Here is a 140,316-nt window from a genome sequence, read left to right on the forward strand (position 1 = left end):
CTAAAGGTGATATCTCATATTTTTTGCCTCAGCCTAGAGGCTGGAGCAGCTCCGATCCTAGTGATGACTCTTTCTCAGGTACATGCATGTCATTGGATTCTGCAGAAAAAGAGCCTCTGTTGACAGCAGCTGAACCCGATCACTCCAAGCCTGTGTATCTTTGTATAAATGCATACTGTGTTTTTTCAAGGGGCCACAGCTGATGCTGCAATGCCCTTAGCAGCCTGGAGACACCCTGAAGGCACCTAGACCACTGGTTGGGCAGTTCCAGTTATGAGCCCATGGGGATGTTTTCCAGAGGTCTGTATCACAATGTGGATTTCCACAGGCACCTCTCCTTGTTAGGGATGTCCCTTCAAAGGGCTCAGGTTTCTGCTAGGGTGTTTCTTATAAAGCATGACATTGTTTAAACCAGGAGAGACGCTTGTTCCCAAGCCAGTGGCAGCTGCTGAAGACTTGAGGTGAAGTGCTGGAGGCCATGAAGGGATGGATCTCTTTGGACCCAGCCTCCCTGAGGTGTCCTCTTTAGGGCTGCCATTAAGGTTTCCTTTTTGGAATGGTTAAAACTGCGGAATCCGTGGCTGTGATTAATTTCCCAAAGATTTCTTGGAGCTGGTGCTTGGAATGAGAGGTGTAAAAGGGAAAGAAAAAGCAGGCTGTGTTGTGGAAGAGAAAGAGCACGGAGAGATCTGCCTGGGACCCCTAATGAATGTTCCTCTGCATCAGCTCCTTCCTGCTGAAAGGGCCCAAGGCACAGCAGAATCGCAGTGACTCCCCTGGGATGCAGCAGGTAGGATGAAACCTGACTGTAAAACCTTGGCTTCACAAGAGCCCCAGATCAGAGACTGGTACTCAGTTTTGCTCTACAAATGTACTGGGTATTTCTACATCTCCTGAACTTTTTGTTCTCTGTGCCAGCTCACGGCACAAATGTTTGCATACCCCCAGGTTCCCCTGGCCGCGGTCAGCCCAACTGCAGCACCTGGCAGCTCCTGTCTCTGCACAGGGGAAGAGCCCTGCTGCTGCAACCCCTCAGCAGCTCTTGCTGCTGCTGAACCCTGCTGTCCCAGCAGGAGCTCTGCTGCATCTGTGACACAGGACATCCTGCTCCATCTCCAGTCTCAGCTGCTCTCCAGCCAACAAGTCAGGTCAAGGATCGAGCATAGACTGGAGGAAGAGCACTGCCCACTCGGCTGAGGTTGTGCTCCGGGCAGATAAAGGTCTAACGCTGCCACAGGGGTCTCTGGCAGAGCTGTCTGCACAGCAGGCAGAGCTCTGAAGCACTCCCACATTCCCACACAGTCACAGGAGCAGGGACTGAACTGGGCTCCTTGGCTGCCCCACAGTACTGCACCCTCCCTTCTCCCCATTCAGGAGGGAGATGTGCAGACATGATCACTCAGCGTGGATACACGCTGGTCCTTCGTCTGTCCTTTGTATCAGGGAGGGGGATGGCACAGCTCAGCTCAGCTCAGCTCCAGCAAGATGTGCATGCATCCTCCGTGCTGCTCTTCAGCTTCTCTGGCCATCCCATATGGTCCAGAAAGGATGTCCCATAGCAACATGCATGTCCCAGGCACCAGCAGATCTGCTGACCCAGAGCCAGCTCCCAAGGGATGTACCCTCCAGAGATGTTTGGCTTTTGTTGTGACTGAGCTCAAGTGAGAGGAGTGGGGAGAAGCAGGTGATTGCTTGGGCAGCTTTGAGAATGAACTTGAAAATGCTTGCCTGTGGGGACAGTGACTGCAGACCACCCACTGCCCCCAAAGACTCCATCTGGGCTGGTCTTGAGTCAGGAACAGGAGCATCTTTGATGAGGATGTTGATTGAGCCTGTGTGCACGGTGCAGAACAGATTAGCAGTGCATCACTGTAACTTCTTGGCCACCTAATTGCCATGCTGCTGTTGGCAGTTGGTATTTTTCAACTTTGAATAAAACAAATCCAGCCATTGTAGGTGCTTCTGGACTTGTGAGTTATTTTATTTTATTTTATTTTATTTTTGAACATTGGGACTGAGCAGCAGGGAGAAGTCTGAACTACATGTCCTGTGCTCTTGTAGGCAGTGCTTACATGTCCTGTGCTCTTGTAGGCAGTGCTGAATCGAACAACTCCTGTCTGATATGGGGAGGGGAATTTTCCCTTTTCCCTCTGGGTTTCCCGGGTCAGTTCCTGGTAGCAGAAAAGAGCATTTCCCGTGAGCAGGGGAGGCACAAGAAGGTTCCCAGCACATCAAGAGGCCAGTGAAGACACAGCCAGGAGATGTTTTGGGAAACTCTTGGGTTTCATTTGTGGCTGCTCAGGATGCTCTTTCTTCTCTTTCTTGGAAGATGACACAGGGCAGAAGAGAGAGCCTTCAGTAAACCCTGACTGATTATATTTTAGCGCTAGTAAAGTGTATGCCTTGTGCTGGGTGCTGGTCCTAACACTGTTGATCCCCCAGCCTCCTGGAGGTGTCCTCATTGGGGCTCCCATTAAGGTTTCCCTTTTGGAAAGGAAAATGGTTATCCTTCCAAGTCCTTTGGACTGCTCAGCTGGATCAGGACACAACTAGGGTGGAGAGGGGCAAGAGACGTTGTGAAGGATCCCTGTACAGCTGTGCGCAAGTACAGAAATTCAGCCCCGAATTCACCCCAGGGTGTTGTAATCAGAATAGAAATGGTGATGTGCTCAGCAATCTGCTGCCTGCTCTAGGAGAAGGCCATAACTTTTAACAGTGTGTGCGTGCCAGGAACAAGGCTCAACTACATAACACCTACTGTTAGACTTTGTAAAGGACGTGCCAGTAAAGAAGTAGAATAAGGCGCACCTTAAGTGCTTTTTGTAACCCAGCCTCCAGGAGGCAGGCAATATTGCTGAGTAAAAAAGAATTTCAATAACCTTTCCTCACATTTCCCCCAAGCCTGTTTTTTTCCTACATCACTTTCAGCCTTCCTACTCAGCAGTTAGACCCTCCCGAGCAGAGTTCCTTGTCAAACCAGACAGCCCCTATTCACAAGTGCAGGGAGCCTTTTCACCCACAAGTGCATTGCTCGAGTCTGGTGAGCTGGGAGGTTTGTGCAGGGCCTGCTCCTGCACTGAAGTGAACGTGTCAGCAGAAGGCAGGAGAGGCGTCCAGAGGTCAGGAAAACGGTCTTCCACTCACAGATCCCACCAGTGGGAGAGCCAAGAAAAGTCTGAGGGGCCTGGGTGGGAAAGAGAGAAAATGAATGTGATAGGAATACGTGAGCCAGAGGTCCTGCTGGGACACGAGGCCGCAAAACTGCTGGGCAGGGGATGAAAACTGTTGAAGGGCAGAGGTACTGTGTGAGCAGGAAGCGGGTTATGGTGTCAAAATTACCTGTTCTCGTTTGTGCATTCACAGGCACCAGTAATGAGCAGCAGGAGTCAGATTTTTAAGTTTTTTTAATTTTTATTGCTAGCAATAAGCTGCCTCTTGTCTGGCAGCACAAGAAGGGGCCGCAAGCAGCTTTTTGTTACAACTTTTAAGCAATAGTTAATTGTTGCATGTTCAATGCTTTAATTTACATAACCAGCCAGATCTAGCCACAATTTTTACTTCTACCCATCCTCTTGCTGTGTTACAGTACAAGAGAGTTCCGTGACAGCCTCACATGGTCCATCTTCTTCATGAGCTGATTTTGCACCTCTTCTGCTGGTACCTTGGAACAACTTTTGTACTGCTGGCTGGGTTAACCTGGCTTCTTTGCAGATCTTCAACTTTGTACAAGAACAGGCCTAAGGCGAAGTCAGATAAGATGTTCTGCTTGCAGGGTACATGAGCTTCCATGTTCTTTTTCTGCAAAACTAGAGGACAGTCGAAATTTCCTTAACATTCCCTCCTTTTATTTCATGCATACCACCCTGCAATATTACGCTGGTCTACACTGGTATCTCCTTACACATGGAGAGGCAGATTTGACCCATGCATGAGACAAGAGAAAAGCACCGTTCCTACTGCCAGGATTAATGTTAAAATTATTAAAATACATCTGGTCCACACTTCCAGACCTGGTAGCCATGACCACAACCATGACCAGTTCTGTTGCTAGGAAATTAAGCAGTTACTGCTCCTTGGCTACTTGATGGAAGGTACGCACATGTCGTTGAATGTCATTTGCATAATATTTGTTTTTATTTGTTTCCATAAAAAACACAGACAGTGCATGCCAACACACACACACGCCCCACTGTGTGGCCACTAGGTAATCTAAAGCCCAGTGATTCTAGAGGGCTAATGGGGAGAAAGGCTTCGCTTCTACTTTTAGGTTTCTTGAGGCACATGGACCGGTGTTTTGAATGATTTCAAGGGTGGCAGAGATGACACCCACACTTGGGAACAGTGCACGCATTAACTGATTTAATCTTTTAGGTCTTTTCACTGTGTTAAAATAGTACGGTTCCCAACTAGGATGGTCTTGCTTCTGTGCCCAGGAGGCAGGAGGTAACATCAGTCTCAGTGGTACTTTTACATTTTGATAGTCCCCATTTGCCTGAGTATATCATTTGGAATGGATTTTCACCTATGCACCAGTTGCTATACTTCTAAATGCACACTGTCCAGCTGTTACTACCAGGAGTGACCGCAAGGCGGGCAAGCGCAGGTCAGAATCCAGCAGAGAGAGATGCTCAAAGTCTGCCCTGTGAGGAACGGCTGTGAGAGCTGGGGCTCTTTAGCCTGGGGAAGAGAAGCCTGAGGGGGGATCTTATCAATGTCTTAAGTATCTGAAGGGAGGGTGTCAAGGGGACAGGGACAAACTCTTTTTCAGTTGTCCCATGTGATAAGGGCAGAATCTTTTTCCTTCTCTGGAGATATTCAAAACCTGCCTGGATGCAACCCTCTCTAACGTGCTCTAGGTGACCCTGCTGGAGAAGGGGGGTTGGACTAGATGATCTCCTGAGGTCCCTTCCAACCCTTCCTATTCTGTGGTTCTATGATTTTTATGATTTCTGTGTCCCCCAGGTCAACTTTGAGCAAGACACAAGTTTGTGCCGAGCTCTCTTCAGTCACAACTGGCCAGCATCTGCCTGCCAGCAGAGAGAAAGAACACTACAGCCTGCTCAAGGTGACATTCAGGGATGACGACAGTTTAAATACCTGGCTGTAGTAGCAATACCTACTGTTGAACAGAAGCACATCTTTCTCCAGTTTTAGGAGAGCACTCACCATGTGGGAGACCTTGTTCTGCCCTTATCAAATACTCTGGGGGTCAGAAGTAGTTTGACCATACAGGAAGAGCCATTTTCTCTTCATATTCAGGAATGAATGGAGAGAGCTTGGATTTGCCAAAGCAGCCGCAGCCAGGGAACATGGATGGCCACAACGCAGACGCAAGAAAAAATAATCTATCTCTGCTTAGATATCTTCCTCTACAACAGCAATGCACACCTTATGCTCTGGCTTTAAAATGTAGGTTTAACCAAGGGCCTGGGAAAAAGGAGTAAGGACACCGGGGTCAATAGAAATAAACAGAAACAACGGGCCCTGACCTGTAAGCTCTTTGAAATAGCTCTCCATGCAAGGGTTTGTTCACATCCTTCTCCTTGCTCTAGCAAGGACAGAGCCCATTTGTGGGCATCTTTTTCCCTTCCTCCTTAGCAAAAGGAGGACAAGAGGAAGATAACAAAACAGCACTAGAGCTCTACATGTACATACCTCAGGGCTCAGGCCCTGCTCTTTTCACAGCCATCTTCTTTCCTCTTTTTTTTTTACTGCAGAGGACAGACTGCTAATGTTTGTACCTTAAAGCTGAAAATAAATCAAATTTTCACAGGTTGATCGAGAAAACTGAATACTGCACTGTCCCAGCACACTACAACAGCAACTCCTGCCTATCTGCTTTTCCTAAAAGTTTCTCCACACACACCCAGGGTGTTTCAGCTTTCCACGAGGGGAGAACATCCCGGGGCAGAAGCAGCATAGGAAGCAGCTGCTCTGTTCCTCTCCCTCCTGCCCTGCTGCCTGCGAGGTCACTAGTGCTGCAGCTCTCTCAGCTCTCGGCACCTGCCAGGCTGCAGCGCAGGCTGAAACCCCCACTGTGTCCCCGGGATGCTCACGGGCAGCAGCTGCCCCCAGCGCAGCGCAGTGCTGAGGTTTCTCTCCCATCCCTCCCCTCCCCTCCCCTCCCGCAGACTCTCCCAGGCCCCGGGGCAGAGCAGGGCCCTGCGGCAGCAGTGTCCGGCAGCAGCGTTTCCCCACGCACCAGCACCAGCAGCCAGGGACACACAGGCCCCGCCCCCACAGCCGGAAGTGACGCCCCCTGCACCACAGACCCTCCCACCCGTCACTCCTCCAATAGCTCCCGTGGGGCATGGCCTCGTGGGGTGGGACACACCAGGGAGGGGCGGAGGGAGGCAGCAGGGCGCGTGCGCTGTTCAGGGGCCGGGTGGGGAGGGGTGGGCAGGGCAGCTGAAAGGAGGGGCCCTGAGGGGAGTGTAGGGGCGTGGCCGGTCAGGGAGGAGCATGCGCAGTGTCCCAGAGGAGGGCGGTGAGGGCCGGGGCAGGGGCAGGGCTGCCCAGGCCCTGCAGGCAGGCGGGGAGGGGGCGAGAGGCGGCTGCTGCCACGGGGCAGCATCTCCCGGCCCGGGCCACCCGGAGCCTTTGGCCGCAGCGCCGGGATCTGCCGCGCCGGGGCCGAGGGCCGCAGGCTGGGCAGTGCGAGTGGCCGTGCGCGCGGGGGCAGCCGGAGCCGCCGCGGCCCAGCTGTGTGGCAGCAGTGGTGGGAAGGCCCGGCCTGGCCTGGGCCACCTCCGGCCCCCGGGAGTCCCCGGCTCTTGCACCCTTTCTCCTAACAGCCCCGCGGCTCGGTGCTGGCTGTGGTGACCATTTCTCAGCGCCATCCCGGCTGTGAGGAGAAGCTGTGGCTGCAGTGGCGCTTGTGGGGGCTCCGGGCAGGAGGCAGGAGGCAGCCAGCGCTCCGGTGCCCCTGCTCACAGCCCCGCTTTCCCCGGGGCAGGTCCCCAGCTCCTCTCTGAGCCCAGCCCGGCTGTGGGCTCCACGAGGAGCAGGATGTGCGGAGGCTCCTGACGGCCGTGGCCAGAGCCAGGCTCTCGGGTATCATGGCAAAGCGACTGTGGAAGAGCTGTGCCCTTCTGGAGGGCGCTCACAGCACCTCGGGACACCTCCCCAGAGACAGTCGAGGGTCTGAAGGTGACATTTCCTCAGGAGAGCAACGACCCACAGAACCATCACAGCCCTGTGTGCTCAGCTCTGCCCCACAGATTCCTCCCGGCAGCAAGGCAGTGTTGAGGGGCATCTGTGTGTTGGCAGGTGCTCGGGGTAGCGGGGACAGATCCTGCTGGGGTTGGCAAAGGTGCTGCTGGTGCTGTGCATGCCGGGGAAGGAACTTTGTGAGCTTCCTTCAGACCTACTGGTCTCTCCATCAGCTTTGGAGTCTCAGGCTCTTGTCCAGGCTTGGCAGCTCCTCTCCCTTCCCCCCCACACGAGCAACAGGGACCTGAAAGCAGAGACTTGTGGAAGCTCCTTGCCTTTGGTGTCATCCCTGCCTGCAGCTACCTTTTGAGAAGCCCCTGGGAAGTGTCCTGGGGGTGAGCAGGAGCTGTGAGGAGCCCTACCCCGTGCAGCCCCCTCTCCGTGGGGGAATGACGCTGCCCTGCGTGGGCCACTCCTTCACCCTAGAGCTTCCCCAGCCCGTGTTCAGACTGTTTGTAGTTATCCCTGTGTTGTCCCCAAATTGTGTTCTGTTACCCGGTGTGCAAGCACCCAATAGACACACAGGGTCCAGAAAATTGTTTCTTTCATTTCTGCACAGAGATGGGTGCCAGGTGCTGGATCCACAAAGCTAGCACACCTTCTCTGCTTCTGACTCTTCCTCCCTTCTTTTCCTTGAGTCTTGTTTACCATTGGCAGTTTTTTTTTTCACAGCATGGCTCAAACAAGGGTGGCAGCGTTTCTTTGGCAGGAGACTTGCCAAGTGCTGAGCTGATGGTGAAGCAGCTGGGCAAGCTGGTGGGGGAGCAACCTAGAGGAGACACTGACTGCAAGAAGAGTGAGGAAGCAATGTCCTGGGATGGCAAGCAAAGGTGCCAGGTGGTGTGGGGAAAAACAAGCCCATCACGACAGCAGCAGGAATGCAGGGAGCTGTGGCATGGGCTGCACAAGGAGCCACTGGAGAGGGCTGAGGATTAGCAGGAAGAGCAAGGGTTGCCCTTGGATGGCTGTGTGCTCTGGAGTGTCTGAAGAAGGGCAGCCTGTGCAAGGGGCATGGAGTGCAGGGGTGGAGAGAGGCAACTTGGTGGTGCTGCCCAGCTGTCAGCTGCCAGGCAGGCTCCAAAGCTGAAAGCAGAGGCTTGGAGGCAAGGCCATGGGGATGGGTGTGCCCATGGGGACTGCCAAGGCGTTGTGCTGGGGGTGCCCCCAGCGATCCCCGGGGCTTGGTGAGGGGTGTTTCCACGGTGAGCAGCAGGGCTTTGTGATGGTGGTGGCATGGTGCCTCCAAGGCCCTGGTGATGGGGCTGTCTCCATGGGGACTGTGTCCGTGCTAGGAGCAGAGCCCCTGAGGTCCTCCCTCTGAGGAGAGCCGCTCCCTGAGGAGGCAGCAGCTGCCCTTGGGGCCAGAGCAGCAGGACCCCAGCAGAGGATCATACAGAGGGACGAGGAGTGGTAGCAAATGGCTGCTGCCAGGCTGCACACACACTGCCAGGCACGCCAGAGCGCAGGGGTGAGGTGAGCCATGGGGCTGGAGGCAGGGGCAGGCAGCAGGCATGGGAGCTGCCCGGAGAGCAGGCAGCTGGGGTGAAAGAGGCAGGCAGGAGCTACTGCGGCCAGTGGGGAATTTCTTGCCGGTCCTCGGGACTTTCCCTGGGACAAAGCACAGCAACCTGCATGCTCCAAGGCCCCCACAAAGCCTGCGAGCTCTGCGTTGAGGGGCAGGGAGCAGCTCTGGGCCCAGCTCAGCCAGGCCGCGTGCAGCCAGAGCTTCCCTTGCACACGGCCCTCAGGTTTCCTGCTCTTCACCAGCCACTCGGACCAAGGCAACCGCATCCACCCTGTGAGTCCTTCTGCCCACAGGTGGCCAGCAGCAGCTGCACGCAGCAGTGCAGCACAGCCAGACCACGATTTGGTCCCACCAAAGGCACAGGCTGCCTCGCTGCCCAACGCTCAGGGCTTACGGGCTTCTGCACGTGTCCTCGCAAAGGTGCAGAGATGACCATGATAGTGGCCTTGAAAGCCTCTGCCTGACTCCCCGGAGCTGCCGAGGAGCAGGTGGGAAGTGCTGGCAAGGAGCAGGAGGTGTCTGCCTGCCGGATGCTGACTGCATGCTCTACCTGGCAGCCTGCAAGGACATACCTGGGGGTGCCCAAGGCAGCTGCCATTTCCCGTCTCTTGCCCCACACTGACAAATCCTCTGCCCAGACAGCCTGGCTAGCAGGAGAAGAGCACCCTCAAGACCCCTGCCTTGCTCTCTCCTGCTCCTACCAGGGCTCAGCTCCAGCCGAGGCTGCCTCCTGCAAGGCTTGGCCCTCTCCCAAGTGCTTCTTACAGCCCTGTGGCCCTGGCATCATGTGCAACCAGAGGCACCAAACTCCACAAGCCTTCAGAATTGTTTGGCTTTGTACATCATTTCCACTTGGCAGATTTTGGAAGGACGTGACTTCTTTGGGGTGTCTGACATGGCATTTTCATACACCACCTGCTTTGCCATCCCACTGCTGTTCATGCTGGCATCTCGTTATTTATTTTATTTCCCTCACATACACACCCCACTTTGACTTTCTCAATCTTAGCATGCTGCTGGAGCAAAGGACAGGAACTGGGGTGTGTGGCGGGGGTGTAGGCGGGGAATACAGAGGGTGTTGAAAAAGTGCAGAAAGCAGATGTGTAATAGTAGGGGACTCTGCTGAAAGAGTGAGATTTTTCTGCTGTCTTGCTATGGGCAAAAGCAGGAAATGGAGAGCAAGAAGAGAAAAGAAACATCTGTCTTCCATAGCAGCTCTATGTAAAGAGGTGTGGACAGGATGCAATGGGTCCACATTGGGGCCCCTCACCAGCAGGCAGTGGGGCAGGGGCTCATTGTAAAGGAGTTTTGGGTGACAAACCAGGAAGAGCATCCCCCCTCCTCAGCTACAGAGGTGAGGCAAGGACAAGCAGCAAGTGAGAGGGAGGACTGCTGGACCAATACCATCAACCCAGAAAACAGTTCCTTGTTCCCAACGCTCCTGCAGCTCCCTGGGAGCCTTCTGGGGCTCCTGTTTGAGGAGGCACACAGAAACCCTTAACTGAAAAAACTGCTGTGGATCCTGGGCAAAATCCTGCCTGAGAAGCTTGTGTGGCTTGGGAGACCATGTGGCAGCCAGGACTCCTTGGTCCTGATTTTGGGGCCGCCCTGATGCCCAAGGCCCCTCTGGGGATGGGGGAAATCCAGGGCCAGGTATCCCTGGGAGTGGGATGCCTGTGGTGTGCAAAAATTACCTCTCTCGGGCCTCTTTCTAGCTATTTCCCTGACTTAGGCATCATCTGGAGACATTCCTGAAAGGATTTATCTGAAATGTTTGGGAAATAACTGGGGGAAGGGAAGGGATTGCTTTCCAGGATGTGAGAGGAAATCTCTCTGCTCCCTGGCTGGGCCATCTCCACGGCAATGGCATAGTTAGCCCCCAGATGACACGAGCTGAGGTCACAGCAGGATGTGCTGCATCACAGGGAGGTCTCCCTGGTGCTATGGGTGGGGGCCCTCACTGCCCTGCGAGGCTCAGGCACTGCTGGGCACTGGTCATGCAGTCCCCACCACTGTCTTTTGTAGTGGCTCCGTGGCAAGGAGTGGGGACAGGAGGCAACGGGGCTGCACTAGGAGGAGCAGCAGCATGTTTGAAAGGAGTATTGGGTGATGAGATGCGAAGAGCATCCCTCGTCCTGGACTTGAGAGGTGAGCTGGAGGCAAAGGGGCAAGCGAGATGGAGGACTGCTGCAGGGACACCATCAGCCAGGAATGCACTTCCTTGTTTCCAGTGCTTCTGTAGCTCTCCAGTGAGGATTGTCTCCGTTTGTATCCTTTTATGATTCTAACTTGGCAGAGCATATTTGGGGCTCTGAGATGCCATCTTGAGATGGCCACAGCCACTGTCCTCCTGCAAAACGGGCTCCAACCTCTGCACCCAAAAGACAGCCTGTTTGGGAGAGCACTTTGTGAACAGGTGGAGGCGCCACTGTCACCCCGTAAGTCTTGGCTACCCCAAGGACTTTTCTCTGTGGGGTGCACTGATGGGGTAAGCCCAACACGGCCATCTCCCCCAACATCCCTCCTGACCCCACACCTCCACTCCCTGGCACCAACAGGCCCAGAGCAGGTCTCCCCCTCACTGCCCTGTGCCCCCATGGGGCTCCTCAGCCCTCCGGAGTGACCCCTCCAGGATCCCCTCCCAGCCCTGCCAGGCACAGTGGGAGGGCTACTGAGTCCTGGGGCTACCCTGGGGAAGGGACCAAGGCAGAAGGGCCGAGAGGACACTGCCCTGCCCTGGCAGCAGCAGCACGTCGCCCACAGGCTCCAGCGCCCCCACCATTCCCACGGCCCCAGCGCCGGCACCAGGGCTGGCACCAGCACAGGCCCCAGGGCCGCCCTCCAAGCCCAGCATGGCCTCCAGGTCGCAGGGCAGCAAGAAGCCCCACGGGGCCCCTGAGGCAGAGCGGCTGTCCCCGGGGCCCCGCACTGCCCTGGCACCCAGCGCCGGGCTGCCCCAAGGCCCCGCCGCGCCCCGCGCTGCCACCCACAAGATGGCGCCGTCCCGCAGGGAAGGGGCAGAGCTGGCTGCCAGGGCAGGAGGGTGCAGCGTTGCCATGGCATCGCCTGAGTGCGGCCCTCCTATTGGCTGTCCTGAGGAGGAGGGCGGGGATGGATTGGAATGATGGCTGTGTCAGCCAATCGTAGTCCAGAGTGGGAAAAGGCCAAGAGAAGAGAGAGGTGTGAGAAGGGAGGGAGCGAAGCAGGCGAGAAGGGAGCGGGAGTGAGAGCGGGTGCGAGTGGGGCTGGTGGGGGCTGCGGGTGCGTTCAAATGCCGGCGGGTGCCCTCTCGCTGCAGCAGGGGCAGCGGTGCTGGCGAGGGGGCTGCTTCCCTGCAGGGGCTCCCGAAGGAGCTGTTGGGGCTGTGAGCAGGGTACCCAGCGCCCTGTCACCGAGGGGAACTGACCTGCGAGCCAGGCGTGCCGGCCTGCCCCGAGCAGCTGGGCCTGGGCGGCTTGGTGGGGTTTGGGTGCAGGAAACTTTGTCCGTGTTGTGGGTATGAGATGCATTTTCAAGTGTTTCCCTGATTTGCTGCTGCCCCCGCAGCCCCCAGGTGCTGCTCAGAGCTGTATTGGGATCTGCTGGGTAAAGTGTGAGCGGGTTGCTGGTGTCCTCATGAGATGCCCTTCCCAATGATCTCTTTTGTTGTGGAAACTGCATTTCAGAGTGTCTCTGAGAGAGGATGTCCTACATGTCATGTCGTGTCCTAGCTGTTGTTTTGGGGACCTGGTATAAAGACATGGTCTCATCTCTGCCAAAAAGAGGATTAGAATGTCTCAGTTGCCTTGCTGGCTGTTCTCTCACAGATACAGCTCAGCATGGTGGGGAGATATTTGCCCCTAACTGTTGCAACTATGTAAGGCCAGCAGAACTGACAGTAACACTCTGATTCTGTCTGTCTTTCTAGGTTGCTCCAGTTGCATACGTTCCCAGTGCTTTTCTCAGGCCGCTGAGAATGGAGGAAGAATGCCAGGGTGTGTCCCTGTAGCTGTCAACATCTTTGCCAGCATCTTGAGCCCTCTGTGAAAGCAGCTGCAAGTGAATGAGATGAGGCTATGTACGCATGCAACGGCTTCTGTAAATGTGCCTGGCTGTTTCAGTATTGGAGAGGCCAGTGGTAGGCACACAGCTGCTGTTTCTGCTTGTGAGGTGCCTATTGCCTTGCTCTCTGATAAGCCAGCAGATGCCCAGTGGCTTTGATGAAGCCTGCAAAGTCACTACTTCCTCCAAACCAAAGAGCAAGTAGCAATTAAGTTGTTTGATACCTATTTGAAAGACTTCCACATGGTAAATACCAGAGGACAAGGAGACACATTATTAGTCTTGGTGGCTGTGAGGTCAGTTCAGCCTGACTGCCTGCTAGGGTGGTGGCAGGCCCATGGCTGCGGGCTGCGCTTGTGAGGTCCCCTGTACCTCGGTGCCTGATGGAGCAATGCCAGGCTTACAGGTGTTGTTTATGCTTGTGAGGTCACTTCTGCCTGAGGCCCTGGTGGGCCAGAGCCAGGCCTACAGACGCTATCTGTGGGTGTGAGGTGGCTTCTGCAGCAGTGCCTGACGTGACAGTGCTGGTCACGTGGCTGCGGATAGTTGCTGTGAGGTCCCCCGTGCCTCGGTGCCTGACAGGCCAGTGCTGGTTCAAAGGCTGCTGTTAGTTGCTGTGAGGTCCCTTGTGTAGCGATATTTTATAGGACTGTAGTAAGCCCATGGCTGCTGCTTGTGGCTGTGAGGTCACTTCTGCCTGCGTGCCTGATAGGTCAGTGCCAGGTACACAGCTGGTGTTTATGGTTTGTAGGTTACTTCTGCCCCAGTGTCTGATAGGCCAGTGCTGGGCATGTGGCTGTTTTTTGTGGTTGTGAAGACACTCGTGCCTCAGTGCCCAGTCGGCCAGTGCCAGGCCCCCAGCTGCTGGCTGTGCTTGTGAGGTCTCTTGTGCCTCAGTGCCTGAAAGCCAGCACTGGTCACTAGGCTGCTGTTTGCGGTTCTGAGGTCACTTGTGCAGTGGTGCCTGATGGGCGAGTGCCAGGCCCATGGCTGTTGTTTGTGGTTATGAGATCTTCTCTTGTGGTTGTGTGGATCGTCTCTTTCTAATGATCCCTGAAAAACAGTCTATTCTGGATCTCAAGGTCCAGAAAGTGGTCTATTCTGGATCTCCAGCTCCAGAATGCATCCCTGCATCTCCTTGGCATTTCCCCGGGTCATGTCTGCTGTTGTTGTGGGTGTGAAAGACATTGGTGCTGTGTGTGACAAAGATGACTGAAAGGTTGGAGCATCTCCCATAGGAGGAGATGCTGAGAGGGCTGGGACTGTTTTCCTGTTGTAAAACAGACTGCTAGTGTCTTTAGACATCCTTTGAGGGTGTCTAAATATCTGGTGGGAAGGTGTAAGGAAGATGAGAGCGTGGCTCTGAGTGTTTCTCTGTGATAGCTGGGGAGAGGAGGAGAGGCAATGGGCACAAAATGGCAAATCATGAATTTCCACCTGAAGGTAGGAAAATACCTTCAGGTATTGTGAGGGTGGTTAAATGCCGGAAGAGGTTCCCTGAGAGGCTGTGGAGTTTCAACTTTGTGAGATACTCTAAACCTGCCTGACCTAGACCTGGGTAAGCTGTTGTAGGTGCCCCTTCTTGATCAGGGGGGTTGGAGCAGGGGATCTCCAGAGGTCCCTGCCAATATCGCCTTTTTTGTCATTCTGTGAAAACAGCAAAACTCACACTGAAAACAACCATTTCGAGAAAAAAAGAAAGAAGCCAAAGGGTTGCTAGAAACAACTAGATTGGCTCAGTTGTTTTCAGTGTTTATGGATGTGGAAGGGAAAGAAGAGAGTTTTTGATTTCAGGTCTGTTCTTTTCATACCATGTTCATTAAGAAAAACAAATCTCTGGTGGGGATATCAGGATGGAGGCAGCTGTGATGTTGCTGGCGGGGGGTCAAAGGACTACAGCAGAGGGGCCTGGAGGCAGCAGTGCCTCGTCTGCCTGGTGCAGCTGAATTTGTGCATGTGCTTGTTCCTCAGGCTGCCCTTGTGAGAGAATTTCACTCTTTCTCCCGAGGCAGAGAGGCTGAGAAGAGCAGTTGCTCAGCTGAGATGCTGAGGCCCAAGTGGTGGGGGTGCTCACTTGCTCTAGAGGTATTGTGGGGTTGTTTTCTTTCTTTCAAGAAAACAATTTCCTGATGTGAAGAAGCAAGGACTCATCCTAGCTTAGAAGTGGCTAGGATGAGTGTCCATGAGTGTGTTCTGCACCTTTCTTAGTTCTAGCATTTCTAATGCTCGGCATCCAGATGTGAGGCCCCTTGTACTTCCTTTTCATCCTTTGGAAAACTCACCTGCTAGTGGTGCACCTTCTTGTCTCTGTTGCCATGTTGGCCAACTCCTTTGCTCACAGCAATCCATGCACTGCCATCTGCCTCCAGGCTAAGCTGTCCTAGCTCTCTCAGGCTCTCCTCGGATGAGAAATGTGCAAGACCTGTAGTCATCTTGATAGCCCTGTCCTGGACTCTTTCCAGCAGGTGCATGTCTTTCTTGTACAGGAGAGCCTAGATTTCGAAAAAGCATTCCACAGGTGGGGCCTCACCAGTGCTGAGCAGAAGGGAAGGATCACCTCTCTCGAGCTGCTGGCAATGCTCTTCCTAATTCAGCTGAGGATACTGTTGGCCCCTTTTGCTGTGTGAACGCATTGCTGGCTCATGACCAACTTGTGACCAGGATCCCCAGGTCCTTCCCTGGAAACCTGCTCCTCAGCATCTTGGCAGTGGGGTGACGCTGCCACTTGCCACCAGTGCCCCCAGAACTAGGGCTGGCTTCATCCCCCTTCCTGCAAATGCCTCCTTCCCTTTTTCAGGCTCACACAGGGGCCTTGAGAAACACATTGAATCACAAGGCAGAGCAGGACGTGGTGAGCAGCGTCATCGGTGGCCAGCCAGCTATCAGGAAAGCAGTCAGCTGAGGCCAGAGACCTTGTCACGAAGGGCTTTGGAAGGGCTGTGTGACCGGGCGCAGGTCATGGGCTTGTGTGGGAGCACAGAGTCACGTTGAGCTCCTGCACCAGAACATCTGTATCAGAGGAGGCATGGCTCTGGAGCAGAGATGGAGATCATCTTGCCTTGTCTCATTGCCCCAACAACCAGACCCATCCTTTCATCCTTTTCGGATTGCCTCGCTGGGAATCCACCTTTGTGTCAGGCTCGGGGCAGGCTTGTGCATTTGCACCTTTCCCTGAAGGACAAGTTGCCTTCAGAGCTGCAGCTCAACCGTGCAGCTGCCCCATTATGCTCCTGAGAAAGGTGTCAGCGAGGCTGTGGTGGTATTCAGCATGGCATGCCATCCAAGAAAAAGGTAAGCGCCTATCATAGTCCCTGACATCCTCACTCTTGAGCTGCTCTGCCTGCACACGTAGCTTGGTCAGGCTCTGCAGATGAGTCTGTTGGTGGAGGTTTTGTAGCAGAGCTGAAAAAAAGGGGCCTATTCAAAGCAGTGAGAGAAATGGAGGCTCTGCACGTAGTCTCCCTGTGAGACAGCATGCAAGAGCCAGCACTAGTGCGTGCACTGTCTGAGTGAGGCGTGCCCATGGGGACGGGCTGTCTTTGTGGGTGGTGTGGGCAGCCCATGCCTGATGAGGGGCCTCAGTCATTTGCAGCGTGCCCGTGTTTGGGTGCAGCTGGCAGTAGGCCCCTGTTGTGCTGGGTGCCCCCGAGGCAGGCAGGAGCAATTGCGGTGCTGGGAGGGGATGCACATCCCGCCTGAGCAGGACCTGCCTGTGCAGAACATGCGTACCCTCTGTGCGGCTTGTTGTGTAGCCCCAGTGCTGCTGGGGACACAGCAGCACGTTGCCCCTGGTGATGCCCCGGGACAATGTGCCCTTGCTGTGTTTGCAGGCAGTGCGCAGGAAGTCTAGCACCATGGACATAGAGACCGCTTGGAGTCTTCCGGCAAAGAAGCAACATATACGGCCTGCTGCAGAGGAGGTGCCAGAGCTGGTGAGGCCTTTTTATAGGGAGCACAGGCCTGACATGGTACTGGGTATTCCCATAGGCACAGAGTGACCTAGGCAGATAGAATTCCTGGAATTGATTAGAGTCCAACTTTTCTCCATACCAGAGCATCTCCAACCTGGTGTGGCACTCCGCCCTGTTACTGGTCCAAGAAGTGGGACCAGGCTCTCTTTCCTTGTGTGCTTCAATGCAAAGTCCAAAAGTTAGGCACAGCAGGTCTCACCACACCACCAGCATCATCAGACTCAAACCTCCTGTCTGGACCAAAATGTAGAAGCCCGTGACTTTGAGGCAGAAAATGCTCTCCGGTGTCCACAGCACCTGGACAGTTGGCCCAGGCAGTGGGACAGGTCGGACAGAGATAGGCCAGTGTCTGTTTGAGTCTCCCTTGAAGGATCCTGTGTACTGCTAGGGGATCCTAGATGGGAACAGGGAGATCTTTCAGGATGTGCTGTTGGGCTGCTCTCCACCCCTGGAAAGCTCCAGGGAGAAAACCTTCCAAGCTGGTCTTGAGCCAAAGGAAGAGATGGGTGCTATTGCTGAGCTGCCAGCAGAGTCGTGGGATTCATCTCCTCTGTGCTCCTCTTACCCCCATAGGAAAGGGACTGAGGAGAGATGGGAGGGAGGCATCTCAGCAGTGGGGTGATGCTGCCACTTGCCAGCCATGCCCCCAGGACTAGGGCTGGCTTCATTACCCTTCCTGCAAATGCCTCCTTCCCTTTTTCAGGCTCAGAAGAGGGCTAGGAGCAGCACGTCAGAGCAGCAGACAGAGCAGGACATGGTGACCAGCGTCATCGGTGCGCAGGTATCAGGAAAGCAGTCAGCTGAGGCCAGAGACCTTGTCAGGAAGAGCTTTGGAGGGGCACTGTGAGCGGGCGCAGGTCGTGGGTCATGTGGGAGCACTGTGTCACGTCGAGCTCCTGCACCAGAACATCTGTATCAGAGGAGGCATGGCTCTGGGGCAGAGATGGAGATCATCTTACCTTGTCTCATTGCCCTGACAACCAGACCCTTCCTTTCCCCCTTTCCTCTTTGCCTCATTCTGACTGCATCTTCAGACCAGGCTCGGGGCAGGCGTGTGGTGTACTCGCACCTTTCCCTGAAGGGCAAGCTGCCATCACAGCCATGCAGCTCCCCCATAACGCTCCTGAGAAAGGTGCCCTAGAGGCTGTGCTGCCAGAATCGTATTCAGCCTGGCATGCCAGCCACCTCCCCTCTGAGACAGGGACCCCCACAGCCAAGGCATCTCTTGTCCTCCTAGGTTTTCACCATCTCCCTCCTTGGGGCTCCTGTTGAGTCAATGGACTGGTGCTCTGAAGGAGGGACAACAAGGAGAAAAGTAAGACGCCACTGCCAGACCAAGCCAAGAAGGTGAGAGCCTGTGTACAGCAGGCATCACGCATGCACAGGGCTGTTAAAGCCTCCCAGGTGCTCCTGCCATATCCCCGAGCCCAGCCAACTGCCAACATTACTCACAGGTCAGGAATTGACTGGGGCTGGCAGTGGGGCAGACATGGGGCTCCTGCTCAGTGCCCACAGCCGGGGCAGGGACTCACCTCCATGCAAGCTGTGGTTAGGGGTTGCAAGACAGGCCTTATGCTGGCTTAGGTTGCTCCCTCTCCCAAGAGCCAAGTCACATGGCAGCCTGGGCCATGCTCCACCAGCCCCTGGTGCCAAGGCCATGCTGCCACCCACGTGGTGGCAGTGGGCCTCCGAGGGATGTGGGGGGATCACTCTGGGCTCCTTCCCCAATGCTGAGCCCAGCACATGTGACTGTAGGACACAGCAATACCTGGCCAAGCTGACATCAGGAGCCCAGATCCCTGCGCTGGTGACCTTCATCACACCACAGCAAGGAGGTACGCTAAGAGCCGTGCAGTTTGGGGGACGGCACCCTGTGCCCCCGCTCCCCACCACTGCTGGGGAAAGGGTCTCCGCGGGAGGGAGCAGTGGGGGAGAGGAGTGCTCGAGAGACAGCTCCTGCCAGCAGAGAGCTCAGCTGTGGGCGCCCCCAATCCATCGGGCTGGCATGCACTAGTAACATGAGAGGAGAGCACACCAGCCACCAGCAGCTTTACCAGTCCCCTCCCCTAGCACAGAGCACTGACCACAGCCATGTTCACAGCCGGGAGAAAACAAAGTATTTGATTAAGGCAGCTACAAATGGACTTCTGCAATGCTGCTCAGAGTTTTAGCAGTCTGGGAAAAGGGGCCTCAATCTACTATCTAAAATACTGGAAAATGCTGGGATGGTGCCCAAAGACAGGGATTGCTGCAAAGAACAGCACTGTCTTGTAGGCTGTAACACCTGGCAAAGCAGACGGGGCAGACGCTGAGCCCCAGCCCTTCCTGTGCAGCACCAACTTCTGCTTCTGCTGCAGTTCAGCACAAACGCGCTCCCCTGAGGCTTGTTTTGAGGAGCGCCCTGGTATGAAATGCTGTCGTGGGAGAATAACCTCCCGGTAAAGACACTTACAGGGACCCAAGCTTTTCACTGCCACCAAAATCACAGGCCTGCAGGCCTCCTTGATCATTCTCTTGGCAAAACCAGGAATTAAAGTCAGAAACAACTGTGGTAATCTCTAATGCATCATTGTCTTTAGCCTCCAGAGATGGGCGGCGTTGGATTGCGAGCCTTCAGGAGCCACCAGGAAGACAGAGCATAGCCAGCAGTCACCCCCCGTGGCAGCCCACAATCGCCACTTCAGTCACTAGCGAGAAAAAGAAAATCAAGAGTATAGTAGAGGGGAGAGCCAAGATACAGCGTAGAAGGGTCTTAAGGGAAAAGGCTCATAAGGCAATAGGCTCGTAATCTTGTACTATACTACATGCAGACTTCTAATAGATACAGTTCTGTGTAAATTGTACCGTAGTCTGATAGAGTAAACTATACTGTAAATTTTACTATATACTGTTAAGTTGTATTACAAGTATGTAATACTGAATACATAAATAAAAGCGTATGGCATTCTCCATGGGGAGCTGAGTGATGCTGCTGGGGAGGCCCTGGGCGGGGAGCTCTGTGTAACCCAGGAACTCACCAAACGCTGCAGGGTCCCTCTTCCTTCTTGCCTGGGAGCGGGGCGGGGAGGAGGCAGCAGGATCCCATGGCAGGGCCTGATCCCTGCTGCCCCCTCCCTGCCCGGCCCCCACAGCCTCCTGAGCTGCAGTGAGGCACCACAAGGCCTTTGGGGGGATGTGAGGAGACTCCCCAGCCCCAAGCGCAGCTGGCTCTGTGCCCCGAACAGGCAGGCAAACATGTGGCTGCTGGGACCGGCAGCGGACGGGCAGCTGTCCACACGGGGCCGGGTGCCAGGGACCTTCCTTGCACTGCTGTGACCCACAGCTGGGCGCTGGCAGGTCACTGTCACCGCGGGAGCTGGAACCGGCTGGGCTGTGGGGGCCTTATATGCCCCCGGCCTCCAGTCAGGGTCTGCTCCTCTCGGGACCCCTCATCTGCCCTCCCAGGCAGCCCATGCCCCCCCCCCCCATCACCATGTGCTGCTGGAGTTTCATCAGGATTTAGCAGAATTTGGGGCACAGTGACATTGTTAAGATTGATCTCAATCTTCCTTTATGAATGTTAAGAAAATGCTATAACCATCAGTTAATAATTACATGATGTCAGTACTCATCAATTTAAATAAATACTTGGAAATACAAATGTTGTAATAGTTATTTTCAAAAACCATTTCAAGTTATTTTTTTGGAAGGGCTCCTTCTACCTTACCACCAAGCTTATACTTTCCAGAGGGTGGTTCCGGGGGTGAGTATTTTGCCCCTTTTTGTTCCAGCAGAGGTTGGGTTCAGTGCTGATGGAGAGGGAAGGTCTTGGTAGGGGGCGAGAGCTTCCTCGGTGGCTCCTTGGGTAGGGGTGTCCCCCACAGCCCTCTCCGTGTGTCTTTCGGTGCCCCCCAACACCCTCCTGCTGCCTTTTGGAGAAACCCAGCTCCCTATGAGGGCTACTAAAGGATACGGTATCTGGCGAAATAGCTCCCCTCAGATCACTTTTTCCCCTGCCTTGGGACTGGTGGTATCGGAAAAGGTTCAGCCGACGGTTAAAGTCCAGGGTAGGGGTTGGGACAAAGCCTCAAGCTCTCAAAAAGGCACCTGCAGGCCCCTGGGTGGTCAACGACTTCTACCCTGACCAGCACACTCAAACTCTGCGCCATCACAAGCGTGTCTCTTCTAGTGTTGGCATCCACAGAGGTGTCAGAGCTGTGCTCTGGCAGGAGATCAGAGGAGGGAATGACTTTGGAGGTTAGGGAGTGGGGAGAGGCTTTGGGAGGGCTGGGGCTTGGCTTACAGTTCCCGGTAATCAGCTAAGGTATGTTTTAGAGTTTGGGGTTAGAGGACTGGGTTCAGGCTGGAGTTTGGGGCTTACATATTAAGGCTAGGCATAAGAGCTAGCAGCTAGAGTGACTCTTGGGGGAAGAGCTGGGCATTACCTGTAAGGAATTACGGGTTTGGGTTTGGGCTTTGTGATCAGAGTATCAGATAGGGACTGAAATGGGGCCTTGGGGGAAGGGTTAGGGTAGGGTTTAGGATTAGAGGTAGTGCTTAAGGTCAGTTGTTAGGCTTAGCGGCAAGGGCCTCACACAAGTGATATCACAGTCACCGACCTCATCACCAGTACCTGAATCTCCTGTACCTCCCCCAAATCTGTTACCTGTTATTACCACTCGCTGTGATCTCTCTAATTTACAGGATGCCCTAATGCACCCCAGGGTGCCTTTGGCCTTCTTGGCCACAAGGGCACATTGCTGGCTCATGGTCAACTTATTGACCACCAGGACTCCCAGGTCCTTCTCTGCAGAGCTGCTTTCCAGCAGGTCAGCCCAAACCATTCCGGTGCTCTCTGTCACGCTCCCATCTGTGCCATCTCTCACTCCCTCCAGCCCCACGGCTCACCTCGCCCCTGCACTCTGGTGTGCCTGGGAGTCCATTATGGACGGGGAGCAGGTGTTTGCCTGCTGCTTCCTCTCCCTCTTCAGGATCCTCTCCTGAGGACCTGCCTCTCTGGCACCAAAGGGAGCAGCTCCCTCCTGACCCAGCTGCTCTCCTCAGAGTGAGGACCCCGGTGGCCCTGCTCACAGCAGGGACACAGTCCCCATGCAGACCGCCCCATCACAGTGGCCTTGCAGGCACCATGCCACCACCATCACAAAGCCCTGCTGCTCACCATGTCAACAGCCCTCAGCAAGGCATTCCTGCATGGGAATGCCCCTCTGCCAGGATTTCAAAAGGTAAAACTCAAGGTGATAAAAAATGACCGTGTCCTCCAGTTCAGCTTTTACCCAGAGACATGTTTCATGTGGATCCTTCATTCACACCTCGCCAGCTTCGGTCTCCCAGCAGACACAAAGCACAACCCAGTCCCCTCCAGGCGACGTCCAGGGATAACTACAGACAGGCTGAACATGGGCTGGGGAAGCTCCTGGCAGGGCAGGCTCATTCCCCCATGGAGAAGGGGGCTGCATGGGGCATGGCACAGTCCCTGTGCCCTCAGCTGTGCTTTACTTCCCCTCCAAAGCAGCCACACTGCAAAGTGCCCATTTCACATCTCCTCCAACAAAGTTCCCCATGACCTGGCCACTTGGTTTAATGCAACAGAGGAAAATCCAGAGCGCAGGAGCCCAGCTGGGGATCAGCGGTACCTCTCCCTCTCTTCAAGGAGGCGAGACGTCTGCTGAGGGCTGCGGAGTTAAACAGGAAGGGGCTGAGCGTGAGGAGAGAAGCCGAGAAATGCTGTTGGCCATGCTCGGGCCATTGCTGACGGTGAGAAGCTCGCAGCTTCTTCTTTCCTTCTCAGGGCCTAACAGCGGGGATGGCCGGGGTGTCCCACTTGGCGCCAGGCTCCCAAGCCTGCTGCGCTCCCAGGCCGGGGCTGCCCGAGGAGCAGACCCTCTTTCCGAAGGGGAAGCAGGGGAGCAGCAAACACCCCCGTGTTGGCAGGCACTTATGCAGGGAAGTGCTGCTGCCGTAGGTTTTGCTCCAGGAGTTTTCTCTTGGTCTCCAGCCACTTCTCCCGCAGAAATGCCTGGGCACTGAGCAGAGATGGAGCCTGCGTTCCCCACGGTGAAGTGCTCCTGCAACAGCGGTGACAAATCCTCTCTCACCCGCTGGCTGGCAGCCCTGCTGCCACTGTCGTCCCACAGCCCCAGCACACGCCGTCCCTTTGGTACCCAGAGCCCCTTTTGGCCCTGTAGGGATTTGAGGCTTGAAGTTAGGGCATCAGAGAGGCTCCTGGAGGGAAGGTATCCCCCAGGTCCTTTGGGACCCCCAGAAGCTGGGGAATGCTACCCCAAGCCCTGCGGATGAGGGAGAGGGAAAGGGGACGTCGTGTGCGCAGGGCTATGGCACTGGGCTGTGCCAGGCCTTTGCCGCCGCTGTGCGCGCTTACTCTTGTCAGGCTTCGGCAGCTGGAAAGTCACTCTCTTTGCTCGAGCAGCTGGCTTCCCGCCCTGCATTTTGGGTTTGCTCTGTCTCCTGGGCTCATCTGGAGGATGAGGAGTCCTTCTCACCGGAGGGCCCAAATGCTGCCAAGGAAGTGAGGCTGGGAGAAGTAAGAGTACAAGCAGTGGGGCTGTTTCCTGAGTGCCTTGGGGCAGAGATGCCCTCCGGCACCCATGCTGCGCCTCCAACATGAGATCTTCACACACCATCTTGTGTGGAGCGCACCAAGCCTGGCTGCTCTGCCTTTGCCTGTCACCTGGGATTCTGGAGAAGAGCTCTCGAGCTTTGATGCAGAAGTGCCCACGGTGGCCTGAAGGACCTCCTTCCCCAAGAAAAGCCTTTTGTAATGGTCCTGCATCTTGGCTGTGCTCTCCAGCCTTTCCCTTTTGGCCAGCAGTGGATCGTGCACATCCAGGGAAGTGTCTTCCACACTGATCCCTCCCATCCAGTGGTGATACTGTCAGGCAAGGGAGGGAAAAGAGAAAGCAGTGGAGATGGAGGTGCATCGAGAAGAAACTTCACGCCACATGAGGCAGGTGTGCAGGGCTGAATGGCTTCAAAGGCTGCCAGTGCCTTATTCCTCCAGCCTGGCCATGTAGTTTGGTTGGCATATGCATCCCAGAAGTATCCCATATTCCATATCCCACTTCTTCAGAAGCTTGTGGATTTTCTGCAGGGCCACAGCATGGCAATACCATCAAGCATGAGCTGGGTAGCTCTCCCTCTCTCTCCTGCTCTCTGGCACAAACCTTTCTGCCCATGGGGTTTTGCTCACAACTGCTGGGGCATGGACATATGGTATGCTCCCAAACCCCATCCAGCCACAAGGGTCTCTTCTGCCATGAGCAGTGACCACAGCAGTCAATGCACTCAGGAGAGCCGGGATGCTTGCCCTCACAGGAAAACCCACCATTGCTGTTGCTGGCATCAACAGTGCCCACAGAAGGGACCCTGCTGTGGTCCACAGAAACGCAGGAGGCAACAGTGTCCTGTAAAACTACCAAGCGGCTTCCCTCTCCTGCACCAAGGCCCGAAGGAAGCACTTTTCCAAAAGGGACTGCCAGGCAACTAGGCTTTTCTCTAGGGACAGCTGCCATAAGAAATGTATCCACCCTGAGCACCTGCTGCTGCTATTTCCCGGCAGGCTCTGCACTCCTGCAGCGTCTTCGGGACTTCAGCTGGATAAAGGAGTCTCCTTTTGCCATCCTCCTCTACCCGGGGCAGCTGGCCAGACAGGGCACGTGCACTCTAGGGAGAAGCACCATGGGCAGTGGGTAGGTGCACAGGAGGAATTTGCTCTCCACTCCATGCTCACAAGCTATGCGCTGCCTTTGGACACATCCTTCCCATTGCAACAGGTAATCCTGACAGGCTCAGTCCTCTCTCACTCCTCTCTGGCAAGAGCCCAGTGCTGAGCACAGCACGCAGAAACACTTACCCCCTTGGCAAGCCAGGAGAAAAGCCTCTGCCCCCCTTGCCCCTGCTGCAGTCTCCAGGCACTCTGAGCACAGGTCCCTCAGGCAAACACATCCTGCTCAGCCCCAGACAAAGGAGCCAACGAGGCACCACTTCTCCCTTCCCAATTCCCAGGGCGTTCCCCAAATGCTCTGCCTACTGGGAGCAGAGTCAGCACAGAAATGACTCTGTCCTCGATGGGAAGAAAACTACTCATTCCCCTTCAGGCTTCACAGGGACACTGTGTGCAAGGCAAGAGCTCACTCCCCTGGTAACAGCAGCACCCTCCCCAGCAAGTCTCACCTGGCTGCAGGTGTTTTGATCTGGACTCTCTCCTCTCTGGGTTTACTTTCAGTGGCCTTGGGTATTTGGGGCAGATGGTGCTTCCCTCGGAAGCGGGAGTCCTTGGCCACACATTCCTCTGTGCAAGCTGAAAGAGGAGACCCTTCAGAACAGCACTTCCCCTGTGCTGGCCACCTTGGGCCACGTGGGGCTTGCCGGGAGCTCCTGTGGACCTCACGGAGTCTGCTTTGGGAGAAAGTATGTCTCCCAGGGAAGCACTGTGTCCTGTTCCAGGGACACACGGGTGGGCTCTTGCGGCCTGCTGCCCCCTGCGGCCTGACACAGGTCCTGGAGGCAGGGACCCGAGCAGAGCTGTGCACAGCACAAGGGCGAGCTGCCGCCAGCCCAGCACAGTGGGGAGGGTCTGCAAGTACAGGGCCTGCTCTGCCCCTCCGGACACCTAAGAAGACGCAGCGGGGAGAAAGCCCGGGCAGCGGCCTGGCCCCCGCACAAGCAGCCCAGCGGGGATGAGGAGAAGCCAAAGGGTTCCTGTCCGCCATGGACACCTCAGGCTGTCTCTTGGCATCTCTGCAGCAGTCGGACTCCCTGGGGCCACGCTGTCCCCTTCGCCCCCCAGGCGTGCTCCGCCAGGGCTCTGGGCACTGCCGCCAGCCCTCCCCAGGCATGCCACCCCCCAGCTCCCGACTCCGCGCAGCACCTGTGCTGGGAAGAGTGTCTGGGACAGCCCTCCTGGCAGGGCTCCGCAACGCCATACCCTCCATGCCGTGCCGCTGAGTACAGCAAGCTGCCGACCCTCCCGAGGGTGCAGTGATCACGGCTTTAGCCACATGCTGGGAGCTGCTGCATCAGGGCTGAAGGCTGCAGGCTGGGCAGAGTGAGTGGCCGTGTGCGCAGGGGCAGTCGGAGCCGCTGCGGCCCAGCTGTGTGGCTTCAGTGGCCGGGGAAGGCCCAGCCCAGCCTGGGCCACCTCCGGCCCCACGGGAGCTCTCCACTTTTGTGCCCTTTCCCCTGGCAGCCCTGCAGCTCGGTGCCACATGCGGAGGCCATTTCTCTGCGCAGTCTCAGCTGTGAGGAGAGGGTGCAGGTACAGCGGTGCTGGTGGTGGCTCCAGGTGCCCCACAGACACCTCCTGGCAGTGGGGCAGTGTTGAGGGGCATCTGCCTGTTGGCAGGTGCTCGGGGCCATGGGGACAGATGCTGCTGGGGCCAGCAAAGGTGCTGGTGCTGTGCATGGGCAGAGAGTGGGGGAGGGCACTTTCTGAGCTTTCTCACAGACCTGCTGGTCTCTCCGTCAGCCTCAGGGTCTCAGGCCCAAGGGTCCAGGAAGATCTGCAGGGAGAGCAATGGATTTGCTACAGGTGGGATGGATTTCCCTTGGCATCTCCAAGTCTGTATCATGTGCTTTATTTTATTTTATTTTTCCTTGCAATCAAGAAAAATCCTTCTCTATCTATTTTCAGCTAGTTCTCTAAGGAAAGAAGGTGGGAATCAGGGCATACGTGTTGTAGCATTCAGTTGCCGACTTCAGTGGAATAAGGGCAGCTTGTCGTAGGAGTCATATAAGTGCCAGGCAACTGATGAGAGAAATGGCAGGGTTGGGGAGATGAGGAGGAAGATGGTCTATACAGTGTCTGACGTCTAGGATGCTGTTTTTCATGCATGTCCAGACTTCATTAGGAGACTGTCTGGATCGATGACAGTTGGGGATTGTTGACTTCCCTTCTTCTGACAGCTGAAAAATAATGATCATAGAATAAAAACCCTTTCAGAAATACTTGTGTATTGTTGCCATCTCCATCTTTCAGCTACATTACAGAGACCTCTTCAATTAGCCATACAGGACTTGAAGAAATTAAAAGGAAAGATGGCTCTGCCATCTCCACAGCAGTGACCTACTGAGCCTTGTATCTGTACTACCTGATACTTGGTGGGAATGGTCTGTGTTGTAACTTTTGTATCTGTACTACCTGATACTTGGTGGGAATAGTCTAGTGCTGTAACTTTTTAGTGCCTAGAACAATACTGCTGTGTTAAGTGTAATACAATAAGTAACTAACAAGGTCTTGGAAATCTGCCAGAAAGAACAGCAGTTAGTTACATATAGATTCTTCCAGCCACAGAATAACCGTGAGAAGCAGTCAACATGAAGGTCAGAAGTTGAAGAGTAATGAAGTAGTGACCCCCAAAGTCAAGTGTGGCCCCGAAATAAGTCTGCATGCGTGCGCTGTATCATAGCCCGGTTATGCGACTGGGGCGGAGTTGGGCTAGACTCCCTGCACTTGTTGGCCCCATGTGTCGGCACTCCCGCCTACCACAAATAAATACCAGAATTTTTCTGAAGGAGAGGGAGACTGCTACACAACAGAGGACCACGTTGCCTCCTCGGGGATGCCTGAAGGGGTTGTGCCTGCCGACTCTCTCTCTCACCATGCAGATGATCGGGACAAGTGTTGAGGTGGTCCTTCTTGAGATTACCGTCAAGTCGGTCTGTTTGTAAGTATCTGCTAATAAACTGCTTGCTTCTGAAGAGCATTTGTGTGTGTGCATGTGTTTATGCTGGCTTGCCAAACTGGATGTTTGGCCCCCGGGAATCTAACTAGAACAAGCCCCCAGATGACACGAGCTGAGGTCACAGTAGAATGTGCTGCCCCACAGGGAGGTCTCCCTGCTGCTGCGGTGATGCCCTCCCTGCCCACAGCTGCCCTGTCGAGGTGCTCCACAGCAAGCAGTGGGGACAGGAGGCAGCAGGGCCATGCTGGGGCCCCTTGCCAACATGCAGAGGAGCAGGAGCATGTCAGAGAAGAGCTTTGGATGATGAGACAGGAAGAGCATGCTTTTTCCACAGCTGGAGAGGCAAGCCAAGAGTAAAAGGGCAAGCGAGATGGAGGACTGCTGGAGCAGTACATCAGCCTGGACTGCAGTTCCTTGTTTCCAGCACTCCTGCTGCTTTCCACCAAGGGTAAGGCTTTGGGGAGCTCCTTCCAGAAGTGTTGCAGAGAGATGCAAAACCTGTTGTGGATCCCAGTCTGTGGGGGTGACTGGACAGGGCTGAGGGCTCCTGCAAGAGCCCTGCTTGAGAGCCTTCTCTGGCTTGGAAGACAATGTAGCAACCAGGACTTGTGGGTCCTGGGGCTGCCCGAAGCCCCAGGGCTCCTCAGGGGATGGGGGAAATCCAGGGTCAGGTTTCCCTGGGATTGGGACATGCTTTGGGGACTGGCTCTGGCAGGAGAGGGGTCCTGTATCACAGAGGCTGGGGTCTTGCAGCTCCTGGGGGTTTCTCAAGACTTGCTGGAAATGCCTTTGCTGGAAATGGATCCTTCACTTTGTATTAACTTTGAGTCGTCTGCTTGTTTGGGAGAACCTTTGATCCTTTCCCCTGGATCCTTTTGTGCTTCTAGTTCGGCAGAGCATGTTTTGGGCCCTGAGGTGCCATCTTAAGATGGCCACCGCCCCTGTCCTCCTGGAAACTGGGCTCAAAGGCTCAAACATCTACACCCAAAAGACAGCAAGTTTGGGAGAGCAGCCTGTAAAGAGAAAGAGTCCCATTCCCACTGCACCAGTCCTGGCTGTCCTCAAGGATTTTTCTCTGAGCTGTGGTGGGTGGTGCTGGGGTGAGTCCAGCAGAGCCATCTATCCCAGCCCCCCTCACAACCCTACATCACCTCCCCCCAGACACCGGCAGGCTGAGAGGGGTCTCCCCATCACTGCTGCATACCCTGTGGGGCTTCTCAACCCTCTGGGGCAACCGCCTAGGGCACAGCCAGTGGTCACACTTTCTGCTTTTCAATCCAATGTGACTTTGATCCTGTAAAAATGCCAAACCCCAAACCAACTCCAACATCTAGATCCTTGCACAGGTCTGCCCAGTGCAATGAGCTGTCCATGCATGATCCCAGAGGTGACTTTTCCAGTGCCCTCTTTGAGGTATTTCACTGGTTTTGGTACTATCAGGAGATGTTTCTGAAGGATTCATCAGAAAATTATGGAAAATAATTGTGGTAAAGGGAGGTGACTGCTTCCAGGATGCGAGAGGAAATCTCTCTGCCTCCTCTCTGGTGGTGCCATCTCCATGGCAATGATGTAGTGAGCCCCCAGATGACACAAGCTGAGGTCACAGGGGGATGTGCCCCATCACATGGAGGTCTCCCTGGTGCTGTGGCAGGTGGCCCTCACTGTCCTGTGAGGACCAGGCCTTAATGAACCTAAGGTCACTTTTGGGTTATAATGCTGTTTTTGTCTTACCTAACCCTCGCATTCTTCGAAGCGTTGATGTTTATCAAGGCTATTTAGCCGGCGCTCGTTACACTTTGCAGTACTGCTTTTCTCTCTACCTTGTCCTAGAGTCTTGTTACCTATTTGCAAGGTTTTTTTCACAGTATTTCTCTAACAGTATTTCTCTGTGCACCCCACTGGCTGAGTCCCACCAATGCAGCTGCCGCAGCCTCGGTACAGCTGTGCACCCCACGGACCGGGTAACACCAATGCAGGTGGCGCAGCCTCAGTACAGCTTTGCACCCCACTGACGGACTCCCACCAATGCAGGTAGTACAGCCTCAGTGCAGCTTTGCATCCGACTGACTGAGACCCACCAATGCAGGTGCGTCGGCCTCAGTATAGCTCTGTACCCCACTGACCGAGTCCCAACAATGCAGGTGGAGAGGTCTCGGTACAGCTGTGCACCCCACTGACCAACTCCCACCAATTCTGGTACCACGGCCTCAGTGCAGCTTTGCATCCCACTGACTGAGACCCACCAATGCAGGTAGCACGGCCTCAGTACAGCTTTGCATCCTACTGATCGAGCCCTACCAATGCAAGTGGCTCAGCATCGGTACAGCTGTGCACCCCACTGACCGAGTCCCACCAATGCAGGTGGCGCAGCCTCGGTACAGTGGTGCACCCCACTGACCGAGTCTCACCATTGCAGGTGGTAGAGCCTCTGTGCATCTGTGCACCCCACTGACCGAGTCCCACCGATGCAGGTGGCTCAGCCTTTGTACAGCTGTGCACTCCACTGACCGAGTCTCACCAATGCAGGTGGCTCAGCCTTGGTATAACTGTGCACCCCACTCACCAAGTCCCACCAATGCAGGTGACGAGGCCTCGGTACAGCTGTGCACCCCACTCACCGAGTACAACCAGTGCAGGTGGTGTCGCCTCTGTGCAGCTTTGCACCCCACTGACCGAGTCCTACCAATGCAGGTGGTGGTGCGCTTCACCAATCTCACTATGCTGCAAACCCCGGGAATCCCTTTCTCGTCACCAATTTATGTTCTAGTTAGATTCCCGGGGCAAACATCTGGTTTGGCAAGCCAGCACAAATACACACACACACACGCAGACGCGCACACACACACACACACACAAACACTCTTCAGTAGCAAGCAGTTTATTAGGAGATACTTACAAACAGACCGACCCGATGGTAATCTCGACAAGGACCACCTCAACACTTGTCCCAATCATCTGCATCGCGCGAGAGAGAGTCGGCAGGCACAATCTTTGCGGGAGTCCCCGAGGAGACAAAGTGGTCCTCTGTTGTGTAGCAGCATCTCTCTCCTTCGGAAAAAATCAGGTATTTATGATTATTTGCGGTAGGCAGGAGTCCTGGCACATGGGGCCATCAAATGCAGGGAGTCTAGCCCAACTCCGCCCCAGTCGCATAACCGGGCTATGATACTGCGCACGCGTGTGGACTTATTTCGGGGGCCACACTTGACTTTGGGGGTCACTACTTCATTACTCTTCAACTTCTGACCTTCATGTTGACTGCTTCTCATGGTTATTCTGTGGCTGGAAGCCACACAATCCATATGTAACCAACTGCTGTTCTTTCTCACAGATTTCCAGGACCTTGTTAGTTACGTATTTGTATGCCACTTAACACAGCGGTATTGTTCTAGGCACTAAAAAGTTACAACACAGACCATTCCCATCAAGCACCCACAAATTGGCAGCAGGATGCCACTTCCATTCTAGGGCCAACGTTGAGAGATCAGCCCAGGCAGCAGCTGCACTGGAAAGGCTGTCTGACACTGACAGAGCAACTCAGCACTGCAACAGCCCTCCACAGAACGCCAGACCTCTGCTGTGCCAGCTGTGCCACCGTCTCTGCCCCACACAGCTGCCTCGTCTACTACATGCAACCAAGTGCCAGCAAGAAGACAGGCATGCAGGGCACTCCCCACTTGCACACGCCCCAGGCACTGCTCTCCTCACTGCCTTCCCTTGACTCCAAAACCCAGGCACGCAGGGAACCTCTTGCACTAACACCAAAGGTGGCCAAGGCACTCCAGGCTCACAAGGCACATGCAAATGATCAGGCACAGAGCTGGCTCCTTGCATGATGTGGTTCTTTACACTGGGCAGGATCCTGCTCTCTTTGGGCAGAGCAGGCTGCTGCTTTCCATCCCCAATCTGCTCAAGAATCTCCACCTAAGTATGGAGGGAACTCTGCAAAGATGCAGAGGTTTTGAAATGAGGCCCTAGCAAGGAGACAGCCTCAGGCTGGAGGGCTGCTGAAATGCCAGCTCTCCTGGCTGCGTGGCCTCTGCAGCAGGAGTCCAGGCTCCACAGCTGGGTTCACACAGCACTGAGGGTTGAGTGCCACGAGCAGCCTGGCCTTGGGCACATCTTCAGCCCTCGCAGAGCCAGGAGCCCAACAGCTCTGAGACCTCCGTTCAAGCTACCAAGGATTTCGGGCAATCACACAAAGGCACTCGACAGATGCTGGCTTTCATTATAAGGGTCTTTCACTCATCCTACAGGGCACCACAACCTTCTAGGAAAAGCAAGGGGCACAATCTCATTTCCTGAGTGTGCTGGCAGTAACAGCATCTGTATGATGTGGGACGTGCAGCTCAGCAGAGGTACCAAAAGGTGAACCCACACGCCCCAGGTCACCCATGGAAGATGGGCGCATTCATGGAAGCCTTCACATCCACGCATAGCCTCATCTCATTCACTTGCAGCCGCTTTCACAGAGGGCTCACAATGGTGGCAAAGATGCTGACAGCTACAGGGACACACCCTGGCATCCTGCCTCCATCCTCAGTGGCTCGAGGATTGCACGGGGAACCTACACAACTGGAGCAACCTAGAAAGAAAGAAAGACAGAATCGATTAGGATGCAGTATGGTCTGAGATGGGAAGATGCAAGGAGGGTCCAGATGCCACAGAAAGGCTTGAAGGAATGAGCAGACCACATTCTCCAGCAGAGTCCGTAAAACCCAGAAGACTCAGGAAGCATCAAGACCTTCAGAAACTGCAAGCCTGAACCTCAGCTGACAGAAAACAACTAACTGCAAGCATCCCTCGCTCACACCAGGATGCTCCAAGCAGGGAGCACAGTCAGCACCAGTGCTCACCCAGGGCTCCCACAAGGACACTGGGATGGCAGGCTGGCCTCTGGGAGCAGAGCACTGCTCTCTCCACACACCTCCTCCCATGCTGAGCAGCACAACACTGAGCCAACATGTGCCTGTGCATCAGTGGTGCACAGGGCACAGCACCACACATGGCAGCACACAGGACACCCCCAAGGGCCCCACAACACAGAAAGCCCAACTCTCCAGCCCTTCCAGTCCCTTCTAGGCCTCCAAGGCATGGGAAACAGTGCTTCCTCTGAACATCCACTCACAGCCCTGACATGGTCACTTCCCATCTCCAGGAAGCAGAGAGCAAGCACTCTCACAGCAGCTGATCAGGCCAGCTCTTGCTGCTCACTTTTGCCTCACAGGCCCTCAAGGCACTCACCCAAAGGGGCCTCCCTACTGACAGGCCCCTAGAGCCTTCAAAGGGAGGCCCATCCTCACGCCTTCTCTTCCCAACAGCTCGGAGGCAGGACAAACACTTTCTTCTGAAATGGCAAAAGGCAGCTTCACTTGAACAAAAAGGAAGGACAGATCCACAGGCTCATTCTCCACATGCAGATGAGAGCTGCCCCTGACAGCCCACAAGGTACCCAGAGATGACTGGCTGGGGGCAGGCTTCAGCACCACGGGAAATGAAGTGGCCTCAGACACTGCTGGAACTCATGGCAGCTTTGCGAATCTCTGAAATAAATGCAAGGCTTCTTGGGCATCGCATGCTGCCAGAGGGATGCTTTGGGCAAGAAAGGGTCAAAGATGGTGTTCCATGTCTTAAGTACACCAGGAAGCATGACCCACCATGCCTGACAGGAGCAGAAGGACTTGACTGTCCCATTCACAAGCCACTCCACAACACTCGACAGCTGAGGTTGGCACTGAAACTCAGTCAGGGAGCACGCAGACTTGGGCCCTACCCTTGATGACCTGCCATTCGCCATCGATCATCCTCAGAGAATCCAGGGAGTGATGCCAGAGGAGAAAGTGTGGCGCTGAGACATCTCCAGAGCAGTACCTGACATGACACAGCTCCTGAGCTTAGGCCTTCCCACAGTGGAGCCAGCAGTAAAAGGCTTCAAGAACAGAGGGGACATAATGCACGCCAAACAGCTGGGAGGCTAGCGGTGGGATGTATGTGCTCACCACCACTGCCTTGACTCCAGCTACTCCGAGCAATGCAGCTAGAGCTAAGTGGGGCTCCTCACCACCACCACCCAAAGCACAGGCAAAATCCAGTCCCTTGCCAGGGTTAGCAGGGTCAGCACCTAACCACACCACACTTAGCACACCGATGGCTACACGTGGCTGCTTCCTTATCTCCCCGCTGCAGCACAGAAAGCTCACACTACAGCATGATGGTGGGGTAAATTGCAGAGACTGCACCAGCAAGGAAGAGAGACCTGGGCTGCACATCCCTTGCAGGGCACTTTTGCCTTGCTGCTCCCATTCAAAGGCACTCCTCCAAAGAAATGTGGTACAGGAAGGATTCCGCCCCTTGACAGTCAGCTCCCAAGAACTCACCTGCTTTTCTCCAAAGACCACCACACCACAAGGCCTTCACTCCTTCAAAGGGATTCCAGCAGGCTAAGGCCCAGACAGAAAAGCGCATCTCCCACAAAGTCTTTCCCTCTCAGCAAACACTGCTGCAGACCAAAGCTCTTATGAGCAAGAGGACATGAGAGGAAAGAGGGAAAATGCAGGCTTGGTTCGCATCCCGGAGCAAGGAGAAACACTCCCTGGCCTTCAGGAAAAATCCATGCTGTAGGTGCTGGCAAGCGCTTGGCAACCCCGAGGCCTGAACCTCAGTGCATCAAAGGCAGCAGGCTGCCAGCAACTTTGGCCCATGACACCAGGGCAGCCTAGGCCCAGCCAGCATAGTCACACCCTCACCTTGCAGTGCTCCCCAGCTCCCCACTCTGGCACCACTGCCCACACACAGCACCGCCCTCTCCAGCTATCTCCTCCCATGATGAGCACCAAAACACTGGGACCACCACCCGGACCCACCACCCGGCACACCTGCATTGTGACACCCTGCCCACACCACTGCTCGCCTCACAGACGGGGGCCAGGAAACGTGCACCTCTGCATCAGCAACGCACAGGGCACCCCAAGTGCCCCACAACACAGAAAGCCCAGCTCTCCAGCTCTTAAGTTCCCTTCTAGTCCTCCAAGGCTTTGCAACAATCACTGCCTCTAAGCATCCACTCACAGTCCTATACCTGGTCACTTCCCATCTCCAGGAAGCAGACGAGTGCTCTCACAAGCCCTGATCAGGCCACCTCTTGCCATTCCTTTGTGCCTCAACTTCCCTGAAAAGAACATCTCTTTCAAAATGTGGCCCATACTTGTTTCAGGGTGACATTCCTTCTGTCTCCTCCAACAGATTTGGCACCCATTCTCCACTGGCTGCACACTTGGACAGAAAAGCACCAACCTCTAATATATCACAGTTCCAAATATGTCATAAAAGCAGGTGGACACCTGAAAGACAGACACAGCATTTAGACCTTGCAGGAACATCTCACAAGCTCCTTGTTGTTTCCACAGGGGGAATTTCTAAAGCACACACAGACAATGGGGAGAAGAGATTACTAACACCACTGCTTACACCAGCATCAGATTGATTTAGCAGCCTCAAAACTCTGTCTGGACTCCCTAGCTGACCGGGAGCAGCCTGCAAGCTTCTACTTAGCAACAAGTGCAAAGTCAAACTCCATGTCCATATTCACCAGAGAACAACACCCACATTTTTCATGTAGTAGTACTGACACAGGATGACAGACTGGAACAGAATTCCTGTTAGACGATTTGGAACATCTGCTTGACTGAATAGTTACATTTACATATTGCTGTAGAGCTCTGCAGCGGTCAGTCCCTCCTCTGGGCACACGCAACAAACCCAGAAGTGACCTCACCACCACCATCCAGGCTGCGTGTCTTCTCCTGATCTACCACCTGCTCAGAGAGGTGACCTCACAAGTGCAAACCCCCAACACACGCCTACAGCTGCTACGGGCTGCAGAGATACACATTTCCTCAAAATAACTACCCCCGCCATGAACTACTGCTGCCTGAGCAGGTACTCAGACAAAAGAGACCTCACACTCAACGCCCATGCCTAACACACACCTTGGGAAGAAGAGATTATTAGCACCACTGCGTACACCAGCACTAGATTTATTGAGTAGTTTAAAAGATCTAGTTGGACTCCCATGATGACCAGGAGTAGGCTGCAAGCTTCTACTTAGGAACTCAACAAGTCAAGCTCCATGTCCATCTTCACCAGAGAACATCATCCACATTTTAAACGTAGCAGTACTAAGATACTAAGGATGACAGAGTAGACTAGAATTTGTGTTAGATGATGGGGGACATCTACTTCTGCTTGATTAATTTGTTGCCTTTCTCTGCTGCTATAGAGCTCTGCAGGGGTCAATCTCTCCTCTGGGCACACGCAACAAACCCAGGAGTCACCTCACCACCACCATCCAGGCCATGTCGCTTCTCCTGACCTGTCAGCTGCTCACAAGGGCAAACCCCCAACACATGCCTGCTGATGGCCTACGGGCTTTCAGAGACACTAGCTGCCTCAAAAATAACTTCCCCAGCCATAAGCCACTGCTGTCCTAGCAGGTACTCGGACAAAAGAGACCTCACTCTCAACGCCCACGACTAACTGCCTGCTGCCGGTCTATCAGGGACTCAGAAAGACGGGACCTCACAGCCACCTGCACAACCAGGTCTCAGTCACTGGCCAAAAAGCCCCCAAGGCAGGAATTACCTCACTAGAACTTCCCCAGCCAGCAGACAAATCCTGGCTGATCCGCTGCTCAGGCAGAAACCATCTCAAAAACACATCCCAGTGCGGACCTGCTGCTGCCCTATCCACTGCTCCGTGGGAAGTGACATCACAAGCAACAGCCACGCCTTCTCCCTCCAGCCGGCCTATCAGGGACTCGTGCAGAACTGACCTCACCATCAACAGCTGAGCCATGGGCCTCCTCCAGCCCCACCAGCTACCTACAAACACTTGATGGCACACAGGGCATTTTCTCATACAGCCCTTTTAAACACTAGGGACCTCACTGCCCACCCTGCTGCTGCCTGCAGCTCCCCCTGCCCTTTCCCACGGCTGAGCCACCTCCTGATTCACTTCCTGGCTTCACAATGCTCACAGTGCAGCAAAGCACCCATTACGTAGCAGCTGTAATCCCCCAAAAATACATTAGCTTTAGCCTAGACAGCCTATGTATTTAGCAAGAGAGCAGGGCCTCATGTCCCAGTCAGAGGGAGAAGCCTTCCAACAGCTCACAGTCTATTTCCTTCCCCAGTGCTGAACAAGCACAGCAAATCCTATACACATCGAGCACGACAAGCACTCTCCTATTTTACGCACTGGTAATTTGAGATACGGCAACGGACTTCGTCCAGGACATTTCAATTGCTGAAATCAGCAGAGCCAGAATTCAGCAATTCTTCATCCTCAGCTAGGATAATGGGAATAACAACGGCGACTGTGAAAATGGCCTTTCCTCAACTTCCAAGGCCTCTGAAAAGCAAAACACCTCACACTTAACAGAGCTCTTCTGCAAACACCCTTCAGGCTGCTCCCAGGGTCACAGGTCCTGGAGCACACCAAGAACTATGGAGCAAACACAACGACTTGGGCACGACACCTCGCGAGGACAGCAGCGACCTGCTCTCACTTTGCCCAGCAGATCCCAGACACAGCTCTGAGCAGCACCTGGGGGCTGCGGGGGCAGCAGCAAATCAGGGAAACCCTTGAAAACGCATCTCAGACCCACAAAAGGTTCAAAGCTTCCTGCACCCAAACCCCACCAAGCCGCCAGGGCCCAGCTGCTCGGCGCAGGCCGGCACGCCTGGCTCGCAGGTCAGTTCCCCTCAGTGACAGGCCTCTGCGTCCCCTGGTAACAGCCCCAAAAGCCCCTTCGGGAGCTCCTGCAGGGAAGCAGCCCCCTCGCCAGCACCGCTGCCCCTGCTGCAGCGAGAGGGCACCCGCCGGCATTTGAACGCACCCGCAGCCCCCACCAGCCCCACTCGCACCCGCTCTCACTCCCGCTCCCTTCTCGCCTGCTTCGCTCCCTCCCTTCTCACACCTCTCTCTTCTCTTGGCCTTTTCCCACTCTGGACTACGATTGGCTGACACAGCCATCATTCCAATCCATCCCCGCCCTCCTCCTCAGGACAGCCAATAGGAGGGCCGCACTCAGGTGATGCCATGGCAACGCTGCACCCTCCTGCCCTGGCAGCCAGCTCTGCCCCTTCCCTGCGGGACGGCGCCATCTTGTGGGTGGCAGCGCGGGGCGCGGCGGGGCCTTGGGGCAGCCCGGCGCTGGGTGCCAGGGCAGTGCGGGGCCCCGGGGACAGCCGCTCTGCCTCAGGGGCCCCGTGGGGCTTCTTGCTGCCCTGCGACCTGGAGGCCATGCTGGGCTTGGAGGGCGGCTCTGGGGCCTGTGCTGGTGCCAGCGATGAAGCCCTGGGAATGGCTGGGGTGCCGGAGCCTGCGAGCGAAGTGCTGCTGCCGCCAGGGCAGGGCAGTGTCCTCTCGGCCCTTCTGCCCCAGCCCCTTCCCCAGGGCAGCCCCAGGGCTTGGCAGCCCTCCTGCTGCACCTGGCAGGGCTGGGAGGGGGTCCTGGAGGGGTCACTCCAGAGGGCTGAGGAGCCCCATGGGGGCACAGGGCAGCGAGGGGGAGACCAGCTCTGGGCCTGTTGGTGCCAGGGAGTAGAGGTGTGGGGTCAGGAGGAGGCTGGGGGAGTTGCTCATGTTGGGCTCACCCCAGCAGTGTACCCCACAGAGAAAAGTCCTTGGGGTAGCCAGGTCTTACAGGGTGACAGTGGTGCCTCCACCTGTTCACAAAGTGCTCTCCCAAACAGGCTGTCTTGGGTGCAGAGGTTGGAGCCCGTTTTGCAGGAGGACAGAGGCTGTGGTCATCTCAAGTTGGTACCTCAGAGCCCCAAATCTGCTCTGCCAAGTTAGAATCATAAGAGGATACAAACGGTGTCAATCCTCACTGGAGAGCTACAGAAGCACTAGAAACAAGGAAGTGCATTCCTGGCTGATGGTGTCTCTGCCGCAGTCCTCCATCTCGCTTCTCCCTTGCCCTCAGCTCACCTCTCAAGCCCAGGACGAGGGATGCTCTTCCCATCTCATCACCCAATACTCCTTTCCAACATGATGCTGCTCCACTGCGTGTTGACAAGGGCTCCTAGTGCAGCCCCTTTGCCTCCTGTTCCCCGTCATTGCCACAGAGCCACTATGAAGGACAGTGGTGGGGACTGTGTAAGCAGTGCCCAGCAGTGCCTGGGCCTCGCAGGGCAGTGAGGGCCCCCACCCACGACACCATGGAGACCTCCCTGTGATGCAGCACATCCTGCTGTGACCTCAGCTCGTGTCATCTGGGGGCTAACTATGCCATTGCCGTGGAGATGGCCCAGCCAGGGAGCAGAGAGATTTCCTCTCACATCCTGGAAAGCAATCCCCTCCCTCCCCCCAGTTATTTCCCAAACATTTCTGATAAATTCCTTCATCTCCAGAGGGGCCTTGGGCATCAGGGCAGCCCCAGCCCCAGGACCCAGGCGTCCTGGCTGCCACATGGTCTCCCGAGCCACACAAGCCTCTCAGGCAGGATTTTGCCCGGGATCCACATCAAGTTTTTCAGTTCAGAGTTTCTGTGTGCCTCCTCAAACAGGAGCCCCAGAAGGCCCCCAGGGAGCTGCAGGAGTGTTGGGAACAAGGAACTGTTTTCTGGGCTGATGGTATCAGTCCAGCAGTCCTCCCTCTCACTTGCTGCTTGTCCTTGCCTCACCTCTGTAGCTGAGGAGGAGGGATGCTCTTCCTGGTTTGGCACCCAAAACTCCTTTACAATGAGCCCCTGCCCCACTGCCTGCTGGCGAGGGGCCCCAATGTGGACCCATTGCATCCTGTCCCCACTTCTTTCCATAGAGCTGCTATGCAAATCAAAAGTTTCTTTTCTCTTCATTTCCTGCTTTTGCCCATAGCAAGACAGCAGAAAAATCTCACTCTTTCAGCAGAGTCCCCTACTTCTACACATCTGCTTTCTGCACTTTTTCAACACCCTCTGTATTCCCCGCCTACTGCTACCACACACCCCAGTTCCTTTCCTTTGCTCCAGCAGCATGCTAAGATTGAGAAATTCAAAGTGGGGTGTGTATGTGAGGGAAATAAAATAAATAACGAGATGCCAGCACGAACAGCAGTGGGATGGCAAAGCAGGTGGTGTATGGAAATGCCATGTCAGACACCCCAAAGAAGTCATGTCCTTCCAAAATCTGCCAAGTGGAAAGGACGTACAAAGCCAAACAATTCTGAAGGCTTGTGGAGTTTGGTGCCTCTGGTTGTGCATGATGCCAGGGCCACCTGGCTGTAAGAAGCACTTGGGAGAGGGCCAAGCCTTGCAGGAGGCAGCCTCGGCTGGAGCCGAGCCCTGGCAGGAGCAGGAGAGAGCAAGGCAGGGGTCTTGAGGGTGCTCTGCTTCTTCTGCTAGCCAGGCTGTCTGGGCAGAGGCTTTGTCAGTACGGGGCAAGAGATGGGAAATGGCAGCTGCCTTGGGCACCCCCAGATATGTCCTTGCAGGCTGCCAGGTAGAGCATGCAGTCAGCCTGCTGGCAGGCAGAGACCTCCTGCTCCTTGCCAGCACTTCCCACTTGCTCCTCGGAAGCTCCAGGGAGTCAGGCAGAGGCTTTCAAGGCCACTATCATGGTCATCTCTGCACCTTTGCGAGGACACGTGCAGAAGCCCGTGAGCCCTGTGCGTTGGGCAGCCGAGGGAGCCTGTGCCTTTGGTGGGAGCAAGCTGGGATCCAGCTGCGCTGCACTGCTGCGTGCAGCTGCCGCTGGCCACCTGTGGGCAGAAGGACTCACAGGGTGGAGGCGGTTGACTTGGTCCGAGTGGCTGGTGAAGAGCAGGAAACCTGAGGGCCATGTGCAAGGGAAGCTCTGGCTGCACGCGGCCTGGCTGAGCTGGGCCCAGAGCTGCTCTCTGCCCCTCAGCGCAGAGCTCATGGGCTCTGTGGGGGCCTTGGAGCATGCAGGTTGCTGTGCTTTGTCCCAGGGAAAGTCCCGAGGACCGGCAAGAAATTCCCCACTGACCGCAGCAGCTCCTGCCTGCCTCTTCCACCCCAGCTCCTTTGCCAAACCAGCTGCCTGCTCTCCGGGCAGCTCCCATGCCTGCTGCCTGCCCCTGCCTCCAGCCCCATGGCTCACCTCGCCCCTGCGCTCTGGTGTGCCTGGCAGCGCGTGTGAAGCCTGGCAGCAGACGTTTGCTGCCGCTCCTTGTCACTCTGCATGATCCTCTGCTGGGGTCCTGCTGCTCTGGCCCCAAGGGCAGCTGCTGCCTCCTCAGGGAGCGGCTCTCCTCAGAGGGAGGACCCCGGGGGCTCTGTTCACAGCAGGGACACAGTCCCCATGGAGACAGCCCCATCACCAGGGCCTTGGAGGCACCATACCACCACCATCACAAAGCCCTGCTGCTCACCGTGGAAACACCCCTCACCAAGCCCCGGGGATCGCTGGGAGCACCCCCAGCACAACGCCTTGGCAGTCCCCATGGGCACACCCATCCCCATGGCCTTGCCTCCAAGCCTCTGCTTTCAGCTTTGGAGCCTGCCTGGCAGCTGACAGCTGGGCAGCACCACCAAGTTGCCTCTCTCCACCCCTGCACTCCATGCCCCTTGCACAGGCTGCCCTTCTTCAGGCACTCCAGAGCACACAGCCACTCCAAGGCCACCCCTTGCTCTTCCTGCTAATCCTCAGCCCTCTCCAGTGGCTCCTTGTTCAGCCCATGCCACAGCTCCCTGCATTCCTGCTGCTGTCGTGATGGGCTTGTTTTTCCCCACACCACCTGGCACCTTTGCTTGCCATCCCAGGACATTGCTTCCTCACTCTTCTTGCAGTCAGTGTCTCCTCTAGGTTGCTCCCGCACCAGCTTGCCCAGCTGAATCACCATCAGCTCAGCACTTGGCAAGTCTCCTGCCAAAGAAACGCTGCCACCCTTGTTTGAGCGATGCTGTGAAAAAAACCCTGCAAATAGCAAACAAGACTCAAGGAAAAGAAGGGAAGAAGAGTAAGAAGCAGAGAAGGTGTGCTAGCTTTGTGGATCTACCTCCTGGCACCCATCTCTGTGCAGAAATAAAGAAACAATTTTCTGGACCCTGTGTGTCTGTTGGGTGCTTGCACACTGGGTAATAGAATGCAGTTTGGGGACAACACAGGGATAACTACAAACAGTCTGAACACGGGCTGGGGAAGCTCTAGGGTGATGGAGTGGCCCACGCAGGGCAGGGCCATTCCTCCACGGAGAGGGGTCTGCACGGGGCAGGGCTCCTCACAGCTCCTGCTCACCCCCAGGACACTTCCCAGGGGCTTCTCAGCAGGTAGCTCCAGGCAGGGATGACACCAAAGGCAAGGAGCTTCCCCACATCTCTGCTTTCAAGTCCCAGCTGCTGGGGTGGGTGGAAGGGAGAGGAGCTGCCATCCTGGACAAGAGGAGTTGGGGACCTGCCACGGGGAAAGTGGGGCTGTCAGCAGGGGCACCAGGGCGCTGGCTGCCTCCTACCTCCAGCCTCGAGACACGACAAGCAAAACTGTACCTGCACCCTCTCCTCACAGCTGGGATGGTGCTGAGGAACCGGCACCACAGCATCCAGCACCGAGCCATGGGGCCACAAAGAGAAAGGACACAAGAGCCGGGGGCTGCAGGGGGCCGGAGGTGGCCCAGGCCAGGCCGGGCCTTCCCCATTCGCTGCTGCCACACAGCCGGGCTGCGGCGGCTCCGGCTGCCCCGCGCGCACGGCCACTCGCTCTGCCCAGCCTGCAGCCCTCGGTCCCGGCGCAGCAGATCCCGGAGCTGCGGCTAAAGGCTCCGGGAGGCCCCGGGCCGGGAGATGCTGCCCCGCGGCAGCAGCCGCCTCTCGCCCCCTCCCCGCCCGCAGGGCCTGGGCAGCCCCGCCCCCGCCCCGCCCCTCACCGCCCTCCTCTGGGCCACTGCGCATGCTCCGCCCTGACCGCCCCGCCCCCAACTCTTTGCCACGCCCCTCTTGGTCCCTCCCCTTGGCTCCCCTGTCCCCCTCCCACCCGGCCCCTGAACAGCGCATGCGCACTGCTGACTCCCTCCCGCCCCTCCCTGGGGTCCCGCCCCATGAGGTCACATCCAACGGGAGCCAGATGGAGGAGTGAGGGGTGGGAGGGTCTGTGGTGCCGGGGGCGTCACTTCCGGCTGTGGGGGCGGGGCCTGTGTTTCCCTGGCTGCTGGTGCTGGTGCGTGGGGAAACGCTGCTGCCGGGCGCTGCTGCCGCAGGGCCCCGCTCTGTCCCGGGGCCTGGGCGAGTCTGCGGGAGGGGAGGGGAGAGGAGGGGAGGGATGGGAGAGAAACCTCTGCGCTGTGCTGGGGACAGCAGCTTGCCCGTGAGCATCCCGGGGACACAGTGGGGGGTTTCAGCCTGCACTGCGGCCTGGCGGGTGCCGAGAAGCCCTGAGCTGTGAGAGTTGCAGCACTAGTGACCGTGCAGGCAGCAGGGCAGGAGGGAGAGGAACAGAGCAGCTGCTTCCTGTGCTGCTTCTGCCCCGGGATGTTCTCCCCTCCTGGAAAGCTGAAACACCCTGGGTGTGTGTGGGGGAAACTTGGTGAAAGCAGATAGGCAGGAGCTGCTGTCGTAGTGTGCGGGGGCAGTGCAGTATTCAGTTTTCTCAATCAACCTGTGAAAATGTGACTTCTTTCTTCAGCTTTCAATTAGGAACAGTCGCAAGGTGTCATGTCCAGGAGTGGGGAGAAAAGAGGGCTGTGAAAAGAGCAGGGCCTGAGCCCTGAGGTAACTATATGTAGCACTCTAGAGCTTTGTTGAAAGCTTCCTCTCTTCCTGCAGTTGCTAAGGAAGAAAGCAACAGGATGGCCGCAAACGGGCACTGTCCTTGCTAGACCAAGGAGAAGGACTTGAACACACCCTTGCGTGGAGAGCATTTTCCTTCCAGTACCTTTGAGCTGGGAAGTTTGGTCCATACCATCCCTATTGGTCCTTTTGGTTACTGGGGAAGGATTGACTTAATTCCAAAGAGTTCCAGACTTGGCAGGTATAAACAAAGAGTTACTGAAAAACCTGCAAGGATGGCAGACCTCATTCTTTTTGTCCGTGAGGGTGTGGTGTAGGTGTTTGCTCTCGCTGTAGCCTAATGGTGCTGCCCGCAGCCTACCACAGGCCTCAGCAGGAGCCAGGTGTTAGGCACAAAGCCTGAGCCAGAGTGAACAGTCCCATCTCTGGTGACAGTGAAAGTTCTCCTTTGGGGGGCAGTAGAGGTGTATACAGGGAATGTCTGTGTATGTGCTTGGTGTTCAGAGTCTATGTGGTTTAATGGTACTCCTTTCCAGGTGGAGATAGTCACTCTGCTGACTGGCCTCTAAAATGCAAGTGAGCATTATGGAGATGTCCAGTTGTAACTCGGTGTGCTGGTCTTTACTTGGAGTGAGCTAACTGTGCTTGGAGGCAAGTATGCTTGGAAATGTTCCTGTTTTCCCTGGCAGGATAACATGCGTCTTGCAGTCTTCCTCCCCAGTAGATCACCAAGGGCTTTACAGAGGAGGTGCTGGTGGCTTCCCCCTTTTCCAATGAGAGAAAGTGACACAGCAAAAGAGAAAGGCTCCTGCCATGCGTTGAGAGAAGACAGTGGGAAAGCATGTGAGCTCTTCTTTCTCTTTTCTCTTTTTTTCTCTTGCTGCTCAGAAAGAATAGTGCTGGAAGCTATGTGATGTTTTCCCTTGTCCATTTGTGCAATGGAGGTTGTAGCCAGACTGAGCACTGCAAAAAGGGCACCTCCTAACCCTGAGGTGGATTCATCAGCACTGGAGGTGATGGCATTGAAACAACTCGTTGCTGTCTTTCTCTGCTTCTCTCAGGCATTACAGACCAGCAGAAAATGCTTGTGACCAGGGCAAAGCAGTGAAGCAAAGCCAGTGCAGAGGTAAGCTAGTGTTCCTTATCATTTCATTTTTAGGGAATGATGATTGAGTGTATTCAGCCATTGCACTCTTTGTATGTTGTAAAGAATGCTCTGCTGCCTTATTTTTTCCCCAGGGGAGAGGAGAGCATCCTTCTGCAAATGACACTTTCCCAGAGGTTGCCTGCTGTCACTTTTTTTGTTTCTGTGCCATTCTGAGCACAGAAACAGTAGTACACGATGGGATAGTTTGAAAGCAGCCATCCCAAAGAAGGACCTTGGGAGTTTGGAAAGGGAGGAATGTGCTGGTTGGTTGGGTGCTTTTGTGTGCAAAAGTATCCTTCTCGCTGTTTTATGCATGAGGAAGACTCTTTGCACTGTCTGCTAGTCAGACGGTCTGTCCTTGCTTGCTAGCACTTGGCTTTCAGAGGGCTAGGAAAACAAGGGCCTGCAGAGTCATGCTACAGCCTGAGGAAAAAGGGATATTTTTTCTTTATTTATTTTTTTTGTTGTTGTTGTTTGTGAACCCAGCCCTATTGCAGATCCAGGTATTTTATCCTAACAGGCCCAGGGGTTGTTTGCCTTCCTTAAGCACATTTGGATGCCAACAGCCGTGTTGCAGCCAGTCTAATGCACACCGTGGTGTCTTTATTGCCTGACTCCAGTGTTGTTGTCTGTTCCCCTTTGGCTGTCAGCTCAGCTCCCTTTGGAGCTCACCTGCCTCCAGTTCTTCCAGACTCCTGTCTTTGGTGCCTTGGTCTGGAGAACGCCTGCTGTGGTTGTCTGAAACCTCAGTGTTGGGAGGGCTACAGCGTCGTGTGGCACAAGAGGCCTTTGCTGTTCTCATGTTCATTCCTGAGCTGCTTTCTTGTGTAGCCCTCCTGTTTTCAGTGCTAGTGCTAGTCCTCCTGTGCTAGTCCTCCTGTGCTAGTCCTCCTGTTTTCTGTCAGCTTCCTCTCTTTCCCGTTACTGCTGAAGTGAGAACAGCCTGAAACAACCGTGCCCTTCCAAGCGAGGAGTGTGAAACAAAGAACACGGCTGCTGTTGCTACCTGAGCAGCAAGCTGAGGAAGCCTGTGATCCTCTGCTCTGAAACACTGTGACAGTTTCCAAGGTCTAACTTGACCGGCTTTTTGGTGGGCCTTTTTTCAGGCGACTGCTCCATCCCGGTTCGTGCGCTCAGTGAGCCCTTTGCGCTTTCACTGTGTTTTTTCAGGCCACTGTGAGAGAGCTCACTGCGGCATCGGAGGAAGGCAAGCCAGAGGAGATCAGGAGTAGTGCTTTTGACCTACTGCCACCCCTGAGGATATCCATAGACTAAGGAACCTTTGCTAGTTCAAGGATGAGGTAATGTCTGCTGCTGTGTAGTCATGTTCTCATACCTCTTGACTGTGTATGTGAAGTTTCTTTTCAAATTCTTTGCTTTTCTTTCACTGCACTCAGCAGGAGGGAAAATGGAATCTAAGTGCAGCATGTAATTGCAAGTTCTCAAATGCTTGTTCTTAATGATCTCTCCAAAGGGACCATTTCCTTCTTTTTTTTCCTCTTTTCTATGGTTTTATGTACCTGTCTCAATTTCTCAGAGTGACACAGTCTCTCACACGCTCTCAGAGTGTCACAGTCTGAGAGAACTTTTATTATCCCTGTCTCATTATAACTTACAAATTGATAAGTATGGCCATACTAGAGGTATCCTCTAATCAGGGAGGACCTATCTTCTTCCTTAGAAAAACTGAAGGAACAGTGAGAAGTTGGCATATACACTTCATGCTCCTTTTTTTTTTCCACTCTAAAACTTATCCAAATGATGGCTGGGGTTGAAAGAGGCAAGAAGACTGCCTGATGCCTTCCATCGCATAGGCACAAGCAGCTTTTAATTTGTTGTGGTTTGCTCCTCAGTTACTAAGTTGTCTTATTCCTTATGCACAGAAGAACGCTGTGTGCTTGGGCAGTGGGGTTAGCCTAGAGGCTAAAGGGGTACTGCTTAGCTTCCTGTGCCTGTCGCTGTGACTCAGGTTTGGGTCCCTATTTGCCTGTTTTTCCTTGACATCTCATCCCCTCCCAAAGAATCTCCTGGGTCCTGGAGTTCAGTCACCTGCTCCAGGCAAATCTATCGCAGAATCGATTTTATAGATAGACTTAAGTTCCCTTGTGAGATATTTCCTTGATTGAGAGCCACATGCAGAATTTCCTTTTCAGGAATTTGAAGTCTTTTCAAATCCAAGTGGCATTTCCTGATGGCAACTTTATGGGTATTGCTCCTTGTGGCAGCATTGCTTGTGAGGGTAACTGATTCTCTCTCCATAAAGCAACTTCTCCTGTACGGAACAATCCTGTTTCCTCTGTCTTAGTTTGGCTATGTCAAACTGATTTCTCCGAGTGTGCTTCCGTGTGATTGGCACTTCACTTCTGGGGCATTTGCATAGCCTGCCTTTGTTGCTTTTTGTTGCAATCTCAGTTCCCCTTTTCAAAGGAAACCAGAGTTACTCACAGTACGTCATTTGCTATCCCTCAAGTGCCATTAGGAATACTTCTGTATCTGCTGGGAAACTATTCCTTTCTTCGTGATTCTACTTGTAGATTATTAATCTGTAACTAGCTGATACACTCAGCTTTGTGCCTGCATAAGAACTCGCAGCAACCTCCACATTTCCTGAATCCTGCTTTAGAGCAGAAATTCTTGTCGCAGCACGGCAGCCTGAGAGGTGCAGAGAAGCCCTGAGCTGTGAGAGCTCCATCACTAGTGAAACCTAAGGCAGCAGGTGAAGAGTGAAAAGAAGAGAGAAGCCGCTTTCTTTGCCTCTTCTACTGCTTGATGTTCCCTCCTAATGGAAAGCTGAAACACTCTGGGTGGGTGGTGAAACTGGTGGGGAAAGCAGAGAGGCATGAGCTGCTGCTCTGCTGAATGGTGGAGGTGCAGGGGCAAGGAGTCAGTTTGTATTTGCTGCCAGGGAAAAGATTTTTTTAAACAAATATTTTTTTTTTCCCTGCTGTAATCTGGATGGTAGCTCAAAAGATGTCTGTCACGACAGAGAAGCAAAACAAATCTCCACAAGACTGTGCCGTCCTGCGGGTGTGTGTGTGGGGAGGGGAGGGATTTGGGGGCTCTTGGAGCAAGCTATCTTTCTGTACAAAAGTCTGGAAAACATTGATGCAAGCCCCCAGAGAAGAGAAATTTTCTGGGCACTCAGAGCAACACAGGCAGGACCCAGCGATGTCGAGGGTAACCCATCCCAGCCATACCAAACCAACCACTCTCTCCAGAGGACTTTCTTAACCCTTGGGCTGGGAGTAGGAGAGGAGATGGGGGAACAGTCATCCCAGACTTGCTTCCATCAGGCCCTCAGCTCCACAACGTGTCATAGGTTCAGCTGAGTTCTCTCAGGCAACACTTCCCATGCCTCTGGTGCATGGAGAAGACTGAGTAGGCACACAGGAGACAAGGGAGAGAAAGGGCAGAGATGCCAGCAGGTAGAGTTGGGCTCCCTGCATCACAGATGACTAGAGGCTGACTAAGGAAACTAACTCCTGTAGGGACTTGGAAAGGCACATCTCGGACAGTATTTAAGGGGGGTGGAGTCTCCCTCCTGCAAAACTTGCCCCAGCACTCTGCAGAGACTAGAAAGAGCAGGAAGGTTGGCTTAGGGACGCTCGCAAGCTTTAGCAGCTGCAGAGCTGGGAGGTGCCCTTACAAACTTCTGAATGCAGGCCCTGAGGCATTGCAGTGCCTCGTAGGCTCTGCACCAGAGCCCAGAGAGCAGCACTGCAGTATGAGGGATGTCCTGAGAAGCCTTGAATCCTCAAATGTGGGAGATCCAGGGTGCCAGAGCTGTACAGATCATGGGAGAGCAAGGGTGCCAGTGTGGATCCAGGGTGCCTGGGCTGCACAGATCCCTGGAGGAGCCAGGGGGCTGGTGTGGGGAAGGGCAGGGGGCTGAGGAGTGTACCCAGGGGAGAAGCAGAGCCCCAAAGTGACACTGAAAAGCCCAAGGACCATCTGAAGCCCAGAGTTGAGACCTGGCTTTTCTCAGGCTCACACAGAAGGAAAGATGGACTAAGTTCATGGGAAATGGGAAAACTTCCTCCAATTGGCTACGTGGCCTGACCAATGGCTTTGGAGTCTGGCAGGGACGAGGGTCCTGGGTAGAGCTCTCTGGATGATGTGTGTTTGCTCTTTTCTGGCATATCATCTCTATCTTAAGCACCACAGACCGAGAAACCTTGCTGAAGGCTTCTCAAATCAAAGAGCCTGCTTTGATGCCTAAAGGAGGAAGGTTACGTCCTGTCCCTTATTCTCCTATACCCTACTTCAAATAAAAGAGAGATCCACAGCAGCCACCAGTTTTGAGGCTCATCTAAGCATCTCAGCCTGTGGCCACCCTTTGTGCTTTTTCATCCCACCGGACTTTGATCCTGTAAAAATGCCAAACCCCAATCCAACCCCCAAACCCCAGATTCCTGCACAGAATCCTGTTGCCTCGTGCAGCAGCCAGGGAGTGCAGGAGCACAGCAGTGACCTCTCCAGGTCCCCACTTCAGATGTTTCCCTGACTTTGGCACCACCTGGAGACATTCTTGAAGGAATTTATCAGAAAGTTTGGGAAAATAACTGGGGGAAGGGAGATGCCTGCTTTCCAGGAGGGGAGAGGAAATCTCTCTGCTCTCTCCCTGGCGGTGCCATCTCCATGGCACTGACCTGCTGTGCCCCCAGATGACACAAGCTGAGGTCACAGAGGGATGTGCTGCATCACAGGGAGGTCTCCATGGTGTCCTGGGTGAGGGCCCTCACTTCCCTCCGAGACCTAGGCACTGCTGGGCACTGCTCACGCCCTCCCTGCCGCTGCCCTTGTAGTGGCTCCATGGCAAGACTGGAGCTGTGCTGGGATCCGTTGCTGACATGCAGAGGAACAGGAGCACGATGAAAAGGAGTGTTGGGTGAAGGGAAGAACATCCCTCCTCCTGGGCTGCAGAGGTGAGCCGAGGGCAAAGAGGCGAGATGGAGGACTGCTGGATGGACACCATCAGCCGAGACCACAGTTCCTTGTCCTCCCTGCCGCTGCCCTTGTAGTGGCTCCATGGCAAGACTGGAGACAGGAGTTAATGGGGGCTGTGCTGGGATCAGCCGAGACCACAGTTCCTTGTTCCCAAGGCTCCTGCAGCTCTCCACTGAGGGTAAGGGCTTCGGGTACTTCTTCCCGAGATGTTGCACAAAGATTGGTAACTGCAAAAACTGCTGTGAATCCAGGGCTGTGGGGGTGGCTGGACGGGACTGGGGGCTGCCACAAGAGTCATCTCTGGGGGTCCCATCTGTCTTAGTGGACAGCCAGGACTCCTGGGTCATGGGGCAGGAGATGCGCTGAGCCTCAAGGCTTCTGTGGGGCCAGCTCCATTGCCTTTTGGGGTCTGTGGGGGGCATGGGAATCCATGGCAGGTTTTCCACGGATCGTGTCCCCCTTTGCGATCTGGCTCTGAGAAGAATTGGGGTCCTGCATCCCAGAGGCTGGGGCAGCCTGCTGCTCTCATGGGGCTCTCAAGAACCTGCTGAAATGTCCATGTACAATAAGGAAACCACCTTGTAATGACCCCAGGTCCCCTGCCTTTTTGAGAGGACCTCTGTTCCTTTCATGCTTGGTACAAGTTGGTACAGCATGTTTTGGGCTCAGAGAAGCCATCTCGAGATGGTCATAGCCTATGTCCTTGCACAGGTTGGACTCAAAACATCTGCATGCAAAAGAAAGCCTATTTGGGAGAGCACCTTGGAAACAGGTGGAGGCACGGTGCCCACTGCCAAGTCCTGACTGACCCAAGGATTTTTCTCTGAGCTATGGGGTGCAGTGCTGCAGTAAGCCCAAAGGAGCCATCTCCCCCAGTCCCTTCACGACCCCACACCTCCACTTCCTAGCACCAGCAGGCTCAGAGCTGGTCCCCCTCCTCACTGCCCTGTGCCCCCATGGGGCTCCTCAGCCCTCTGGAGCGACCCCTCGGGGCACAGCCCGACCCCTCACAGAGCAGCCCCTGCTGGGCCGTGGCCCAGCCCTGCCAGGCACAGCGGGAGGGCGGCAAAGCCCTGGGGCTACCCTGGGGAAGGGGCTGGGGCAGGAGGGCCTAGAGGACACTGCCCTGCCCTGGCGGCAGCAGCACGTTGCCCACAGGCTCCGGCACCCCGGCCATTCCCAGGGCCCCACCGCCGGCACCAGGGCTGGCACCAGCACAGCACCCAGGGCTGCCCTCCAAGCCCAGCACAGCCCCCAGGGCACAGGGCAGCAAGAAGCCCCACGGGGCCCCTGCAGCAGAGCGGCCGCCCCCGGGGCCCCACACTGCCTGGGCACCCGGCACTGGGCTGCCCCCAGGCCCCGCCGCGCTCCGCGCTGCCGCCCACAAGATGGCGCCGTCCCGCGGTGGGAGAGGAGGGGGCAGAGCTGGCTGCCAGGGCAGGAGGGCGCAGCGTTGCCATGGCATCGCCTGAGTGCAGCCCTCCTATTGGCTGTCCTGAGGAGGAGGGTGGGGATGGATTGGAATGATGGCTGTCTCAGCCAATCGTAGTCCAGAGTGGGAAAAGGCCAAGGGAAGAGAGAGGTGCGAGAAGGGAGGGAGCGAAGCAGGCGAGAAGGGAGCGGGAGTGAGAGCGGGTGCGAGTGGGGCTGGTGGGGGCTGCGGGTGTGTTCAAATGCTGGCGGGTGCCCTATCGCTGCAGCAGGTGCTGGCGAGGGGGCTGCTTTCCTGCAGGAGCTCCCGAAGAGGCTGTTGGGGCTGTGACCACGGCCATCAGCAGGTCTGCGGCAGGGCTGTGTGTTTTTGAGATCATTTCTGCCTGAGCAGCTGATCAGCCAGGATTTGTCTCGTGGCTGAGGAAGTTCTAGTGAGGTAATTTTTGCCTCAGAGTCTTCTTGGCCAAAGAAAGACAGAGACCTGGTTGTGCAGGTGACTGTGAGGTCCCGTCTTTCTGAGTCCCTGATAGACCGGCAGCAGGCAGTTAGGCCTGGGCGTTGAGTGTGAGGTCTCTTGTCCAAGTCCCTGCTAGGGCAGCAGTGGTTCGTGGCAGGGGAAGTTACTTTGAGGAAATTTCTGTCCCTGAAGGCCATAGCAGCAGCAGGCATGTGTTGGGGGTTTGCACTTGTGAGGTCCCCTCTCTGTGAGCAGCTGACAGGTCAGGAGAAGCAACATGGCCTGGATGGTGGTGGTGAGGTGACTCCTGGTTTTGTGCCCAGGGTAGGAGTTGACCCCTGCAGAGCTCTGCAGCAATATGGAACTGCAGCTACTCAGTCAAGAAGTACATGCTCCATACCATCTGTCACAAATTCTGTTCCACTCCATCATCCTGCGTTAGTCCTGCTACGTTTAAAATGCAGATGATGTTCTCTGGTGAACGTGGACATGCAGTTTGACTTTGTACTTCTTGCTGAGTAGAGTCTTGCAGCCTATTCCTGGTCAGCTAGAGTCCAAGTAGAGTTTTGAAGCTGCTAAATGAATCTAGTGCTGATGTGCACAATGATATTAGTAATCTCTGATTCCCAGGGTGTGTGTGTGCTTTAGAAATTCCCCCTGTTGAAACAGTAGGGAGGCTGTGAGATTTTCCTGCAAGGTCTGAATGCTGTGCCTGTCTTTTAGGTGTCCACCTGCTTTTATGACGCATTTGGAAGTGTAACACGTTAGAGGTCTCTGAGTTTCTGTCCGAGTATGCAGTCACTGGAGAAGGAGTGCAAAGGGTGTTGGAGGGAAATGAAGGAATGTCATCCCCCCAAAGTTATGGGCCCCATTTTCAAAGAGATTTCATTTTCATGGAAGCTGAGACACAAGCAAGAGGCAAGAGCTGGCCTGCTCCTCCCTTGTGAGAGCCCCTTGCTCTGTGCTTTCTGGAGGTGGGAAGTGAGCAGGCCCTGGGCTGTGAGTGGATGCTGAGAGGTAGTGCCTGTTGCAAGGCCTTGGAGGAGCAGAAGGGAGTTGAAGGATGTAGAGTTGGGCTTTGTGTGTTGTGGGGCACATAGGGGTGCCCTGCCAGCTGTCATATGTGGTGCAGTGCTGTGTGTGTCACTGATACAATTGTGGATGTTGGCTGACAACCCTTTTTAGAGGCGAGGGGCGATGAATGCGGTTTGCATCCCTGTGCAGGCATGGCCTGTGGTGGGGCTGGGTGGTAGCTGCAATGTCTCGGTGGTCAACATGGAGGAAGGTAGCTGGAGAGAGCAGTACAGTGCAGGGAAAGTGCTGCCAGGTTGGGGAGCTGAGGAGCCCTGTGAAGTAAGGATGTGTTTGCTCAAAGGACCGAGGCTGCTGTGGTGTCATGAGCCAGAGATGCTGGCAGACTGCTGCCTTCAGTGCGCTGAGGTCCAGGCCTTGAGCTTGCTAAGCTCTTGCCAGGATGTGCAGGTAGGATGCTGCCTAATGGATCCGGAGTGTTTCTCCTTGTTCTGAGATGCAAACAAAGCCTGCTTTTTCCTTCCTTGCCTCTTGTTTGCTTTTCCTGATGAAATCTTTTATCTGCAGCAGTGTTTGCTGAGAGAGGAGGAGCAGGTGGGGGATGCTTGTTGGGAAGTGGGCAAGGGAATGCTGTAAGCTCTTTGAAGGAGTGAAGGCCTTCTGGCAAGATGGTTGTTGGAGGCAGGCAGGTATGTTCTTGGGAGCTGACTGTCAAGGGGCTGTGTTGGAGCTGTGTGGTGGCCCCAGTGGTTTGGTGCTCAGCCATGGGAGGAGGTGTCTGGACAGAGCAGTGTTGTGCTCCTAGAGCCCAGCCTGCGATCACTGTGTCCTTCTGGGAAACGTGGGTGAGGACTCTTGGTGACCGTGCTCTGACCTTAGAGCATCCTGGTGTGAGCCAGAGATGCTTACAGTTTGGTGATTTCTGTCAGCTGAGGTTCAGGCTTGCAGTTTTTGAAGGTCTTGTGCTTTCCTGAGTCTTTGAGATTTTACCGTTTCCCCTGGAGAAAGCAATCTTCTCACTCCTTCAAGGCTTTCTGTCCTTGGTCAGTGGTGGAGGCAGCATCTGCAAAGCCACTGGTGCCTTTGGAAGGAGTCTGAGAACAGCAGATGCCTTGAGCCTGCAATGGGGAGACATCTGGAGATAGGGATCTAACGGCCTGCTGAAGGCAGGTCCCAGTGGAGCAGGTCTATTTGGGCCTTTCTCAGTAGAGTTTTGAATATCTGCCTGGATGGAGATGTGGGGACGTGCCTGGATCCCTGTGCCACAGTTTGGCCACCCTCCTGGAGAACAAGGGTTCTTAATATGTAAGAAGAATTTGCCATTGTCCAATTTGTCCCTGTGGCCTCTCATGCTCTCAGTGTGCACCTCCAAAAAAAATCCATCTCTGTCTTGTCTGTGCCCAACATAAGCCAGCTGTGCACAGCATGCGTGTCCCTCTTGGCTTTGTCTTGTCTAGGCTTAAGAATCCCAGCTCTCTCAGCCTCTACCTGTATGCCCCATGCTCCAGGCCTTGACTGTCTTGGTGTCCCTGTGCTGGACCCCCTGCTGTGTGTTTGTGCCTTTGCAGAACTGGGGTGTCCAGAGGGGACCCGATATACAGACATGGTCTCACCTGTGCCAAAAAGAGGAGTAGAAGCTTTCTGTGGCCCCACAGGCTGTGCTCTCAGAAATACAGCTCAGCACAGAGGGGAGACATTTGCCACCGACTGTTGCGACTGTGGAAGGCCAGCAGAGCTGACAGTAACACGCTGATTTTCTCTTTCTTTCTAGGTTACTCCAGTCCAGTATGTTGCTGGTGTAGTCCTAGAACTGCTGAGGATGGAGGCAGGATGCCAGGGTGTGTGCCTGTACCTGTCAACATCTTTGCCACCATTGTGATCTGTCTGTGAAAGCAGCTGCAAGAGGTGAGGTGCTGAATGAGGTGAGGCTACTTCGAGTGGATGTGAAGGCTTCTGTAAGTGCGCCTGGCTTCCATGGGTGACTTGGGGTGTAGGTTCACGTCCGCTGTGCTGCAACTTCTGCATTGCACAAATGCTGTTAGTGCCAGCTTGCTCTGCAAATGCTACTGTGTTCCCTCCTTTTCCAAGAAGGCTGTGGTGCCACATATTTGTCTGAGTGTCCCAAAGCCACTGTAGCTTGAAATTGAGGATGTCTCACAGTTGTTGGGTTCCTGTCTCTGTGACGGGTGAAGATGTGCCCAGGGTCAGGTTGTGAATGCAGCTGTGGAGCTCAGAGTGCTGCTGCAAAGCCCGTGCAGCCAGACAGGTGGCATTTCAGCAGACCGCCAGGCTGGGGCTGTCTGCTTGCTTGGGCCTCATTTCAAAGCCTCTGCACACTTTTTCCCTTCACAGGGACTTCTTGTCCAAATAACTAAAGGAAAGGAAGCGAGGTTACTTTGGTCTCAGGAGGCCTCAATCTCAGGAGGCCTTAAGGACTCTCAAATGTTTCTACATTATATCTGTAGCATTGTATTATTAAAGAAAAACCCCATCCCTGCCCTGAGTAGGTGGAGGTTCCTGAGATTGTGGGGGTGGAAAGTAGCAGCCTGCTCTGCCTGAAGAAAGCAGAATCCTCCCCTCTGAAAACAGCAGCATTGCCCAATGAGCCAGCCCTGTGCTTGATCTTGTGCTGATCATTTGCACATGCCCTGTGAGCCTAGAGTGCCTTGGCCACCTTATGATGTTAGCACAAGAGCTTCCCTGTGTGCCTGTGTTTTGGAGGGATGGGAAGGCAGTGAACAGAGCTGCCTTCTGGGGAGTGTGAGTGGCCAGTGTCCTGCAGACCCATCTTCTTGCAGGCTCTTGGTTGCATGTAGCAGATGAGGCAGCTGTGTGGGGCAGAGACAGTGTGTTTGTAGACTAGCTGGCACAGCAGAGGTCTGGTATGAGGTTGATGGCTGTTGCAGTGCTGAGTTGCTCTGTCAGTGTCAGACAGCCTTTCCAGTGCAGCTGCTCCCTGGGCTGATCCCTTTACGTAGGCCCTGGAAATGGAAGTGTCATCCTGCTGTCATTTTGTAGATGCTTGTGGTGGTTGCATTTCCCCACTTGCAGCAAAGAGTTACGCGGCAGGCACAAACATGGAGCTGGGCTCAGTGAGGCTCTTGGCTGGGCTCAGTTTGTAGGAAGGAAAAATCTCAGAGGCTGCCACTTGAAGGTTTCTCTTTGGCATCATTCCTGGTGGGAGAGCAGAAGAGAAAAAGGGCACAAATCTCCCTGGGAAAGCTAACATCACCCCCCAGCGAGTGCTGCATTCATCCTGTGCAGCCTTAGACCCTTGTGATGCAGACGTCTGCCTGTGGATGACTCTCTTTGTGCTCCATTTACCATCATTGCAGAGAAGCAGCAGCTGCCAAAGTGTCGTTCCGCTACTCCACAAGCCCACAGCTGAAGACACAAGGTGCACTAGGCCTTGTCCGCCTTGAGATCCACAGGGCTCTCTAGAGGCTCCAAAACTTGCTGGGAGACAGACCCCCTGGAGAGTTTACCCCGCTGCCTGTCAGACTGAGGTGAGGCTGCCCATCCTGCAAGCACAAGTGGTGTGCCAAGGAGCTGAGAGTTTTATGCTTCTCAGGTCCCCTTTGGAAATGGAACGTCAATTAAATTCATTCACCAAAGCTAGGGAGCTAAGTTGTTTTATTCTGCTGGCACTTCCACCAGTAAGCTGGCCACTTTCAGAGGTAAATTGGGTCGAGCCAACAGTGGTACATGCATCAAACTGGAAACGGAGGCTGTCATCTGCCCCCCTCTCTTTTCTGCATACCACTTACTCTTTTGAACTCTGATGGCCCTGAAGACCAAGAATCCAGTACCCTACTGAGACGCTAAAGGTACATACTGGCACTCCCCTATTCCCTTCTATGGTAAATGGGAACAATATTCCAGCAAGTAGTTCAGCCACAGCGTCTTGGGCCTGGTCTCCTAGTGCCGTCCGTTTCCACCACCCTAAAGGCAAAGAGATGAGCTCCTCTGAGCCAGGCTGTGGGGCACTGCATGACGATGTGGGGAGAGTGCCTGGTCCCCAAAGCTGTGCAACATCACAAATGGATGTACCCCCTCCCAACGTAGTCATGCCCAAATCCTTGTGTGGGAAGGTTAGGGCTCTGCAAAGTACCTGCCCATGAAACTTGTGGTGTGGAATGCGCAGGAATGTCGCTGGCAGTGGGAAATATGGACTCATTCTGCAGGGTCTCTCCAGCCGCATCCTATCAGCCCATGGCCTTTTGTTCACGCACCTCAAGAGCACCTTGCACTTCACCGTGCGCGAGGTGGGTGATGCAATGCAGGCTGGGAGAAGAACCGGACAGGTCAGCGTTCACTCACATGGGACACACTTCATCGTCCCCAGCACAAAGCACGTGTGAGTCATAGAAGGGAGACAGAAGCCCTGAGGAGCCACGCAGATGGCATGGAAAGATGGTGCTGGGCAGGAGACAGGAAAGCAAACAGTTGGAATTGTCCACCTGCGACCTGAAGCCAGGCACGCCATCACGAAGCCCTCATCCCCCAGCAGCTCACTCTGCTTTCCCCAGGCCGCCCCTCCTACAGCCCAGCTGCCAACGCTCCTGTCTGCACCTGATCTGGCACCAGCCTCTCTCCTGCCCACTGCTCTCAGCAACCTGCCTGCTCTCCGTCATAACAGCACAAGGGCTCATGCTGGAAGCTTCCCCCCAGCCTTGTGCTGAGGTGACACCGGGAGCATGGGGGTGGGGAAGTGCCTGTGAGAAAGATGAGCAGGGGTCAGGCAGCGTGATCTGCTCTTGCAGATCTGCAGGGTGGCCCTGGGAGGAGACATCAGAGATGCCATGCATTTCCTCACCTCATTGCAGGGGCCCTGGGGAGAGAGTGCCAGAGCCTGCATTGCTCAGCCCTGCCAACTCCCACAGCCAAAGCCATACTCACCAGGGCTGCAGCCCAGTTCGCAGGAGCCATTGGACGTGCTGAGGTGATGCACCTCCCGGAGGTGATCTTCCTGCTGCTTAAAAGAAGCTTCCAAGTGGGGTTGTGAAGTTGTCATGTCCTGGTGCTGCTAGCTCTGCCTCCAAGCAGAGGAGAGCGAGGCAACTGAAGGCAATCTTCTTGTGTCCAGAGCTCTTGTAGCTCTCCAGCAGCTCCCATGCCACATGGCTTAAGGGAGTTGAAATGAACAAGAGCAAGAGCACTGCTGAAGAGAGCCAGTGCCAGCTTCTTACCTGGAAGGTAGCTCCCGCTCCAACACCGTGGCTTGCACTGCACAGCAACAGCACAAAGGGGAAGAATTAAAACACACAAGGAGATAAAATACCATGGGCAGGTGGGGTGAGAGTGAAAGGAGCAAAACGTGGAGGCAATCTAAACCCAAACCCCAATCCAAACCATTCCTACCTGAAGCAGCTCAGTGCACATAATTCTCCCACCGCACTTACCTGCCTCTGTCCAGCTTCCAATGGCTGTGCAGAGCTCCTACAAACAAGGCACCAGCAGGAACACCAGACAAAGCAGGGAAGGACAGGAATCAGGGTGTCGTTCCTTTGCCTGCTGAGGGAGAGCAGAGGGTGACAGGAGGCAAGTGAGTCATGCTGAGGAACCTCTTAGAAGTCAGCTCCGGTATGGAGGAGGGAGATGTTGGGGACATCGCACAGCTGTGGGACTTTGCTTCCAGACAGGACCTGCTCTGTCAGTGCTCAGCTGCTCTCTGGCACAGCCTTTTACTGCTCTCTGCCATCGATCCTCACGTGTCCGTCTGGGGCTCCTGGACAGCACAGTAGTGGTCTGTGTCCATTGAAAACACAAATCCTGCAGTAGGAGAGCCCATGTTGCAGGGCCCAGATGCTGTATCTGGAGTGGTGTTGGCGTTCATCTCTTAGACTAGTGTAAAGGGCACAGACAACGAGAAAACTGTCTCACTGGGACTCCTCAGGGTCTCCCTGAATCCCCAGCATGGGGATGTTCTGACACGTTCCCTCTGCTCAGCATTTGTCATGGCACCCAGCTGCATTGCGCTGGTCTTTCTATAAACCTGGTGCTGCAGTGTCCTGCCAAAGGTACTTTTAGACAGCCAGCTCTTCGACTAACAGCTGTGGGGACAGACAGACGTGGTCATGTGTGCGGGCTCTGCACCTGCCAGTGCCTAGCCCAGCTCGTGCTCCAAGGTTTCCCCAGGAGCCCTTCACGCCCTTCTTCAGCTCATTGAGAAGGACCTTAACAAGTCTTTGCCCCTAGCATTGCAGTTCCCCCTCCACCAAGGATGATACTACTCACCAACTGACTATCAGAGCTCATCGTGCTGAAGACAGCCCTCAGAGTGCAGCACTCCAGCCCCCTTTCCACTTGCTTTGGTGTTCTTTTGTAGTCCTCATCTCCCCAGGCTTCTTGGACTGCTCTCATCTCTGCTTGCTGACTGTCTGCTGGGCAGTCCCACTCTCCCTCCTACTGCTGAGGCCATGTGTGCCTCTTGCTGGGCTGGACACAGGCCTCAGAGCTGCTTGCCTTCCTCTTGGTGGGCAGCCGGGGCCTCCCGGGTGAGCGCTGCCTGTCCCTGCCATCAGCAAAGGGGACGTGGCTGCAGCCCTGCACAGCGCAAGCAGCCGTGTCCTCCATGTGCCCCTGCTGGAGCTCTCTCTCCTCCCTGGAGGCAGCAGGGTAGCAGCTGGGGTGGCTCCAGCTAGTTTGGTTTGGCATGGCAGAGACTAGCGAGCTGCCTGCCCTGGCTTTGCTGTGGCTGCAGCTGGGTGTGTGGAGTGGCTGCTCTTTCTGCCCCGTGTCACCTTCCTCTGCTGGGGCTGAGTGCTCCGAGTCTGAGGAGAGCACAATGCATTCAGGGCTTCTCTCTGCCGAGGGCTTCCAATATCCCACAAGGACACAGCTGTCTGACGAGGAGTCACTGTCCTGGGGGTTGGCAGGAGCCGGCAACTGTCTCTGGGCTTCTCCTCCTGCTTGAGCTGCCCTGTTGTCAGAGTTTGTCTGTAGATCTTGGTGAGATTGTGTGGCTGTGGCAATGTCACGGGGGCCTGCATACGAGGTGACAGGAAGCATTGTATAGCCAGGGCTGCCAGCTGGGGATGGACTCTGGGCTGGCCCTGGAGTCGTGGCTGTACCCGCAGCAGCTGCTGGGCTTAATGATGCTGAGGGGCCTCCTTCGTGCTGGCTGTGAGAGTGGCAATCATATATGGCCTGCTGGTCGTAGGTCTCCATGCTGCATGAGCACTGGGCAAAGCTGATGAGCTCGTGGACGAAATGCCTGGTGCGACTCAGCAGCAGCAGCTCTAAGTCGTCAGCAAAGGCCTGACTGTCCAGGTCATACCTCCTGAGGTTTGTCAGGACGATGAGCTCCGTGATGGTGATCAGTGACTGGTGGACTCCAAAGAGGACTCTCAGTTCGCGCTGGAGCCAGGGCAGCAACCTCTGAATGCTGTCCGGATTGCGGGAGAAGAACTCTGCGGAGATGTCTTGGGGGTGGCCGCCATGGGGAACCCTTTGCACACGCATCCCTGTGCGGTACAGAGTGTGGCGGAAGTTCAGCATCTCCTCCTCTGTCGCTGGCACATGTCTCTGAGGTCTGCTCTCAGCATTGGCCTGCCTGTGCAGAGACAGCCTCTGGCTTGGCTCCCGCAGCCCTCCGGCTCTCTGCCTCTGCCTGCTGTGGCTTGGAGGCCCCTCCAGGCTGCTGCCATCCTGGGCAGAGGATGGCATCTGAGGAGCAGGAGACTGCTGCTGCGGGTGAGCTGCAGGGCGACGGTGCCTCCTGGTGGCAGGGTGCCGAGGAGCTCTCTGTCGCGGCCGCCTGGCACCAGAGCTATCTTTGGGAGGCCTCACGACATACTCCTGGTAGTCATCTTCTGCCAGCACTGTGTGCAGAATAGACTGGAAAACCTGCTTGCAGAGGGGGCATTCGGCCTTTGTTTTCGACCAGCGGAGCACACAACCAAAGCAGAACTTGTGGAAGCAGGGTTTCACGTAGGCAACGTCGTCTAAGGTGTCCAGACAGATGGGACATGTAGCATCTGGAGCTGCTGGTGTTGGTGTGGTGTGCTGCAGAGGGCTGGGGAGAGCTGAGGATGAGGAACTACCATCCATGGCAGGTACCTCAACTGCTGCTGCTGTGCTCTGCTGAAGAAAGAGAGGCCAAGATCATTCCCTTTGTCAGGAAGACTGTGAGGGTGATGTGGGGGCTGGACTAGGGTGCAGGCGGGGGTGCAGAAGAACCATTGGCACACACCGAAACTCAGAGGAGGCACCTTTGGGGCTGAGACAAAAGAATGTGGGCGCTGGTGGGCTAATAACCTGGAAGGCCTGGGTGCCCTCAAAAAGGGAGGTGTTGTGGGTCAAGCTCCTGCCAACTAAGGAAGAGAGCAAGGAAAGGCATTGCAAAATGTTCAGGCTCAGGAACTGCCTAGGATGTGCAGAAGCTCTCTGCCTCCTTCCTCAGAAAGAGGAGAGGCCTGTTTGTACCAATACCACTTTCATCAGCCGAACACGGAAGGCTGTGGGCACGTGCATTCAGTCATGCCTCAGAGCAACTCTTCCTTGATGAACTGGGAGCAGCCAGGTACCTGGGGAACCAACATACTGTGCCTGGGGACGACGGGCGGCCTTGCCATTCTTGGGTACCCAGCCTCAGCGCAGCCCTTTCTGCTTCTCCTCTTCAAAAGCATTGCTGTGCTGCTTGGGACTCAGCACTTCCCCAAAGCCCACTCTCCATCACCCCTTCCTTGCCTAGCCTAGCCTGCGGGACATTGCCAGGTGCAGCTCAGAGCTGCCGGTGGGCACTGAGGAAGAGGCAGCGAGGTGCCTGAGTGTTTCCAGAGACCCCTGCAGCCTCTTGGTGCCCACAGAGCACTGGCCATAGATGCACAGCCTTTCTGTCAGCTCAGTGAGCCCAGTGGGAGTATGGGAAAGACAGAAGGCACCTTTGGAATTGAGCACCCTGGGCTGCTGCTAGCCCCAAAACATCCCAGCCCCCGTGAGAGTGGCATGCGTGAGCGGAGCTCCTGCTGTGTCTTGCACACAGGCTCATCAGCAGCCTGGGGGTGAGCTAAGCTGGGCAGGACTCTGCCCCTGGGGAGCTGCACGGAGAGCAGAGCAGCCCCAGAAGCTCAGAGGTGCCATCACAAGGGTGCCCTGAGCTGCACAGAGAGGACGCCCTGACCACAGGACCAGTGTTCCTTTGGGAAAGGACATGGTGCCAGGGCTTGGACACCTTTGGCAAGCCTTCCTGGATCTTTGCGCTTTTCCACAGCTTTCAGGGTGCTTCCTGAGCTGTCTGGTTGAAGGTTCAGACCCAGACACGTGAGTTCTCTGTCAGGGAGCAATGTTATTTCTTTGGGCAGAGAGAGAGCCCCTCCGCGCTGCCATCCAGCCAAAGGCAGCAGAATTCAGCAACACCCCGTGTCCCTGGCAGCTCTGGACCCTGCTCTTTTCAAGGCAGGGTGGAGAGGTGATGAGCCGGAGGAGAGGACGGGGGCCTCTCCTGACCCTGCAGCTTCCCCAAGCTGACAGTGTCTTCACAGTGGGCAGGGCGGGGACTTTGGTGGCAGGCGGCAGTGTGATGGCCTCTCTCAGCACGATAAGAGCAAGCCCCGTCGCTCCGCGTGTCCCGTCAGTTGTGGGCTGCTCAGTGAGAGCGGATGGCACCCACCTCCATGGGCTTCTCTGCTGGGGGCAGTGCGCGTGTGGAACGCAGGTGCGTCTCGGCTCCTCCAAGGGTTCGGGTGCGCTCTCCGCGCGGTGCTGTCAGGCTGGAGGGCCCTGTGTGTATGTGCGTGTGGCTGTGAAGGGAACAGGCTGCAGTTAGGGGAAAATCCGACCTGTGGCTTGGTACCTCAAACCGTGTAAATAAGGCCGCAACCGATCTGGAATTCAGAGAAGTCGTCAGAGGTAACATGAGGAGAGGCAGAAATACGGGATGAATCTGTGGAATTGCCCAGCATTTCTGAAGGAGGAAGGGAAGCATTCGTCAGACAGAGCTGCCTGTGGAGGGGGCAGGGGTGGGGATGGAGGTGTCAGGTAATGTATAGCTGAGGCGCGAAAGTGGGGCGGGATACGCAGAACTACCGAGAACAATCTAAGGGCAAGCAGACATGCTTCCTGCAGAGCAGAGGGAGGTGGCGAGGACCTGCCCTTGATCTCAGTGAGTTCTGGGTGATTCTGCTTTTTAAAGGAAGATTTACCTGTTGGCTCTCTCTTAATGCACTGCCTGTATACCTCTGAAGACCAGGAAGCTTTCTAGCTTGCTGCGTGGCGTCCTCTCTGCCTGGGAGAACTCAGGCTTGTTCCGAGATTTGAACATCAACAACCTCAGGGTCATGGAACCACGGAACGGCAGAGGGTGGGGGTCAGCTAGAGCAGGTTGCTTGGGGTCGCGTTCAGTCAGGTGTTCAATATCTCCACCAACAGAGACCCCACAGCCTCTCTGGGTGACCTGGGCAGTGTTTGACCACCCCCTCTGAGTGAAAAACCTGTCCCTTGTGTTTCAAGAGAATTTCCTAGATGCCAGTTTGTGCCCATTGCCTCTTGTCCTGTCACTGGGCCCAGGGAGAAGAGTGGGCCTCCAACCGCTGTACTCCCTCCCATCGGCTATTGAAACACATTGATCAGATTCCCCCCAAGACTTCTTTTCTCCATGCTGACCACTCCCAGCTCTCTCAGACTCTCCGCATATGATGCTGCAGTCCCGTAATCATCTTCATGGCCCTTTGCTGGACTTGCTGCAGTATGGCCATGTCTTTCCTGTACTGGGGAGGGCAGAACTGCACACAGTAGTCCAGGTGTGGCCTCACTGGGTCTGAGGAGAGGAGAAGAATCATGTGGAGGTGACTGCCCTCCTAATGCAGCCCAGGATGCTGGTGGGCAGGTGCTGGTGCCTGTAGTCGCCATGCAGTCCTGGAGGTTCAAGATGCTGAGGGCAATGGGGAAGGACAGTATCAACTGTAGAGATGTGGCCTTTGAGAGAGCAGACTTCACCTCCTTGAGGCAGCTGGTGGGGGGCATGTCATGGGAGGCAGCTCTGAAGGGGGAAGGAGAGCAGGGAAGCTGGCAAGCCTTTAAAAGCAGCTGCCTCCAAGTGCCAGAAGAGTGCAGCCCTGTGCTCAGGAGAACGGGCACAGCAGGAGACCACTGCTGCTAAACAGCGAATTCCTGATGCAGTTAGAAGGCAAAAAGACAGCATGTGGGGGATAGGAGCAGGGAGAAGGGAGAAGGCTACAGAGGAAGAGTTTAGAAGTGTTGCCCAGGCACATGGGCATGGCCTTAGGAAAGAGAAAGCTCCCTAGCAGGAGAGATAGAGAGCAGAGGCAGGTAAAGGTGAGATCCTCGGTGCCTTCTTTGCCTTGGTCTTCAACAACAACATCCCCTCCCCAGCTCCTATGCTTGGTGGAGGGGGGTTGTGCGGGAGATGAACTACAGGCAACATGCAAGGTTCGAGGGAGGGATTCCTTGCCAGAGCTCTGCCCACAGAAGTGCGTGGGGCCCTCACAGATTGTGTCTATGGGAGCTGAACGTTTTAGCCTAGGTCCTTGCAAGGCTGCACTCTCTCACCTTTGAAAGGGTCTCTGTGTGCCCAAGATGCCCAGGCTGCTCCGCAGGGAGCGCTGGGCCCACATAGGGTGGACAGACAGCACGGAGACAGCAGCACCGCTGGCCTGGCTGGCAGCACCACTGGTGCTGGTGCCAGGGCTGGTGCTGGAGCCAATATAGGCCCCTGCAGCAGGCAGGTGGTGGGAAGGTAGTGTGGAGGTGCAGGGCAGGAGGGGACATGGGGCCCACGGGGCCTTTTTGGGAGCTGGTGCGGCAGGAGACAGCCTGAAGAGGCTGGCAGAGGAAAGCTTGGCCAAGCCCAGCACTGGCTTTGCCTGCAAACCTGCTGCTGCCCCGAGCTGTGCCATAGATGGGTACAGCTGTTGCTGGCTCTGCTGCAGCCCTCCAGCAGTCTATGGCAGTGCCTCGGGGCTTACAGATGTGCCTGTGGATGCTGCACATGTGGCTGCTCAGCTGGATGAGGTTTGAGAGCCTCTGCAGGACCCCAGGGGTAAGGAGTCAGGTTTTATTTGCTGCCAGGGACAAGATTTTTTAAACAAGCATTTTTTTTCTGTGCTGTAATCTGGATGGTAGCTCAAAAGATGTCTGCCATGACAGAGAAGCAAAACCAATCTCCTCTCTGATTGCAGATGTGCCTGTAGGAGAAGCTTTCCCAGCCTTTCGTCTGGACGAGGTTTTGGCCTCTCAGCAGAACGCTACAGGCAAGTAGTTAATACTTTTTTCCCTGAATGAAGCAGCTTTTGATGTTATGGGATCACTTTTGTGACTCCAAAGCCATCTATCTGAATACGTAAGTGAAGGAAATCTCTTCTCCAGTTGCAGATGTGGCTGGAGGGAGGCTTCTGCAGATTCTCAGCTAGCTGAGGTTTTGGAGAGAGGTCTGAATTGCACAGGTGAGGTGTGGCTATTCAATACTGGCACAAATCGTCTTTTCTCTTGTAATAGTTGTCTGCCCTCCAGATGAATCCAGGCTACCCAGCAAACATCTTTGGTATGAAGCCCAGATTCATACCAATTGTACAACGGGCTCTTGTACAAGGCAAGTGTAAAGGGTCTGTTTTGTGTGCTGGGTCAAAATGCTGCCTCTCCAGCTGTGGCTTCTTTGGTATCCCATTAGAGACCTCCTTGTCAGGGACATTGCACCAAGGGCCAGGCTGCTGGGGCAGCTGATCTTTGAGGGATGTAAAATCCTGCATCAATGCAGGATTTGGGGAGGTGCCGGTTCCAGTTGAAAGGGCACCTGCCCCACTCTGCAACTTTGAGAATCTAGACCCACATGTACATCCTGTGGAGTGACATGATCCACTCGCCTTCCCTGCAGTTTGTATCATTTCGGAAAAAAACACTGGTACCTTCTCATTTGTATTTGGTTGTAGATGTGCCTGTAGACACTTGTGACCCTGCCTCTCAGGTGGCTCCTGAATTCAAAGCCTGGGAGGGATCCTGTGGGTTAATGGTCTCCATGGATTTCCATGCACAAAGAAACCTTTCTGTTTTCGTGTTGTATTCTTTGAAATGTAACTTACTACTTTCTCTGAAGATCCTCGGAGAGAAGCTTCCTAGATAAAGCATCTGAATATTCTGTGGGATTTTCAGAAGCTGTGAGGAAAATAGTGCAGGGGGAATTTCTGATAAGCTCCCTGGCATGATGGGACTTGCTTCTCAGAAGGATTTTGTCCCCAGCTGAAATGCCTGCCCCTTTTTTCCTGTCCTCTGTGATGTGAATCCTTGGGGGGCAGGTTTAGCTCAGTTGTTTAGAGTGTGGTGCTGCTAATGCCAAGGTCGCGGGTTCAATCCCTGTATGGGCTATGCTGAGGGTTGGAATAGATGACCTCCAGAGGTTCCTTCCAACCTTACCATTCTATGATTCAGTGGCCTCTTACAACTGCCCCCACCAAAATGCCAAAAATTGGCATGTGAGCAGGAAGAGCACATGCAAGTTTCTCATCATCCAGCCTGTCTGGTTTTGCTGTCTGCACCAGTTTCTTGGAAGATGTTGTGCCCTTACCTTTTTCTCCGCACATGAAACATTGTTTGGGCTAGTGGGCTAGCTGGACCACCAAGGACAGAAGTTTTGGTCTTCAAGCCCTTTGGGAAGTATTGCCTCCTGTGTTCCTGATGAGGTCCCACTTAGGTCTGCTCACAGTTCCTTGCTTTCTAAAGACTTCCCTTGCTTTCACCTTTCCTTTCTTTCTTTCTAAAGGGACAGATAATGAGACTGTGGAAGAGGAGATGTTTTGGAAAGGAGGCAGTCACAGACTGCTTGTCTCCAATAGAGGAGCCAAGCCTATGGAAGGAAGAGGGATGCCAGGTAATTGCTGTCCCTTGTCAGCTGGTGTAATACCTCTAACTGCTTGTGTGCCTCTGGGCTCCTTCCTTAGGAGATAGGAAGACCAGCCAGCAGTGGCTGTTTGGAGCGGCCTTTCATCTCTGGTATGTGGCGATTATTGCTGTTTGTGATTTACTGGGGCAGATGTTGTTGCAGTCTGTGTAACTGCAAGGGGACCGTCATGTGCAGTGAGACAGGAGAAGGAGACCCCGTGCAAGACTCTTGTTGTGTTTGGTGCTTTTAATTCTGAAGCCCAGGTGTGTCGCTTTGGTCTCATCAAATCGAACCTCGGAAAGCACCGTGTGAGTTCTAGTTCTCTCCTGAGTCTAGTAGAGCAGCCTGCTCTTGACGGAAAGGTAGTGTGCATATTTTGGAAGATTCTGTGAGTGCAGCAATGGTGCTGCTTGTAGGAGGAATATAGTGGTGAAAGCCCACGATACGTGTCTCTCTTGATCCTCACATACATTTTCAGGGGAACCTCTGAGACCTAAAGGGCATTTTTCTGTTGGCCAAGGCTAGAGGACCAGCTTGTAGGTGTAACGATTATTTCTGGGCTTCCCGCACTTAGCTGCATGCCTTTGGTGCGGGGATGCAAAAGTCCCCAGAGAGCAGTGCTGGAACCTGGATGCATTCAAGTGTTCCCTGGAAGAGCTGTGAGAGGAGGAAGGTGAGGTGATGCCTGTGTGTTAGGGAAGCCGGAGCACACAGTGACTGCTGGGCTGGGAAGTGCAGCTGGTACTGTTCCAGCTGCAACTGTGCCTCTCTGCAGCCAGGGCCCCCAATGTCCCTGAGCAAGAGAGCAGGAGCACAAGAGAGCCTGCCTCTGTGAGCTGGGCTTAGGGTGCTGAGCTGGGAGTGCCTTCCTTGGCAGGGAGCTGGGAGTTCCCGCTGTTCCTCGTGGAACCTAGAAAACGTTGCAGCTGCAGGGTTTTCTCTCAGGCAGACATGTTAACTCCTCAGCTTGCCTGGGAAATCTGGAGGCACCATTAGGTGAGGAGTAATGCAGAGTCTGCCACTCTAGTGTGCAGAATGGTAGTATTTCTCCTCCAGGTGGGGTAAGAAGAAGAAAGTGGAGGCTTCAGCTCATAAAGATCTACACAAACGCATTGTAATAGCTTCTGAAGTCATCTCCGGTGTGCTAGTGGCGAGGGTAGTCTTGGTGGGAGTAGTCCCTTTGCTGCTGAAGAAGAGAGAAGGGTAAACTGCGTTATTTTCCCCATGTATTGGTGGATGGCTGCTCTTAGCAATTCAGAGCTCTAGTGCTGTGGAATGCAAAGTGAGCTGTCAGCAGTCCTGTTGAGATTTCTGCTCTCAAGTTTTTTAATTGGCCTCGTGATTCATACCAACAAATACGCTGTGCTGAAGCTTGCTTTTATTCTATCAGGGAACCAGTTAGGCCTGTCACCAACACTGCCCGTAAAAGGGAAGAGGGCAGAGCAAATTCAGGCCGAGGAAAGCAGGAGGCTGACATTGCCATAGAAAATGAGGACTTGAGGAGTAGCCTTAGTCCACTGCTGGTGAATTAGGACACCCTGTGTTGTAATGGTGATATTTCAGATTTTTCGCTTCACCCTAGAGGCTGGAGCAGCTCCGATCCTAGTGATGACTCTTTCTCAGGTACATGCATGTCATTGGATTCTGCAGAAAAAGAGCCTCTGTTGACAGTAGCTGAACCCAGTCACTCCAAGCCTGTGTATCTTTGTATAACTGCATACTGTGTTTTTTCAGGGGGCCACAGCTGATGCTGCAATGCCCTTAGCAGCCTGGAGACACCCTGAAGGCACCTAGACCACTGATTGGGTGGTTCCAGTTATCAGCCTGTGAGGATGTTTTCCAGAGGTCTGTATCACGATGTTGTTTTCCACAGGCACCTCTCCTTGTTAGGGATGTCCCTTCAAAGGGCTCAGGTTTCTGCTAGGGTGTTCCTTATAAAGCACGACATTGTTTAAACCAGGAGAGACGCTTGTTCCCAAGCCAGTGGCAGCTGCTGAAGACTTGAGGTGAAGTGCTGGAGGCCATGAAGGGATGGATCTCTTTGGACCCAGCCTCCCTGAGGTGTCCTCTGTAGGGCTGCCATTAAGGTTTCCTTTTTGGAAGGGCAAATGGTTAAAAATGCAGAATCCCTGGCTGTGATTAATTTCCCAAAGATTTCTTGGAGCTGGTGCTTGGAATGAGAGGTGTAAAAGGGAAAGAAAAAGCAGGCTGTGTTGTGGAAGAGAAAGAGCACAGAGAGATCTGCCTGGGACCCCTAATGAATATTCCTCTGCATCAGCTCCTTCCTGCTGAAAGGGCCCAAGGCACAGCAGAATCGCAGTGACTCCCCTGGGATGTAGCAGGCAGGGTGAAACCTGACTGTAAAACCTTGGCTTCACAGGAGCCTCAGATCAGAGACTGGTACTCAGTTTTGCTCTACAAATGTACTGGGTTTTTCTACATCTCCTGAACTTTTTGTTCTCTGTGCCAGCTCACGGCACAAATGTCTGCATCCCCCCGCCCTTCCAGTTTTCTTACCCAAATGTTCTCATCCATCAGGCTGCCAGGGCCAGCCCAACTGCAGCACCTTGCAGCTCCTGTCTCTGCACAGGGGAAGAAGTTCTGCTGCTGCAGCAACCCTGCTGTCCCAGCAGGAGCTCAGCTACATCTGTGACACAGGACATCCTGCTCCGTCTCCAGTCTCAGCTTCTCTCCGGCCAAAAAGTCAGGCCAAGGATTGAGCATAGACTGGAGGAAGAGCACTGCCCACTCAGCTGAGGTTGTGCTCCGGGCAGATAAAGGTCTAACAATGCCACAGGGGTCTCTGGCAGAGCTGTCTGCACAGCAGGCAGAGCTCTGAAGTGCTCCCACATTCCCACACAGTCACAGGAGCAGGGACTCAACTGGCCTCTTTGGCTGCCCCACAGCACTGCACCCTCCCTTCTCCCCATTCAGGAGGGAGATGTACAGACATGACCACTCAAAATGGATACATGCTGGTCCTTGTCTGTCCTTTGTATCAGGGAGGGGGATGGCACAGCTCAGCTCAGCTCAGCTTCAACAAGACACACATGCATCCTCCGTGCTGCTCTTCAGCTTCTCTGGCCATCCCATGTGGTCCAGAAAGGATGTCCCATAGCAGCATGCATGTCCCAGGCACCAGCAGGTCTGCCGACCCAGGGATGTACCCTCCAGAGATGTTTGGCTTTTGTTGTGACTGAGCTCAAGTGAGAGGAGTGGGGAGAAGCAGGTGATTGCTTGGGCAGCTTTGAGAATGACCTTGAAAATGCTTGCCTGTGGGGACAGTGACTGCAGACCACCCACTGCCCCCAAAGACTCCTTCCGGGCTGGTCTTGAGTCAGGAACAGGAGCATCTTTGATGAGGATGTTGATTGAGCCCGTGTGCATGGTGCAGAACAGATTAGCAGTGCATCACTGTAAACCCCCTGGCCACCTCATTGCCATGCTGTTGTTGGCAGCTGGTATTTTTCAACTTTGAATAAAACAAATCCAGCCATTGTAGGTACTTCTGGACTTGTGAGGATTTTTTTCTTTTTTTGAACATTGGGACTGAGCAGCAGGGAGAAGTCTGAACTATATGTCCTGTGCTCTTGTAGGCAGTGCTGAATTGAACAACCCTGCACACTCTCATCTGTTGTGAGGAGGGGAATTTTCCCTTTTCCCTCTGGGTTTCCCGGGTCAGTTCCTGGTAGCAGAAAAGAGCATTTCCCGTGAGCAGGGGAGGCACAAGAAGGTTCCCAGCACATCAAGAGGCCAGTGAAGACACAGCCAGGAGATGTTTTGGGAAACTCTTGGGTTTCATTTGTGGCTGCTCAGGATGCTCTTTCTTCTCTTTCTTGGAAGATGACACAGGGCAGAAGAGAGAGCCTTCTATAACCCTGACTGATTATATTTTAGCCCTAGTAAAGTGTATGGCTTGTGCTGGGTGCTGGTCCTAACACTGTTGATCCCCCAGCCTCCCGGAGGTGTCCTCATCGGGGCTGCCATTAAGGTTTCCCTTTCCGAAGGGAAAATGGTTATCCTTCCAAGTCCTTTGGACTGCTCAGCTGGATCAGGACACAACTAGGGTGGAGAGGGGCAAGAGATGTTGTGAAGGATCCCTGTACAGCTGTGCGCAAGTACAGAAATTCAGCCCCGAATTCACCCCAGGGTGTTGTAATCAGAATAGAAATGGTGATGTGCTCAGCAATCTGCTGCCTGCTCTAGGAGAAGGCCATACCTTTTAACAGTGAGTATGCGCCAAGAACAAGGCTTAACTACGTAACACCTGCTGATAGACTTTGGAAAGGACGTGCCAGTAAAGAAGCAGAGTAAGGCACACCTTAAGTGCTTTTTGTAACCCAGCCTCCAGGAGGCAGGCAATATTGCTGAGTAAAAAAGAATTTCAATAACCTTTCCTCACATTTCCCCCAAGCCTGTTTTTTTCCTACATTGCTTTCAGCCTTCCTACTCAGCTGTTAGATCCTCCCGAGCAGAGTTCCTTGACAAACCAGACAGCCCCTATTCACAAGTGCAGGGAGCCTTTTCACCCACAAGTGCGTTGCTCGAGTCTGGCGAGCTGGGAGGTTTGTGCAGGGCCTGCTCCTGCACTGAAGTGAATGTGTCAGCACAAGGCAGGAGAGACGTCCGGAGGTCGGGAAAACGGTCTTCCACTCAGAGATCCCACCAGTGGGAGAGCCAAGAGAAGTCTGAGGGGCCTGGGTGGGAAAGAGAGAAAATGAACGTGATGGGAATAGGAACACGTGAGCCAGAGGTCCTGCTGGGACATGAGGCCGCAAAACTGCTGGGCAGGGGATGAAAACTGTTGAAGGGCAGAGGTACTGTGTGAGCAGGAAGCGGGTTATGGTGTCAAAATTACCTGTTCTCGTTTGTGCATTCACAGGCACCAGTAATGAGCAGCTGGAGTCAGATTTTTAAGTTTTTTTAATTTTTATTGCTAGCAATAAGCTGCCTCTTGTCTGGCAGCACAAGAAGGGGCCACAAGCAGCTTTTTGTTACAACTTTTAAGCAATAGTTAATTGTTACATGTTCAATACTTTAATTTACATAACCAGCCAGATCGATCCACAATTTTTACTTCTACCCATCCTCTTGCTGTGTTACAGTACAAGAGAGTTCCGTGACAGCCTCATATGGTCCATCTTCTTCATGAGCTGATTTTGCACCTCTTCTGCTGGTACCTTGGAACAACTTTTGTACTGCTGGCTGGATTAACCTGGCTTCTTTGCAGATCTTCAACTTTGTACAAGAACAGGCCTAAGGCGAAGTCAGATAAGATGTTCTGCTTGCAGGGTACATGAGTTTCTATGTTCTTTTTTCTGCTAAACTAGAGGACAGTGGAAATTCCCTTAACATTCCCTCCTTTCATTTCATGCATACCACCTTTCAATATTACGCTGGTCTACACCGATATCTCCTTACACATGGAGAGGCAGATTTGACCCATGCATGAGACAAGAGAAAAGCACCGTTCCTACTGCCAGGATTAATGTTAAAATTATTAAAATACATCTGGTCCACACTCCCAGACCTGGCAGCCATGACCACAACCATGACCAGTTCTGTTGCTAGGAAATTAAGCAGTTACTGCTCTTTGGCTACTCGATGGAAGGTACGCACATGTCATTGAATGATGTTTGCATAATACTTGTTTTTATTTGTTTCCATAAAAAACACAGACAGTGTATGCCAACACACACACTCCCCTCTGTGTGGCCACTAGGTAATCTAAAGCCCAGCGATTCTAGAGGACTAATGGAGAGAAAGACTTCGCTTCTACTTTTAGATTTTTTGAGGCAATTAAGAGCAGCATTTTGAATGATTTCAAGGGTGGCAGAGATGACACCCACACTTGGGAACAGTGCACGCATTAACTGATTTAATTTTTTAGGTCTTTTCACTGTGTTAAAATAGTACAGTTCCCTGCTAGGATGGTCTTGCTTCTGTGCCCAGGAGGCAGGAGGTAACATCAGTCTCAATGGTACTTTTACATTTTGATAGTCCCCATTTGCCTGAGTATATAATTTGGAATGGATTTTCACCTATGCACCAGTTGCTATACTTCTAAATGCACACTGTCCAGCTGCTATTACCTACCAGGAGTGACCGCAAGGTGGGCAAGCATGGGTCAGAATCCAGCAGAGAGAGACGCTCAAAGTCTGCCCTGTGAGGAACGGCTGTGAGAGCTGGGCCTCTTTAGCCTGGGGAAGAGAAGCCTGAGGGGGGATGTTATCAATGTCTTCAGTATTGAAGGGAGGGTGGCAAGGGGACAGGGACAAACTCTTTTCAGTTGTCCCATGTGATAAGGGCAGAATCTTTTTCCTTCTCTGGAGATATTCAAAACCTGCCTGGATGCAACCCTCTCTAACATGCTCTAGGTGACCCTGCTGGAGAAGGGGGGTTGGACTAGATGATCTCCAGAGGTCCCTTCCAACCCTTCCTATTCTGTGGTTCTATGATTTTTATGATTTCTGTGTCCCCCAGGTCAACTTTGAGCAAGACACAAGTTTGTGCCAAGCTCTCTTCAGTCACAACTGGCCAGCATCTGCCTGCCAGCAGAGAGAAAGAACACTACAGCCTGCTCAAGGTGACATTCAGGGACCACGACAGTTTAAATACCTGGCTGTAGTAGCAATACCTACTGTTGAACAGAAGCACATCTTTCTCCAGTTTTAGGAGAGCACTCACCATGTGGGAGACCTTGTTCTGCCCTTATCAAACACTCTGGGGGTCAGAAGTAGTTTGACCAGACGGGAAGAGCCATCTTCTCTTCATACTCAGGAATGAATGGAGAGAGCTTGGATTTGCTAAAGCAGCCGCAGCCAGGGAACACGGCTGGCCACAGCACAGGCGCAAGAAAAAGAATTCTATCTCTGCTTAGATTCCTCTGTCTCCAACAGCAATGCACACCTTATGCTCTGGCTTTAAAATGTACGTTTAACCAAGGGCCTGGGAAAAAGGAATAAGGACACCGGGGTCAATAGAAATAAACAGTAACAACGGGGTCTGACCTGTAAGCTCTTCGAAATAGCTCTCCATGCAAGGGTGTGTTCACATCCTTCTCCTTGCTCTAGCAAGGACAGAGCCCATTTATGGCCATCTTTTTCCTTTCCTCCTTAGCAAAAGGAGGACAAGAGGAAGATACCAAAACAGCACTAGAGCTCTACATGTACGTACCTCAGGGCTCAGGCCGTGCTTTTTTTCACAGCCATCTTCTTTCCTCATTACTGCAGAGGACAGACTGCTAACGTTTGTAACTTAAAGCTGAAAATAAATCAAATTTTCACAGGTTGATCGAGAAAACTGAATACTGCACTGCCCCAGCACACTACAACAGCAGCTCCTGCCTATCTGCTTTCACCAAGTTTCCCCCACACACACCCAGGGTGTTTCAGCTTTCCAGGAGGGGAGAACATCCCGGGGCAGAAGCAGCACAGGCAGCAGCTGCTCTGTTCCTCTCCCTCCTGCCCTGCTGCCTGCGCGGTCACTAGTGCTGCAGCTCTCACAGCTCAGGGCTTCTCGGCACCCGCCAGGCCACAGCGCGGGCTGAAAACCCCCTGCTGTGTCCCCGGGATGCTCACGGGCAGCAGCTGCCCCCAGCGCAGCACAGAGGTTTCTCTCCCATCCCTCCCCCCCGTCCCCTCCTGCAGACTCGCCCAGGCCCCGGGGCAGAGCGGGCCCTGCGGCAGCAGCGCCCGGCAGCAGCGTTTCCCCACGCACCAGCACCAGCAGCCAGGGAAACACAGGCCCCGCCTCCACAGCTGGAAGTAACGCCCCCTGCACCACAGACCCTCCCACCCCTCACTCCTCCAATAGCTCCCGTTGGACGTGACCTCGCGGGGCGGGACCCCAGGGAGGGGTGGGAGGGAGGCAGCAGTGCGCATGCGCTGTGCAGGGGCTGGGTGGGAGGGGGGCAGGGGAGCCAAGGGGAGGGACCAAGAGGGGCGTGGCAAAGAGTTGGGGGCGTGGCCGGTCAGGGCGGAGCATGCGCAGTGGCCCAGAGGAGGGCGGTGATGGGTGGGGCTGGCAGGGCCCTGTGGGCAGGTAGGGGGTGAGAGGAGGATGCTGCCGCGGGGCAGCATCTCCCGGCCCGGGGCCTCCCAGAGCCTTTAGCCGCAGCGCCAGGAGCTGCCGTGCCGGGGCCGAGGGCCGCGGGCTGGGAAGAGCGAGCGGCCGTGTGCGTGGGGCAGCCAGAGCCGCCGCGGCCCGGCCGTGTGGCCGCAGCGGTAAGGAAGGCCCGGCCCGGCCTGGGCCACCTCCAGCCCCTGGGAGTCCCCGGCTCTTGCACCCTTTCTCCTAACAGCCCCGTGGCTCGGTGCCAGCTGTGGTGCCAGTTTCTCAGCACCATCCCAGCTGTGAGGAGAGGCCGTGGCTGCAGCGGTGCTTGTGGTGTCTCTAGGCTGGAGGCAGGAGGCAGCCAGCGCCCCGGTGCCCCTGCAGACAGCCCCGCTTTCCCTGGGGCAGGTCCCCAGCCCCTCTCTTAGCCCAGCTTGGCTGTGGGCTGCAGCTGGTAAGGGTGAATCAGCTGGGCAAGCTGGAGAGGAGAGCCTTCTAGCACCAGCAACTTGGAGGAGAGGGTAACTGTAAGATAAGTGAGTAAGGAAGAGATGGCCTCGGATGGCAAGGAAAGGTGCCGGATGGTGCCGGGAGGATTAGCAGGCAGAGCAAGGGGTGTCCTTGGAGTGGCTGTGTGCTCTGGAGTGCCTGAAGAAGGGCAGCCTGTGCAAGGGGCATGGAGTGCAGGGGTGGAGAGAGGCAACTTGGTGGTGCTGCCCAGCTGTCAGCTGCCAGGCAGGCTCCAAAGCTGAAAGCAGAGGCTTGGAGGCAAGGCCATGGGGATGGGTGTGCCCATGGGGACTGCCAAGGCGTTGTGCTGGGGGTGCCCCCAGCGATCCCCGGGGCTTGGTGAGGGGTGTTGCCACGGTGAAAAGCAGGGCTTTGTGATATTGGTGGCATGGTGCCTCCAAGGCCATGGTGATGGGGCTGTCTCCATGGGGACTGTGTCCCTGCTGTGAACAGAGCCCCCACGGTCCTCCCTCTGAGGAGAGCCACTCCCTGAGGAGGCAGCAGCTGCCCTTGGGGCCAGAGCAGCAGGACCCCAGCAGAGGATCCTGCAGAGGGATGAGGAGCAGCAGCAAACGTCTGCTGCCAGGCTGCACACGCACTGCCAGGCACGCCGGAGCGCAGGGGCAAGGTGAGCCATGCGGCTGGAGGCAGGGGCAGGCAGCAGGCATGGGAGCTGCCCGGAGAGCAGGCAGCTGGTTTGGCAAAGGAGCTGGGGTGGAAGAGGCAGGCAGGAGCTGCTGTGGCCAGGGGGGAATTTCTTGCCGGTCCTCGGGACTTTCCCTGGGACAAAGCACAGCAACCTGCATGCTCCAAGGCCCCCATGGAGCCCATCAGCTCTGTGCTGAGGGGCAGAGAGTAGCTCTGGGCCCAGCTCAGCCAGGCCGCATGCAGCCAGAGCTTCCCTTGCACACGGCCCTCAGGTTTCCTGCTCTTCACCAGCCACTCGGACCAAGTCAACCGCCTCCACCCTGTGAGTCCTTCTGCCCACAGGTGGCCAGCGGCAGCTGCACGCAGCAGTGCAGCACAGCCGGAGCCCAGCTTGCTCCCACCAAAGGCACAGGCTGCCTCGGCTGCCCAACGCACAGGGCTGACGGGCTTCTGCACGTGTCCTCGCAAAGGTGCAGAGATGACCATGATGATGGCTTTGAAAGTCTCTGCCTGACTCCCCGGAGCTGCCGAGGAGCAGGTGGGAAGTACTGGCAAGGAGCAGGAGGTGTCTGCCTGCCTGCAGGCTGACTGCATGCTCTGCCTGGCAGCCTGCAAGGACATACCTGGGGGTGCCCAAGGCAGCTGCCATTTCCCATCTCTTGCCCCACACTGACAAAGCCTCTGCCCAGCCAGGCTGGCTAGCAGGAGAAGCAGAGCACCCTCAAGACCCCTGCCTTGCTCTCTCCTGCTCCTGCCAGGGCTCAGCTCCAGCCGAGGCTGCCTCCTGCAAGGCTTGGCCCTCTCCCAAGTGCTTCTTACAGCCCTGTGTCCCTGGCATCATGTACAACCAGAGGCACCAAATTCCACAAGCCTTCAGAATTGTTTAGCTTTGTACGTCCTTTCCACTTGGCAGATTTTGGAAGGACATGACTTCTTTGGGGTGTCTGACATGGCATTTTCATACACCACCTGCTTTGCCATCCCACTGCTGTTCGTGCTGGCATCTTGTTATTTATTTTATTTCCCTCACATACACACCCCACTTAGGCTTTCTCAATCTTAGCATGCTGCTGGAGCAAAGGAAAGGAACTGGGCTGTGTGGTGGCGGTAGGCAGGGAATACAGAGGGTGTTGAAAAAGTGCAGAAAGCAGATGTGTAAAAGTAGGGAACTCTGCTGAAAGAGAGATTTTTCTGCTGTCTTGCTATGGGCAAAAGCAGGAAATGGACAGCAAGAAGAGTAAAGAAACTTCTGTCTTCCACAGCAGCTCTATGGAAAGAAGTGGGGACAGGATGCAATGGGTCCACATTGGGGCCCCTCGCCAGCAGGCAGTGGGGCAGGGGCTCATTGTAAAGGAGTTTTGGGTGCCAAAACAGGAAGAGCATCCCTCCTCCTCAGCTACAGAGGTGAGCCAAGGACAAGCATCAAGTGAGATGGAGGGCTGCTGGACCAATACCATCAGCCCAGGCAACAGTTCCTTGTTCCCAATGCTCCTGCAGCTCCCTGGGGGCCTTCTGGGGCTTCTGTTTCAGGAGGCACACAGATACCCTTAAGTGAAAAAAATTGCTGTAGATCCCGGGCAAAATCCTGCCTGAGAAGCTTGTGTGGCTCGGGAGACCGTGTGGCAGCCAGGACTCCTGGGTGCTGGGGCTGGGGCTGCCCTGATGCCCAAGGCCCCTCTGGAGATGAAGGAATTTATCAGAAATGTTTGGGAAATAACTGGGGGAAGGGAGGGGATGGCTTTCCAGGACGTGGGAGGAAATCTCTCTGCTCCCTGGCTGGGCCATCTCCATGGCAATGGCATCATGAGCCCGCAGATGACACGAGCTGAGGTCACAGCGGGACGTGCTGCATCACAGGGAGGTCTCCCTGGTGCCGTGGGTGGGGGCCCTCACTTCCCTGCGAGGCCCAGGCGCTGCTGGGCACTGCTCACACTGACCCCACCACTGTCCTTTGTGTTGGCTCTGTGGCAATGATGGGGGACAGGAGGCAATGGGGCTGCACTGGGAGCCCTTGTCGACATGCGGAGGAGCAGCATCATGTTGGAAAGGAGTATTGGGTGATGAGATGGGAAGAGCATCCCTCGTCCTGGGCTTGAGAGGTAAGCTGAGAGCAAAGGGACAAGCGAGATGGAGGACTGCTGCAGGGACACCATCAGCCAGGAATGCACTTCCTTGTTTCCAGTACTTCTGTAGCTCTCCAGTGAGGATTGACACCATTTATACCCTTTTATGACTGTAACTTGGCAGAGCAGATTTGGGACTCTGAGATGCCGTCTTGAGATGGCCACAGCCTCTGTCCTCCTGCAAAACAGGCTCCAACCTCTGCACCCAAAAGGCAGCCTGTTTGGGAGAGCACTTTGTGCACAGGTGGAAGGGACACTGTCACCCTGTAAGACCTGCCTACCCCAAGGACTTTTCTCTATGGGGTGCACTGATGGGGTGAGCCCAACATGGCCATCTCCTCCAGCCCCCTCCTGACCCAAAACCTCCACTCCCTGGTACCAGCAGGCCCAGAGCTGTTCTCCACCTCGCTGCCCTGTGCCCCCATGGGGTTCCTCAGCTCTCTGGAGCGACCCGTCGGGGCACAGCCCGGCCCCACACAGAGCAGCCCCTGCTTGGCCATGGCCCAGCCCTGCCAGGTGCAGCAGGAGGGCTGCCAAGCCCTGGTGCTTCCCTGGGGAAGGGGCTGGGGCACGAGGGCCGAGAGGACACTGCCCTGCCCTGGCGGCAGCAGCACATTGCCCGCAGGCTCCGGCACCCTGGCCATTCCCAGGGCCCCACCGCTGGCACCAGGGCTGGCACCAGCACAGGCCCCAGGGCTGCCCTCCAAGCCCAGCACGGCCCCCAGGGCGCAGGGCAGCGAGGAGCCCCACGGGGACCCTGCGGCAGAGCGGCCGCCCCCGGGACCCTGCACTGCCCAGCGCCGGGCTGCCCTGAGGCCCCGCCACACCCTGCGCTGCCACCCACAAGATGGCTCGGGCCGTGGTGGGAGGGGAGGGGGCAGAGCTGGCTGCCAGGGCAGGAGGGCGCAGCGTTGCCATGACGTCGCCTGAGTGCGGCCCTCCTATTGGCTGTCCTGACTGAGGAGGGTGGGGATGGATTGAATGACAACTGTCTAAGCCAAACATAGTCCAGAGTGGGAAAAGGCCAAGAGAGGAGAGGTGCGAGAAGGGAGGGAGCGAAGCAGGCGAGAAGGGAGCGGGAGTGAGAGCGGGTGCGAGTGGGGCTGGTGGGGGCTGCAGGTGCGTTCAATGCCGGCGGGTGCCCTCTCGCTGCAGCAGGGGCAGCGGTGCTGGCGAGGGGGCTGCTTCCCTGCAGGGGCTCCCGAAGCGGCTGTTGGGGCTGTGACCAGGGGACCCAGCGCCCTGTCACCGAGGGGAACTGACCTGCGAGCCAGGCGTGCCGGCCTGCCCCGAGCAGCTGGGCCTGGGCGGCTTGGTGGGGTTTGGGTGCAGGAAGCTTTGAACCTTTTGTCGGTCTGAGATGCATTTTCAAGGGTTTCCCTGATTTGCTGCTGGCCCCGCAGCCCCCAGGTGCTTCTCAGAACTGTGTTTGGGATCTGCTGGTCAAAGTGTGAGCAGGTTGCCACTCTCCTGCGACGTGTCGTCACCAAGTCGTTGTGCTTGCTCCATATGTCTTGGTTTGCTCCAGGACCTGTGACCCTGGGAGCAGCCTGAAGGGTGTTTGCAGAAGAGCTCTGTTAAGTGTGAGGTGTTTTGCTTTTCAGGGGCCTTGGAAGTTGACGAAAGGCCATTTTCACACTCACCGTTGTTATTCCCATAATCCTAGATGAGGATGAAGAATTGCTGAATTCTGGCTCTGCTGGTTTCAGCAATTGAAATGTCCTGGACGGAGTCCGTTGCCATGTCTCAAATTGTCAGTGCGTAAAATAGGAGAGTGCTTGTCGTGCTTGATGTGTAGAGGATTGGCTGTGCTTGTTCAGCATTTGGGAAGGATGTAGACTGTGAGCTGTGGGAAGGCTTCTCCCTCTGACTGGGACATGAGGCCCTGCTCTCTTGCTACATACATAGACTGTCTAGGTGAAAGCTAATGTATTTTTGGGGGGTTGCAACTGCTACGTAATGGGTGCTTTGCTGCACTGTGAGCATTGTGAAGCCAGGAAGTGAATCAGGCGGTGGCTCAGCCGTGGGAAAGGGCAGGGGGAGCTGCTGGCAGCAGCAGGGTGGGCAGTGAGGTCCCTAGTGTTTAAAAGGGCTGTATGAGAAAATGCCCTGTGTCCCATCAAGTGTTTGTAGGTAGCTGGTGGGGCTGGAGGAGGCCCATGGCTCAGCTGTTGATGGTGAGGTCAGTTCTGTGCGAGTCCCTGATAGGCCGGCTGGAGGGAGAAGGCGTGGCTGTTGCTTGTGATGTCACTTCCCACGGAGCAGTGGATAGGGCAGCAGCAGGTCCGCACTGGGGTGCGTTTTTGAGATGGTTTCTGCCTGAGCAGCGGATCAGCCAGGATTTGTCTGCTGGCTGGGGAAGTTCTAGTGAGGTAATTCCTGCCTTGGGGGCTTTTTGGCCAGTGACTGAGACCTGGTTGTGCAGGTGGCTGTGAGGTCCCGTCTGTCTGAGTCCCTGATAGACCGGCAGCAGGCAGTTAGGCCTGGGCGTTGAGTGTGAGGTCTCCTTTCCAAGTCCCTGCTAGGGCAGCAGTGGCTCATGGCTGGGGAAGTTATGTTGAGGCAACTAGTGTCTCTGAAGCCAATAGGCCATCAGCAGGCATGTGCTGGGGGTTTGTACTTGTGAGGTCCCCTCTCTGTGAGCAGCTGACAGGTCAGGAGAAGCCTCATGGCCTGGATGGTGGTGGTGAGCTGACTCCTGGGTTTGTTGCGTGTGCCCAGAGGAGGGATTGACCGCTGCAGAGCTCTACAGCAGTAGAGAAAGTCTACTAATTAATCAAGCAGATGTTCTCCATCGTCTGACACAAATTCTATTTCACACCATGATCCTGAATTAGTACTACTACATTTAAAATGTGGATGATGTTCTCCAGTGAATATGGACATGGAGTTTGTTTTTCCCCCTTGTTGCTAAGTAGAAGCTTGCGGCCTGCTGCCAGACAGCTAGGGAGTCCAGCTGGGCTTTTTAAACTGCTAAATCAATCTAATGCTAGTGTAAGCAGCGTTAGTTATCTCTGATTGCCAGCATGTGTGTGTGCTTTGGAAATTCCCCCTGTGGAAACAGGAGGGAGCTTGTGAGATGTTCCTGCAAGGTCTAAATGCTGTGCCTGTCTTTCAGGTGTCCACATGCTTTTATGACACATTTGGATCTTTAACACCTTGGAAATTGATGATTTTTGTCCGAGTATGCAGCCAGTGGAGAATGGGTGCAAAGTCTGTTGGAGGAGACAGAAGGAATGTCACCCCCAAACAGGTACCGGCCACATTTTGAAAGAGATTTCTTGTTCAGGGAAGTTGAGGCACAAACGAATGGCAAGAGGTGGCCTGATCAGGGCTTGTGAGAGCACTTGTCTGCTTCCTGGAGAAGGGAAGTAACCATGTGTAGGACTGTGAGTGGATGCTGAGAGGCAGTGCGTGTTGCAAAGCCTTGGAGGACTAGAAGGGAACTGCAGAGTTGGAGAGCTGGGCTTTCTGTGTTGTGGGGCACTTGTGGTGCCCTGTGCGTTGCTGATGCAGAGGTGCACGTTTGCTGGCCCCCGTCTGTGAGGCGAGCAGTGGTGTGGGCAGGGTGTTGCACTGCAGGGGTTCCCTGTTGGGGAGCCAGGTGGTGGTCCCAGTGTTTTGGTGCTCAGCATGGGAGGAGATAGCTGGAGAGAGCGGTGCTGTGTGTGGGCAGTGGTGCCAGAGTGGGGAGCTGGGGAGCACTGCAAGGTGAGGGTGTGACTATGCTGGCTGGGCCTAGGCTGCCCTGGTGTCATCGGCCAGAGTTGCTGGCAGCCTGCTGCCTTTGATGCACTGAGGTTCAGGCCTTGGGGATGCCAAGCGCTTGCCAGCACCTGCAGCATGGATTTTTCCTGAAGGCCAGGGAGTGTTTCTCCTTGCTCCCGGATGCGAACCAAGCCTGCGTTTTCCCTCCTTTCCTCTCATTTCCTCTTGCTCATAAGAGCTTTGGTCTGCAGCAGTGTTTGCTGAGAGGGAAAGACTTTGTGGGAGATGCGCTTTTCTGGCTGGGCCTTAGCCTGCTGGAATCCCTTTGAAGGAGTGAAGGCCTTGTGGTGTGGTGGTCTTTGGAGAAAGGCAGGTGAGTTCTTGGGAGCTGACTGTCAAGGGGCTGAGTCCTTCCTGTAGGAGATCTGTTTGGAGGAGTGCCTTTGAATGGGAGCAGCAAGGCAAAAGTGCCCTGCAAGGGATGCGCAGCCCAGGTCTCTGTTCCTTCCAGGTGCAGTCTCTGCAAGTTACCCCACCATCGTGCTGTAGTGTGAGCTTTCTGTGCTGCAGCGGGGAAATAAGGAAGCAGCCACGTGTAGCCATCAGTGTGCTAAGTGTGGTGTGGTTAGGTGCTGACCCTGCTGACCCTGGCAAGGGACTGGATTTTTTCCTGTGCTTTGGGGGGTGGTGGTGAGGAGCCCCATGTAGCTCTCACTGCCTTTTGCCATTTCAGAAGAAAGTGTTTGTCCTGCTGTTGTCCAAAATATGGGTTCTGTTACCCAGCGTGTAAGCAACCAATAGACACACAGGGTCAAGATTTTTGTTTATTTCATTTCTGCGCAGAGATGGGTGCGAGGTGGTAAATCCACAAAGCTAGCACACCTTCTCCCCCTCTCATCATTCATTTATACACACTTTTCAGGGAGTATTTTATACAAATCTTTCTATTGGTTACAGTTTCATTACATCAGGTAATTGCTCTGCACTTGCATTTTAACACTCTTGTTAATTAGCATAGGATGTGAAGAAGAGGCGGTAACATCATTATCATGTCATTTACATCTCATTATTCATTTAGGGTTGTGAAGTTTAATATGTTAATAAGCCTTAATGAACATCAGGTCACTTCTGGGTTACTCTGCTGTTTTTGTCTTACCTAGCCATCGGATTCTTAGAAGCACTGCGGTTTTATGAAGGCTAATTTGGCCGGACCTGGTTATACTTTGCAGTACGGCTTTTCTACCTCTCTTGTCCTAGAGTCTTGTTACCTATTTGCAAGGCTTTTCTCACAGTATTTCTCTAAAAGTATTTCTCTGTGGATCCCACTGACTGAGTCCCACCAATGCAGGTGGTTGAGACATGGTACAGCTGTGCACCCGACTCACCGAGTCCCACCAATGCAGGTGGCTCGGCCTTGATGCAGCTGTGCACCCCACTCACCGAGTCCCGCCAATGCAAGTGGCAAGTACTCAGTACAGCTGTGCAACCCACTCACCGAGTCCCACCAATGCACGTGGCTCGGCCTCAGTACAGCTGTGCACCCCACTGACCGAGTCTCACCAATGCAGGTAGCTCAGCCTCGGTACAGCTGTGAACCCCACTGACTGAGTCGCACCAATGCAGCTGGTACGGCCTCGGTACAGCTGTGCAACCCACTGACCGAGTCCCACCAATGCAGGTAGCTCAGCCTCGGTACAGCTGTGCACCCCATTGACCGAGTCCCACCAATGCAGGTGGTGAGGCCTCGGTACAGCTGTGCACCCCACTGACCGAGTCCCACCAATGCAGGTAGCGCGGCCTCAGTGCGTTTGTCCATCCCACTGACCAAGTCCCACCAATGCAGGTGGCTAGGCCTAAGGACAGCTGTGCACCCCATTCACCGAGTCGCACCAATACACGTGGTTCGGCCTCGGTCCAGCTGTGCACCCTACTGACTGAGTGCCACCAATGCAGGTGGTACAGCCTCAGTACAGCTGTGCACCCGACTGACTGAGTCCCACCAATGCAGGTATTGCGACCTCAGTGTGTTTGTCCATCCCACTGACCAAGTCCCAACAATGCAGGTGGAGCAGCCTCGGTACAGCCGTGCACCCCACTGACAGAGTCCCACCAATGCAGGTGGCTCACCTCGGTACAGCTGTGCACCCCACTCACCGAGTCCCACGAATGCAGGTGGCTCGGGCTCGGTACAGCTGTGCACCCCACTGACCGAGGCACACCAATGTAGGTACCGAGGACTCGGTAGAGCTATGCAACCCACTGACCCAGTCCCACAAATGCAGGTGACTCGCCTCGGTACAGCTCTGCAGCCGACTGACCGAGTCCCACCAATGCAGGTGGCGAGGCCTCGATGCAGCTGTGTATGCCACTGACCGCATCACACCAATGCTGGTGGCTCGGCCTCGATGCAGCTGGTCACCCCACTAACCGAGTCACACCAAAGCAGATGGCGAGGTCTTGGTGCAACTGTGCACCCCACTCACCGAGTCCCACCAACGTACGTGGCAAGTACTCAGTACAGCTGTGCAACCCACTGACCAAGTCCCACCAATGCACGTGGGTCAGCCTCAGTACAGCTGTGCACCCCACTGACATAGTCCCAACAATGCAGTTGGTGAAGCCTCGGTAAAGCTGTGCACCCCACTGACTGAGTCCCACTAATGCAGGTGGTGCAGACTCGGTACAGCTGTGCACCCCACTGACCGAGTCTCACCAATGCAGGTAGCTCAGCCTCGGTACAGCTGTGAACCCCACTGACTGAGTCGCACCAATGCAGCTGGTACGGCCTCGGTACAGCTGTGCAACCCACTGACCGAGTCCCACCAATGCAGGTAGCTCAGCCTCGGTACAGCTGTGCACCCCATTGACCGAGTCCCACCAATGCAGCTCTTGAAGCCTCAGTACAGCTGTGCACCCCACTGACCGAGTCACACCAATGCAGGTCTTGCAGCCTCAGTACAGCTGTGTAAAGCACTGACCGAGTCCCACCAATGCAGGTGGCTCGGTCTCAATACATCTGTGCAACCCACTGACCGAGTACCAATACTGCTGGTGGCTCGGCCTCAGTACAGCTGTGCACCTCACTCACCGAGTCCCACCAATGCAGGTGGCTCGTCCTCGGTACAGCTGTGCACCCCACTGACCGAGTCCCACCAATGCAGGTGGCTCGACCTCGGTACAGCTGTGCACCCCATTGACCGAGTCACACCAAAGCAGGTCTTGCGGCCTCAGTACAGCTGTGCACCCCACTGACCGAGTCCCACCAATGCAGGTGGCGCAGCCTCGGTACAGCTGTGTAAAGCACTGACTGAGTCCCACCAATGCAGGTAGCACGGCCTCAGTGTGCTTGTCCATCCCACAGACCAAGTCCCACCAATGCAGGTTGCTAGGCCTAAGTACAGCTGTGCACCCCATTGACCGAGTCCCACCATTGCACGTGGTTCAGCCTCAGTCCATCTGTGCACCCTACTGACTGAGTCCCACCAATGCAGGTGGCTCAGCCTTGGTGCAGCTGTGCACCCCACTGACTGAGTCCCACCAATGCAGGTGGTGCAGCCTCAGTACAGCTGTGCACCCGACTGACTGAGTCCCACCAATGCAGGTATTGCGGCCTCAGTGCGTTTGTCCATCCCACTGACCAAGTCCCAACAATGCAGGTGGAGCAGCCTCGGTACAGCCGTGCACCCCACTGACAGAGTCCCACCAATGCAGGTGGCTCACCTCGGTACAGCTGTGCACCCCACTCACCGAGTCCCACGAATGCAGGTGGCTCGGGCTCGGTACAGCTGTGCAACCCACTGACCGAGTCCCACCAATGCTGATGGTGCAGCCTCGGTATAATGGTGCACCCCACTGACCAAGTCCCACCAATGCAGGTGGCTCGGCCTCGGTACAGCTGTGCACCCCACTGACCTAGTCCCACAAGTGCACGTGGCAAGTACTCAGTACAGCTATGTAGGTACCGAGGACTCGGTACAGCTGTGCAACCCACTGACTGAGTCCCACCAATGTAGGTGGCTCGCCTCGGTACAGCTGTGCAGCCCACTGACTGAGTCCAACCAATGCAGGTGGCTCGGCCTCGATGCAGCTGTGCACCCCACAGATCGCATCCCACCAAATCAAGTGGCTCGGTCTCGGTACAGCTGTGCACCCCACTGACCGAGTCCCACCAATGCAAGTGGTGCAGCCTCAGTACAACGGTGTACCCCACTGACCGAGTCCCACCAATACAGGTGGCTCGGCCTCGGTACACCTCTGCACACCACTGACCGAGTCCCAACAATGCAGGTGACTCGACCTCAGTACAGCTGTGCAACCCACTGACCGAGTCCCAACAATGCACGTGGCTTGGTCTAAGTACAGCTGTGCACCCCACTGACCGAGTCCCACCAATGCTGATGGTGCAGCCTCGGTACAGCTGTGCACCCCACTGACCAACTGATACCAATGCAAGTGCTGAAGCCTCAGTACAACGGTGTACCCCACTGACCGAGTCCCACCAATAAAGGTGGCTCGGCCTCGGTACAGCTCTGCACACCAGTGACCGAGTCCCAGCAATGTAGGTAGAGAGGACTCGGTACAGCTGTGCAGCCGACTGACCGAGTCCCACCAATGCAGGTGGCTCGGCCTCGGTACAGCTGTGCACCCCACTGACCGAGTCACACCAAAGCAGGTCTTGCGCCCTCAGTACAGCTGTGCACCCCACTGACCAAGTCCCACCAATGCAAGTGGTATAGCATCGGTACAGCTCTGCACCCCACTGACCGAGTCCCACCAATGCATGTGGCTCGATCTCGGTACAGCTGTGCACCCCACTGACCGAGTCACAGCAAAGCAGGTCTTGCGACCTCAGTACAGCTGTGCACCTCACTGACCGAGTCCCACCAATGCACGTGGCTCGGTCTAAGTACAGCTGTGCACCCGACTGACCGAGTCCCCCCAATGCAGGTGGCGCAGCCTCGGTACAGTTGTGCACCCCTTTGACAGAGTCCCACCATTGCACGTGGTTCGGCCTCGATGCAGCTGTGTACGCCACTGACCGAGTCCCACCAATGCAGGTGGCGAGGCCTCGGTGCAGCTGTGCACCCCACTCACCGAGTCCCACCAATGCAAGTGGCAAGTACTCAGTACAGCTGTGCAACCCACTGACCGAGTCCCACCAATGCACGTGGCTCGGCCTCAGTACAGCTGTGCACCCCACTGACCGAGTCTCACCAATGCAGGTAGCTCAGCCTCGGTACAGCTGTGAACCCCACTGACTGAGTCGCACCAATGCAGCTGGTACGGCCTCGGTACAGCTGTGCAACCCACTGACCGAGTCCCACCAATGCAGGTAGCTCAGCCTCGGTACAGCTGTGCACCCCATTGACCGAGTCCCACCAATGCAGGTGGCTAGGCCTAAGGACAGCTGTGCACCCCACTGACCGAGTCCCACCAATGCAGGTAGCGCGGCCTCAGTGCGTTTGTCCATCCCACTGACCAATCCCACCAATGCAGGTGGCTAGGCCTAAGGACAGCTGTGCACCCCATTGACCGAGTCCCACCAATGCACGTGGCTCGACTCGGTACAGCTGTGCACCCCGCTGACTGAGTGCCACCAATGCAGGTGGTACAGCCTCAGTACAGCTGTGCACCCGACTGACTGAGTCCCACCAATGCAGGTATTGTGACCTCAGTGTGTTTGTCCATCCCACTGACCAAGTCCCAACAATGCAGGTGGAGCAGCCTCGGTACAGCCGTGCACCCCACTGACAGAGTCCCACCAATGCAGGTGGCTCACCTCGGTACAGCTGTGCACCCCACTCACCGAGTCCCACGAATGCAGGTGGCTCGGGCTCGGTACAGCTGTGCACCCCACTGACCGAGGCACACCAATGTAGGTACCGAGGACTCGGTAGAGCTATGCAACCCACTGACCCAGTCCCACAAATGCAGGTGACTCGCCTCGGTACAGCTCTGCAGCCGACTGACCGAGTCCCACCAATGCAGGTGGCTCGGCCTCGATGCAGCTGTGCACCCCACTGACCGCATCCCACCAATGCAGGTGGCAAGGCCTCAGTGCAGCTGGTCACCCCACTAACTGAGTCACACCAAAGCAGATGGCAAGGTCTTGGTGCAACTGTGCACCCCACTCACCGAGTCCCACCAACGTACGTGGCAAGTACTCAGTACAGCTGTGCAACCCACTGACCAAGTCCCACCAATGCACGTGGGTCAGCCTCAGTACAGCTGTGCACCCCACTGACATAGTCCCAACAATGCAGTTGGTGAAGCCTCGGTACAGCTGTGCACCCCACTGACTGAGTCCCACCAATGCAGGTGGTGCAGACTCGGTAAAGCTGTGCACCCCACTGACCGAGTCCCACTAATGCAGGTGGTGCAGCCTCAGTGCAGCTTTGCACCCGACTGAGTTCCACCAATGCAGGTAGCGCGGCCTCAGTGCGTTTGTCCATCCCACTGACCAAGTCCCACCAATGCAGGTTGCTAGGCCTAAGTACAGCTGTGCACCACATTGACCGAGTCCCACCATTGCACTTGGTTCGGCCTTGGTCCAGCTGTGCACCCTACTGACTGAGTCCCACCAATGCAGGTGGCTCAGCCTCGGTGCAGCTGTGCTCACCACTGACCGAGTCCCACCAACATAGGTACCGAGGACTCGGTAGAGCTATGACAACCATTGACCGAGTCCCACCAATGCAGGTGGCTCGGCCTCAATGCAGCTGTGTACGCCACTGACCGATTCCCACCAATGCAGGTGGCTCGACCTCGGTACACCTGTGCACCCCACTCACCGAGTCCCAGAAATGCACATGGCAAGTACTCAGTACAGCTGTACAACCCACTGACCGAGTCCCACCAATGCAGGTAGCGCGGTCTCAGTGCAGTTGTCCATCCCACTGACCAAGTCCCCCCAATGCAGGTGGAGCATCCTCCGTGCAGCTGTGCAGCCCAATGAGTGAGTGCCACCAATGCAGGTGGCTCAGCCTCAGTACAGCTGTGCAACCCACGGACCGAGTCCCACCAATGCAGGTGGCTCGGTCTCGGTACAGCTGTGCACCCCACTGACCGTGTCCCACCAATGCAGGTCGCTTGGCCTCGGTACAGCTGTCCATCCCACTGATTGAGTCCCACCAATGCAGGTAGCACGGTCTCAGTGCAGTTGTTCATTCCACTGACCAAGTCCCACAAATACTGCTGGTGCGGGCTTTATACAGCTGTGCACTCCACTAACTGAGTCCCACCAATGCAGGTGGCTTGGCCTTGGTACAGCTGTGCACCCCGTTGACTGAGTCCCACCAATGCAGGTGGTGCAGCTTCAGTACAGCTGTGCACCCGACTGACTGAGTCCCACCAATGCAGGTAGCGTGGCCTAAGTGCGTTCGTCTATCCCACTGACCAAGTCCCACCAATGCAGGTGGAGCAGCCTCGGTACAGCTGTGGATCCCACTGACCGAGTCCCACCAATGCAGGTGGCTCGGCCTTGGTACAGCTGTGCACACCATGACCGAGTCCCACCAATGCAGGTGTCAAGACCTCGGTACAGCTCCGCACCCCACTGACCGAGCACCACCAATGTAGGTGGCGAAGCCTCGGTACAGCTGTGCACACCACTCACCGAGTACCACCAGTGCTGGTGGTGCAGCCTCAGTGCAGCTGTGCACCCGACTGACTGAGTCCCACCAATGTAGGTAGCACGGCCTCGGTACAGCAGTGCACACCACTGACCAAGTCCCACCAATGCAGGTGGTGCGATCTCAGTTCAGCTGTGCACCCCACTGACCGAGTCCATCAATGCAGATGGCGAGGTCATGGTGCAGCTGTGCAACCCACTGACGCAGTACCACCAATGCAGGTAGCAGGGCCTCGGTACAGCTGTGCACCCCACTGACCGAGTCTAACAAATGCAGGTGTCGAGGACTCGGTAGAGCTATGCAACCCACTCACCAAGTCCCACCAATGCAGGTGGCGAGGTCTTTGTCCAGCTGTGCACCCCACTGACCGTGTCCCACCAATGCAGGTGGATAAGCCTCCGTACAGCTATGCAACCCACTCAACGAGTCTGACGAATGCACGTGGCTAGGCCTCGGTACAGCTCTGTATCCTACTGACCGAGTCCCACCAATGCAGGTGGCGAAGCCTCCGTACAGCTATGCAACCCACTGACCGAGTCTGACCAATGCATATGGCTCAGACTCACTACAGCCGTGCACCCCACTGACCGAGTCCCACAAATGCACGTGGCTCAGACTCACTACAGCTGTGCACCCCACTGACCGAGTCCCACCAATGCACGTGGCACAGATTCACTACAGCTGTGCAACCCACTGACCGAGTCCCATCAATGCAGGTGGCTCGGTCTTGGTACAGCTGTGCACCCCACTGACCGAGTCCTACCAAGGGAGGTGGTGCAGCCTCAGTGCAGCTGTGCATCCCACTGAACGAGTCCCACCAATGCAGGTCGCGAAGCTTCGGTGCAGGTGTGCTCCCCAGTGACCGAGTCCCACCAATGCAGGTGGCAAGGCCTCCGTACAGCTGTGCACCCCAATGACCGATTCCATCAATGCAGGTGGTTAGGCTTTGGTACAGCTGTGCACCCCACTGACCGAGTCAGACCAATGTAGGTGGTGAAGTCTCATTAGAGCCTTGCACCGCACTGACCGAGTCCCACCAACGCAGGTGGCTCAGCCTCGGTATAGCTGTGAACCTCACTGACCGAGTCCCACTAATGCAGGGGGTGCGGCCTCGGTACAGCTGTGCACTTTACCAATCTGACTATGCTGCAAACCCTGGGAATCCGATTCTCGTCACCAATTTATTTTCTAGTTAATTTCCTGAGAGTAAACATCTGGTTTGGCAAGCCAGCACACACACACACACACACACACACAAATACTCTTCAGTAGCAAGCATTTTATCAGGAGATACTTACAAACAGGCCGACACAATGGTAATCTCGAGAAGGGCCACTCCAATGCTTCTCCCGATTCTCTGCATGATGAGAGAGAGAGTCGGCAGGCACAATCTTTGCGGGCGTCCCCGAGGAGGCAAAGTGGTCCTCTGTTGTGTAGCAGCCTCTCTCTCCTTCGGAAAAAATCAGGTATTTATGATTATTTGTGATAGGCAGGATTCCTGGCACATCAGGCCAACAAATGCAGGGAGTCTAGCCCAACTCCGCCCCAGTCGCATAACCGGGCTATGATACTGCACGCGTGTGCAGACTTATTTCGGGGGCCACACTTGACTTTGGGGGTCGCTACTTCACTACTCTTCAACTTCTGACCTTCATGTTGACTGCTTCTCATGGTTATTCTGTGGCTGGAAGCCACACAATCCATATGTAACCAACCGCTGTTCTTTCTCACAGATTTCCAAGACCTTGTTAGTAACGTATTTGTATGCCACTTAACACAGCAGTATTGTTCTAGGCACTAAAAAGTTACAACACAGACCATTCCCATCAAGTCTCACGTAGTACGGATACAAGCACCTACAAATTGACAGCAGGATGCCACTTCCATTTCTAGGGCCAACGTTGAGAGATCAGCCCAGGCAGCAGCTGCACTGGAAAGGCTGTCTGACACTGACAGAGCAACTCAGCACTGCAACAGCCCTCCACAGAACGCCAGACCTCTGCTGTACCAGCTGTGCCACCGTCTCTGCCCCACGCAGCTGCCTCGTCTATTACATGCAACCAAGTGCCAGCAAGAAGACAGGCATGCAGGGTACTCCTCACTTGCACACGCCCCAAGCACTGCTCTCCTCACTGCCTTCCCTTAACTCCAAAACCCAGGCACGCAGGGAACCTCTTGCACTAACACCAAAGGTGGCCAAGGCACTCCAGGCTCACAAGGAACGTGCAAATGATCAGGCACAGAGCTGGCTCCTGGCATGATGTGGCTCTTTTCACACGGCAGAATCCTGCTCTCTTTGGGCAGAGCAGGCTGCTGCTTTCCATCCCCAATCTGCTCAAGAATCTCCACCTAAGTATGGAGGGACCAAGATTTTCTTTAGGAATACAGAAGTTGCAGATACAACGTCGAAACATTTGAGTCCTGAAGGCCCCCTGACCTCAAAGTAACCTCGGTTCCCTTCCTTTCCTTACTTAGAGCCCCTGTGATTAGACAAAGGTGCAGAGGTTTTGAAATGAGGTCCTAGCAAGGAGACAGCCCCAGGCTGGAGGGCTGCTGAAATGCCAGCTCTCCTGGCTGCACGGCCTCTGCAACAGGAGTCCCGGCTCCACAGTTGGGTTCACACAGCACTGAGGGTTGAGTGCCATGAGCAGCCTGGCCCTGGGCACATCTTCAGCCCTCGCAGAGCCAGGAGCCCAACGGCTCTGAGACCTCCGTTGAAGCTACCAAGGATTTCGGGCACTCACACAACGGCACTCGACAGATGCTGGCTTTCATTATAAGGGTCTTTCACTCATCCTACAGGGCACCACAACCTTCTAGGAAAAGGAAGGTTCTCATTTCCTGAGTGTGCTGGCAGTAACAGCATCTGTATGATGTGGGACGTGCAGCTCAGCAGAGGTACCAGGAGGTGAACCCACACGCCCCAGCTCACCCATGGAAGATGGGCGCATTCATGGAAGCCTTCACATCCACGCATAGCCTCATCTCATTCACTTGCAGCCGCTTTCACAGAGGGCTCACAATGGTGGCAAAGATGCTGACAGCTACAGGGACACACCCTGGCATCCTGCCTCCATCCTCAGTGGCTCGAGGATTGCACGGGGAACCTACACAACTGGAGCAACCTAGAAAGAAAGAAAGACAGAATCGATTAGGATGCAGTACATTCTGAGATGGGAAGATGCAAGGAGGGTCCAGATTCCACAGAAAGGCTTGAAGGAATGAGCAGACCACTTTCTCCAGCAGAGTCCGTAAAACCCAGAAGACTCAGGAAGCATCAAGACCTTCAGAAACTGCAAGCCTGGACCTCAGCTAATAGAAAAGAACTAACTGCAAGCGTCCCTCGCTCACACCAGGATGCTCCAAGCAGGGAGCACAGTCAGCACCAGTGCTCACCCAGGGCTCCCACAAGGACACTGGGATGGCAGGCTGGCCTCTGGGAGCAGAGCACTGCTCTCCCCACACATCTCCTCCCATGCTGAGCAGCACAACACTGAGCCAACATGTGCCTGTGCATCAGTGGTGCACAGGGCACAGCACCACACATGGCAGCACACAGGACACCCCCAAGGGCCCCACAACACAGAAAGCCCAACTCTCCAGCCCTTCCAGTCCCTTCTAGGCCTCCAACACCTTGGAAACAGTGCTTCCTTGGAACATCCACTCACAGCCCTGACATGGTCACTTCCCATCTCCAGGAAGCAGAGAGCTTCACAGCTGCTGATCAGGCCAGCTCTTGCTGCTCACTTTTGCCTCACATGCCCTCAAGGCACTCACCCAAAGGGGCCTCCCTACTGACAGGCCCCTAGAGCCTTCAAAGGGAAGCCCATCCTCACGCCTTCTCTTCCCTACAGCTCGGAGGCAGGACAAACACTTTCTTCTGAAATGGCAAAAGGCGGCTTCACTTGAACAAAAAAGAAGGACAGATCCACAGGCTCATTCTCCACATGCAGATGAGAGCTGCCCCTGACAGCCCACAAGGTACCCAGAGATGACTGCCTGAGGGCAGGCTTCAGCACCAAGGGAAATGCAGTGGCCTCAGAGACTGCTGGAGCTCATGGCAGCTTTGTGAATCTCTGAAATAAATGCAAGGCTTCTTGGGCATCGCCTGCTGCCAGAGGGATGCTTTGGGCAAGAAAGGGTCAAAGATGGTGCTCCATGTCTTCAGTACACCAGGAAGCATGACCCACCATGCCTGACAGGAGCAGAAGGACTTGACTGTCCAATTCACAGGCCACTCCACAACACTCGACAGCTGAGGTTGGCACTGAAACTCAGTTATTGAGCACACAGACCTGGGCCCTGGCCTTGATGACCTGCCATTTGCCATCGATCATCCTCAGAGAATCCAGGGAGTGATGCCAGAGGACAAAGCGTGATGCTGAGACATCTCCAGAGCAGTACCTGACATGACACAGCTCCTGAGCTTAGGCCTTCCCACAACGTAGCCAGCAGTAAAAGGCTTCAAGAACAGAGGGGACATAATGCACGCCAAACAGCTGGGAGGCTAGCAGTCAGATGTATGTGCTCACCACCACTGCCTTGACTCCAGCTACTCTGAGCAATGCAGCTAGAGCTAAGTGGGGCTCCTCACCACCACCACCCAAAGCACAGGAAAAATCCAGTCCCTTGCCAGGGTCAGCAGGGTCAGCAACTAACCACACCACACTTAGCACACTGATGGCTACACGTGGCTGCTTTCTTATCTCCCCGCTGCAGCACAGAAAGCTCACACTACAGCACAATGGTGGGGTAAATTACAGAGACTGCACCTGGAAGGAAGAGAGACCTGGGCTGCACATCCCTTGCAGGGCACTTTTGCCTTGCTGCTCCCATTCAAAGGCACTCCTCCAAAGAAATATGGTACAGGAAGGATTCCGCCCCTTGACAGTCAGCTCCCAAGAACTCACCTGCCTTTCTCCAAAGACCACCACATCGCAAGGCCTTCGCTCCTTCAAAGGGATTCCAGCAGGCTAAGGCCCAGCCAAAAAGCGCATCTCCCACAACGTCCGCTCCTCTCAGCAAACACTGCTGCAGACCAAAGCTCTTATGAGCAAGAGGAAATGAGAGGAAAGGAGGGAAAATGCAGGCTTGGTTCACATCCGGGAGCAAGGAGAAACACTCCCTGGTCTTCAGGAAAAATCCATGCTGCAGGTCCTGGCAAGCGCTTGGCAACCCCAAGGCCTGAACCTCAGTGCATCAAAGGCAGCAGGCTGCCAGCAACTCTGACCCATGACACCAGGGCAGCCTAGGCCCAGCCAGCGTAGTCACACCCTCACCTTGCAGTGCTCCCCAGCTCCCCACTCTGGCACCACTGCCCACACACAGCACCGCCCTCGCCAGCTATCTCCTCCCATGCTGAGCACCAAAACACTGGGACCACCACCCGGACCCACCACACGGCACCCCTGCACTGTGACACCCTGCCCACACCACTGCTCGCCTCACAGGCGGGGGCCAGCAAACGTGCACCTCTGCATCAGCAACACAGAGGGCACCCCAAGTGCCCCACAACACAGAAAGCCCAGCTCTCCAACTCTGCAGTTCCCTTCTAGTCCTCCAAGGCTTTGCAACAATCACTGCCTCTCAGCATCCACTCACAGTCCTATACACAGTTACTTCCCTTCTCCAGGAAGCAGAGGAATGCTCTCACAAGCCCTGATCGGGCCACTTCTTGCCACTCATTTGTGCCTCAACTTCCCTGAACAAGAAATCTCTTTCAAAATGTGGCCGGTACCTGTTTGGGGGTGACATTCCTTCTGTCTCCTCCAACAGACTTGGCACCCATTCTCCACTGGCTGCACACTTGGACAGAAAATCACCAACCTCTAATGTATTACAGTTCCAAATGTGTCATAAAAGGAGCTGGACACCTGAAAGACAGACACAGCATTTAGACTTTGCAGGAACATCTCATAAGCTCCTTGCTGTTTCCGCAGGGGGAATTTCTAAAGCACACACAGACAATGGGGAGAAGAGATTACTAACACCACTGCTTACACCAGCATCAGATTGATTTAGCAGCCTCAAAACTCTGTCTGGACTCCCTAGCTGACTGGGAGCAGCCTGCAAGCTTCTACTTAGCAACAAGTGCAAAGTCAAACTCCATGTCCATATTCACCAGAGAACAACACCCACATTTTTCATGTAGTAGTACTGACACAGGATGACAGACTGGAACAGAATTTGTGTCAGACGATGGGGAACATCTGCTTGACTGAATAGTTACATTTACATATTGCTGTAGAGCTCTGCAGCGGTCAGTCCCTCCTCTGGGCACACACAACAAACCCAGAAGTGACCTCACCACCACCATCCAGGCTGCGTGTCTTCTCCTGATCTACCACCTGCTCAGAGAAGTGACCTCACAAGGGCAGAACCCCAACACACGCCTACAGCTGCTACGGGCTTCAGAGATACACATTTCCTCAAAATAACTTCCCCCGCCATGAACCACTGCTGCCTGAGCAGGTACTCAGACAAAAGAGACCTCACACTCAACGCCCATGCCTAACACACACTTTGGGAAGAAGAGATTATTAGCACCACTGCATACACCAGCACTAGATTTATTCAGTAGTTTAAAAGATCTAGTTGGACTCCCATGATGACCAGGAGTAGGCTGCAAGCTTCTACTTAGGAACTCAACAAAGTCAAGGTCCATGTCCATGTTCACCAGAGAACATCATCCACATTTGAAATGTAGCAGTACTAACGCAGGATGACAGAGTAGACTAGAATTTGTGTTAGATGATGGGGGACATCTACTTCTGCTTGATTAATTTGTTGCCTTTCTCTGCTGCTGTAGAGCTCTGCAGCGGTCAATCTCTCCTCTGGGCACACGCAACAAACCCAGAAGTCACCTCACCACCACCATCCAGGCCATGTCGCTTCTCCTGACCTGTCAGCTGCTCACAAGGGCAAACCCCCAACACATGCCTGCTGATGGCCTACGGGCTTCAGAGACACTAGCTGCCTCAAAAATAACTTCCCCAGCCATAAGCCACTGCTGTCCTAGCAGGTACTCGGACAAAAGAGACCTCACACTCAACGCCCAGGCCTAACTGCCTGCTGCCGGTCTATCAGGGACTCAGACAGATGGGACCTCACAGTCACCTGAACAACCAGGTCTCTCTCACTGGCCAGGAAGCCCCCAAGGCAGGAATTACCTCACTAGAACTTCCCCAGCCAGCAGACAAATCCTGGCTGATCCACTGCTCAGGCAGAAACCATCTCAAAAACACATCCCAGTGCGGACCTGCTGCTGCCCTATCCACTGCTCCGTGGGAAGTGACATCACAAGCAACAGCCACGCCTTCTCCCTCCAGCCGGCCTATCAGGGACTTGTGCAGAACTGACCTCACCATCAACAGCTGAGCCATGGGCCTCCTCCAGCCCCACCAGTTACCTACAAACACTTGACGGGACACAGGGCATTTTCTCATACAGCCCTTTTAAACACTAGGGACCTCACTGCCCACCCTGCTGCTGCCTGCAGCTCCCCCTGCCCTTTCCCACGGCTGAGCCACCTCCTGATTCACTTCCTGGCTTCACAATGCTCACAGTGCAGCAAAGCACCCATTACGTAGCAGTTGCAACCCCCCAAAAATACATTAGCTTTAGCCTAGACAGTCTATGTATGTAGCAAGAGAGCAGGGCCTCATGTCCCAGTCAGAGGGAGAAGCCTTCCCACAGCTCACAGTCTACTTCCTTCCCAAATGCTGAACAAGCACAGCAAATCCTCTCCACACCGAGCACAACAAGCATTCTCCTATTTTACACACTGACAATTGGAGATATGGCAACAGCGAGTGTGGAAATGGCCTTTCATCAACTTCCAAGGCCCCTGAAAAGCAAAACACCTCATACTTAACAGAGCTCTTCTGCAAACACCCTTCAGGCTGCTCCCAGGGTCACAGGTCCTGGAGCACACCAAGAACTATGGAGCAAGCACAACGACTTGGGCACGACACCTTGCGAGGACAGCAGCAACCTGCTCACACTTTGCCCAGCAGATCCCAAACACAGCTCTGAGCAGCACCTGGGGGCTGTGGGGGCAGCAGCAACTCAGGGAAACCCTTGAAAATGCATCTCAGACCGACAAAAGGTTCAAAGCTTCCTGCACCCAAACCCCACCAAGCCGCCCAGGCCCAGCTGCTTGGCGCAGGCCGGCACGCCTGGCTCGCAGGTCAGTTCCCCTCGGTGACAGGGCGCTGGGTCCCCTGCTCACAGCCCCAACAGCCGCTTCGGGAGCCCCTGCAGGGAAGCAGCCCCCTCGCCAGCACCGCTGCCCCTGCTGCAGCGAGAGGGCACCCGCCGGCATTTGAATGCACCCGCAGCCCCCACCAGCCCCACTCGCACCCGCTCTCACTCCCGCTCCCTTCTCGCCTGCTTCGCTCCCTCCCTTCTCGCACCTCTCTCTTCTCTTGGCCTTTTCCCACTCTGAACTACGATTGGCTGAGAGAGTTGTCACTCAATCCATCCCCGCCCTCCTCAGTCAGGACAGCCAATAGGAGGGCCGCACTCAGGCGATGCCATGGCAACGCTGCGCCCTCCTGCCCTGGCAGCCAGCTCTGCCCCCTCCCCCGCGGGACGGCACCATCTTGTGGGCGGCAGCGCGAGGTGCGGGGGGGCCTTGGGGCAGCCCGGCGCCAGGTGCCCGGGCAGTGCGGGGCCCCGGTTGCGGCTGCTCTGCCGTAGGGTCCTCGCGGGGCTCCTCGCTGCCCTGCACCCTGGGGGCCATGCTGGGCTTGGAGGGCAGCCCTGGGCCTGTGCTGGTGCCAGCCCTGGTGCTGGCAGTGGGGCCCTGGAAATGGCCGGGGCGCCGGAGCCTGCAGGCGACGTGCTGCTGCCGCCAGGGCAGGGCAGTGTCCTCTCGGCCCTCCTGCCCCGGCCCCTTCCCCAGGGTAGCCCCAGGGCTTGGTAGCCCTCCTGCTGCGCCTGGCAGTGCTGGGAGGGGGTCCTGGAGGGGTCGCTCCAGAGGGCTGAGGAGCCCCATGGGGGCACAGGGCAGCAAGGGGGAGACCAGCTCTGGGCCTGTTCGTGCCAGGGAGTGGAGGTGTGGAGTGACTAAGGGCATTGGGGGAGATGGCCATGTTGGGCTCACCCCAGCAGTGCACCCCCCAGAGAAAAGTCCCTGGGGTAGCCAGGTCTTACAGGGTGACAGTGGTGCCTCCACCTGTTCACAGAGTGCTCTCCCAAACAGGCTGCCTTTTGGGTGCAGAGGTTGGAGCCCATTTTGCAGGAGGACAGAGGCTGTGGCCATCTCAAGATGGCATCTCAGAGCCCCAAATCTGCTCTGCCAAGTTACAGTTATAAAAGGGTACAAATGGTGTCAATCCTCACTGGAGAGATACAGAAGCACTGGAAACAAGGAAGTGCATTCCTGGCTGATGGTGTCCCTGCAGCAGTCCTCCATCTTGCTTGTCCCTTGCCCTCAGCTCACCTCTCAAGCCCAGGACGAGGGACGCTCTTCCCATCTCATCACCCAATACTCCTTTCCAACATGCTGCTGCTCCTCCACATGTCGACAAGGGCTCCTAGTGCAGCCCCGTTGCCTCCTGTCCCCCGTCATTGCCACGGAGCCACTACAAAGGACAGTGGTGGGGACTGCGTGAGCAGTGCCCAGCAGCACCTGGGCCTCGCAGGGCAGTGAGGGCCCCCACCCACGGCACCATGGAGACCTCCCTGTGATGCAGCACATCCTGCTGTGACCTCAGCTCGTGTCATCTGGGGGCTCACTATGCCGTCGCCATGGAGATGGCCCAGCCAGGGAGCAGAGAGATTTCCTCTCCCCTCCTGGAAAGCCATCCCCTCCCTTCCCCCAGTTATTTCCCAAACATTTCTGATAAATTCCTTCATCTCCAGAGGGGCCTTGGGCATCAGGGCAGCCCCAGCCCCAGCACCCAGGAGTCCTGGCTGCCACATGGTCTCCCGAGCCACACAAGCTTCTCAGGCAGGATTTTGCCCAGGATCCACAGCAGGTTTTTCAGATCAAAGTTTCTGTGTGCCTCCTCAAACAGGAGCCCCAGAAGGCCCCCAGGGAGCTGCAGGAGCGTTGGGAACAAGGAACTGTTGCCTGGGCTGATGGTATTGGTGCAGCAGTCCTCCCTCTCACTTGCTGCTTGTCCTTGCCTCACCTCTGTAGCTGAGGAGGAGGGATGCTCTTCTGTTTTGGCACCCAAAACTCCTTTACAATGAGGCCCTGCCCCACTGCCTGCTGGCGAGGGGCCCCAATGTGGACCCATTGCATCCTGTCCCCACTTCTTTCCATAGAACTGCTGTGGAAGACGGAAGTTTCTTTACTCTTCTTGCTCTCCATTTCCTGCTTTTGCCCATAGCAAGACAGCAGAAAAATCTCACTCTTTCAGCAAAGTTCCCTACTTTTACACACCTGCTTTCTGCACTTTTTCAACACCCTCTGTCTCCCCCAACTATGCCCCCCCACAGCCCAGTTCCTTTCCTTTGCTCCAGCAGCATGCTAAGATTGAGAAAGCCTAAGTGGGGTGTGTATGTGAGGGAAATAAAATAAATAACGAGATGCCAGCATGAACAGCAGTGGGATGGCAAAGCAGGTGGTGTATGAAAATGCCATGTCAGACACCCCAAAGAAGTCACGTCCTTCCAAAATCGGCCAATTGGAAATGACGTACAAAGCCAAACAATTCTGAATGCTTGTGGAGTTTGGTGCCTCTGGTTGTGCATGATGCCAGGGACACAGGGCTGTAAGAAGCACTTGGGAGAGGGCCAAGCCTTGCAGGAGGCAGCCTCGGCTGGAGCTGAGCCCTGGCAGGAGCAGGAGAGAGCAAGGCAGGGGTCTTGAGGGTGCTCTGCTTCTCCTGCTAGCCAGCCTGGCTGGGCAGAGGCTTTGTCAGTGTGGGGCAAGAGACGGGAAATGGCAGCGCCTTGGGCACCCCCAGGTATGTCCTTGCAGGCTGCCAGGCAGAGCATGCAGTCAGCCTGCTGGCAGGCAGAGACCTCCTGCTCCTTGCCAGCACTTCCCACCTGCTCCTCGGCAGCTCCGGGGAGTCAGGCAGAGGCTTTCAAGGCCACCGTCATGGTCAGCTCTGCACCTTTCCATAAGCACGTGAGCCCTCTGCGTTGGGCAGCCGAGGCAGCCTGTGCCTTTGGTGGGAGCAAGCTGGGATCCAGCTGCGCTGCACTGCTGCGTGCAGCTGCTGCTGGCCACCTGTGGGCAGAAGGACTCACAGGGTGGAGGTGGTTGCCTTGGCCTGAGTGGCTGGTGAAGAGCGGGAAACCTGAGGGCTGTGTGCAAGGGAAGCTCTGGCTGCACGCGGCCTGGCTGAGCTGGGCCCAGAGCTGCTCTCTGCCCCTCAGCGCAGAGCTCGCGGGCTCCGTGGGGGCCTTGGAGCATGCAGGTTGCTGTGCTTTGTCCCAGGGAAAATCCCGAGGACCGGCAAGAAATTCCCACCTGGCCGCAGCAGCTCCTGCCTGCCTCTTCCACCCCAGCTCCTTTGCCAAACCAGCTGCCTGCTCTCCGGGCAGCTCCCATGCCTGCTGCCTGCCCCTGCCTCCAGCCCCATGGCTCACCTCGCCCCTGCGCTCCGGCGTGCCTGGCAGTGCGTGTGCAGCCTGGCAGCAGACATTTGCTGCTGCTCCTCATCCCTCTGCATGATCTTCTGCTGGGGTCCTGCTGCTCTGGCCCCAAGGGTAGCTGCTGCCTCCTCAGGGAGCAGCTCTCCTCAGAGGGAGGACCCCGGGGGCTCTGTTCACAGCAGGGACACAGTCCCCATGGAGACAGCCCCATCAGTAGGGCCTTGGAGGCACCATGCCACCACCATCACCAAGCCCTGCTGCTCACTGTGGCAACACCCCTCACCACGCCCCGGGGATCGCTGGGGGCACCCCCAGCACAACACCTTGGCAGTCCCCATGGGCACACCCATCCCCATGGCCTTGCCTCCAAGCCTCTGCTTTCAGCTTTGGAGCCTGCCTGGCAGCTGACAGCTGGGCAGCACCACCAAGTTGCCTCTCTCCACCCCTGCACTCCATGCCCCTTGCACAGGCTGCCCTTCTTCAGGCACTCCAGAGCACACAGCCACTCCAAGGACACCCCTCGCTCTGCCTGCTAATCCTAGGATAGGATAACTAGGATAACTAGGGATAACTACAAATAGGCTGAACACGGGCTGGGGAAGCTCTAGGGTGAAGGAGTGGCCCACGCAGGGCAGGGTCATTCCCCCACGGAGAGGGGTCTGCATGGGGCAGGGCTCCTCACAGCTCCTGCTCACCCCCAGGACAATTCTCAGGGGCTTCTCAGCAGGGAGCTCCAGGCAGGGATGACACCAAAGGCAAGGAGCTTCCCCACATCTCTGCTTTCAGGTCCCAGCTGCTGGGGTAGGGGGAAAGGAGAGGAGCTGCCAAGCCTGGACAAGAGCCTGAGACTCCAAAGCTGATGGAGAGACCAGGAGGTCTGAAGGAAGCTCACAAAGTTCCTTCCCCGACATGCACAGCACCAGCAGCACTTTTGCTGGCCTCAGCAGGATCTATCCCCTCTGCCCCTGAGCACCTGCCAACACGCAGATGCCCCTCTACACTGCCTCGCTGCCAGGAGGTGTCTATGGGGCAGAGCTGAGCACACAGGACTGTGATGGGCCTGTGGGTCATTGCTCTCCTGAGGAAATGTCACCTTCAGACCCTCAACTGTCTCTGGGGAGGTGTCCCGAGGGGCTGTGAGTGCCCTCCAGAAGGGCACAGCTCTTCCACAGCTGCTTTGCCGCGATACCTGAGAGCCTGGCTCTGGCCACGGCCATCAGAAGCCTCCGCATTCCTGCTCCTCATGGTGCCCACAGCCGGGCTGGGCTCAGAGAGGAGCTGGGGACCTGCCCTGGGGAAAAGCGGGGCTGTCAGCAGAGGCACCGGGGCGCTGGCTGCCTCCTGCCTCCAGCCTGGAGACACGCCAAGCACCGCTGTAACTGCACCCTCTCCTCACAGCTGGGATGGTGCTGAGGAACCGGCACCACAGCATCTGGCACCGAGCCATGGGGCAACAATGAAAAGGACACAAGAGCTGGGGAATCCCGGGGGCCGGAGGTGGCCCAGGCCAGGCCGGGCCTTCCCCAGCCTCTGCTGCCACACAGCCGGGCCGCGGCGGCTCTGGCTGCCTCCGCGCGCTTGGCCGCTTACTCTGCCCAGCCCGCAGCCCGCAGCCCCGGCGCGGTAGCTCCCGGCGCTGCGGCTAAAGGCTCCATGCGCCCCGGGCCGGGAGACGCTGCCCCGAGGCAGCAGCCGCCTCTCGCCCCCTCCCCGCCCGCAGGGCCCGGCCAGCCCCGCACCCGCCCCCGCCCCACCCCTCACCGCCCTCCTCTGGGCCACTGCGCATGCTCCGCCCTGACCGGCCACGCCCCCAACTCTTTGCCACGCCCCTCTTGGTCCCTCCCCTTGGCTCCCCTGCCCCCCCCAACCCGGCCCCTGAACAGCGCATGCGCACTGCTGCCTCCCTCCCGCCCCTCCCTGGGGTCCCGCCCCATGAGGTCACGTCCAACGGGAGCCAGTTGGAGGAGTGAGGGGTGGGAGGGTCTGTGGTGCAGGGGGCGTCACTTCCGGCTGTGGAGGCGGGGCCTGTGTTTCCCTGGCTGCTGGTGCTGGTGCGTGGGGAAACGCTGCTGCCGGGCGCTGCTGCCGCAGGGCCCCGCTCTGCCCCGGGGCCTGGGCGAGTCTGCGGGAGGGGAGGGGAGGGGAGGGATGGGAGAGAAACCTCTGCGCTGCGCTGGGGGCAGCAGCTTGCCCGTGAGCATCCCGGGGACACAGTGGGGGGTTTCAGCCTGCACTGTGGCCTGGCGGGTGCCGAGAAGCCCTGAGCTGTGAGAGCTGCAGCACTAGTGACCGCGCAGGCAGCAGGGCAGGAGGGAGAGGAACAGAGCAGCTGCTTCCTGTGCTGCTTCTGCCTCGGGATGTTCTCCCCTCATGGAAAGCTGAAACACCCTGGGTGTGTGTGGGGGAAACTTGGTGAAAGCAGATAGGCAGGAGCTGCTGTTGTAGTGTGTGGGGGCAGTGCAGTATTCAGTTTTCTCGATCAACCTGTGAAAATGTGACTTCTTTCTTCAGCTTTCAATTAGGAACAGTCGCAAGGTGTCATGTCCAGGAGTGGGGAGAAAAGAGGGCTGTGAAAAGAGCAGGGCCTGAGCCCTGAGGTAACTATATGTAGCACTCTAGAGCTTTGTTGAAAGCTTCCTCTCTTCCTGCAGTTGCTAAGGAAGAAAGCAACAGGATGGCCGCAAACGGGCACTGTCCTTGCTAGACCAAGGAGAAGGACTTGAACACACCCTTGCGTGGAGAGCATTTTCCTTCCAGTACATTCGAGCTGGGAAGTTTGGTTCATACCATCCCTATTGGTCCTTTTGGTTACTGGGGGAAGGATTGACTTAATTCCAAAGAGTTCCAGACTTGGCAGGTATAAACAAAGAGTTACTGAAAAACCTGCAAGGATAGCAGACCTCATTCTTTTTGTCCGCGAGGGTGTGGTGTAGGTGTTTGCTCTCGCTGTAGCCTAATGGTGCTGCCCGCAGCCTACCACAGGCCTCAGCAGGAGCCAGGTGTTAGGCGCAAAGGCTGAGCCAGAGTGAACAGTCCCATCTCTGGTGACAGTGAAAGTACTCCTTTGGGGGGCAGTAGAGGTGTATACAGGGAATGTCTGTGTATGTGCTTGGTGTTCAGAGTCTATGTGGTTTAATGGTACTCCTTTCCAGGTGGAGATAGTCACTCTGCTGACTGGCCTCTAAAATGCAAGTGAGCATTTTGGAGACGTCCAGTTGTAACTCGGTGTGCTGGTCTTTACTTGGAGTGAGCTAACTGTGCTTGGAGGCAAGTATGCTTGGAAATGTTCCTGTTTTCCCTGGCAGGATAAGATGAAGCTTGCAGTCTTCCTCCTCAGTAGATCACCAAGGGCTTTACAGAGGAGGTGCTGGTGGCTTCCCCCTTTTCCAATGAGTGAAAGTGACACAGCAAAAGAGAAGGGCTCCTGCCATGCGTTGAGAGAAGACAGTGGGAAAGCATGTGAGCTCTTCTTTCTCTTTTCTCTTTTTTTCTCTTGCTGCTCAGAAAGAATAGTGCTGGAAGCTGATGTGATGTTTTCCCTTGTCCATTTGTGCAATGGAGGATGTAGCCAGACTGAGCACTGCAAAAAGGGCACCTCCTAACCCTGAGGTGGATTCATCAGCACTGGAGGTGATGGCATTGAAACAACTCGTTGCTGTCTTTCTCTGCTTCTCTCAGGCATTACAGACCAGCAGAAAATGCTTGTGACCAGGGCAAAGCAGTGAAGCAAGCCAGTGCAGAGGTAAGCTAGTGTTCCTTATCATTTCATTTTTAGGGAATGATGATTGAGTGTATTCAGCCATTGCACTCTTTGTATGTTGTAAAGAATGCTCTGCTGCCTTATTTTTTCCCCAGGGGAGAGGAGAGCATCCTTCTGCAAATGACACTTTCCCAGAGGTTGCCTGCTGTCACTTTTTTTGTTTCTGTGCCATTCTGAGCACAGAAACAGTAGTACACAGTGGGATAGTTTGAAAGCAGCCATCCCAAAGAAGGACCTTGGGAGTTTGGAAAGGGAGGAATGTGCTGGTTGGTTGGGTGCTTTTGTGTGCAAAAGTATCCTTCTCGCTGTTTTATGCATGAGGAAGACTCTTTGCACTGTCTGCTAGTCAGACGGTCTGTCCTTGCTTGCTAGCACTTGGCTTTGAGAGGGCTAGGAAAACAAGGGCCTGCAGAGTCATGCTACAGCCTGAGGAAAAGGGATATTTTTTCTTTATTTATTTTTGTTGTTGTTTTTTGTGAACCCAGCCCTATTGCAGATCCAAGTATTTTATCCTAACAGGCCCAGGGGTTGTTTGCCTTCCTTAAGCACACTTGGATGCCAACAGCCGTGTTGCAGCCAGTCTAATGCACACCATGGTGTCTTTATTGCCTGACTCCAGTGTTGTTGTCTGTTCCCCTTTGGCTGTCAGCTCAGCTCCCTTTGGAGCTCACCTGCCTCCAGTTCTTCCAGACTCCTGTCTTTGGTGCCTTGGTCTGGAGAACGCCTGCTGTGGTTGTCTGAAACCTCAGTGTTGGGAGGGCTACAGCGTCGTGTGGCACAAGAGGCCTTTGCTGTTCTCGTGTTCATTCCTGAGCTGCTTTCTTGTGTAGCCCTCCTGTTTTCAGTGCTAGACCTCCTGTGCTAGTCCTCCTGTTTTCTGTCAGCTTCCTCTCTTTCCCCTGTTACTGCTGAAGTGAGAACAGCCTGAAACAACTGTGCCCTTCCAAGCGAGGAGTGTGAAACAAAGAACCCGGCTGCTGTTGCTACCTGAGCAGCAAGCTGAGGAAGCCTGTGATCCTCTGCTCTGAAACACTGTGACAGTTTCCAAGGTCTAACTTGACCGGCTTTTTGGTGGGCCTTTTTTCAGGCGACTGCTCCATCCAGGTTTGTGCGCTCAGTGAGCCCTTTGTGCTTTCACTGTGTTTTTTCAGGCCACTGTGAGAGAGCTCACTGCTGCATCGGAGGAAGGCAAGCCAGAGGAGATCAGGAGTAGTGCTTTCGACCTCACTGCCACCCCTGAGGATATCCATAGACTAAGGAACCTTTGCTAGTTCAAGGATGAGGTAATGTCTGCTGCTGTGTAGTCATGTTCTCATACCTCTTGACTGTGTATGTGAGTTTTCTTTTCAATTTCTTTGCTTTTCTTTCACTGCACTCAGCAGGAGGGAAAATGGAATCTAAGTGCAGCATGTAATTGCAAGTTCTCAAATGCTTGTTCTTAATGATCTCTCCAAAGGGACCATTTCCTTCTTTTTTTTTTCCTCTTTTCTATGGTTTTATGCACCTGTCTCAATTTCTCAGAGTGACGCAGTTTCTCATACTCTCTCAGAGTGTCACAGTCCGAGAGAACTTTTATTATCCCTGTCTCATTATAACTTACAAATTGATAAGTATGGCCATACTAGAGGTATCCTCTAATCAGGGAGGACCTATCTTCTTCCTCAGAAAAACTGAAGGAACAGTGAGAAGTTGGCATATACTCTTCATGCTCCTTTTTTTTCCACTCTAAAACTTACCCAAGTGATGGCCGCTTTCTTTGCCACTTCTACTTCTTGATGTTCCCTCCTAATGGAAAGCTGAAACACTCTGGGTGGGTGGTGAAACTGGTGGGGAAAGCAGAGAGGCATGAGCTGCTGCTCTACTGAATGGTGGAGGTGCAGGGGCAAGGAGTCAGTTTGTATTTGCTGCCAGGGAAAAGATTTTTTTAAAGAAACATTTTTTTTTCCCTGCTGTAATCTGGACGGTAGCTCAAAAGATGTCTGTCACGACAGAGAAGCAAAACAAATCTCCACAAGACTGTGCCGTCCTGCGGGTGTGTGTGTGGGGGGGGAGGGATTTGGGGGCTCTTGGAGCAAGCTATCTTTCTGTACAAAAGTCTGGAAAACATTGATGCAAGCCCCCAGAGAAGAGAAATTTTCTGGGCACTCAGAGCAACACAGGCAGGACCCAGCGATGTCGAGGGAAACCCATCCCAGCCATACCAAACCAACCACTCTCTCCAGAGGACTTTCTTAACCCTCGGGCTGGGAGTAGGAGAGGAGATGGGGGAACAGTCATCCCAGACTTGCTTCCATCAGGCCCTCAGCTCCACAACGTGTCGTAGGTTCAGCTGAGTTCTCTCAGGCAACACTTCCCATGCCTCTGGTGCATGGAGAAGACTGGGTAGGCACACAGGAGACAAGGGAGAGAAAGGGCAGAGACTAGAGGCTGACTAAGCAAACTAACTCCTGTAGGGACTTGGAAAGGCACATCTCGGACAGTATTTAAGGGGGGTGGAGTCTCCCTCCTGCAAAACTTGCCCCAGCACTCTGCAGAGACTAGGAAGAGCAGGAAGGTTGGCTGTAGGGACGCTCACAAGCTTTAGCAGCTGCAGAGCGGGGAGGTGCCCTTACAAACTTCTGAATGCAGGCCCTGAGGCATTGCAGTGCCTCGTAGGCTCTGCACCAGAGCCCAGAGAGCAGCACTGCAGTATGAGGGATGTCCTGAGAAGCCTTGAATCCTCAAATGTGGGAGATCCAGGGTGCCAGAGCTGTACAGATCGTGGGAGGGCAAGGGTGCCAGTGTGGATCCAGGGTGCCTGGGCTGCACAGATCCCTGGAGGAGCCAGGGTGCTGGTGTGGGGAAGGGCAGGGGGCTGAGGAGCGTACCCAGGGGAGAAGCAGAGCCCCAAAGTGACACTGAAAAGCCCAAGGACCATCTGAAGCCCAGAGTTGAGACCTGGCTTTCCTCAGGCTCACACAGAAGGAAAGGTGGACTAAGTTCATGGGAAATGGGAAAACTTCCTCCAATTGGCTACGTGGCCTGACCAATGGCTTTGGAGTCTGGCAGGGACGAGGGTCCTGGGTAGAGCTCTCTGGATGATGTGTGTTTGCTCTTTTCTGGCATATCATCTCTATCTTAAGCACCACAGACCGAGAAACCTTGCTGAAGGCTTCTCAAATCAAAGAGCCTGCTTTGGTGCCTAAAGGAGGAAGGTTACGTCCTGTCCCTTATTCTCCTATACCCTACTTCAAATAAAAGAGTGATCCACAGTTTTGAGGCTCACCTAGGTATCTCAGCCTGTGGCCACCCTTTGTGCTTTTTCATCCCACCGGACTTTGATCCTGTAAAAATGCCAAACCCCAATCCAACCCCCAAACCCCAGATTCCTACACAGAATCCTGTTGCCTCGTGCAGCAGCCAGGGAGTGCAGGAGCACAGCAGTGACCTCTCCAGGTCCCCACTTCAGATGTTTCCCTGACTTTGGCACCACCTGGAGACATTCTTGAAGGATTTATCAGAAAGTTTGGGAAAATAACTGGGGGAAGGGAGATGCCTGCTTTCCAGGAGGGGAGAGGAAATCTCTCTGCTCTCTCCCTGGCGGTGCCATCTCCATGGCACTGACCTGCTGTGCCCCCAGATGACACAAGCTGAGGTCACAGCGGGATGTGCTGCATCACAGGGAGGTCTCCATGGTGTCCTGGGTGAGGGCCCTCACTTCCCTCCGAGACCTAGGCGCTGCTGGGCACTGCTCACGCCCTCCCTGCCGCTGCCCTTGTAGTGGCTCCATGGCAAGACTGGAGACAGGAGTTAATGGGGGCTGTGCTGGGATCAGCCGAGACCACAGTTCCTTGTTCCCAAGGCTCCTGCAGCTCTCCACTGAGGGTAAGGGCTTCGGGTACTTCTTCCCGAGATGTTGCACAAAGATTGGTAACTGCAAAAACTGCTGTGAATCCAGGGCTGTGGGGGTGACTGGACAGGACTGGGTGCTGCCACAAGAGTCATCTCTGGGGGTCCCATCTGTCTTAGTGGACAGCCAGGACTCCTGGGTCATGGGGCAGGAGATGCGCTGAGCCTCAAGGCTTCTGTGGGGCCAGCTCCATTGCCTTTTGGGGTCTGTGGGGGGCATGGGAATGCATGGCAGGTTTTCCACGGATCGTGTCCCCCTTTGCGATCTGGCTCTGAGAAGAATTGGGGTCCTGCATCCCAGAGGCTGGGGCAGCCTGCTGCTCTCATGGGGCTCTCAAGAACCTGCTGAAATGTCCATGTACAATAAGGAAACCACCTTGTAATGACCCCAGGTCCCCTGCCTTTTTGAGAGGACCTCTGTTCCTTTCATGCTTGGTACAAGTTGGTACAGCATGTTTTGGGCTCAGAGAAGCCATCTCGAGATGGTCATAGCCTGTGTCCTTGCGCAGGTTGGACTCAAAACATCTGCATGCAAAAGAAAGCCTATTTGGGAGAGCACCTTGGAAACAGGTGGAGGCACGGTGCCCACTGCCAAGTCCTGACTGACCCAAGGATTTTTCTCTGAGCTATGGGGTGCAGTGCTGCAGTAAGCCCAAAAGAGCCATCTCCCCCAGTCCCTTCACGACCCCCACACCCCCACTTCCTAGCACCAGCAGGCTCAGAGCTGGTCCCCCCCCTCACTGCCCTGTGCCCCCATGGGGCTCCTCAGCCCTCTGGAGCGACCCCTCGGGGCACAGCCCGACCCCTCACAGAGCAGCCCCTGCTGGGCCGTGGCCCAGCCCTGCCAGGCACAGCGGGAGGGCGGCAAAGCCCTGGGGCTACCCTGGGGAAGGGGCTGGGGCAGGAGGGCCTAGAGGACACTGCCCTGCCCTGGCAGCAGCAGCACGTTGCCCACAGGCTCCGGCACCCCGGCCATTCCCAGGGCCCCAGCGCCCGCACCAGGGCTGGCACAAGCACAGGCCCCAGGGCTGCCCTCCAAGCCCAGCACGGCCCCCAGGGCGCAGGGCAGCAAGAAGCCCCACGGGGCCCCTGCAGCAGAGCGGCCGGGCCTGGGGCCCCGCACTGCCCAGGCACCCGGCGCCGGGCTGCCCCGAGGCCCCGCCGCACTCCGCGCTGCCGCCCACAAGATGGCGCCGTCCCGCGGGGGAGGGGGCAAAGCTGGCTGCCAGGGCAGGAGGGCGCAGCGTTGCCATGGCATCACCTGAGAGCGGCCCTCCTATTGGCTGTCCTGAGGAGGAGGGTGGGGATGGATTTGAATGATGGCTGTCTCAGCCAATCGTAGTCCAGAGTGGGAAAAGGCCAAGGGAAGAGAGAGGTGCGAGAAGGGAGGGAGCGAAGCAGGTGAGAAGGGAGCGGGAGTGAGAGCGGGTGCGAGTGGGGCTGGTGGGGGCTGCGGGTGCATTCAAATGCCCTCTCGCTGCAGCAGGGGCAGCGGTGCTGGCGAGGGGGCTGCTTTCCTGCAGGAGCTCCCGAAGAGGCTGTTGGGGCTGTGACCACGGCCATCAGCAGGTCTGCGGCAGGGCTGTGTGTTTTTTAGATCATTTCTGCCTGAGCAGCTGATCAGCCAGGATTTGTCTCGTGGCTGAGGAAGTTCTAGTGAGGTAATTTTTGCCTCAGAGTCTTCTTGGCCAAAGAAAGAAGGGCTTCCTGGCCAGTGAGAGAGACCTGCTTGTGCAGGTGACTGTGAGGTCCCGTCTTTCTGAGTCCCTGATAGACCGGCAGCAGGCAGTTAGGCCTGGGCGTTGAGTGTGAGGTCTCTTGTCCAAGTCCCTGCTAGGGCAGCAGTGGTTCGTGGCAGGGGAAGTTACTTTGAGGAAATTTCTGTCCCTGAAGGCCATAGCAGCAGCAGGCATGTGTTGGGGGTTTGCACTTGTGAGGTCCCCTCTCTGTGAGCAGCTGACAGGTCAGGAGAAGCAACATGGCCTAGATGGTGGTGGTGAGGTGACTCCTGGTTTTGTGCCCAGGGTAGGAGTTGACCCCTGCAGAGCTCTGCAGCAATATGGAACTGCAGCTACTCAGTCAAGAAGAAGTACATGCTCCATACCATCTGTCACAAATTCTGTTCCACTCCATCATCCTGCGTTAGTCCTGCTACGTTTAAAATGCAGATGATGTTCTCTGGTGAACGTGGACATGCAGTTTGACTTTGTACTTCTTGCTGAGTAGAGTCTTGCAGCCTATTCCTGGTCAGCTAGAGTCCAAGTAGAGTTTTGAAGCTGCTAAATGAATCTAGTGCTGATGTGCACAATGATATTAGTAATCTCTGATTCCCAGGGTGTGTGTGTGCTTTAGAAATTCCCCCTGTTGAAACAGTAGGGAGGCTGTGAGATTTTCCTGCAAGGTCTGAATGCTGTGCCTGTCTTTTAGGTGTCCACCTGCTTTTATGACGCAGTTGGAAGTGTAACACGTTAGAGGTCTCTGAGTTTCTGTCCGAGTATGCAGTCACTGGAGAAGGAGTGCAAAGGGTGTTGGAGGGAAATGAAGGAATGTCATCCCCCCAAAGTTATGGGCCCCATTTTCAAAGAGATTTCATTTTCATGGAAGCTGAGACACAAGCAAGAGGCAAGAGCTGGCCTGCTCCTCCCTTGTGAGAGCCCCTTGCTCTGTGCTTTCTGGAGGTGGGAAGTGAGCAGGCCCTGGGCTGTGAGTGGATGCTGAGAGGTAGTGCCTGTTGCAAGGCCTTGGAGGAGCAGAAGGGAGTTGAAGGATGTAGAGTTGGGCTTTGTGTGTTGTGGGGCACATAGGGGTGCCCTGCCAGCTGTCATATGTGGTGCAGTGCTGTGTGTGTCACTGATACAATTGTGGATGTTGGCTGACAACCCTTTTTAGAGGCGAGGGGCGATGAATGCGGTTTGCATCCCTGTGCAGGCATGGCCTGTGGAGGGGCTGGGTGGTAGCTGCAATGTCTCGGTGGTCAACATGGAGGAAGGTAGCTGGAGAGAGCAGTACAGTGCAGGGAAAGTGCTGCCAGGTTGGGGAGCTGAGGAGCCCTGTGAAGTAAGGATGTGTTTGCTCAAAGGACCGAGGCTGCTGTGGTGTCATGGGCCAGAGATGCTGGCAGACTGCTGCCTTCAGTGCGCTGAGGTCCAGGCCTTGAGCTTGCTAAGCTCTTGCCAGGATGTGCAGGTAGGATGCTGCCTAATGGATCTGGAGTGTTTCTCCTTGTTCTGAGATGCAAACAAAGCCTGCTTTTTCCTTCCTTGCCTCTTGTTTGCTTTTCCTGATGAAATCTTTTATCTGCAGCAGTGTTTGCTGAGAGAGGAGGAGCAGGCGGGGGATGCTTGTTGGGAAGTGGGCAAGGGAATGCTGTAAGCTCTTTGAAGGAGTGAAGGCCTTCTGGCAAGATGGTTGTTGGAGGCAGGCAGGTATGTTCTTGGGAGCTGACTGTCAAGGGGCTGTGTTGGAGCTGTGTGGTGGCCCCAGTGGTTTGGTGCTCAGCCATGGGAGGAGGTGTCTGGACAGAGCAGTGTTGTGCTCCTAGAGCCCAGCCTGCGATCACTGTGTCCTTCTGGGAAACATGGGTGAGGACTCTTGGTGACCGTGCTCTGACCTTAGAGCATCCTGGTGTGAGCCAGAGATGCTTACAGTTTGGTGATTTCTGTCAGCTGAGGTTCAGGCTTGCAGTTTTTGAAGGTCTTGTGCTTTCCTGAGACTTTGAGATTTTACCGTTTCCCCTGGAGAAAGCAATCTTCTCACTCCTTCAAGGCTTTCTGTCCTTGGTCAGTGGTGGAGGCAGCATCTGCAAAGCCACTGGTGCCTTTGGAAGGAGTCTGAGAACAGCAGATGCCTTGAGCCTGCAATGGGGAGACATCTGGAGATAGGGATCTAACAGCCTGCTGAAGGCAGGTCCCAGTGGAGCAGGTCTATTTGGGCCTTTCTCAGTAGAGTTTTGATTATCTGCCTGGATGGAGATGTGGGGACGTGCCTGGATCCCTGTGCCACAGTTTGGCCACCCTCCTGGAGAACAAGGGTTCTTAATATGTAAGAAGAATTTGCCATTGTCCAATTTGTCCCTGTGGCCTCTCATGCTCTCAGTGTGCACCTCCAAAAAAAATCCATCTCTGTCTTGTCTGTGCCCTACATAAGCCAGCTGTGCACAGCATGCGTGTCCCTCTTGGCTTTGTCTTGTCTAGGCTTAAGAATCCCAGCTCTCTCAGCCTCTACCTGTATGCCCCATGCTCCAGGCCTTGACTGTCTTGGTGTCCCTGTGCTGGACCCCTTGCTGTGTGTTTGTTCCTTTGCAGAACTGGGGTGTCCAGAGGGGACCCGATATACAGACATGGTCTCACCTGTGCCAAAAAGAGGAGTAGAAGCTTTCTGTGGCCCCACAGGCTGTACTCTCACAAATACAGCTCAGCGCAGAGGGGAGACATTTGCCACCGACTGTTGCGACTGTGGAAGGCCAGCAGAGCTGACAGTAACACGCTGATTTTCTCTTTCTTTCTAGGTTACTCCAGTCCAGTATGTTGCTGGTGTAGTCCTAGAACTGCTGAGGATGGAGGCAGGATGCCAGGGTGTGTGCCTGTACCTGTCAACATCTTTGCCACCATTGTGATCTGTCTGTGAAAGCAGCTGCAAGAGGTGAGGTGCTGAATGAGGTGAGGCTACTTCGAGTGGATGTGAAGGCTTCTGTAAGTGCGCCTGGCTTCCATGGGTGACTTGGGGTGTAGGTTCACGTCCGCTGTGCTGCAACTTCTGCATCGCACAAATGCTGTTAGTGCCAGCTTGCTCTGCAAATGCTACTGTGTTCCCTCCTTTTCCAAGAAGGTTGTGGTGCCACATATTTGTCTGAGTGTCCCAAAGCCTCTGTAGCTTGAAATTGAGGATGTCTCACAGTTGTTGGGTTCCTGTCTCTGTGAGGGGTGAAGATGTGCCCAGGGTCAGGTTGTGAATGCAGCTGTGGAGCTCAGAGTGCTGCTGCAAAGCCCGTGCAGCCAGACAGGTGGCATTTCAGCAGACCGCCAGGCTGGGGCTGTCTGCTTGCTTGGGCCTCATTTCAAAGCCTCTGCACACTTTTTCCCTTCACAGGGACTTCTTGTCCAAGTAACTAAAGGAAAGGAAGCGAGGTTACTTTGGTCTCAGGAGGCCTCAATCTCAGGAGGCCTTAAGGACTCTCAAATGTTTCTACATTATATCTGTAGCGTTGTATTATTAAAGAAAAACCCCATCCCTGCCCTGAGTAGGTGGAGGTTCCTGAGATTGTGGGGGTGGAAAGTAGCAGCCTGCTCTGCCTGAAGAAAGCAGAATCCTCCCCTCTGAAAACAGCAGCATTGCCCAATGAGCCAGCCCTGTGCTTGATCTTGTGCTGATCATTTGCACATGCCCTGTGAGCCTAGAGTGCCTTGGCCACCTTGTGATGTTAGCACAAGAGCTTCCCTGTGTGCCTGTGTTTTGGAGGGACGGGAAGGCAGTGAGCAGAGCAGTGCCTGGGGAGTGTGAGTGGCCAGTGTCCTGCAGACCCATCTTCTTGCTGGCTCTTGGTTGCATGTAGCAGACGAGGCAGCTGTGTGGGGCAGAGACAGTGTGTTTGTAGACTAGCTGGCACAGCAGAGGTCTCGTATGAGGTTGATGGCTGTTGCAGTGCTGAGTTGCTCTGTCAGTGTCAGACAGCCTTTCCACTGCAGCTGCTCCCTGGGCTGATCCCTTTACATAGGCCCTGGAAATGGAAGTGTCATCCTGCTGTCATTTTGTAGATGCTTGTGGTGGTTGCATTTCCCCACTTGCAGCAAAGAGTTACGCGGCAGGCACAAACATGGAGCTGGGCTCAGTGAGGCTCTTGGCTGGGCTCAGTTTGTAGGAAGGAAAAATCTCAGAGGCTGCCACTTGAAGGTTTCTCTTTGGCATCATTCCTGGTGGGAGAGCAGAAGAGAAAAAGGGCACAAATCTCCCTGGGAAAGCTAACATCACCCCCCAGCGAGTGCTGCATTCATCCTGTGCAGCCTTAGACCCTTGTGATGCAGACGTCTGCCTGTGGATGACTCTCTTTGTGCTCCATTTACCATCATTGCAGAGAAGCAGCAGCTGCCAAAGTGTCGTTCCGCTACTCCACAAGCCCACAGCTGAAGACACAAGGTGCACTAGGCCTTGTCCGCCTTGAGATCCACAGGGCTCTCTAGAGGCTCCAAAACTTGCTGGGAGACAGACCCCCTGGAGAGTTTACCCCGCTGCCTGTCAGACTGAGGTGAGGCTGCCCATCCTGCAAGCACAAGTGGTGTGCCAAGGAGCTGAGATTTTTACGCTTCTCAGGTCCCCTTTGGAAATGGAACGTCAATTAAATTCATTCACCAAAGCTAGGGAGCTAAGTTGTTTGATTCTGCTGGCACTTCCACCAGTAAGCTGGCCACTTTCAGAGGTAAATTGGGTCGAGCCAACAGTGGTACATGCATCAAGCTGGAAACAGAGGCTGTCATCTGCCCCCCTCTCTTTTCTGCATACCACTTACTCTTTTGAACTCTGATGGCCCTGAAGACCAAGAATCCAGTACCCCACTGAGACGCTAAAGGTACATACTGCCACTCCCCTATTCCCTTCTATGGTAAATGGGAACAATATTCCAGCAAGTAGTTCAGCCACAGCATCTTGGGCCTGGTCTCCTAGTGCCGTCTGTTTCCACCACCCTAAAGGCAAAGAGATGAGCTCCTCTGAGCCAGGCTGTGGGGCACTGCATGACGATGTGGGGAGAGTGCCTGGTCCCCAAAGCTGTGCAACTTCACAAATGGATGTACCCCCTCCCAACGTAGTCATGCCCAAATCCTTGTGTGGGAAGGTTAGGGCTCTGCAAAGTACCTGCCCATGAAACTTGTGGTGTGGAATGCGCAGGAATGTCGCTGGCAGTGGGAAATGTGGACTCATTCTGCAGGGTCTCTCCAGCCGCATCCTATCAGCCCATGGCCTTTTGTTCACGCACCTCAAGAGCACCTCGGACTTCACTGTGAGCAAGGTGGGTGATGCAATGCAGGCTGGGAGAAGAACCGGACAGGTCAGCGTTCGCTCACATGGGACACGCTTCATCGTCCCCAGCGTAAAGCACATGTGAGTCATAGAAGGGAGACAGAAGCCCTGAGGAGCCACGCAGATGGCATGGAAAGATGGTGCTGGGCAGGAGACAGGAAAGCAAACAGTTGGAATTGTCCACCTGCGACCTGAAGCCAGGCACGCCATCACGAAGCCCTCATCCCCCAGCAGCTCACTCTGCTTTCCCCAGGCCACCCCTCCTACAGCCCAGCTGCCAACGCTCCTGTCTGCACCTGATCTGGCACCAGCCTCTCTCCTGCCCACTGCTCTCAGCAACCTGCCTGCTCTCCATCATAACAGCACAAGGGCTCATGCTGGAAGCTTCCCCCCAGCCTTGTGCTGAGGTGACACCGGGAGCATGGGGGTGGGGAAGTGCCTGTGAGAAAGATGAGCAGGGGTCAGGCAGCGTGATCTGCTCTTGCAGATCTGCAGGGTGGCCCTGGGAAGAGACATCAGAGACGCCATGCATTTCCTCACCTCATTGCAGGGGCCCTGGGGAGAGAGTGCCAGAGCCTGCATTGCTCAGCCCTGCCAACTCCCACAGCCAAAGCCATACTCACCAGGGCTGCAGCCCAGTTCGCAGGAGCCATTGGACGTGCTGAGGTGACGCACCTCCCGGAGATGATCTTGCTGCTGCTTAAAAGAAGCTTCCAAGTGGGGTTGTGAAGTTGTCATGTCCTGGTGCTGCTAGCTCTGCCTCCAAGCAGAGGAGAGCGAGGCAACTGAAGGCAATCTTCTTGTGTCCTGAGCTCTTGCAGCTCTCCAGCAGCTCCCATGCTACATGGCTTAAGGGAGTTGAAATGAACAAGAGCAAGAGCACTGCTGAAGAGAGCCAGTGCCAGCTTCTTACCTGGAAGGTAGCTCCCGCTCCAACACCGTGGATTGCACTGCACAGCGACAGCACAAAGGGGAAGAATTAAAACACACAAGGAGATAAAATACCATGGGCAGGTGGGGTGAGAGTGAAAGGAGCAAAACGTGGAGGCAATCTAAACCCAAACCCCAATCCAAACCATTCCTACCCGAAGCAGCTCAGTGCACATAATTCTCCCACCGCACTTACCTGCATCTGTCCAGCTTCCAATGGGTGTGCAGAGCTCCTACAAACAAGGCACCAGCAGGAACACCAGACAAAGCAGGGAAGGACAGGAGTCAGGGTGTCGTTCCTTTGCCTGCTGAGGGAGAGCAGAGGGTGACAGGAGGCAAGTGAGTCATGCTGAGGAACCTCTTAGAAGTCAGCTCCGGTATAGAGGAGGGAGATGTTGGGGACATCGCACAGCTGTGGGACCTTGCTTCCAGACAGGACCTGCTCTGTCAGTGCTCAGCTGCTCTCTTGGCACAGCCTTTTACTGCTCTCTGCCATCGATCCTCACGTGTCCGTCTGGGGCTCCTGGACAGCACAGCAGTGGTCTGTGTCTATTGAAAACACAAATCCTGCAGTAGGAGAGCCCATGTTGCAGGGCTCAGATGATGTATCTGGAGTGGTGTTGGCGTTCATCTCTTAGACTAGTGTAAAGGGCACAGACAACAAGAAAACTGTCTCACTGGGACTCCTCAGGGTCTCCCTGAATCCCCAGCATGGGGATGTTCTGACACCTTGCCTCTGCTCAGCATTTGTCATGGCACCCAGCTGCATTGCGCTGGTCTTTCTATAAACCTGGTGCTGCAGTGTCCTGCCAAAGGTACTTTTAGACAGCCAGCTCCTCGACTAACAGCTGTGGAGACAGACAGACGTGGTCATGTGTGCGGGCTCTGCACCTGCCAGTGCCTAGCCCAGCTCGTGCTCCAAGGTTTCCCCAGGAGCCCTTCACGCCCTTCTTCAGCTCATTGAGAAGGACCTTAACGAGTCTTTGCCCCTAGCATTGCAGTTCCCCCTCCACCAAGGATGACACTACTCACCAACTGACTATCAGAGCTCGTCGTGCTGAAGACAGCCCTCAGAGTGCAGCACTCCAGCCCCTTTTCCACTTGCTTTGGTGTTCTTTTGTAGTCCTCATCTCCCCAGGCTTCTTGGACTGCTCTCATCTCTGCTTGCTGACCGTCTGCTGGGCAGTCCCACTGTCCCTCCTACTGCCGAGGCCATGCGTGCCTCTTGCTGGGCTGGGCACAGGCCTCAGAGCTGCTTGCCTTCCTCTTGGTGGGCAGCCGGGACCTCCCGGGTGAGCGCTGCCTGTCCCTGCCATCAGCAAAGGGAACGTGGCTGCAGCCCTGCACAGCGCAAGCAGCCGTGTCCTTCATGTGCCCCTGCTGGAGCTCTCTCTCCTCCCTGGAGGCAGCAGGGTAGCAGCTGGGGTGGCTCCAGCTAGTTTGGTTTGGCATGGCAGAGACTAGCGAGCTGCCCGCCCTGGCTTTACTGTGGCTGCAGCTGGGTGTGTGGAGTGGCTGCTCTTTCTGCCCCGTGTCACCTTCCCCTGCTGGGGCTGAGTGCTCCGAATCTTAGGAGAGCACAATGCATTCAGGGCTTCTCTCTGCCGAGGGCTTCCAATATCCCACAAGGACACAGCTGTCTGACGAGGAGTCACTGTCCTGGGGGTTGGCAGGAGCCGGCAACTGTCTCTGGGCTTCTCCTCCTGCTTGAGCTGCCCTGTTGTCAGAGTTTGTCTGTAGATCTTGGTGAGATTGTGTGGCTGTGGCAATGTCACGGGGGCCTGCATACGAGGTGACAGGAAGCGTTGTATAGCCAGGGCTGCCAGCTGGGGATGGACTCTGGGCTGGCCCTGGAGTCGTGGCTGTACCCGCAGCAGCTGCTGGGCTTAATGATGCTGAGGGGCCTCCTTCGTGCTGGCTGTGAGAGTGGCAATCATATATGGCCTGCTGGTCGTAGGTCTCCATGCTGCATGAGCACTGGGCAAAGCTGATGAGCTTGTGGACAAAATGCCTGGTGCGACTCAGCAATAGCAGCTCTAAGTCGTCAGCAAAGGCCTGACTGTCCAGGTCATACCTCCTGAGGTTTGTCAGGACGATGAGCTCCGTGATGGTGATCAGTGACTGGTGGACTCCAAAGAGGACTCTCAGTTCGCGCTGGAGCCAGGGCAGCAACCTCTGAATGCTGTCCGGATTGCGGGAGAAGAACTCTGCGGAGATGTCTTGGGGGTGGCCGCCATGGGGAACCCTTTGCACACGCATCCCTGTGCGGTACAGAGTGTGGCGGAAGTTCAGCATCTCCTCCTCTGTCGCTGGCACATGTCTCTGAGGTCTGCTCTCAGCACTGGCCTGCCTGTGCAGAGACAGCCTCTGGCTTGGCTCCCGCAGCCCCCCGGCTCTCTGCTTCTGCCTGCTGTGGCTTGGAGGCCCCTCCAGGCTGCTGCCGTCCTGGGCAGAGGATGGCATCTGAGGAGCAGGGGACTGCTGCTGTGGGTGAACTGCAGGGCGACGGTGCCTCCTGGTGGCAGGGCGCCAAGGAGCTCTCTGTCGCGGCCGCCTGGCACCAGAGCTATCTTTGGGAGGCCTCACGACATATTCCTGGTAGTCATCTTCTGCCAGGACTGTGTGCAGAATAGACTGGAAAACCTGCTTGCAGAGGGGGCATTCGGCCTTTGTTTTCGACCAGCGGAGCACACAACCAAAGCAGAACTTGTGGAAGCAGGGTTTCACATAGGCAACGTCGTCTAAGGTGTCCAGACAGATGGGACATGTAGCATCTGGAGCTGCTGGTGTTGGTGTGGTGTGCTGCAGAGGGCTGGGGAGAGCTGAGGATGAGGAACTACCATCCATGGCAGGTGCCTCAGCTGCTGCTGCTGTGCTCTGCTGAAGAAAGAGAGGCCAAGATCATTCCCTTTGTCAGGAAGACTGTGAGGGTGATGTGGGGGCTGGACTAGGGTGCAGGCGGGGGTGCAGAAGAATCATTGGCACACACTGAAACTCAGAGGAGGCACCTTTGGGGCTGAGACAAAAGAATGTGGGCGCTGGTGGGCTAATAACCTGGAAGACCTGGGTGCCCTCAAAAAGGGAGGTGTTGTGGGTCAAGCTCCTGCCAACTAAGGAAGAGAGCAAGGAAAGGCATTGCAAAATGTTCAGGCTCAGGAACTGCCTAGGATGTGCAGAAGCTCTCTGCCTCCTTCCTCAGAAAGAGGAGAGGCCTGTTTGCACCAATACCACTTTCATCAGCCGAACACGGGAGGCTGTGGGCACGTGCATTCAGTCATGCCTCAGAGCAACTCTTCCTTGATGAACTGGGAGCAGCCAGGTACCTGGGGAACCAACATACTGTGCCTGGGGACGACGGGCGGCCTTGCCATTCTTGGGTACCCAGCCTCAGCGCAGTCCTTTCTGCTTCTCCTCTTCAAAAGCATTGCTGTGCTGCTTGGGACTCAGCACTTCCCCAAAGCCCACTCTCCATCACCCCTTCCTTGCCTAGCCTAGCCTGCGGGACATTGCCAGGTGCAGCGCAGAGCTGCCGGTGGACACTGAGGAAGAGGCAGCGAGGTGCCTGAGTGTTTCCAGAGACCCCTGCAGCCTCTTGGTGCCCACAGAGCACTGGCCATAGATGCACAGCCTCGCTGTCAGCTCAGTGAGCCCAGTGGGAGTATGGGAAAGACAGAAGGCACCTTTGGAATTGAGCACCCTGGGCTGCTGCTAGCCCCAAAACATCCCAGCCCCCGTGAGAGTGGCATGTGTGAGCGGAGCTCCTGCTGTGTCTTGCACACAGGCTCATCAGCAGCCTGGGGGTGAGCTAAGCTGGGCAGGACTCTGCCCCTGGGGAGCTGCACTGAGAGCAGAGCAGCCCCAGAAGCTCAGAGGTGCCATCACAAGGGTGCCCTGAGCTGCACAGAGAGGACGCCCTGACCACAGGACCAGTGTCCCTTTGGGAAAGGACATGGTGCCAGGGCTTGGACACCTTTGGCAAGCCTTCCTGGATCTTTGCGCTTTTCCACAGCAATCAGGGTGCTTCCTGAGCTGTCTGGTTGAAGGTTCAGGCCCAGACATGTGAGTTCTCTGTCAGGGAGCAATGTTATTTCTTTGGGCAGAGAGAGGGCCCCTCAGTGCTGCCATCCAGCCAAAGGGAGCAGAATTCAGCAACACCCCGTGTCCCTGGCAGCTCTGGACCCTGCTCTTTTCAAGGCAGGGTGGAGAGGCGATGAGCTGGAGGAGAGGACGGGGGCCTCTCCTGACCCTGCAGATTCCCCAAGCTGACAGTGTCTTCACAGTGGGCAGGGCGGGGACTTTGGCAGCAGGCGACAGTGTGATGGCCTCTCTCAGCACGATAAGAGCAAGCCCCGTCGCTCCGCGTGTCCTGTCAGTTGTGGGCTGCTCAGTGAGAGCGGATGGCACCCACCTCCATGGGCTTCTCTGCTTGGGGCAGTGCGCGTGGGGAATGCAGATGCGTCTCGGCTCCTCCAAGGGTTCAGGTGCGCTCTCCGCGCGGTGCTGTCAGGCTGGAGGGCCCTGTGTGTATGTGCGTGTGGCTGTGAAGGGAACAGGCTGCAGTTAGGGGAAAATCCGACCTGTGGCTTGGTACCTCAAACCGTGTAAATAAGGCCGCAACCGATCTGGAATTCAGAGAAGTCGTCAGAGGTAACATGAGGAGAGGCAGAAATACGGGATGAATCTGTGGAATTGCCCAGCATTTCTGAAGGAGGAAGGGAAGCATTCGTCAGACAGAGCTGCCTGTGGAGAGGGCAGGGGTGGGGTTGGGGTGTCAGGTAATGTATAGCTGAGGCGCGAAAGTGGGGCGGGATACGCAGAACTACCGAGAACAATCTAAGGGCAAGCAGACATGCTTCCTGCAGAGCAGAGGGAGGTGGCAAGGACCTGCCCTTGATCTCAGTGAGTTCTGGGTGATTCTGCTTTTTAAAGGAAGATTTACCTGTTGGCTCTCTCTTAATACACTGCCTGCATACCTCTGAAGACCAGGAAGCTTTCTAGCTTGCTGCGTGGCGTCCTCTTTGCCTGGGAGAACTCAGGCTTGTTCCGAGATTTGAACATCAACAACCTCAGGGTCATGGAACCACGGAACGGCAGAGGGTGGGGGTCAGCTAGAGCAGGTTGCTTGGGGTCGCGTTCAGTCAGGTTTTCAATATCTCCACCAACAGAGACCCCACAGCCTCTCTGGGTGACCTGGGCAGTGTTTGACTACCCCCTCTGAGTGAAAAACCTGTCCCTTGTGTTTCAAGAGAATTTCCTAGATGCCAGTTTGTGCCCATTGCCTCTTGTCCTGTCACTGGGCCCCAGGGAGAAGAGTCGGCCTCCATCCGCTGTTCTTCCAATGTGTTGAAACACATTGATCAGATTCCCCCCGAGACTTCTTTTCTCCACGCTGACCACTCCCAGCCTCTCTGCATGTGATGCTGCAGTCCTGTAATCATCTTCATGACCCTTTGCTGGACTTGCTGCAGTATGGCCATGTCTCTCCTGTACTGGGGAGGGCAGAACTGCACACAGTAGTCCAGGTGTGGCCTCACTGGGTCTGAGGAGAGGAGAAGAATCATGTGGAGGTGACTGCCCTCCTAATGCAGCCCAGGATGCTGGTGGGCAGGTGCTGGTGCCTGTAGTCGCCATGCAGTCCTGGAGGTTCAAGATGCTGAGGGCAATGGGGAAGGACAGTATCAACTGTAGAGATGTGGCCTTTGAGAGAGCAGACTTCACCTCCTTGAGGCAGCTGGTGGGGGGCATGTCATGGGAGGCAGCTCTGAAGGGGGAAGGAGAGCAGGGAAGCTGACAAGCCTTTAAAAGCAGCTGCCTCCAAGTGCCAGAAGAGTGCAGCCCTGTGCTCAGGAGAACGGGCACAGCAGGAGACCACTGCTGTAAACAGCGAATTCCTGATGCAGTTAGAAGGCAAAAAGGCAGCACGTGGGGGATAGGAGCAGGGAGAAGGGAGAAGGCTACAGAGGAAGAGTTTAGAAGTGTTGCCCAGGCACATGGGCATGGCCTTAGGAAAGAGAAAGCTCCCTAGCAGGAGAGATAGAGAGCAGAGGCAGGTAAAGGTGAGGTCCTCGGTGCCTTCTTTGCCTTGGTCTTCAACAACAACATCCCCCCCACCCCCAGCTCCTATGCTTAGTGGAGGGGGGTTGTGGGGGAGATGAACTACAGAAGGTTCGAGGGAGGGATTCCTTGCCAGAGCTCTGCCCACAGAAGTGCGTGGGCCCCTCACAGATTGCATCTGTGGGAGCTGAACGTTTTAGCCTAGGTCCTTGCAAGGCTGCACTCTCTCACCTTTGAAAGGGTCTCTGTGTGCCCGTGATGCCCAGGCTGCTGCGCAGGGAGCGCTGGGCCCAGGTAGGGTGGACAGACAGCACAGAGACAGCAGCACCGCTGGCCTGGCTGGCAGCACCACTGGTGCTGGTGCCAGGGCTGGTGCCGGAGCCAATATAGGCCCCTGCAGTGAGCAGGTGGTGGGAAGGTAGTGTGGAGGTGCAGGGCAGGAGGGGACATGGGGCCCACGGGGCCTTTTTGGGAGCTGGTGCGGCAGGAGACAGCCTGAAGAGGCTGGCAGAGGAAAGCTTGGCCAAGCCCAGCACTGGCTTTGCCTGCAAACCTGCTGCTGCCCCGAGCTGTGCCATAGACGGGAATGGCTGTCGCTGGCTCTGCTGCAGCCCTCCAGCAGCCTCTGGCAGTGCCTCAGTACTTACAGATGTGCCTGTGGATGCTGCACATGTGGCTGCTCAGCTGGATGAGGTTTGGGAGCCTCTGCAGGACCCCAGGGGTAAGGAGTCAGGTTTTATTTGCTGCCAGGGACAAGATTTTTTTAAACAATTTTTTCCGTGCTGTAATCTGGATGGTAGCTCAAAAGACGTCTGCCATGACAGAGAAGCAAAACCAATCTCCTCTCTGATTGCAGATGTGCCTTTAGGTGAAGCTTTCCCAGCCTTTCGTCTGGACGAGGTTTTGGCCTCTCTGCAGAACGCTACAGGCAAGCAGTTAATACTTTTTTCCCTGAATGAAGCAGCTTGTGATGTTATGGGATCACTTTTGTGACTCCAAAGCCATCTATCTGAATACGTAAGTGAAGGAAATCTCTTCTCCAGTTGCAGATGTGGCTGGAGGGAGGCTTCTGCAGATTCTCAGCTAGCTGAGGTTTTGGAGAGAGGTCTGAATTGCACAGGTGAGGTGTAGCTATTCAATACTGGCACAAATCGTCTTTTCTCTTGTAATATTTGTCTGCCCTCCAGATGAATCCAGGCTACCCAGCAAACATCTTTGGTATGAAGCCCAGATTCATACCAATTGTACAACGGGCTCTTGTACAAGGCAAGTGTAAAGGGTCTGTTTTGTGCGCTGGGTCAAAATGCTGCCTCTCCAGCTGTGGCTTCTTTGATGTCCCATTAGAGACCTCCTTGTCAGGGACATTGCACCAAGGGCCAGGCTGTTGGTATAGCTGATCTTTGAGGGATGTAAAATCCTGCATCAATGCAGGATTTGGGGAGGTGCCGGTTCCAGTTGAAAGGGCACCTGCCCCACTCTGCAACTTTGAGAATCTAGACCCACATGTACATCCTGTGGAGTGACATGATCCACTCGCCTTCCCTGCAGTTTGTATCATATTGGAAAAAAAACACTGGTACCTTCTCATTTGTATTTGGTTGTAGATGTGCCTGTAGACACTTGTGACCCTGCCTCTCAGGTGGCTCCTGAATTCAAAGCCTGGGAGGGATCCTGTGGGTTAATGGTCTCCATGGATTTCCATGCACAAAGAAACCTTTCTGTTTTCGTGTTGTATTCTTTGAAATGTAACTTACTACTTTCTCTGAAGATCCTCAGAGAGAAGCTTCCTAGATAAAGCATCTGAATATTCTGTGGGATTTTCAGAAGCTGTGAGGAAAATAGTGCAGGGGGAATTTCTGATAAGCTCCCTGGCATGATGGGACTTGCTTCTCAGAAGGATTTTGTCCCCAGCTGAAATGCCTGCCCCTTTTTTCCTGTCCTCTGTGATGTGAATCCTTGGGGGGCAGGTTTAGCTCAGTTGTTTAGAGTGTGGTGCTGCTAATGCCAAGGTCGCGGGTTCAATCCCTGTATGGGCTGTGCTGAGGGTTGGAATAGATGACCTCCAGAGGTTCCTTCCAACTTTACCATTCTATGATTCAGTGTCCTCTTACATTGCCCCCACCAAAATGCCAAAAATTGGCATGTGAGCAGGAAGAGCACATGCAAGTTTCTCATCATCCAGCCTGTCTGGTTTTGCTGTCTGCGCCAGTTTCTTGGAAGATGTTGTGCCCTTACCTTTTTCTCCGCACATGAAACATTGTTTGGGCTAGTGGGCTAGCTGGACCACCAAGGACAGAAGTTTTGGTCTTCAAGCCCTTTGGGAACTATTGCCTCCTGAAGATACTGTGTTCCTGATGAGGTCCCAGTTAGGTCTGCTCACAGTTCCTTGCTTTCTAAAGACTTCCCTTGCTTTCACCTTTCCTTTCTTTCTTTCTAAAGGGACAGATAATGAGACTGTGGAAGAGGAGATGTTTTGGAAAGGAGGCAGTCACAGAGTGCTTGTCTCCGATAGAGGAGCCAAGCCTATGGAAGGAAGAGGGATGCTAGGTAATTGCTGTCCCTTGTCAGCTGGTGTAATACCTCTAACTGCTTGTGTGCCTCTGGGCTCCTTCCTTAGGAGATAGGAAGATCGGCCAGCAGTGGCTTTTTGGAGCAGCCTTTCATCTCTGGTATGTGGCGATTATTGCTGTTTGTGATTTACTGGGGCAGATGTTGTTGCAGTCTGTGTAACTGCAAGGGGACCCTCATGTGCAGTGAGACAGGAGAAGGAGACCCTGTGCAAGACTCTTGTTGTGTTTGGTGCTTTTAATTCTGAAGCCCGGGTGTGTCGCTTTGGTCTCATCAAATCGAACCTCGGAAAGCACCGTGTGAATTCTAGTTCTCTCCTGAGTCTAGTAGAGCAGCCTGCTCTTGACGGAAAGGTAGTGTGCACATTTTGGAAGATTCTGTGAGTGCAGCAATGGTGCTGCTTGTAGGAGGAATATAGTGGTCAAAGCCCACGACACGTGTCTCTCTTGATCCTCACATACATTTTCAGGGGAGCCTCTGAGACCTAAAGGGCATTTTTCTGTTGGCCAAGGCTAGAGGACCAGCTTGTAGGTGTAACGATTATTTCTGGGCTTCCCGCACTTAGCTGCATGCCTTTGGTGCTGTGAGGGGATGCAAAAGTCCCCAGAGAGCAGTGCTGGAACCCGGATGCATTCAAGTGTTCCCTGGAAGAGCTGTGAGAGGAGGAAGGTGAGGTGATGCCTGTGTGTTAGGGAAGCCAGAGCACACAGTGACTGCTGGGCTGGGGAGTGCAGCTGGTACTGTTCCAGCTGCAACTGTGCCTCTCTGCAGCCAGGGCCCCCAGTGTCCCTGAGCAAGAGAGCAGGAGCACAAGAGAGCCTGCCTCTGTGAGCTGGGCTTAGGGTGCTGAGCTGGGAGTGCCTTCCTTGGCAGGGAGCTGGGAGTTCCCGCTGTTCCTCGTGGAACCTAGAAAACGTTGCAGCTGCAGGGTTTTCTCTCAGGCAGACATGTTAACTCCTCAGCTTGCCTGGGAAATCTGGAGGCACCATTAGGTGAGGAGTAATGCAGAGTCTGCCACTCTAGTGTGCAGAATGGTAGTATTTCTCCTCCAGGTGGGGTAAGAAGAAGAAAGTGGAGGCTTCAGCTCATAAAGATCTACACAAACGCATTGTAATAGCTTCTGAAGTCATCTCCGGTGTGCTAGTGGCGAGGGTAGTCTTGGTGGGAGTAGTCCCTTTGCTGCTGAAGAAGAGAGAAGGGTAAACTGCGTTATTTTCCCCATGTATTGGTGGATGGCTGCTCTTAGCAATTCAGAGCTCTAGTGCTGTGGAATGCAAAGTGAGCTGTCAGCAGTCCTGTTGAGATTTCTGCTCTCAAGTTTTTTAATTGGCCTCGTGATTCATACCAACAAATACGCTGTGCTGAAGCTTGCTTTTATTCTATCAGGGAACCAGTTAGGCCTGTCACCAACACTGCCTGTAAAAGGGAAGAGGGCAGAGCAAATTCAGGCCGAGGAAAGCAGGAGGCAGACATTGCCATGGAAAATGAGGACTTGAAGAGTAGTCTTAGTCCACTGCTAGTGAATTAGGACACCCTGTGTTGTAATGGTGATATTTCAGATTTTTCGCTTCACCCTAGAGGCTGGAGCAGCTCCGATCCTAGTGATGACTCTTTCTCAGGTACATGCATGTCATTGGATTCTGCAGAAAAAGAGCCTCTGTTGACAGTAGCTGAACCCAGTCACTCCAAGCCTGTGTATCTTTGTATAACTGCATACTGTGTTTTTTCAGGGGGCCACAGCTGATGCTGCAATGCCCTTAGCAGCCTGGAGACACCCTGAAGGCACCTAGACCACTGATTGGGTGGTTCCAGTTATCAGCCTGTGAGGATGTTTTCCAGAGGTCTGTATCACGATGTTGTTTTCCACAGGCACCTCTCCTTGTTAGGGATGTCCCTTCAAAGGGCTCAGGTTTCTGCTAGGGTGTTCCTTATAAAGCACGACATTGTTTAAACCAGGAGAGACGCTTGTTCCCAAGCCAGTGGCAGCTGCTGAAGACTTGAGGTGAAGTGCTGGAGGCCATGAAGGGATGGATCTCTTTGGACCCAGCCTCCCTGAGGTGTCCTCTGTAGGGCTGCCATTAAGGTTTCCTTTTTGGAAGGGCAAATGGTTAAAAATGCAGAATCCCTGGCTGTGATTAATTTCCCAAAGATTTCTTGGAGCTGGTGCTTGGAATGAGAGGTGTAAAAGGGAAAGAAAAAGCAGGCTGTGTTGTGGAAGAGAAAGAGCACAGAGAGATCTGCCTGGGACCCCTAATGAATGTTCCTCTGCATCAGCTCCTTCCTGCTGAAAGGGCCCAAGGCACAGCAGAATCGCAGTGACTCCCCTGGGATGTAGCAGGCAGGGTGAAACCTGACTGTAAAACCTTGGCTTCACAGGAGCCTCAGATCAGAGACTGGTACTCAGTTTTGCTCTACAAATGTACTGGGTTTTTCTACATCTCCTGAACTTTTTGTTCTCTGTGCCAGCTCACGGCACAAATGTCTGCATCCCCCCGCCCCCTCCCAGTTTCCTTACCCAAATGTTCTCATGCATCAGGCTGCCAGGGCCAGCCCAACTGCAGCACCTTGCAGCTCCTGTCTCTGCACAGGGGAAGAAGTTCTGCTGCTGCAACCCCTCAGCAGCTCTTGCTGCTGCTGAACCCTGCTGTCCCAGCAGGAGCTCAGCTACATCTGTGACACAGGACATCCTGCTCCGTCTCCAGTCTCAGCTTCTCTCCGGCCAAAAAGTCAGGCCAAGGATTGAGCATAGACTGGAGGAAGAGCACTGCCCACTCAGCTGAGGTTGTGCTCCGGGCAGATAAAGGTCTAACAATGCCACAGGGGTCTCTGGCAGAGCTGTCTGCACAGCAGGCAGAGCTCTGAAGTGCTCCCACATTCCCACACAGTCACAGGAGCAGGGACTCAACTGGCCTCTTTGGCTGCCCCACAGCACTGCACCCTCCCTTCTCCCCATTCAGGAGGGAGATGTACAGACATGACCACTCAAAATGGATACATGCTGGTCCTTGTCTGTCCTTTGTATCAGGGAGGGGGATGGCACAGCTCAGCTCAGCTCAGCTTCAACAAGACACACATGCATCCTCCGTGCTGCTCTTCAGCTTCTCTGGCCATCCCATGTGGTCCAGAAAGGATGTCCCATAGCAGCATGCATGTCCCAGGCACCAGCAGGTCTGCCGACCCAGGGATGTACCCTCCAGAGATGTTTGGCTTTTGTTGTGACTGAGCTCAAGTGAGAGGAGTGGGGAGAAGCAGGTGATTGCTTGGGCAGCTTTGAGAATGACCTTGAAAATGCTTGCCTGTGGGGACAGTGACTGCAGACCACCCACTGCCCCCAAAGACTCCTTCTGGGCTGGTCTTGAGTCAGGAACAGGAGCATCTTTGATGAGGATGTTGATTGAGCCCGTGTGCATGGTGCAGAACAGATTAGCAGTGCATCACTGTAACTTCTTGGCCACCTCATTGCCATGCTGTTGTTGGCAGTTGGTATTTTTCAACTTTGAATAAAACAAATCCAGCCATTGTAGGTACTTCTGGACTTGTGAGGATTTTTTTCTTTTTTTGAACATTGGGACTGAGCAGCAGGGAGAAGTCTGAACTACATGTCCTGTGCTCTTGTAGGCAGTGCTGAATTGAACAACCCTGCACACTCTCATCTGGTGTGAGGAGGGGAATTTTCCCTTTTCCCTCTGGGTTTCCCGGGTCAGTTCCTGGTAGCAGAAAAGAGCATTTCCCGTGAACAGGGGAGGCACAAGAAGGTTCCCAGCACATCAAGAGGCCAGTGAAGACACAGCCAGGAGATGTTTTGGGAAACTCTTGGGTTTCATTTGTGGCTGCTCAGGATGCTCTTTCTTCTCTTTCTTGGAAGATGACACAGGGCAGAAGAGAGAGCCTTCTATAACCCTGACTGATTATATTTTAGCCCTAGTAAAGTGTATGGCTTGTGCTGGGTGCTGGTCCTAACACTGTTGATCCCCCAGCCTCCCGGAGGTGTCCTCATCGGGGCTGCCATTAAGTTTTCCTTTTCAGAAAGGGAAAATGGTTATCCTTCCAAGTCCTTTGGACTGCTCAGCTGGATCAGGACACAGCTGGGGCAGGGAGGGGCAGGAGACATTGTGAAGGATCCCTGTACAGCTGTGCGCAAGTACAGAAATTCAGCCCCGAATTCACCCCAGGGTGTTGTAATCAGAATAGAAAAGGTGATGTGCTCAGCAATCTGCTGCCTGCTCTAGGAGAAGGCCATACCTTTTAACAGTAAGTATGCGCCAAGAACAAGGCTTAACTACGTAACACCTGCTGATAGACTTTGGAAAGGACGTGCCAGTAAAGAAGCAGAGTAAGGCGCACCTTAAGTGCTTTTTGTAACCCAGCCTCCAGGAGGCAGGCAATATTGCTGAGTAAAAAAGAATTTCAATAACCTTTCCTCACATTTCACCCCAATCCTTCTTTTTTCCTACATCGCTTTCAGCCTTCCTACTCAGCTGTTAGACCCTCCCGAGCAGAGTTCCTTGTCAAACCAGAGAGCCCCCTATTCACAAGTGCAGGGAGCCTTTTCACCCACAAGTGCATTGCTCGAGTCTGGCGAGCTGGGAGGTTTGTGCAGGTCCTGCTCCTGCACTGAAGTGAATGTGTCAGCACAAGGCAGGAGAGACGTCCGGAGGTCAGGAAAACGGTCTTCCACTCACAGATCCCACCAGTGGGAGACCCAAGAAAAGTCTGAGGGGCCTGGGTGGGAAAGAGAGAAAATGAACATGATGGGAATAGGAAATGTGAGCCAGAGGTCCTGCTCGGACATGAGGCCGCAAAACTGCTGGGCAGGGGATGAAAACTGTTGAAGGGCAGAGGTACTGTGTGAGCTGGAAGCGGGTTATGGTGTCAAAATTACCTGTTCTCGTTTGTGCATTCACAGGCACCAGTAATGAGCAGCTGGAGTCAGATTTTTAAGTTTTTTTAGTTTTTATTGCTAGCAATAAACTGCCTCTTGGCTGGCAGCACAAGAAGGGGCCGCAAGCAGCTTTTTGTTACAACTTTTAAGCAATAGTTAATTGTTACATGTTCAATACTTTAATTTACACAACCAGCCAGATCGTTCCACAATTTTTACTTCTACCCATCCTCTTGCTGTGTTACAGTACAAGAGAGTTCCGTGACAGCCTCATATGGTCCATCTTCTTCATGAGCTGATTTTGCACCTCTTCTGCTGGTACCTTGGAACAACTTTTGTACTGCTGGCTGGATTAACCTGGCTTCTTTGCAGATCTTCAACTTTGTACAAGAACAGGCCTAAGGCGAAGTCAGGTAAGATGTTCTGCTTGCAGGGTACATGAGCTTCCATGTTCTTTTTTCTGCTAAACTAGAGGACAGTGGAAATTCCCTTAACATTCCCTCCTTTCACTTCATGCATACCACCTTTCAATATTACGCTGGTCTACACCGATATCTCCTTACACATGGAGAGGCATATTTGACCCATGCATGAGACAAGAGAAAAGCACCGTTCCTACTGCCAGGATTAATGTTAAAATTATTAAAATACATCTGGTCCACACTCCCAGACCTGGTAGCCATGACCACAACCATGACCAGTTCTGTTGCTAGGAAATTAAGCAGTTACTGCTCTTTGGCTACTCGATGGAAGGTACGCACATGTCATTGAATGATGTTTGCATAATATTTGTTTTTAGACAGTGCATGCCAACACACACACTCCCTACTGTGTGGCCACTAGATAATCTAAAGCCCAGCGATTCTAGAGGGCTAATGGAGAGAAAGACTTTGCTTCTACTTTTAGGTTTCTTGAGACACTTAAGAGCAGCATTTTGAATGATTTCAAGGGTGGCAGAGATGACACCCACACTTGGGAACAGTGCACGCATTAACTGATTTAATTTTTTAGGTCTTTTCACTGTGTTAAAATAGTACAGTTCCCTGCTAGGATGGTCTTGCTTCTGTGCCCAGGAGGCAGGAGGTAACATCAGTCTCAATGGTACTTTTACATTTTGATAGTCCCCATTTGCCTGAGTATATAATTTGGAATGGATTTTCACCTATGCACCAGTTGCTATACTTCTAAATGCACACTGTCCAGCTGCTATTACCAGGAGTGACCGCAAGGTGGGCAAGCGTGGGTCAGAATCCAGCAGAGAGAGATGCTCAAAGTCTCTGTTCCTGTGAGGAACGGCTGTGAGAGCTGGGCCTGTTTAGCCTGGGGAAGAGAAGCCTGAGGGGGGAATCTTATCAATGTCTTCAGTATCTGAAGGGAGGGTGTCAAGGGGACAGGGACAAACTCTTTTCAGTTGTCCCATGTGATAAGGGCAGAATCTTTTTCGTTCTCTGGAGATATTCAAAGCCTGTCTGAATGCAGCCCTCTCTAACATGCTCTAGGTGACCCTGCTGGAGAAGGGGGGTTGGACTAGATGATCTCCAGAGGTCCCTTCCAACCCTTCCTATTCTGTGGTTCTATGATTTTTATGATTTCTGTGTCCCCCAGGTCAACTTTGAGCAAGACACAAGTTTGTGCCGAGCTCTCTTCAGTCACAACTGGCCAGCATCTGCCTGCCAGCAGAGAGAAAGAACACTACAGCCTGCTCAAGGTGACATTCAGGGATGACGACAGTTTAAATACCTGGCTGTAGTAGCAACACCTACTGTTGAACAGAAGCATATCTTTCTCCAGTTTTAGGAGAGCACTCACCATGTGGGAGACCTTGTTCTGCCCTTATCAAACACTCTGGGGGTCAGAAGTAGTTTGACCAGACGGGAAGAGCCAATTTATTTTCATATTCAGGAATGAATGGAGAGAGCTTGGATTTGCTAAAGCAGCTGCAGCCAGGGAACACGGATGGCCACAACGCAGACGCAAGAAAAAATAATCTATCTCTGCTTAGATACCTCTGTCTCCAGCAGCAGTGCACACCTTATGCTCTGGCTTTAAAATGTACGTTTAACCAAGGGCCTGGGAAAAAGGAATAAGGACACCGGGGTCAATAGAAATAAACAGAAACAACGGGCCCTGACCTGTAAGCTCTTTGAAATAGCTCTCCATGCAAGGGTGTGTTCACATCCTTCTCCTTGCTCTAGCAAGGACAGAGCCCATTTATGGCCATCTTTTTCCTTTCCTCCTTAGCAAAAGGAGGACAAGAGGAAGATACCAAAACAGCACTAGAGCTCTACATGTACATACCTCAGGGCTCAGGCCGTGCTTTTTTTCACAGCCATCTTCTTTCCTCATTACTGCAGAGGACTGCTAACGTTTGTAACTTAAAGCTGAAAATAAATCAAATTTTCACAGGTTGATCGAGAAAACTGAATACTGCACTGCCCCCACACACTACAACAGCAGCTCCTGCCTATCTGGTTTTCCTAACAGTCTCCCCACACACGCCCAGGGCGTTTCAGCTTTCCAGGAGGGGAGAACATCCCGGGGCAGAAGCAGCACAGGCAGCAGCTGCTCTGTTCCTCTCCCTCCTGCCCTGCTGCCTGCGGGGTCACTAGTGCTGCAGCTCTCACAGCTCAGGGCTTCTCGGCACCTGCCAGGCCGCACTGCAGGCTGAAACCCCCCGCTGTGTCCCCGGGATGCTCACAGGCAGCAGCTGCCCCCAGCGCAGCACAGAGGTTTCTCTCCCGTCCCTCCCCTCCGCTCACCCCCCCGCAGACTCGCCCAGGCCCCGGGGCAGAGCGGAGCCCTGCGGCAGCAGCGCCCGGCAGCAGCGTTTCCCCATGCACCAGCACCAGCAGCCAGGGACACACAGGCCCCGCCCCCACAGCCGGAAGTGACGCCCCCTGTACCACAGACCCTCCCACCCCTCACTCCTCCAATAGCTCCCGTTGGACGTGACCTCGCGGGGCGGGACCCCAGGGAGGGGCAGGAGGGAGGCAGCAGTGCGCGTGTGCTGTTCAGGGGCCGGGGAAGGAGAGGCGGGCAGGGGAGCCGAGGGGAGGGACCAAGAGGGGCGTGGTAAAGAGGGAGGGGCGTGGCCGGTCAGTGCAGAGCATGCGCAGTGGCCCAGAGGCAGGCGGTGAGGGGCGGGGCGGGGGCGGGGCTACCCAGGTCCTGCGGGCGGGGAGGGGGCGAGAGGCGGCTGCTGCCTCGGGGCAGCGTCTCCCGGCCCGGGGCCGCCCAGAGCCTTTAGCCGCAGCGCCGGGAGCTGCCGCACCGGGGCCGAGGGCCGCAGGCTGGGCAGAGCGAGCGGCCGTGTGCGTGGAGCAGCCGGAGCCGCTGCAGCCCAGCTGTGTGGCCGCAGCAGTGGGGAAGGCCTTGCAGCCCAGCTGTGTGGCTGCAGCAGTGGGGAAGGCCTGGCCCGGCCTGGGCCGCCTCCGGCCCCCGGGAGTCCCCGGCTCTTGCACCCTTTCTCCTAACAGCCCCGTGGCTCGGTGCCAGCTGTGGTGCCAGTTTCTCAGCACCATCCCAGCTGTGAGGAGAGGCCGTGGCTGCAGCGGTGCTTTTGGTGTCTCTAGGCTGGAGGCAGGAGGCAGCCAGCGCCCCGGTGCCCCTGCTGACAGCCCTGCTTTCCCTGGGGCAGGTCCCCAGCCCCTCTCTTAGCCCAGCTGGGCTGCGGGCTGCAGCTGGCAAGGGTGAATCAGCTGGGCAAAGGTGGAGAGGAGAGCCTTCTAGCACCAGAAACTTGGAGGAGAGGGTAACTGTAATATAAGTGAGTAAGGAAGAGATGGCCTCGGATGGCAAGGAAAGGTGCCGGATGGTGCCGGGAGGATTAGCAGGCAGAGCAAGGGGTGTCCTTGGAGTGGCTGTGTGCTCTGGAGTGCCTGAAGAAGGGCAGCCTGTGCAAGGGGCATGGAGTGCAGGGGTGGAGAGAGGCAACTTGGTGGTGCTGCCCAGCTGTCAGCTGCCAGGCAGGCTCCAAAGCTGAAAGCAGAGGCTTGGAGGCAAGGCCATGGGGATGGGTGTGCCCATGGGGACTGCCAAGGCGTTGTGCTGGGGGTGCCCCCAGCGATCCCCGGGGCTTGGTGAGGGGTGTTGCCACGGTGAGCAGCAGGGCTTGGTGATGGTGGTGGCATGGTGCCTCCAAGGCCCTGGTGATGGGGCTGTCTCCATGGGGACTGTGTCCCTGCTGTGAACAGAGCCCCCGGGGTCCTCCCTCTGAGGAGAGCTGCTCCCTGAGGAGGCAGCAGCTGCCCTTGGGGCCAGAGCAGCAGGACCCCAGCAGAGGATCCTGCAGGGGGATGAGGAGCGGCAGCAAACGTCTGCTGCCAGGCTGCACACGCACTGCCAGGCAGGCCAGAGCGCAGGGGCTAGGTGAGCCATGGGGCTGGAGGCATGGGCAAGCAGCAGGCATGGGAGCTGCCCGGAGAGCAGGCAGCTGGTTTGACAAAGGAGCTGGGGTGAAAGAGGCAGGCAGGAGCTGCTGCGGCCAGGTGGGAATTTCTTGCCGGTCCTCGGGACTTTCCCTGGGACAAAGCACAGCAACCTGTGTGCTCCAAGGGCCCCACAGAGCCCGTGAGCTCTGCGCTGAGGGGCAGAGAGCAGGTCTGGGCCCAGCTCAGCCAGGCCGCGTGCAGCCAGAGCTTCCCTTGCACACAGCCCTCAGGTTTCCTGCTCTTCACCAGCCACTCAGGCCAAGGCAACCACCTCCACCCTGTGAGTCCTTCTGCCCAGAGGTGGCCAGCAGCAGCTGCACGCAGCAGTGCAGCGCAGCTGGATCCCAGCTTGCTCCCACCAAAGGCACAGGCTGCCTCGGCTGCCCAACGCACGGGGCTCACGGGCTTCTGCACGTGTCCTCACAAAGGTGCAGAGATGACCATGATGGTGGCTTTGAAAGCCTCTGCCTGACTCCCCGGAGCTGCCGAGGAGCAAGTGGGAAGTGCTGGCAAGGAGCAGGAGGTCTTTGCCTGCCAGCAGGCTGACTGCATGCTTTGCCTGGCAGCCTGCAAGGACATACCTGGAGGTGCCCAAGGCAGCTGCCATTTCCCATCTCTTGCCCCATACTGACAAAGCCTCTGCCCAACCTGCCTGGCTAGCAGGAGAAGCAGAGCACCCTCAAGACCCCTGCCTTGCTCTCTCCTGCTCCTGCCAGGGCTCGGCTCTAGCCGAGGCTGCCTCCTGCAAGGCTTGGCCCTCTCCCAAGTGCTTCTTACAGCCCTGTGTCCCTGGCATCATGTACAACCAGAGGCACCAAACTCCACAAGCATTCAGAATTGTTTGGCTTTGTACGTCATATCCACTTGGCAGAATTTGGAAGGATGTGACTTCTTTGGGGTGTCTGACATGGCATTTTCATACACCACCTGCTTTGCCATCCCACTGCTGTTCGTGCTGGCATCTCGTTATTTATTTTATTTCCCTCACATACACACCCCACTTAGGCTTTCTCAATCTTAGCATGCTGCTGGAGCAAAGGAAAGGAACTGGGCTGTGTGGTAGCAGTAGGCGGGGAATACAGAGGGTGTTGAAAAAGTGCAGAAAGCAGATGTGTAAAAGTAGGGGACTCTGCTGAAAGAGTGAGATTTTTCTGCTGTCTTGCTATGGGCAAAAGCAGGAAATGGAGAGCAAGAAGAGTAAAGAAACTTCCGTCTTCCACAGCAGCTCTATGGAAAGAAGTGGGGACAGGATGCAATGGGGCCACATTGGGGCCCCTCGCCAGCAGGCAGTGGGGCAGGGCCTCATTGTAAAGGAGTTTTGGGTGCCAAAACAGGAAGAGCATCCCTCCTCCTCAGCTACAGAGGTGAGGCAAGGACAAGCATCAAGTGAGAGGGAGGACTGCTGGACCAATACCATCAGCCCAGGCAACAATTCCTTGTTCCCAATGCTCCTGCAGCTCCCTGGGAGCCTTCAGGGGCTCCTGTTTGAGGAGGCACACAGAAACCCTTAACTGAAAAACCTGCTGTGGATCCCGGGCAAAATCCTGCCTGAGAGGCTTGTGTGGCTCGGGAGACCATGTGGCAGCCAGGATGCCTGGGTGCTGGGGCTGGGGCTCCCCTGATGCCCAAGGCCCCTCTGGAGATGAAGGAATTTATCAGAAATGTTTGGGAAATACCTGGTTAAGGGAGTGGATGGCTTTCCAGGAGGGGAGAGGAAATCTCTCTGCTCCCTGGCTGGGCCATCTCCATGGCGACGGCATAGTTAGCCCCCAGATGACACGAGCTGAGGTCACAGCGGGATGTGCTGCATCACAGGGAGGTCTCCCTGGAGTCGTGGGTGGGGGCCCTCACTGCCCTGCAAGGCCCAGGCACTGCTGGGCACTGCTCACACCGTCCTCACCACTGTCCTTCGTGGTGGCTCCATGGCAATGACAGGGGACAGGAGGCAACGGGGGTGCACTAGGAGCCCTTGTCGACATGTGGAGGAGCAGCAGCATGTTGGAAAGGAGTATTGGGTGATGAGATGGGAAGAGCGTCCCTCGTCCTGGGCTTGAGAGGTGAGCTGAGGGCAAGGGAGAAGCGAGATGGAGGACTGCTGCAGGGACTCCATCAGCCAGGAATGCACTTCCTTGTTTCCAGTGCTTCTGTATCTCTCCAGTGAGGATTGACACCATTTGTACCCTTTTATAACTGTAACTTGGCAGAGCAGATTTGGGGCTCTGAGATTTCATCCTGAGATGGCCACAGCCTCTGTCCTCCTGCAAAATGGGCTCCAACCTCTGCACCCAAAAGGCAGCCTGTTTGGGAGAGCACTTTGTGAACAAGTAGAGGCACCACTGTCACCCTGTAAGACCTGGCTACCCCAAGGACTTTTCTCTGGGGGGTGCACTGCTGGGGTGAGCCCAACATGGCCATCTCCCCCGATGCCCTTGGTCACTCCATACCTCCACTCCCTGGCACGAACAGGCCCAGAGCTGGTCTCCCCCTTGCTGCCCTGTGCCCCCATGGGGCTCCTAAGCCCTCTGGAGTGACCCCTCCAGGACCCCCTCCCAGCACTGCCAGGCCAGCAGGAGGGCTGCCAAGCCCTGGGGCTACCCTGGGGAATGGGCCGGGGCAGGAGGGCCGAGAGGACACTGCCCTGCCCTGGCGGCAGCAGCACGTCGCCCGCAGGCTCCGGCACCCCAGCCATTCCCAGGGCTTCATCGCTGGCACCAGCACAGGCCCCAGGGCTGCCCTCCAAGCCCAGCATGGCCCCCAGGGTGCAGGGCAGCGAGGAGCCCCGCGAGGACCCTGTGGCAGAGCGGCCGCCCCCGGGGCCCTGCACTGCCCGGGCACCCGGCTCCGGGCTGCCCCAAGGCCCCCCCGCACCTCGCGCTGCCGCCCACAAGATGGCGCCGTACCGTGGGGGAGGGGGAAAAGCTGGCTGCCAGGGCAGGAGGGTGCAGCGTTGCCATGGCATCGCCTGAGTGCGGCCCTCCTATTGGCTGTCCTGAGAAGGAGGGCGGGATGGATTGGAATGATGGCTGTGTCAGCCAATCGTAGTCCAGAGTGGGAAAAGGCCAAGAGAAGAGAGAGGTGCAAGAGCGGAGGGAGCGAAGCAGGCGAGAAGGGAGCGGGAATGAGAGCGGGTGCGAGTGGAGCTGGTGGGGGCTGCGGGTGCGTTCAAATGCCGGCAGGTGCACTCTCGCTGCAGCAGGGGCAGCGGTGCTGGCGAGGGGGCTGCTTCCCTGCAGGGGCTCCCGAAGGGGCTGTTGGGGCTGTGAGCAGGGGACCCAGCGCCCTGTCACCGAGGGGAACTGACCTGCGAGCCAGGCGTGCCGGCCTGCCCCGAGCAGCTGGGCCTGGGCGGCTTGGTGGGGTTTGGGTGCAGGAAGCTTTGAACCTTTTGTCGGTCTGAGATGCATTTTCAAGGGTTTCCCTGATTTGCTGCTGCCCCTGCAGCCCCCAGGTGCTGCTCAGAGCTGTGTCTGGGATCTGCTGGTCAAAGTGTGAGCAGGTTGCTGCTGTCCTTGCGATGTGTTGTGCCCAAGTCGTTGTGCCTGCTCCATAGTTCTTGGTGTGCTCCAGGACCTGTAACCCTGGGAGCAGCCTGAAGGGTGTTTGCAGAAGAGCTCTGTTAAATGTGAGGTGTTTTGCTTTTCAGGGGCCTTGGAAGTTGACGAAAGGCCATTTTCACACTCGCCGTTGTTATTCCCATAATCCTAGATGAGGATGAAGAATTGCTGAATTCTGGCTCTGCTGGTTTCAGCAATTGAAATGTCCTGGACGGAGTCCGTTGCCATGTCTCAAATTGTCAGTGCGTAAAATAGGAGAATGCTTGTTGTGCTCGGTGTGGAGAGGATTTGCTGTGCTTGTTCAGCATTTGGGAAGGAAGTAGACTTGTGAGCTGTGGGAAGGCTTCTCCCTCTGACTGGGACATGAGGCCCTGCTCTCTTGCTACATACACAGACTGTCTAGGCTAAAGCTAATGTATTTTTAGGGGATTGCAACTGCTACGTAATGGGTGCTTTGCTGCACTGTGAGCATTGTGAAGCCAGGAAGTGAATCAGGAGGTGGCTCAGCCGTGGGAAAGGGCAGGGGGAGCTGCAGGCAGCAGCAGGGTGGGCAGTGAGGTCCCTAGTGTTTAAAAGGGCTGTATGAGAAAATGCCCTGTGTCCCATCAAGTGTTTGTAGGTAGCTGGTGGGGCTGGAGGAGGCCCATGGCTCAGCTGTTGATGGTGAGGTCAGTTCTGCACAAGTCCCTGATAGGCCGGCTGGAGGGAGAAGGCGTGGCTGTTGCTTGTGATGTCACTTCCCACGGAGCAGTGGATAGGGCAGCAGCAGGTCCGCACTGGGATGCGTTTTTGAGATGGTTTCTGCCTGAGCAGCGGATCAGCCAGGATTTGTCTGCTGGCTGGGGAAGTTCTAGTGAGGTAATTCCTGCCTTGGGGGCTTTTTGGCCAGTGACAGAGACCTGGTTGTGCAGGTGACTGCGAGGTCCCATCTGGCTGAGTCCCTGATAGACCGGCAGCAGGCAGTTAGTCGTGGGCGTTGAGTGTGAGGTCTCTTTTGTCCGAGTACCTGCTTGGGCAGCAGTGGCTTATGGCTGGGGAAGTTATTTTTGAGGCAACTAGTGTCTCTGAAGCCCGTAGGCCATCAGCAGGCATGTGTTGGGGGTTTGCCCTTGTGAGCAGCTGACAGGTCAGGAGAAGCCTCATGGCCTGGATGGTGGTGGTAAGGTGACTCCTGGGTTTGTTGCGTGTGCCCAGAGGAGAGATTGACCCCTGCAGAGCTCTACCGCAGCAGAGAAGGGCAACAAATTAATCAAGCAGAAGTAGATGTCCCCCATCATCTAACACAAATTCTAGTCTACTCTGTCATCCTGCATTAGTACTGCTACATTTAAAATGTGGATGATTGTCGGAGGCGGGCTTGCGGAATCATAAGACGACCCAATATGAGCTAGCAATATGATCCGTTTATTTCAGCCACTTAACCTGCTTATATACCATCGTATGCTGTTCACACGCTCAAGCATCCAGCTGGCTATATGTAATTGGCTTACTACTATAGTTCACGCCGCAAAGCTCTGTGCTATTGGCTATCCACATATTCACTGTCCCGTCTCGCCAACCCCTTCATCCTGTTTTTACACAGCATTCATTCTTACTCCCTCATTACTTGTCCTTCAAGGTGTCTCCAAGGTTACTCCATATCAGCAAGTCAGGGTTGCTCATTTGCATGGCCTGATATCCATGCTCAGGCAGCCAATTCTCTACAGATGATGTTCTCTGGTGAACATGGACATGGAGCTTGACTTTGTTGAGTTCCTAAGTAGAAGCTTGCAGCCTACTAGTGGTCATCATGGGAGTCCAACTAGATCTTTTAAACTACTGAATAAATCTAGTGCTGGTGTACGCAGTGGTGCTAATAATCTCTTCTTCCCAAAGTGTGTGTTAGGCATGGGCGTTGAGTGTGAGGTCTCTTTTGTCTGAGTACCTGCTCAGGCAGCAGTGGTTCATGGCGGGGGAAGTTATTTTGAGGAAATGTGTATCTCTGCAGCCATAGCAGCTGTAGGCGTGTGTTGGGGGTTTGCCCTTGTGAGGTCACTTCTCTGAGCAGGTGGTAGATCAGGAGAAGACACACAGCCTGGATGGTGGTGGTGAAGTGACTTCTGGGTTTGTTGTGTGTGCCCAGAGGAGGGACTGACCGCTGCAGAGCTCTACAGCAATATGTAAATGTAACTATTCAGTCAAGCAGATGTTCCCCATCGTCTGACACAAATTCTGTTCCAGTCTGTCATCCTGTGTCAGTACTACTACATGAAAAATGTGTGTGTTGTTCTCTGGTGAATATGGACATGGAGTTTGACTTTGCACTTGTTGCTAAGTAGAAGCTTGCAGGCTGCTCCCGGTCAGCTAGGGAGTCCAGACAGAGTTTTGAGGCTGCTAAATCAATCTGATGCTGGTGTAAGCAGTGGTGTTAGTAATCTCTTCTCCCCATTGTCTGTGTGTGCTTTGGAAATTCCCCCTGTGGAAACAGCAAGGAGCTTATGAGATGTTCCTGCAAGGCCCAAATGCTGTACCTGTCTTTCAGGTGTCTACCTCCTTTTATGACACATTTGGAACTGTAATACATTAGAGGTTGGTGATTTTCTGTCCAAGTGTGCAGCCAGTGGAGAATGGGTGCCAAATCTGTTGGAGGAGACAGAAGGAATGTCACTGCCAAACAAGTATGGGCAACATTTTGAAAGAGATGTTCTTTTCAGTGAAGTTGAGGCACAAATGAGTGGCAAGAAGTGGCCCGATCAGGGCTTGTGAGAGCACTCGTCTGCTTCCTGGAGAAGGGAAGTAACTGTGTATAGGACTGTGAGTGGATGCTGAGAGGCAGTGATTGTTGCAAAGCCTTGGAGGACTAGAAGGGAACTGCAGAGTTGGAGAGCTGGGCTTTCTGTGTTGTGGGGCACTTGTGGTGCCCTGTGCGTTGCTGATGCAGAGGTGCACGTTTGCTGGCCCCTGTCTGTCAGGCGAGCAGTGGTGTGTGCAGGGTGTCACAGTTC

General features: G+C 55.1%; 2 protein-coding genes across 2 annotated transcripts; both read right to left on the reverse strand.

Annotated features, from left to right (window-relative positions):
• Positions 1-55,592: 55,592 nt before the first annotated feature.
• On the reverse strand, positions 55,593-115,652 carry LOC134154789 (E3 ubiquitin-protein ligase Topors-like). The gene is made up of 5 exons (XM_062601447.1): positions 115,538-115,652; positions 114,871-114,922; positions 58,934-60,189; positions 56,302-56,474; positions 55,593-55,646 (listed from the first exon to the last, which is right to left on the reverse strand). The coding sequence occupies exons 1-5, from the start codon at positions 115,650-115,652 to the stop codon at positions 55,593-55,595; spliced, it is 1,650 nt and encodes a 549-aa protein (XP_062457431.1).
• Positions 115,653-117,413: 1,761 nt separating this feature from the next.
• LOC134154790 (E3 ubiquitin-protein ligase Topors-like) lies at positions 117,414-118,634 on the reverse strand (the record flags this gene model as incomplete). Its single annotated transcript, XM_062601448.1, has 1 exon — positions 117,414-118,634. A coding segment is annotated over one exon (1,221 nt), but the record flags the coding sequence as incomplete, so codon positions are not given.
• Between the last annotated feature and the right edge of the window lie 21,682 nt (positions 118,635-140,316).

This window comes from Rhea pennata, unplaced genomic scaffold (assembly GCF_028389875.1).
Source record: "Rhea pennata isolate bPtePen1 unplaced genomic scaffold, bPtePen1.pri scaffold_44, whole genome shotgun sequence".
In the NCBI taxonomy this organism is placed as follows: Eukaryota; Metazoa; Chordata; class Aves; order Rheiformes; family Rheidae; genus Rhea; species Rhea pennata.

Excerpts from the sequence above, each read along its gene's own strand:
- LOC134154789 (XM_062601447.1), bottom strand. The coding sequence starts at position 115,652 with ATGACAACTTCACAACCCCACTTGGAAGCTTCTTTTAAGCAGCAGCAA. Across the intron at positions 56,475-58,933 it reads CTCAGCCCCAGCAGAGGAAG|CCTGCATTGCATCACCCACC; the intron begins GTGACACGGGGC and ends TTCTTCTCCCAG. Across the intron at positions 55,647-56,301 it reads ACCACAAGTTTCATGGGCAG|CAAGTTTTGGAGCCTCTAGA; the intron begins GTACTTTGCAGA and ends TCTGTCTCCCAG.